Here is a 144179-nt window from a genome sequence, read left to right as displayed (position 1 = left end):
ATTCCATGCCCTCCTAAAATGTCAACTTCATATGAAGGTATACAAATTGCCATGATTTCATGTCTCTAGCAGTACATAGGCAGTTCATCTATCAAAACTAGAGCAGAAATTTTAATGACAAGAAATTGCTTAATGAAATTTTTTTTTATTTGAAGAAAAAAATAGTAGGATAAATAAGTAAAAAAAACAAAACAAAAAAAAAACACTCTGGATTCTAATATAAGTTTATTTTGGTTGACTAAATGTATTTTGAAGCATAACACTCAACAAAAAGCCAAATAAAGCTTTAAAGCAGAAGAAAATCAGAGGTGAAAAGAGAATGAGAAACTGTCTGGAGCTCTTTAAATATCACACAAACTAAATGTTCCTTAGAAAGTTCCCTCAGTGGGTTTATGGTGTGTTAACTGTTCATTATTACTGTGCCACATTAATAACAACCTGCAGACAGACTTTACCATGTGTCCTACGTTATAAAACAGTGTTTTTACTTCAAATGACCAGGAACGTTTGTAGATTTAGAGTGTTAGTTCAGTCAGCTGCAGCCATTTATTTATTCAGACAGACAGGAGACAGAGTAGAGAACGTTACGGTTCAGTTGAATGTTACCAGTTGACTCCCAGCTCCAGGAAACATTCACTTCTCCACTGTCTTCAAGATTTCACACAGGCCTTTGAAATGTTTTAAAAATAAAATGCAAATCAGATGGGTTTTCATCTGCTGCTGCATAGAGGAGAATAAACAACAAAATGGAATGAATGTTAAAGCCGCTGCTGGCAGAGTGTCTGTTTTGAAACTGTTTTCCGGAGATCAGATGAAAACAAAACACACAGCAGAGCTTCATGTCTGACCTGCTGCTGTATTATATTTTGGTGAGGTAGGGTAAGATAAGGTACAGAGAGCTAAGGAAAGGTGAAGTAAGGTAAAGTAAAGTAAGCAGAGCATGATTTATGAAAAGGTCAGAGCAATTGGTCAACATACCGTATTGCAGCCATTGAAGGATCATTTACTGAGTTATTATGAACCCATAACTTATATGAAGTTGAACTTTTGCAGGAATACTTTAGACCATGACCTCACTAATTCATTCATTCATTCATTCATTCATTCATTCATTTTCAAAGGGGCACAGGGATACTGGAGCCTATTCCACCCTGTACATGTCACGAGTTCACTGCTGGGCTCACACATGCGGACAAACAAGCATTCAGTCCAAAAGGCCATTTAAGGTAACATGTTAATCTATTATGATGCAGATGTTGGCACAGTGCAGATGTTGGCACAGTGCGAGGAACCCAGAAAGAACCGATGCAGACCCAGAGGGGGCATGCAAACAAAACATAGTCCAACCTGAGATTGAACTTGGAAATATCATTCTGTGGATGTAGCTTTACGTTATATGTTGTATTTCTACTTTTAAATATTATATTATTTATTATTATATAATATCTAATGATATATTATTATCATTATCATCATTGCCATTATTATTATTATTATTATTATTATTATTATTATTATTATTATTATTATTATTATTATTATTATTATTATTTTAAATATTATAAATAACCTAAAAGTGTCACACTGTTTAGAATCAGAATCAGAATCAGAACCAGAATACTTTTAGGGGGAAATTATTGAATGTTATAGTCGCTCCAGTCAAGTATAACCAGGAAAGAAATGATCAATACAACAGAAAAAGAAAAAGAGAGAAAAAAAAAAAAAAACGCTCTAAATATACATATAGTATATACTGTATTGCTCTGAATACACACACACACACACACACACATATTAAAACACTCTATTAAGACACAAAATTAGAACAGCAATTGGCATAATATGCACTAGACAATATATTATCAATATGATAAAGAAATTATACATAATAAGTGCAAAAATACAGTCGTGGATAAAGAGCTCTGAACGTCTGCTAAAGATGCCAATATTAAAATAAGCAGCTATGAGTTCTTATTTGAAAAATAACACTTTGATGATACCATAACACAGATGAGTGGAAACAACGGGCTTTATACCTTATTCAGTGATACAGTCTGTGGATTCAAGGTGGAATATCATTACAACAAAGAACCACTTTAATCTGTTTTTAGCCTTCTAAATGCCAATTTAAGATGCTAGAATTAAATGCACCTCTCAGTTATTGATAAAAATTCATGGTCAATGGAAGCAGTAATATCCACACAGCATCACCAGTACTGGTCAGTTGTTGAAATGACTTAAATGTAGTTGTATCTCGTCTGACCATGTGAATACGTACCTAAAAAAGTGACAGGATGAGGTAATGTTGGTCTGATGATGCTACATATGGATAAAACCTTACAAAGATGCAGTTAGGGTTGCTATGATGGAATAACAAATTCCACGGACTTTCCCGAACACAGGAGGTCAGCGTTCATGCCCCGTTTCAAACCTCAGTTTCCTCCCAGTGGGAATTTGGTGACTTGATGGTATGTCACTGTGCTTTCTCCATCTGCTCACTTAAACATGACACTATGCTGATTCAGGATTAGGCTGCTGTATGTTGGTAAACAACAGGATGCAACTATGGATCATAACTGGCTGCAAAACGCCCTATGAGCACATTTTTAACAGACAGACAGACAAGTCCAAAACCTCTTCAACTGTCCCATGCTCTTACAGTTGTAAATGCAAAGTAAATTCAGTAATCTGGATTCTTTACCACATTTTGAAGACAAATTAATAAGACAGAAAAGGATGTTTATAGATTCTGTATTTTTTTCTGTTTTCCAGCAGGTCTGTCTTCTCATAGTAAACACCTCTCACCTGAGCCAGCACAAAGTGGAACATTGCTGTCAGCCTGCTGTGTACCGTAGACACAGTAAAGTTTTGTAGAAACACTCCTTCAGGTCAGTAACGGAAAGCTGCTGCAGTATTTTGTGCTTTTGGTTTATCCGTCTGACTGTTTTCTTGCTTCTGCTGCTGAATGAAAAACCACAACTATGTGAAGCATTTCAGTTATTCAGCTTCGGACATCTTAGTAAAGCTGCAGAGCTTGATAGTTTTTGGGCGTCATTGAAATTAAATTCCAAATGTAGCTTTCAGTTTACTGTAATTCAACCGATCTGAGAGGAAAGAGGAATTCTACCTACCTCTGAGGACGGAGGTGTTTTTGACAGGTAGGGGGTTAAATACATGAGTGACAGCTGTATTTACTGATCTCTGATCAGATTCAATCATATGTCACTCCTTACAGAAGCTTTGACAAGTGACTTTTTCCACAGTGAGTGAAACATATTTATATTATAGTCTTTTCATTTTCCATTTCTGGTGTTTTGTTTTTTTTCCTAATTTCAGTAATCTCCACAAACCACATATTACATACTGAAAAACACAACAAGAAGAGTCTAATTCTATGTCCAATAGAATCCAACAAGTGACCATTTTATGTGTTCAGCTAAAGACTATGAACATACAGGGTGGGGAAGCAAAATTTACAATATTTTGAGGCAGGGATTGAAAGACAGTGTATGACCAATTAGTTTATTGAAAGTCATGAGAATTTATTTGCCACAAGAAAATTTACATCATAGAAAATGTTTTTATTCTATGTGTCCTCCTTCTTTCTCAATAACTGCCTTCACACGCTTCCTGAAACTTTCGCAAGTGTTCCTCAAATATTCGGGTGACAACTTCTCCCATTCTTCTTTAATAGTATCTTCCAGACTTTCTCGTAATAGTTTTGCTCATATTCATTCTCTTCTTTCCATTATAAACAGTCTTTATGGACACTCCAACTATTTTTGAAATCTCCTTTGGTGTGACGAGTGCATTCAGCAAATCACACACTCTTTGACGTTTGCTTTCCTGATTACTCATATGGGCAAAAGTTTCTGAAAAGGTATGGATAATAGTGTTAGGTATGATTATGACATCAATATATGTTTGGTTTCAAAACAATTGACGTAGTCCCTGCTGAGAAAAAACAACTAAATGTTCATTGTAAATTTTGCTTCCCCACCCTGTATTGGTGTAGCTATCTGAAGTGTTAACATTCAAATGTTAGCTTAAATACTTTAACCCATGGGTGGGTAAACTTTGCTATCTAAAAAGCCATTTTAATATGAAAATAGACACCAAAAGATATTCTTATATGTTTTACCTCAAAGTGGTGACTGTATAAGAAGCTTTTAAATTAGTTGTCAGTCAGTGAATATATGTCGAGAATAAATCAAAGGTTCTGTGCATATACAGGACCGCAAAGAAATGACAGACTGACAGAAAGAAAGAAAACAATGTTAGGGTTTTTTATTCTGCAGTTTTTGTCTCTTATGAGTATTTCAGTTAAAGTTGAACAATGTTTTGACTAAATAAGTTGTGTGTAAAAGTTACCATGAAAGTTAGGCTAATAATTCAAGTCAAACTTAAGACTTTCAATACATTTTTGTTCTCCATTCATTCATCTTCTGAGACACTTAGTCCTTGAGAGGGTCACAGGGGTGCTGGAACCTATCCCAGCTACCTACGGGTGGAGGCAGGGTACACCTTGGACGTGTTACCAGTTTATCGCAGGGCTGACATAGAGACAAACAACCAATCTACGGGCAATTTAGATGAACCAATGAATCTATCAGTGTATGTCAGAGTACCCAGAGAGAAACACAGGGAGAACATGAAAACTCTTTCCCCCATCAGCTAGTGTCGGAATCGAACCCAGGGCATTCTTGTTTTGAGACGACAGTGCTCTCCACCGCACCACCATGTTGCCTGGAGACAGATCACAGTTTCTCTGTCCACTACTTATGTACAGTTTATGGACATACCAAAGTAGATAAAAGCCTCCATAGCAAAACCAACCAAAATCTGATTTAGTTTTTGAGTTGTTTAGTAATAATTCTAAGTTTTATCTGATCATAATTAATCTATTTGGAAGATTAGTGTTATCAATTGGTCAGAGAGTGTTTTATGGGAGTTGATTAGCATCTTCAATCAGTTATAAATGTATATATAGTCATAAAATATACTAAAGCTCTTCAGATTAAAACGAAACAGTGGGTATGCTGTGTTAAATTAAAAATATTAAAATATACATAACAGCAAAAAATACTATTTGTTATTTTAAAAAAAAGTCATTGTGAATGTTTGAAGAGTTCATTTTAATCAGGACAAATTGCATTTCAGATATCTGCAGTAAACTGTTAATCCACACTTACTGCTGAAGGTAAAAATGGCTTGTCGTATCACCTCCTGCCGAAAAACGCCCCCTTTAAAGTCCATATGTGCACAGTGGATGCAGCTCCTAGCAGCTGTTTGGTGATGTGCTGCTTCATTCTGAGCCAAGCAGAGGGGGACACAATTACAGCCAGATGGTGTGAAGAAAACACAGAACAGTTTTCAGCACCAGCAGCTGATCCCCTTCCGATGCACATGCGAGTAAATGTACAGAAATGCCATCCATGACCACTTGACTCTGAACATGAACACAGGAAACTGATGTAAACTCATGCCAACATTGAAGGGGTTTTTCTTGAAAATTTCCTGTAATTTCAGAAGTATTAAGTGAGTAAAAATGTTTTTTTCTACCAAAAATATGGAAAAAACATCTGATCGAACTACACCCTTCATAGATTTTGGACATGTATTTGGTCAAATTATTGTACATTATATGACCTATCTTTGTTTTTTCGGGCATAGACATACTTTGGTACATGTTCGTTACACAAAACAGCAAAAGAAATGTGTGTTCTCTAATTCACACAGATTCAGACTGGGAATCTTAATCTAGGAGGACATTATAAAAAGTCTCCCATCACACAGTTTATATATGGATGAGATACCTAAATACAAAGAAAATGTTGCAAAATTCATCCACCTACTAGTCCATGATTTTAACCTCCAATGTTTTTAATGTAATTTTTAATTTGTAATTTTTTTTCCTTTTTTTTTTTTTATCACAAACCATTACAAACAAGTGGTGCCAGGCACAACAAACCCTGCCCCTCACACATATTATAGCTTATTTTGGCATCGATCTAGCTGATGTCATCATGTCTATGTATGATGTCAGCATATCAGTTGCCTCTATGTATGTGCCAAGTTTGAAGTAAATTGATTTGAAATTTGCCCATTATAAGCAGATAGGAGAAAAAGAAAAAGATTTCAAAAATTCATTAAAAAAAATTAAACTTTGACCTACTTTTCCCAAAATGTAAGCAGATCTATTCTGGGTTACTGGCAATTTATAAACCCAATTTGGTATGAATTCAACCAATATTTTTGCTGCCAGAGTGTCAAACAAACAAACAAACAAACAAACAAACAAACAAACAAACAAACAAACAAACAAACAAACAAACAAACAAACAAACAAACAAACAGACCAAACCGAAAACAGTACCCCTTGCCTCCCCATGGGGTGGGTGGGTGTAAAAATCTCTATTCACAGCGGGTCACATTAAGCAGAAAGGTTTTTGTATAAGATGCATGCTTGTGAAATCAAATCACCATTTAAAATGTTTGCAGTGATGATACTTCAGTCACGTGACCTTGGAGGGGTTAGTTTTTTCCTGAAAAATGTTGGTTTACTTTAGGCAACTGTATGTGTTCATGCTTCAAATGTTTTCATCAGTAAACATTAGCATCATAAACATGTATTTGATATGTCAAAGCGTCATTTTTTTTCTTTAGTCAACTGAAAAACACTGAAGTTACAACATGACTATCTATACACTTACAAAGCTCAAAGCCCTAAACAGCTGCCAGCGACCATGTTCAAGAACTGTTGATCTATTAATCCTGTGAATACATGTAAGTAACTGAGATAAAATGAAGTTTGTCATCTTTTCATGGTCATCAGATATGACCAATTCACTTTTTCTTCAGTTTTCTTTGTTAATAAACTATTGTGCTAACCATTGAATTAACTCTTTATAAACATCTACGTGATCAGTCAATTTAATGCTCAAAAATGCCTGATTTTCACTGAAAAATGCAAAGAGCAGAGGACAATATAATAATAAATGAGGATAAATCAAGGTTAGTTGAAGTGAAAACTCAAGTGGAAGTTGCCAAAATATTTGTTCCTCAAGGATTAAAGGCACAATGAAGTTTGTGTCTGCAAACCTCTGATGTTGTGAGAATGTGGAAAAATAAATAAAAGCTTAAATGAAAAACTCTGTTGTTTTCTGAGATGCCACATTATCAGATTAAAGTATTATATAGGGAGAACTGAACTCACAGAAGGAATATATTATGGATTGGAAAGTGTTAAACCATGTGATAGTAAACTTCCAACCTCAACTATTAATGAAATATTCAAAGTGGACCAGGTCTCCAGATTTTTGTCCGAGTTATTAAGACCTGTTTGTGTATATTGACTGAATTTAATGTTTGTTTGCCAGACTCTGAGCCGCTGAGTCTGTACGAAACAACCCCGAGGCTCCTCTGCCACAACATAAACCATCACGCACTATTTCATGTTTACACTGTTACTATGGTTATGGAGACCTCACCTCCCCAGGAACAGGAGGGCCAAGAAAAGCTAATTAACTCCTGGATACCCTGATCCCAAACAGCCGCCGAAGCAGGAAGTGAGGCGCTGTGGTTTCAGAGCGTGGGCGTCCCGGCATCAGTGTATTTTCCCCCTCTCGCTATGACTCACCTTCAGACAGACAGGAAAGGAGCAGGTCAGGTTTATGACGGACAACAGGCAGGATTCAAAAGGTGGTAATGGTGATCATTATAGTCAAAAGGAGGATTACACCAAAGCTACTGCACTGATTTTCATGAAACTTGGTGGAAGGGTTGGACAGGACAGGAGCATAGGACAAACCTTTACATCAGGGGGGTCAAACATACGGCCCAGGGGCAAAACCGGCCTGCTAAAGGGTCCAGTCTGAGACGAATTTGTGAAATGCAAAGATATTACCCATCAAAGACGTCAAACTCATTTCAATCAATCACTTTTTATTTTCAAGTGGTTCAGACAAGTAAAAGAACAACACAATAACATATAAATGGTAACAACTCCAGATTTAGTATAACTTTTTAAGTGGGAGGAGATGGGAGGAGGAGGAGCTAGGTGGGGGTGTATAGGAGGTAGAAGGTCCAGAACACTTCTGTCCTCGGGGGGGGTTATGTTTTTATGTTTTTATGCTTTTATGTGATAGGTAGAAAATACATTTTGCCTTTTAATTCTGCTTTCTTTTTAATCTAACTTATTCTTAGCTACTTATATTCTGCATTTATTTAATTATATATTTAGCTTTTTGTTTATTGTTGATGTGGTATGACTGTTTTTGTGGAGCGGTGACTGAATTTTGAATTTCCCCTTGGGGTTTAATAAAGTCAATCAATCAATCAATCAATCAATCAATCAATCAATCAATCAATCAATCAATCAATCAATCAATCAATCAATCAATCAATCAGTCTGTCTGTCTGTCTGTCTGTCTGTCTGTCTGTCTGTCTGTCTGTCTGTCTGTCTATCTATCTATCTATCTATCTATCTATCTATCTATCTATCTATCTATCTATCTATCTATCTATCTATCTATCTATCTATCTATCTATCTATCTATCTATCTATCTATCTATCTATCTCAGTGTGAAAAAACAAAATTACATGATAAAAATGTTTACATTTACAAACTATCCTTTCACAAAAAAATGTGAATAATATAAACAACCATGAACAACCTAAAATTCAAGAAAATTAAGTACCAATTCAACAATCTTCTGCCTGTTACTACATGTTATGTATATTTGTAGATCCACTGTAAGTTGTAATGTACATGTGTGAATGATAAACAGAGACATAATAGTGTTAAAATAGCACTTTTACTTTTTAGCACAAAAACAAAGACAAAAAATTGCAGTTCTTATTTATAGGTTATGCTGATATTTTACTGCTCCAGCCCACTTGAGATCCTGCTGGGCTGTTTGTGGAACCTGAACTAAAATGAGTTTGACAGCCCTGCCCTACATGATGTTTCTATCTGTCTTTTCCTACATGTTAGATCTGAGGAGGATTCTGGTTTCTGACTGTGACATGAGTCAGTTTGGAACACCACATTCCATCTGTGAAACCTGTTTTACCTGTAGAGGCGTCAAGGGTTGCATATGTTGCCAAGTTTTGTATTTGTCCACTGATAGTTAATGGGATCTGAATTAAGACCAGAAACTGAATAAACCACTCCCACAGCGTCAACTGTCACATTCTGCATGCAGTCTGTCTCCACCCACTGGTACGACCTGCTGTGGTGACTTTAGCAGGGATTTCCCAGAAGTGTGAAAGTGTCTATATTGAACAGAACTAAAGATAGGCAGGCAGGAGACAGGCGATGAGATGTGGTCCAAGATCAGGTGGAGGTCCGAAACAGGAATGTGAGAGAAGAACAGAGCAGGAGTGTCTAGCAGGTACTGAGGAACAATCTGGCTATGAACAAAGAGCAGAGAGGTGAATATGTACAGGCTGACTGATGAGCAGGTGAAGGGAGTTGAACTGAGGGAGTAGACAGGTGGAAAGGGACTGGCCAATAGGTGTGGCATAGTGAGGGAGAGGATGGCAGCAGAGAGTCCCAGTGTTTATGTTGAGGTGACAGGATCAGGAAGGAAATGGCAATGAAACAAACTGTGACAAGAATAGCCTTTATTGTTATTGTGTGTACAATGAAATTAGGAATGATCAGTGGTCCTGATACTGGGATGTCCCACCTTAGTCAATTTTTGGTTGGTAATAACCCCTGCAGACCAAGAACACCCAACAAGGCCTGCAGTTGTGGAAATGCTCTGACCCAGTGTTCACTATTACAATATCCTCCTGAGACCCAGGAAAGAAAAAATTTTGGCTTTTTTTACATTACATAATTGTCTTGATTGGAAACAACATAATGCAACAGTTTTTTCGATAGATTAAAAAAAAATGCGATGGAATGTCCTTTGTAGTGGACTGTTTCTTTCTTTCTTTTTTTTTTTTTTTTTTTTTTTTTTTTTTATAAATAAAGCTGTAAAACTCTTGTCCCCTACACAGTACAAAAATACATTGCTGGGTCTCAGGAGGATATGGACCAAAGTCACTCAGTTCTTTATGTGGCACATTTTGCTGCTTCCAAAACTAAATGTTCACTCACTGCCTGTTAAAAAATATCCAACCCAGTGAGAGGAACCACTGGAATGAAATAATCAGTATTATTACTTGTACTGTCAGTAGTGTGAATGTTATGGCTATATATATATATATATATATATATATATATATATATATATACATACATATACATATATATATAAATAAGATTTGAATTCACCCAAGGTAATGAAATGCTGAAGCTGAAGTGAGTTTTGCAAATTGTTCCATGACCAAGGTCCATCATAGGAAAAAGCTGTTTTACCAAGTTCAGAGTGGACTCTGGGGACTCTAAGGAGGAGCCGATGGGATGAAAGGGAGTTGTATCCACTGGTGAATGGAGACAGGAGGTGACAAAGATATGGGGGTAGTTTGCCCAATACAGCCTTGTAGACTAGAAGCACTCGGAGAGCGCAGACCTCCGCCAAGGCTGATCAGTGCCCCCCCCCGTGGGCCCCCCCACCCCCGATCACCACCAAAATTTAATCATTTCTTCCTTTTCCCATTTCCAACAAACCCTGAAAATTTCATCCAAATCTGTCCATAACTTTTTGAGTTATGTTGCACACTAACGATCAGTGCCCCCCCCCCATGGGCCCCCCCACCCCCGATCACCACCAAAATGTAATCATTTCTTCCTTATCCCATTTCCAACAAACCCTGAAAATTTCATTCAAATCTGTCCATAACTTTTTGAGTTATGTTGCACACTAACGGACAGACAAACAAACAAACAGACAAACAAACAAACCCTGGCAAAAACATAACCTCCTTGGCGGAGGTAATAAGTGATGCCATTGAGTAAACACTGAAATAGTATCACAACACAAGGAATCGATTACTTATTTTAATGACGTTGCTCTTGTTCAGTGTGTGTTTGATGTGATACTCAATTGTGTATCAACTAGATAGTTTACTGTTATGTTAGTTTATTTATCAGTGGTTATTGTTACCTCCGCCAAGGAGGTTATGTTTTTGCCAGGGTTTGTCTGTTTGTTTGTCTGTCCGTGGGGGGGCCCACGGGGGGGCCACTGATCAGCCTTGGCGGAGGTCTGCGCTCTCCGAGTGCTTCTAGTTAATAATCAAATGTTTAAATGCCTTATATCATTTTTGTGATATTAATCGGTGCGTGAACTAAATATTGGACCCTTCATTTATTGTCAGTAATATTTACATATCTTTCTTTTTTTGTGGACCCAACAACGAGTAGTTGTTACAGCAGTAAAAGTGAATCAAACAAATTTTGTTTTTGTAAAATTTGTTGATACAGTTCTTTTCGATTGTTTTCCTTATGTTTCTGGAGAAATACATCAGATTAATAGATAGAGTTAATTTATGTCACTGTCAAAATGTTTGACCTTAAATGTACCTTAAGAAAATGGAGTAGATGCAGTGTTAAAGGGGTCATATTTTGCTAAATCCACTTTTATTAGTCTTTGCTACATTTATTTATTTGTGTATTTGGACCCTAATATTTCATAAAGTTTGAATTTGAACCCTCCAGGTGCTGCAAAGCTATCTTTATATTTATTTTGGCAAAAATCGAGTGGATTTCTACAACCCGTTTTAATTCCTGCTTAATTTGTTACGTCTATAACTAGTTACGTCACAACATTTGCACATATAAGGTCAAGACTTCAGACGAACATAACTGACATAATTGTTTGTCAGCAGCAGCGGTTGTAGTCCATAGTGAAAATATGTCCAGACTTCAAACCGATTACCTAAAATGTTCAGCTGTTGGTTGAAAGGGACAGAGCAGCACAGCCAACAACCTAGAGGGGGTGGAGTGTGAAGTGGCTCATTTGCATTTAAAGGGCCAGCGCTCAAAACGACCTTTCTGGTGTCATTACTCAGAAATAGGGTTGAAGATGGACCTGTGGAGTTGAATTAATGAAGAATTCAGACCCAAACATAGCATTTACAGTTTATGTAGACCACAGAGAAATGTTTCAAAATACATAATTCCTTTTCTAAAAAGCATAATATCACTCCTTCAAATCTCAAAGACATTTCGACAAACATATTATTAAAACCAACCAGATGCAGTGTGTGTGTTTGTCGATGACTTTAATAACACCCGCTGTGATTTGTTTGTGTGGCAGCTGTTTGATGCTGCAGCTCTGTTTCTCTACACATCAGCTGGTGAACAGCAGACTGACTGTGAGTGAACTTCACACATGGACTCTTCATACCACCCCGCCTTCTACAGCAGCCTCTGCAGCTGTCACAGATACACCCGCCCACTCGACCCACACGACCCCCACCTTCTGCCTGCCATTACCCAGCAACGGGCTCCAAACCAAGCTGCCAAACAGACCCCATCTCTTCATCCTCCCCCATCATTCCTTCAGAATCACCAGAACATCTCTGCCTCTGGGATGTTTGATGGAAGCTGTGTGTTTTGTTTTGCAGCTGAAAACACTCGGGGGGGCATAATCCCTTTCCTCTTTTTAAACTCTGCTTCTTTAACCAAATAATCAGAGTGAGTTGTGGACTGAGAATCCAAAACACAGACTCAGACACTGATGAAGTAAAAATGACTACACAGCAAAGGATTTACGAGAAAGGAAAAAAAATTGTTCTAAATTTTTGCCTAAAAGTAAAATATCCTTGACAAGAAGGTTTTGCAGTAGAAAATGAATCTTACTTTGAGGACATATATCTGACTTTTTCACATTAATTATGCTGTTCTAATTGTGTTTAATAGAGTGTTTTAATATATATTAATAAAACACTCTCCGGGGGTTGATGAGATCTGCTCCGGGTATCTCAAGGTTCTGGATGTTGTAGGGCTGTCTTAGCTGACATGCCTCTGCAACATTGCGTGGACATGGGGGGCGGTGCCTTTGGGGTGGCAAACCAGGGTGGTGGTCCCCATCTCTAAGAAGGGGGACCAAAGGGTGTGTTCCAACTATGGGGGATCACACTCCTCAGCCTCCTTGGTAAGGTCTACACCAGGGTACAGGAGAGGAGGGTATGGTCGATAGTCGAACCTCAGGTCGAGGAGGAGCAATTCAGTTTTTGCCTCAGACATGGAACCATGGACCTGCTCTATACCCTCGCTAGGGGGCTGGAGGGGGCATGGGAGTTTGCCCATCCAGTCCACATGTGTTTTGTGGATTTGGAGAAGGCTTATGACCGTGTCCCCTGGGGCATCCTGTATGGAGGGGGCTCCAGAAGTACGGGGTGGATGGCCCCTTGCTAGCAGCCATTCAGTCCCTGTACTGAAGGAGTACGAGCCTGGTCTGCGTAGCTGGTAATAAGTCAGACCTGTTCCCAGTGAAGGTTGGACTCTTCCAGGGCTGCCCGGAGCTAAGTTGCAAGGCAAAGCTCTCAATTTACCAGTCGATCTACGTTCCGACCCTCACCTACGGTCATGGGTTCTGGGTCATGACCGAAAGAATGAGGTCGTGAGTACAAACGGTTTCGTTCACAGACTCAGTCTTAGAGATAGGGTGAGGAGCTCGGACATCCGGGAGGGACTCGAAGTAGAGCCACTGCTCCTCCATGTCAAGAGGAGCCAGTTGAGAGGGTTTGGGTATCTAGTGAGGATGTTTCCTGGACGACGCCCTGGGGAGGTATTTTACGCATTTCCGTCCAGGAAGAGACCTTAGGGCCGACCCAGGACATGCTAGAGGGATTATATCTCTGGGAATGCCTCGGGATTCCCCCGGAAGAGTTGGTGGAAGTGTGGCTGGGGAGAGGGCTGTCTGGGCTTCTTGGCTGAGGCTGCTAACCCCCTCAACCTGGACCCAGATAAACGGATGAAGAAGGTACAGTATGATTGAGTAGTGATGCCACTTTTATTATACTTGCACAGAGCAACTGTACCAACAAAAAAATTCCCCTCAGATTAATAAAGTATTCCAATTCTAGAAAAAAAAATTCATCTTATATTAAGCGATATTCACCAGTAACAGGCTCTAACACTGGTTTGCATTAAATTCCAGCAGAGGAACAAGATTGTTTTTTTCTTATTTTAATATACAACTTCTGAATTTAGGAAATGACAATTAATTTTACATTAATCTATTTTCATTCAGTACAAGCTTCAGATTTTATATTGCTGGAATAGACTACTTTCAAAATTTAGCTACGATTTTTTCAATAAAATGGTAAAAATAAGAATGTTTCCGGTGCCTTGATTCAAGAAAAAGTTACATAGTCTTAGGATACTTTTTGAAGAAACAGTCTTATTCTAAACCATTTTTGGCAATTGTTTTTGTCACAGCTGAGACAGAAATTCTTAAAGTCAGTATTCAGTTTCAACAAAAAAGTTGTTGTGAGCTTTTTTTTTTTTTTTTTACTACTTGAAATTCCTACACAAAATGTCTCTAAATCAGTCTTTGTATTTTAGGGTTTGGTCAGTCTTTAGTGTTTTTTCTATTTTTCCAGTTTGTCATTTCTCTAATTTAACCAGTACTGTTCAACTCCACTACTTATATTGATACTTTATCTTCAATGCTGACTCTTAAACAATATCATTTTTGGATATGTTTTTCATTTAAACAAAAAGAAAATTTGCAGTACAAAGTTTGCCTCAGAGATGAAGTGGAGTACAAGCATAAGGCTACAGGAAATGGAAGCAAGTAAAATATAAGTACTTCAAATTTGTACCATAGTTGTGCGGTATAAATTTTAAGTTATATTCCAGTTCCATCACAAACTCGACCACAGATGTTTAAACATGCAATGGCAGCGATGTTACTACTAAATACTGAAAAGTCACTAGAATTTAGTTTAACAGTGGCACAAAACTATTTATGTCTAAAAATTTTCCTTTTTAATCAGTCTTTTTTGGCTAATTTTTCAGTCTATTGTTAACATATTTTACTGTCTTCATGTGCAGCACTTTGGATCAAATGTTAAAGAGCCTCTAGAATTAAATATTTCTTTATTAGTACTTTTATAATGGATACATGTTTTAAATAGGAATGATAGGCTTCTAATATTTCTCCTCAGATTTTTGGTAAACTTCTGTCTACATGCAGGAGTCCAACTCTGCCCTCTGTTGGTGTGTCACTGTAACTCACTATTAAAACTGTTAAATAAAATGTGTAATGATTTCATACCTGTCATTGAATTGCATGTTTATTGCTCTGTTTTTCAGTCTGCTTTATACTTTTTAAATAACTTCCTGATGAAAATGTGTATTCTTATTTGAATTTACTACCTCTGTTTATAATGAACAACACTAAATACATAAACACATCTTAAAACTCTTTTTGTTTGTGTGTTCATGTTGTAAATCTTACCTGTCCTTGTGTACATCAGAGCCCATTCTTCATCATATCTTCAGTTTGAGCCAGGTTTGTTTTGACCCAGTGTGACCAAACTGGACATGAAGTAGCTTCAAAACATTACTGGCTTGATTCAACATGACCTGATTTACTGTCACATTTTTAGAGAATACTATTTATTAGGGTTGGATTTTGTGTTCTCCTCAGGTAATTGTCCTTTTCAGGTGTAGAAAAGCAGCCTGATCACACACTGCTGTTACAGACACAAGGCTCTGGATGGAACCGACTACAGTCAGCCACAAAATTGCCCGTTTGGACTTTACAAGAGAGCACCAAACATGGGACACTGAAAGGAGAAAGAAGGTTTATCCTCTGATGAGCAAAAATTTAACCTTAACGATCCTGATGGCTTCTAACGTTACTGGCATGAAAAGGAGATCCCACTGGAGATGATTTCTATGTGGCACAGTGGAGGGGGTGTAGCCATCATGATCTGGGGAGCTTTATCCTTCAGTGGAACAATGGAGCTTCAGGTTGTGCAGGGGCATCAAACGGAGGCTGAGTATGTGGAGATGTTGCAGGGGTCACGGGTCATGACTGAGGGTCCTGGTCTGTGTGGGAATGACTGGGTTTAAAAACAGGCCAACACTGCAGTTCACAATGCCCAATGCCTGACAAAGGACTGAGAACAGAGGAATAATGTCACTCTTTTGGACCATCCTGCATGTTCCCCTGATCTAAATACAATTGAGAACATTTGGGGATGGATGGCAAGGGAAGTTAACAAAAATGGACATCAGTTCCAGACAGTGGATGCCCTCTGTGAAGCCATCTTCACCACTTGGAGCAACGTTCCCACTGACCTCCTGGAAACACTCCCACCATAATAATAATAATAATAATAATAATAATAATAATAATAATGATGATAAAGGATGCCAAAACACATTTTTAAAGTGATCAACAAGAACGGTGGAGCTACTCATTACTGAGTCCTTTTTTGAAACTTTTATTTCTGTTTTGGGGGGGGGGGGGGGGGGGGGGGGGGGGTTGAGCTGTGGTCTTAAACTTTTGATGGGCTGATGAACAGCCTATTTCAGTTTAATTGTTTTCAATACATTGCTTACTCAAATATTTTTCGTCTCACTCCCATTTTTTCTTCTTGCACTCTGACACTTTACTTACAACCTTTTTAAGGTCCAAGTGTAAAATGTGAAATCTTGCAATTTTGCATCTAGTCTTAAAATTTTGATCAGAAGTATACTATTGCAATATTTACACACCTAAATTTAGCTAAATAAAGACATATATGCATATTTTCCTGTCTTTGTTCCACCACGGCCTATTTTCTCTCCCCTTAATCTCATTGTGAACTTTTTTAATATCATATTAACAGACCTTTCACATATTTTGCACTGCTGCTTCTGAGTCACCGTGATTTCATCAGTGGCAACAAACTAACTCACTCCACAAATTCCTTCAGGTTAGAGTGGATTAACTGAAGACTTAATTGCTGACGTACTCTGTAGATTCACTATAACCTGACAGAAACACACAAGATGCAACACACTGTACAACACTCTATATACACTGATACTCAAGTCAACTCTGAGCATTAAAGGTGTATTTTTTTCATAATTTGGTGGGAAAATTCTCATTTCTAGATAAACTTAATTTTACACTCAAACATACCTCGAAATATTAAAATCAGTGTTGTCTTTTTCCATTGCCGTACACTGCACTAGTTGCATAAAGTAAATATAGAACTTATATATACAATACAAAATGAAAATGGTGAACCTGCCTTGGACATTGACATAATAACACTTCTCTGACCTACTGAGCAACACAAATAAAAACCTGATTAACAGCAGTGAGCTGTAAGAAAACTAAAATGTGGACAAATGTCTCTCTAAAGTTTAGGATTGAATATAGAAATCCAGCATTTCAACAGGTTTCAAGATAAATTTATGACTTTTTAGTACCATTATAGATGCAATTTCAAACACATTTCATGTCCACATCATGTAAAGGGCAAAACAGTTAGGACATGATGGAAAACAGGAATCTCTGAATGATGTACAAAATAAATAAATTCACTACAGTTTCATTCAACTTGGAGATAAGTATGGACACCAAAAAATAACTTAACCTACACATCCTCCGATAGACCCTGACCACAGTTTGGGTGAGAGCTCATCAGTTCCACATTGGTTTCATTTCATAGTTTTATCACAGTGTGTTTAATACTAGTTTTTCCTGAGAACACATTTAACACAGACTGAACTGACTGTATCTTTATAGAAGTAACATGTTATGGTCCAATCAATCAAGACCTCTAAACATCTCATCTTAGACATTTTAAGGGCTAAAATTCTGATTTTTAGATTTTTTTTTCAAAATCTGTGGATTCCCTAAAAAAATCTGGGCTCAGCTTCAGGAAGCAAAATTCAGCTGGTGCCATGTAGTTGAAAAAAGAAGTGAATTTCAGTTCTGCTTATCGGTTCTGTACCACGGATATGTAGTTAGAAGTGATGTCCTGCTTTCTTTAGATCAGGAGTTAGCATAAATATCTCAAGTCAGTGTCCATATTACAATGTGTGACTTTGCATCAGGAAAGAAAAAGATAAGAAACCAAAGTACAATATATGTGAGGAGAAAAAGCCTTATTTGCCTTTTTTTTTTTAATCTGTGGACAGAGTTGTGTGTGTTGACAGTGTGCAAGAGAATACCGGGCAGAATGAAGTGATAGTAATTAAACATAGATGGCGCTGGCGTCTCATATTGAATATTTTACTACCTTGCTGTTGCCTAATACACCCACAATAATGAACTCTGTGTAGGAAATATTCTAAAAGAAAAAGAACTCAAATGCAATTGTAGGATATCACTAAAAGTTATAACAACCCCAGACTGATCTTTATTTTAAAGCACAGGTCTGTGGATCAGAGGTTTTTTTATTGAATGCATTTAGTAAACACTAGTACAGTTCATATGCTTCACACTTGTAAGAGAAAAAAAAGATTACTGCTAACCAAACCTTTTTTGAGCAGTTTGGAATCAAAAGAAGCCATTGATATGAGCTGGAATCGATGAGCAGAACTGAAATGATATCCAACCGTAGCCTGAACTTGAGTGAATACATACAAGCAGCCTGAGAAATGTAGGTCAAAGATCATCATTCCTTACAGCTTATGGCTGAAACAAAGGTTGGACTGAAAAAAAAAGAGCTGAGGAAGAAAAACCCACACCATCAGGACCAACAGTTATCAAAGATCTCCTTCATTGTTTTAATAGTAGACATTGTGCCACAAAAATGTCATGTCGGCAGCCACAAATCACGTGTCGAGATTACTGATTCCTGCTATTTTATCATGTCATTCACCTCACTTGCTTCTCTACACAATCTGCAAATCACTTCTTACATTTATGTATAAATATATACAGTTTATAGATTAATCTGGAGCAGGACGGTGGGTTTATTTCTCTGGTTGTTGTGCTGTTGGTTAGCAGAGAAAAACACATGGCTGATGTCACATCTCCCAATGTAGCACATGCTTATTGGATCATGGGTACCAGCAGAGTACACACAGCCAAATACATACAGGAATGTTATCTGTTATCATACAGAGTTGAGATTTAAGAACGGCAATACAAGACACTGAAGGCAGAATGTCATGTCAAACTCTGGCCACAAAGGCAAGACACGTGGTTTTTCAGGGTGACGCCGATGGTTTTGGTTTCTTCGATAGTTTTCGCTTGCCGCTTGCTTCGTGATGCACTGAGAGCATGTGATCAGGTCGAAAGTGCATGACGCTGGTTTACTTTAAGCATGTGCTTCATTTGAAGTTCTTCCTAATTAGTGTATATATGTGAGGAGACTGGGGCTGAGGTTGAGCTGTTACTCAAAGACAGCTTATTTTTATTTTTACAAAAGTGACTGGTTTATCAAAGGGCAAACAAAACAAAAACAGAGGTGCGTTTCCTTTCAATGATTAACATGTTGTTAAAAAATGGTACATGTGTTCAGACTTGTTTTTCCAGTATGTGTTGGAAGAAGAAAAAAAGAAAAGAAAAAGAAATCGGCCCGGTGTGTTCTGATGGTATAGATGGGCTTACCGTTGAGTCCTATTGCTGACTTTGAAAGGGGTGGGGTGGGAATCTGGTGTTGTAGCTGCACACACACTTACAAACCGGTCCACTCAAAGTCCTCATCTGTCCCTCCCTGTCCCTCTACCTGTCTGTCTTTCCCTGTGGAGCATGGTAACGTTGAGTCTGGTCGTGGGCTCTGGTGGATTCAGGTCGTGGCCTCGTGTTCCTCAGCAGCAGCCTCCAGATGAGGTGTTCACTGGCTTGCTCTGGATCTTGACGTTAGACTTCTCTGAGGCGCCGGCCGTGGCTCCGGGGCCCATCCTCTTCTTGATCTCGGCCGCCATGGTCATGAAGGCTTGCTCCACGTTGGTGGCGCTCTTGGCGCTGGTCTCCAAGAAAGGGATCCCCAAGTTATCGGCAAACTCCTGTTCAGGGCAGCAGACAAAAATAAGTCGGAATCATTATGACTTTGACAGTTTGTAGTTTTGCTATTTTTAATAGTTTTTATTCATTTTATTGTTTTTTTAATTTTCAGTTTGATTTTTGATTGGAGTTCAGTTTTACAATTGCAGCAGTAGGAAACAGAAGGAAACACAGCTTTTAATCAGAAGTGCTCCAAACTATGATCACGTCTGTCACTTTTTCTTTTTTTTTTAAAACAGTGTACAGTGTTTTCCTCCACGTTGCTGCAAATCTTCTTTAAGTGCATGTCTGCAAAAGAGATATGTTCTTGTAATGCAGACTGAGTTAATGCTGAACATCAATAATGCATGTGACTTTTATCCATTCTTCTTTGCACAGCTCTGTTCAGCTCACACATACTCCTCATATTTCACTGCAAATTACTGCAGCAATTCAATTAACCAATCCAACTATTTTACAAAAACTCTTTCCAGCTCTTTTTAGAGAATTCTTTCATTCATTCTTTCATACCCTTACCCCTAAAGTGATTTATACATTCTAAGACATGTGCATTTGTCTTACCTTAGCCGTGGTGTAGTCCACAACTTTCTTTGTTGTGAGGTCACACTTGTTGCCAACTAACAGCTTGTTGACGTTCTCGCTAGCGTAGCGGTCGATCTCCTGTAGCCACTGTTTGACATTATTGAAGGACTCCTGATGACAGAACGACACTGTTAGCCCTAATGAGCAAACATTTGAAAATTTTTTTGCAATGTTTATCTCAGTCAGCAGGAAAACATACAAATTTTGTAATGAGGAGTAATATGGATAAACATCAATGTCATATCATATTACACATCAAGTAACTTAGAAAACAGTGTGTCCCTTATGTGTTTTATAGTCTATGAAAGAACGTCTGCAGTGATATGCTGAGTACACATCTCACTTCCAGTGAAATTATTCAACATCTGATAAGAATAACGGGATGTTTGTCTTTGAGACTCAATATCTGGACAATATCTGTTCAACCTGTTCACACTAATGCTAAATTAAGTGATTTTATTTAATGTGTTTTTGTGCCCCAGAGCATTTAATGACATTAAACTTTTCTGACAAGTGACACATGATTCCACCAGATATGATGACTAAAAATGGCAAGAAGAGAAGGAGAGAGAGAAGAGGAGAAAGAAGCAGAAGATGATGAAGATGAAGAAAGGGGATGAGGAGAGGGAGAAGAATAATGGTTTCCAGCTTTGCATTATTTGGAACCTTTTACAACATGTTTTCTTCTCTGATTAAGACCCCCAGAGCTGCTGCAGTTACATGGACAATATTTGTTCAATTTGACTGAAATCATTCTGATTAGAGATTCCAACGGATGTGTGTTTACATTAAGGCTGGACAGTAATGCTACAATAAATGTCAAATCACTATTTCCTTTCATTTTAAAGGATCCTAAATGAAAATTAAAGAAATCAGATGGTTTTATGTTATGAGCATGAAAACACCTGCCGAGGAGGAGAATATTGTTTTTTCAGTTGGGATAATGAAATCTTTATTCAGCATCAAAATACTGATAAATAAAACTAAGTAACACAGCAAAATACTCAGACATGTTGGCTGTTTTATATGTAAACAGAATAAATCCCAAAGACAAAAGAATTATACTCCAATAACCAATTATCATTATCACATTATAAAATTAGAATATGATCACATTAATAATTTATTTCTAGTTTCAGGGTTCCTACAGGTTTCTACAAGTCAAATTTAAGACTTTTTAAGACCTTTTTAAACTACTTAGAGCAGAATTTAATGTCCATTTCAAAGACATACTGGCAAAAATTTGTGACCACTAGAATTTTGGAAAATGTATTTATATACTCCAACGCCTTGATTCCCATCATTCCAAGTTGAATTGATTTCTTGCACAAGGTGCAGTGAACTTCAAATGCATTCCACTCCACTCGTTCCAACTGGGTGGAGAATGATCTTTTCTCCAACCAGGCATTATTACATTCGTACTTCCCTATACTTACTTTTCTTACGAGCCCTCCCTTAAAACTCCCAAAGTTAGCTTTCTCGGGCGATGCGTGGCGTGACTAACGGCTGCACGTGTGCTGGGCTGAATGTTCTGTGATCATTATCACCGGGGGCTACACAGTTAGCAAGAATTGGTTCCTAATTTCAATATAAATTGTCAGGTTGGAACGGGTGAACCCGAGTAGACTAATGTTACTTTCTTTGCAGCTTGGACATTTCCCAGACAAATTTAAACACAGTACAGCCAACAAGACCTACCATATCAAATTTAATACCTTTTAAAGACTTTTTTAAGCCATTAAATGCAGATTTGTAAATTCAAGACTTTTTAAGACCCCGCGGGAACCCTGTAGTTTACATGCTCCATAGTATTTAATCCGAATAGAATTACTTTGACGTGTACAGTCTTGGATCCTTTGACCTGAAATCATTAAAAGTGTCTAACAAAAAAGCAAAAACAGCAGTCTCAGCCACAGAGCAAAATCAGCTTCGACCTCTGTATATATCCTGAGGACTCGTTACATCACCTACTGCTAATGTCAACAGGGACAAACGTATGTAGAAAGAGTAGTTTTCTTCTAACCAGAAGGAAATGATCAAAATAAGAGTTTACACCCTTCGTAGGCGCTCATACTTCCCTCCTGAGTGGGTTTTAAAAGGTCTACAAAATCCATTGGAACCTGACTGGAAATTCTTTTAGACTGGGCCAGTCTCTCCTGAATGAGAAGGCCACTTGAGACAAGTTTTGATGAGATGAATAAAAAACAAAAAGCACTGACCTGATCCGTCACATCGTAAACTACTATAATGCCATGAGCTCCTCTGTAGTAACTGGATGTGATAGTGCGGAAACGTTCTTGACCTGCAGTGTCCCACTAAAAAAACAAAAACAAATCACCAACAGTGTATCGCTACTTATCAACATTTATCTGTTTAGAGTGCAGTTACAAAACATTCTCCTTACAATCTGAAGTTTTATGGTCTTTCCGTCCAGCTCGATGGTCCTGATCTTGAAGTCCACACCGATGGTGCTGATATAGCTCTCTGTGTACGTGTCATCCTGAGAGAAAGATATGATAGGTATTATACTGTACCTGCAGGGTACTGGACTGTAACAATGTTGAAAGGCACATGAATATAAGAGACTTACTGCGAACCGGAGGAGGAGACAAGACTTTCCGACACCAGAATCACCAATCAGGAGCAGTTTGAATAAATAATCACTGAGAGGAAACAGGGAGAAAAAACATGAACATAACATTAAGTCTGATCAGTATGTTTAACAGCTTTAAACTAGTGATGTCCTCATCTGGATTTTTTTGCTTCCGATCCAATCTGATTTTTTTTAGGATTAGTTTTGCCAATACTGATCTGATATTGATCTGATACCGACTTTTTACAATGAAATTTTGATTTCAATTTGGAGTCATTATTTATAGGTTATGCTATTATTTTACTTGAGCTCACAACTGGGATGAATGTGGAACCTGAACTAAAACAGAATGTCAGTTTATTTGTGGGGTGGGTCAAGTCGGGTCAAATAATTCCACAAAAACCCCCTGGGTTGAAAACCCCCCGACTCATGCATCACTACCAAATCATAAAGAGAAAGCAAAACTTACAGATGCTTTACTAATTCCTCTAAGCCTCCCGCTGATGTGCAGCTAATTTTCCTTTTCCTTACCTTCAGAAACTTTAATTTGAGGGAGCAGGACATGTTTCAAAACAAATGTCCTTTGAATGACCTCTTGCTTATTTTTTAATTTTGAATATCAAAACACCCAAAAACAAGGAAAAAAATGTTTAAAAATGTAAAAAAACCCAAAACATTCAAAAAGGAGTGGGATGAAGTACAACTTATATACTCCCACCCCCTTACCCCATCTTTTTCTAACGATCGCAAAGTACCATGTCAGTTCCTCAAAGTACCTTTACAATATTACACGTCAAAATAAATTCTAAACAATCCTGCACAAAACACAAAAATAAAAAACCTTGATATCAGTAATATCTTAAAAGCTGCGTATGACTTTTAGCACTAATTTTTCTTCAAATTTGTAAAACCAGAGTGATAGCCTCCTTGTCACTAATAAGTTAGTCTTTCCATGCTAACGTGCCTGAATCACTTCCCTCACAGTGAACAACTTCGAAGTGTATTCCATCACAAGCTGTCTGTTAACATTCCAAACCGATATGTGACTCGAGCCTTTTCGGAAATTTTTTTTGCGAAGTGCATTGTAGAAATGGGAATTCCATGCAGCCGCAGTATAGCCGCAGCTGCAACAAACACGGAAACAGTTTCATTGCTTCTTGCTGCTGCGGCTGCGTGAAATTCTGAAAACGCCCGAGTGATGGTTTGGGTTTAGTACATAAACAAACAGACGGCCTGTGATGCTCTACACTTCGGAGTTGTTCACCACAAGGGAAGTGATTTGGGTGCATGAGCACGGAAAGAATTAAGGATTTGTGATATGGAGGCTATCACTTAGGTTTTACAAATTTGAAGAAAAATTAGTGATGAAAGTTATATGCAGTTTATATTCATTCACTAACAAAGGACTGATTTCCTTGGTTATATGTATAGTTTCTGCTTCTTCTGTGTCGCAGAACTGAAGATGATCAATTATATGAAACAATGACCCATTATTTACAGGCAAACACTGGGTCCAGCTACTTAAATACCACATGATTTGTAAATATAATATCTTAGAGAAAACTGTACTTAGGATGTCAATGACAAGTGTTTGCTCCTGGAGGATTCTGTTGGGTTCTGTAAATTGGCTCGAGAGTCTGGTTTCAACCGGCTCTATATGTAAAGTGTCATGAGATAACTTTTGTTATGATTTGGCGCTATACAAATAAAATCTGATTGCTTTAATGACAAGATAAGACATTAATAATGCATCTGATCGCCAGGGCATCAACCAATGATTTTTTTCCATTTTATTTTCATTATTTTTCTATCTGTTATTTCTCTGCACTTGAGTGTTGCATGCTGCTGCTGTTAAAACGGTGAAATTTCCCCACGGTGGGATAAATAGTCATATATTACCTTATCTAATCTTTTCATTGCAGAATAATTATTTTTCAATTCAACAAGTAGGCTAATTGTTTGGTGTAACTGTTTCTAAAAGTCCAAAATGACATCCACAAATGTCTTCTTTGGCCACAAGTTGAAAATCTGTTACCATCATAAAGGAGAAAAAAAACCTAAATATTTGCATTTAACAAGATGGAATCTGAGAATTCTGACCATAATTAAAAAAAGCTTCTGTTTATACCTGTTTCAATCAAGTTGACTTTTATCTTCCATCTTATGTTACATTTATGTAGAGATTTAATCCCTGTTTTGATGCTCATTCTGTATCTAGTTTCATCTCTGTTTTATGCATTTACAAATGATTAACTTGACTGTATTTTATTCAGTAGATTTTATCTATTAAATCATACACATATCACAACTTTCTCTTGCATCTTTCTGAGCTACATCAAACTGAAACACTGGTGATTATGACTGATGACAATGCATCTTGTATGTCATAATTAGTACTTTATATTTGCATCTCCTTGCCATTAAACAGTGATATATCTAACCACATTACTATTTAAATGGTACATGATACAAACCCTCCACACCTGAATCTACAACAACAACAAAAAACCCAGCACAATAGACATGTATAAAGTAGCTTTACTTTCACCATTAACAGGTGAGCTTTGTAATTATATCAGGAGATATCCGGCCTGTTTTTTCTAAAAGCTAACTGAAGGAGCCTATACCTTATACTCCGGCTACTTATTTCATGCTTCTCAAATTCAAAATGTGAGAAGTCTTTTTTTCTGTTTTCAGAATAATGCACGAGTAGGAATAAATATGAGGAGGTCCCTCTAAAAATCACACTCCAGAAGAGGATGCTAAGATCGGCTTATCATCATAGATTCTGTAAACAAGCTTATGGGCCTTGATCCTCTCACTTAATGTAAAATTTACAGTGGGTATTTCAATATCTGCACAGGTAGCAAATTTTTTTTTTTTTTTTTTTTTCAAATTATTGTTATTAAGGTACTGCTCCACCAGCCTCCAGAGCAGTGTTCCTTAGCATTGATGGTACTTCTGTGAACTCCACTGAAGGCTACATCATATCACTGTTATCTGAACAAACCATAAATATTCTGCATGGCAGTGATGATCATTCAGCTGCATTAAAACGGACAGCTATTCAACTGCATTACAACAGCTGAATGACATGAACAGAAGTGCCGCCAGATCATTTCCTACTGCATTTAGTTATAGTGACACATTCTATATGGATGTCATCTCTTTATGGCCATTTCATCATGAGGCACTACACTTGTTTCTTTTCATATTTTGCATACATTATTTATGTAAAATATGCCCTGTGCATTTTTACTTGTAAAGCCTGACAGGAAAAAAATAAATCAATGTTAATTTTTGGGCTCCAGATTTCAAAACTAATTGTCAAGTTTCCATCTGAAAAGAATTTTCTAAACATTTGGTAAAGGGAATGTATACATTTCCAACCACTGCTCTTATGTGACTATTAAGAGTTAGCTTATTCCTGTGATGATTTCAAACTTTTCCAGTTAGAAGTAGTTTTGTATGACCCGAGCTTAACTGAAGCTGATAGATGCAATGAATTCTTGGTCAAAATAGATTTTTTTTGCTCTTTGCCTGCTGAAAATAAGTTAAAGCTGGATTTATATCATATGATCTAAACTATTGTACTCTTCTACAGTTTATCCAAGCCTCTATTATTTGGCTTAGAAGTTCATCAACTATGGTCGCATTTCCTTGGTGTTTTCTTTCTAATAAGGTATTTTGTTGTATTACCCTTTCATTTAACTCTTGTACCTTTTCCAAGTGATGTCTGATCCAAGTGATTATCTAATGATAATCTTTTTTTTTTTTTCCCCCAATGTTCCAAAGTTGTTTTGTGACAGCCATTCTGGATGGATGTACACCATTCTCCCCAATGATAGAATTTTTCTTTGGTATTTGATGAATGATGAAAGGGGAACATTGTCCAACATATTAATGATGAGGGAATTGTCATCCTGGAAAAGACCACTCCCATCATATTTTCCTTTAATTTGTCCCCTTCTGTATAAAGAGACCATCACTTTCCTAAGAAACGGAGTCACAGGATGTTCCTGTTTTATTGCACGAAAAACGCTGAACATAGGATTTTAACTGAGCTGTTGGAGTTACTGTACAAAGTTTCTAACACGATTTAACAGGCGCTGACACAAAAATAGAACATTATGATACATCGACTATTTTGTTTTACAGTGCCAGAAATTTTATCTTTTCGTGTATAAATGAAACGTATATGTTAGCTATTAAGTTCGTAATTTTATCCCTACAATGTAGTAACAGACTAACTAGTATTACCCAACTCGAATTTAGCAACTTCCTGTTTACGCTGCGTAAAATACAACGAACTGAATCTTAAAACACAGCGCAAAGTTCTAATATTCTATATTGAGTTATATGTACCAATAGAGATTGTATATTTAGATGTAATATATTGGCGTGTCCACCCAAGAAAATAACAAAAAGCAACATCCCTAAGAGGTCCAAGAAGTAACGCTACGTAGCAATTCCCCGTTAGCATGCTAGCCGCTAAGATATCGTCCTTTAAGTTCTTGTATGTAAGCTAACACGCGCTACTGACGACCCATAAATAATTATCTAGTTAAGCAGGCGTTTTATCAATAAAAACAAGTGAACGGCCATGAGTTGTATTGAGAGGAAAAGCGCTGTCATCTAATTTTCGTTTCGCTGCCACAGCCCTCAGCCAACAAAGCAGCTGACGTTCATTTTGTACCGGTAGGCTAACATTAGCTTAGCTTACTCAGACCTGTCATCATCGTCATCAAAAGTAACACTTACTATTCGGGATTCATCGTTGACTGTGGGTTGTATACTGTTGGTATTGTAGAAGCAGCTGGGTATCGTCGTAGATCAGCCTTAAACTCGCGTCGCGGTACAGAAAAGACAGTTTTTTTTTAAAATTTTTTCGTCAAGAACTGGCTAAACTGGTTGTCGCAGCCAGAACAGCATAATCGAATCAAATATGGCTGTCAGCGCTACCTACCCGGAAATACCGATGTATATGAATGATGGGTAGTGTAGTTTTATGACACTGGGCGTTTACGCAGCACATGATTCCTTCTTAGATGAGTCAGACTAAGAATGTTTTATGGCACACCTTGAAGACAATTAATGCATATCCCTATTTATAAATCTATTTTTAAAATGTATTTCTTTCAAAATTCTAAAACAAAATTCTGCTTTTTAATAGCGTTTACTTCCCTCATTGCACTGACTAACATTTATTTCTTCTCATATTTCCTAATTATTCTCTTTTTTCTATTTCTGTTTCTTTTTTCTCTCTGAAATAGTGTTGAACTTTATCAAAATTTAAATGACAGCTTCTTGTCTTTCAAAATTACATAATAACTCAAGTACTGACATTTTCTAAATTGGAAAGAGAAAGGTTCAGCATGAACTAAGGCCTCCAGATACTCTGGATTATTATTATTATTATTATTATTATTATTATTATTATTATTATTATTATTATTATTATTATTATTTTTAAAGTAGTAATCTAGTAATTGTATTTTTTATTTTTATTTTATTTTGAACTATATGTTGATTTGTTGTGCAAGTTACCTGCTGTTTACTGGCAGAACACAACAATTGAAGTTGCCCTTGGAAATGTATAGGTGTTACTAGGTTAATAGTAACAGGAGATACACACACCAATCACCCATAAAACTATGGCAGGTGACAGATAAAGTATTCATAGTGTTGACTATATCATTACACTGCCAAATTTCACTAGGTTGGATATATTAGGCAGCATGTGAACATTCACTTCTTGAAACAGGAAGCAGAAAAATTGGCAGGCTAAGGATCAGAGCAACTATGGTAAATGCCAGAATGTGATGGCTAAATGATTGGGTCCAAAACTCTCAGAAGGAAAACCTGATCTCAGTCCAATCAAGCTTCCTTAGAATCTGCTGTAACAAATCCCAACCACAGAGACCTTGTGTCATAACTTAGAGGACTTACAGGGTCTGCTGATAATGTTTTGGTGCCAGATACCACATCATGGTTCCAAAGGTTTTGTGGAGTCCAGACTCACTTGTTTTGGCAGCAAAGGAAGGACCCACACAATATTAGGCAGATCTTAATGGAAGGACCCTTGGAAAGTACCATCCACTGCACTCTGGGCACACCCAACAAGACCTGTGGTTTTGTTTGTTGTTTAATGTACTTTAGTGGTGTGTTGAGGTTACTACTGGATGTCACTAAATGAACCTGCATCTGCCACAGAAGGCGTGGAGGCAGGATTTAGGAAGTAGTCCTTCCACCATGGGACAATATCCTCCGTTGAGGTCAGTAAAACTCCATCCCCACTGTAAACAGTGTTTGTGGAGCCCCACTTCCCCCTCCTGAGTCACCTGACAGTTTGCCAGAACTTTTTCAAGGTTGACCGAAAGTCATGCTCCATCTCACCAAACTTCTCCCACACCCAAGTTTTAGCTTCTTCAGTGGCTGAAGCCACAGTCCACTTGCCCTGCCGATATCTGTCAGCCGCCTCTGGAGTTCAAAGAACCAATCAAACTCTTCAGGACTCCGTCAGCTTGACCCCTTACCACTGGTGACAGAGACTGTCTCCATGCAGGCACCGGTGATACACAGCCACAACTCCACACAACCACTTCAGCAATGGAGGTTCTGAACAGTGGTCAGTTCAGATTCCATGTCTCCAGCCTCCCTTTGGACATGGTTGAAGCTCCATCAGAGGTGGAAGTTGAAGATCTCCTGAACGGAGGATTCTGGCAAACATGCCCAGCACATCCTCACAGTATCCTTCCCCACTACTGGCTCCAACTCACCACCAGGTGGTGATCATTTCACAGCCCTGCACCTACTGTCACCCAAGTGTCCAAGACACACAGCCTTGGACACAAGGCATACATGCAGTATTTGCCCAGTTTCAGGTGCACATCATCTTTCAGTATGGCGGAAGTGCAGTCTTACATGAAGCCTCTGGACAGCTAAAAAACTGCACTGAGAATATGTCGGGTCCCAGTAAAATGTTTAGTCAACTGCTCCATCTTCAGGTGCAAATAGATCTGGTGGGGGCCACATCTGTTTGATGAGTCAGTAAATTTTATATTATACATGTAAAAACACACGTCAGCTTTTTCTGCAGGAAATCCTTAATGTTGATTTTAAGGTCCATGTTTAATGCTTTTAATTAATTAAATTATACATTTTGAAGCCTTTTACACTTTTTCTTAGGTGTGGGTAATGAAAATCAATTCTCTTTAGTGTCCCAGGTTTATTGTATTATTTTGAAATTGATGATTTTATTCCAAAATTTATATTATTTTAATAAAACAGCAGCATGTCGGCCTTTGTTTGTATGCTGTAGTCAGGAGGATATGAACTACTGCTTTAATCCAGCAGAGGGCAGGAAGATAACATGAATCACTATGCAGTGTCCACTAGTTTCCACTAGGGTTGTGGTACACGCACAGACTCTCATGTCTGATACAAACATGACAAAACACTACAGAACATTGTAACATGGCAAAATGATACCAAAATCTGATCCATCCATAATATCTGCTACTGAAACAGGGGCTTCACAGACACATCTCACAGGTTTGATTGCCTCACAGGCATCTGGGATTTGTTTACTTTAATCTCTAAAATTTAGAATTTTTCTTTTGCTATTACCTCTTTTTCTCCCACTTGAAAAATTCAGCATTTTACCTAAACTAATCCTATAACACTGTCATAAATGTGTAACATTTAAATGAGCCACAGTTTCTCATGTGAAATCCATAGGGCCTGTGCATATTTATATACAGCCTGTGGCATAGGCTGTATATAAATTGTGGATGAACATTTGGTGCAGTGGCAGGTGGACCACATAACTCTATCAGTGGGCTCTATGCACAGCCCTACTACTTCCTGAACTTCAGACAGCTCCTTTATTTCCTGTCTTTCATTATTGGACACACTGATTAATCCAGGTGTGCCTGCTACTTCTTGTTGTGACTATTGTGGTCAGGCGCACCTGGAATAATCAGTATGTCCAGTAATAAAAAACAGGAAGTACAGGAGCTTCCTGAAGTTCAAGAGGTAGTGGGGCTGTGCATAGAGCCTGTCCATGTCAATGGCCTCTCTGACCACCACCAAACATTCATACACCCATCTAAGTGACACTGGAGGTAAAATGGGTGAAGAGTCTTGCCAAAGGACACGATGGCACATGACTGGGACAGAGCAGGATTTGAACCACCAACCCTCCAGTTATTGAATGACCTGCTCTACTTCCTGAGACACAGCCACCCCAAAAGAAGTCTGAAATCAGATTGTCCAAAATGAAGGCCTTAATTATCTTTAAAATTGATCATTAATAATCAAATCTGTCTCTCAAAGGTCTGAAAAATTCCACAAACACAAGAAATGATATTGCCATATTTGCTTTATAAATGTTTGTACAGAATTAATCCAGTATGTAATTAGTGTTGATCATTTTATCCTAATGAAGATGGGGAGTGAGTGGGGCCTCCAACCATCGTTCATGGGTTGAGGGGTTTGAATATGAGCTTTAGTGGCTTGAACATCAGTAGAAGAAACAGTAGTCATGGACAAATGGGAGTATAACATTGGCTGGATTGAAACATGTTATACTGTTATTTTTGTCTGTGCAAGGTCTTGAATTTAATAAAGTCTTACAAGACATAAATTTGTCTTCCTCAAACCTGCATCTCCCTTTAATCTAAACAGGTGAGTGATAATAATTCACCAAATTAACTACAGACCAAACCTGTTTTTTGTAACAGAAATTTGTAAACATTTCTGTTGTGAAGGTGGTCTTATTAACCTGAAGCCAGCCCCTAGTGGACATTTAAAGTACTGCAGATTTTGACACTGTACTGTATATTGGCTTGACCTACAGCACCTTCAGCAGGGGTGTCAGACATATCCACATATGTCTGTGGGTGATAACCAGCCCGCCAAAGGGGTCAATCTGCCCCGTGGGTTGAATTTGCTAAGTGCGAAAAATGCACTCAAGATATTAACAATCAAACTCATTTTAATTTAGGTGCCACATAGAGCTCCAGAGGGCCAGACCAGTAAAATAACAGTATATAAACCTATAAGTAACAACTCCAAATGTTTCTTTGTTTCAGTGCAAAAAAATTGCATGAAAATGTTTACATTTAGAAAATAACCTGAACATATTTGAACAATCTAAGAAGAAAAATAAGTTCAATTTTAACAATATTCTGTCTGTTACTAAATGTTTTGTTTATTTGTAGATCCACTGTGATCTGTAAGTTGTAATGCACATGTGTAAATGATTAACTGAGCCATAATATAGTTAAAATAAACATATTTTCAGTACAAATTTTTAAGTCACATTTTTTGTGAAAGGATAATTTGTAAATTTAAACATTTTTGTACTGTAATTTTACTTTATTGCATTAAAGCAAAGAGAAAAAAATCAGAGCTGTCATTATTAATAATTTCATTTATGCTGTTATTCTACTGGTCCTACCAACTTGAGATCAAATTGGGCTGAATGTGACCCCTGAACTATAATGAGTTTGATGCCCCTGACCTACAGATTGCTCCTTGATCACAGTTGGATTGTAACCCATGTGTCCCCACTTTCTCTTTCCTTTTTTATTAGTTTGTATAAATAAATATTTTGTTTGTCAACATAGATGTTGTCCATCTCAAACTGAAAATGAACTGTTAAGAAGTTAAAGAGCAGACAGTGAGACAGTTCCCTTGGGTCCAATCCAGATCAATAGTAGCTGGAATGTTCCTGTGAGACCTCCAGGGCCTCAGAGTGGAGCTGTGCCTCCAGACCAAATAAGGACAGGAGCAGCAAGACCGATGACTAGAGCAAGAGGAGGCCAGCCAGACTCTGAGCTACAGAGGGATGAGAAACAACGAGGGTGGGGGGTGGAGGGTGGAGGGGGTTGCTGGTTTACGCCTTCACTCAGTTTACAAGTGAACAATTCAGTGTGTGTACCTAAGTGTTTCATCTGATAGAAAAAAAAACTCAGGTCTTTGGCTAAAATGAGCAGCAAGAGGAGATAAACAACTAGCAAGTGAAAAAATATGACATGAGACATGAGGAAAACTACAAAGAAAAGCTTTTAAACTGGTAGACAAGTGCTGGTAGAACAGACTGACATCCACTTCCCAAAATCTAACCAATTATTACACTTGTGGGGTGGGGTCTGGCCATTCTCCTCCCTCTCGCAACCCCCCCCACCCCCACCCACACACGGTTCAAAATCTCCATCACTTTCATACTCCTCTGCTCTTTAACTGTGTTCGTGACTGTGGGCCGATTACAGTCTGTGGGAGAGTCATCAGAGGGTCATGCCACTCAATGTTGTGTTGGACGGTCCAGCCCCCTGGGGGTTTCGGCTGACAGGAGGAAAGGACTTCAACCAGCCTCTGACCATCTCCAGGGTGAGTGTGGATGATGCTTGTGTTGAAGACTGGAAGAAAAAAAAACTGAAAAGAAGTCAAACTAGTACAAAGAAAACCCCAGTGCTTATCGCTGTTCTTTTATTTCACTTAATTTCTCACCATGTAGTTCCTTCTTTTTTAAAGATTTGACCATTAATCATGTTCATACATTTGTGGTTTTATCCTGTTTGTGGTCAGTTCCTGCTGGCTTTAGCGCTCCACATTGTTTTCAAGGAGTGTGATATGGGCCTTGCACCTGTGCTGCAGTAAATGCAACAGGCTTAGATACAAATAGCAGCTTACGTTGTGCTGTGACATGTACAGACACTTACATATGCTCATCCCAATGAATGGATTTCAGACAGAGGAATTTAGGAGCATGATGAGGTTACAAAAATATTCCAAAACAACTTCTTCAAGCTTACTGAGAGAGTGAAAATCACTTCAGTCTGATGGAAAATGTACAATTGGAACAAACATACAAACAGAAATGTGGTGTCCTCAAGATTTTGAGTCCTGTTTTTATGTTTTGGGTGAACATGTTCAAGTTTTGTGGGCTGTCATCGTGACAGCTGTGTCAACACAAGAGAATAGCCTTGTCAGTGGTCAAAATGATGAGCCCAGTATATGCAGCATTATGATGTGTCTGTCATAATGATGCAGCACTTCAGAACATCTTAAACATTTGGAAGTCGACAGATAACTCCATGTGCATTATCAACGTGATGGATTAGCAACATAGCTGAAGATGAACACTAACCAAAGGAGAATTAAAAGTGCAATGTAAAAAATGTAGGGTTAAAAAAACAGCAAAAATTCAGTGTAATGTTCATAATTGCATTTTCATTTGTAATTACCTAAAAATAAGTGGTTTTTATTGGGTTATATCAGCTCTGAATAGACTTCCTGTCCTTTTTACCCCCAGTTTTGTCATTGAGTAACAGTACTGTCACCTATGTTTTCTGTTAATTCGAAAGTCCAGACTGCACAAAAGAAGCATGGGTTATGTAAAGGCCTTTAACATTTTCATCGGTCGCTGAAAGGGAGGGTGAGGCGAGGGGGGTTTAGCTTTTATTCGTAAAACCCAACATCACATGAGCATGAACATGAACATGAACACACGAACAACACCCCCTGTCCAATTTCACTACTGGATGCCACTAAATACATGTGTGAACAGTGAATATGATAAACTAGAGAAAAGCGAAACACTTGAGGATCATGATATTATGATTCTTGATACTGTGTCACTTCTCAAAAAACTACTGGTCTTTAACAGAGGTGTGAAAAGTATTCCCATTCAGTACTCAGGTAGAAGTATAGAAAGTAAGGTTTAAAAAGACTTCTTTAGAAGCTGAAGTATCAACTTAAGTAAAAGTGTAAAAAGTACTGGTTTCAAAACTACTTAAAGTATAAAAGTAAGTGTAAGGTGGAAAAAATGCCATTAGGACAAAAGCTTAGGTGGCGCCACAGGGGAAGGCCTATAGTGCACTACCCCACCTCCCCAAAAAACATTTATCTAAAGGTCATGATGACTATAATGTTATTAAAATGTTAATGTTGAAACATTTGGGATGCACTGGTCTACCTGGATGCTACCAGCCTCCTCGCTGGTGCTTGGTTGGGACAGTTTGCTGGAGTTGTCTTGAGTCTCTGTCATATACTAGGCTACATATGTCTGTTTTGTCCTTGCTGGAGTGTAATGTGCTTTGTGTCATGCAGGTGCGATGGATTGCATACAAACCAATAGGGTGTATGTGTATGTGGGGCATATGTTTATATTTCTCATCCAACCACAATCAAATTCACTCAATCCGGATAGTGCCATTTATCTGGATATTTTTTTTTATTTGAATGATGACAAGTCGGAATGAAAACAAACCAAAATGAATTAGGAGTAATGCGGCTATTTTTAAAATGTAAGGAGTAGAAAGTACAGAGAATTGCGTGAAAATGTAAGGAGAAGAAGTAAAAAGTCGGCTGAAAAATAACCACTCCAGTAAAGTGTAGATAACCAAAATATCTTCTTAAGTCAAGTAACGAAGTATTTGTACTTCGTTACCTGACACCTCTGGTTTTTAATTAATAGTTTATATACAAAGATTCGTGACAAGGGTTCATTTTGCTACTAACAGAATTTGGCCATGACAGTATTCCCAAAATAACAAAAATCCCAATTTATATGTACACAGTGATTACAGTATATATTAAATCATAACTCATATATGAATCTATACTTTATGGGCAGACTCTTGCCGATACACAGCCCTACACAATATGGAGAATATGGAGAAACACTGTACATGCATCATGTTACACAGGGATTTGAGCAGTAAGAATGTCACAAAGAAGAGATTATTTGAAAGTTTTTGTTACTGTATTAATTAAACATACAATAAAACTGTATCTCAGTTGATTCAATGTACAAGACAACACTAAATGCAACACACATAATTATTAAACTGAAGTTATTAGAAGGACTGTAATAAAAATGGAATACCAGTGAAGGATTTACACACTTTTAACAATTCAGCAGTTGGTAACAGTTGGTAACAGTGACAGGTGTGATAACCTCTAATAAACAGTTAATTTCAGTTTGTTTTTAATTGTACTAATAGTACAATAGGGTAGTTTAGGTATATTAAGATATATTAAATGTCTCTTAATCAAAACAGTAAAATAAATGGTAGCTTGATGTTGTTGAGTAGTTTTTTTATTACTGAGGGAGAAATTGTGTTTACAGCCAAGGTAATGTATTGACATTTTTATTTATTGTATGAGCTGGCTGTGACATATATTGACATTACGGAATAGCTGCAAATAATAGCGAAACAGGCTGAATCTAAACATTGTTGGAATATCTGATGTGATGTAAGAACTGTATATAACACAGGCCTGGGTATTTTTGATCATTTTAATACAGAAATCTTTTGTCTGAAGTTACAAACACAAGTTTCATAAAGTTTAACATCTTTATTGAGCTACAGTACATGTACAGTACCGTAATTTTGATTTCATAGCAGGCAAAATCCATAGCTAAAGGAAAAATATGAAAAATAAACGACAGAAGGGAAGGGGAAATGAATAAGTATACAGATGTAAAAAGACAAAAAAAAGAAAAAAACAAAAATATGGATGAATACAAGAAATGTCTTTATATATACAAAGAAAGCTGTATGTACAATTGCATAAAAACAAACCTGCAGCAAAGTTCAGGTATTAAACAGTTCTCTGTCAAATATTTACATAAAACATTTCACTGCCTAATGTAAGAAGAACCTTAATTTGATGTAAAGTAGTTTCATTCCAAGTTGTTTCTGTGGTGTCTTCTTTAGTTTATGAAGCCATTTGTGCTGAATCTCCAGTGTCACACAAATCAGACATGAAGAGATGCGGTAATCCTGCTCTGTTGGGGTTATGAACATCTATATTTAGGAAAGACCTCAGTAACTACTGACTTACCACATAGTTAGGTCTCCAAACCACTGGCTGTGTCCAATAACCTCACACCTGTTGTGTTAGCGTCCACTGGGGTCCACATGAAACCAGTGATGAGAGAAAGCCAGGAGGTGGACGAACAGAGGACAGACAGAGAGTTAATGTGAGCAGGAAAACAAGAAGTCATGTGTTTAGAAAAAGACAAAATGAATGTTTATTTGACTGTCTGCATAATAAATTGTAGGAATATTGTTTCTCTGCTAGAGACTCGGGCTTCATTCAAGCACAAATGTGTCCAGTGTCTGTCTTTACTGCCATTTTTGGTCAGGAACATCCTCCTCCTCTTTAAGACCCTGCCGTGTTTCCATCTCCTCAGGAAAAGTAAACACAAGTGATTATCATCTTTTTCTTCAGCAGGCAGCGGTCTTAAAGGGCCAATGTATCCCATTTACATATCAATTATGATTTACTGGTCGTATCGCAAAAGAAATGGATAACATGTTGTGTAAAGTTTGCAGTCTGTTGGTGGTCCAGCGTAAAAAAAAAAAAACCCTGAAAATGACAGAGTTTTTTCTTTAACTCTGTTATCAGTGGTTTATCTTGGCTTGGACTTAAAGACTTACAAATTATTATTTCAAGCCTGGTTACAAACACAGAGCTAAATGCACAAAGAATAGATAGTGCCTGCAAGCAGCGCCATGAATTGTGTGGGGTTTTTTTTGTACATGCAGTCTGTTCCATGTTAAGGATATATTCATAAAAAAAACTTTGCACTAATGACATGCTGGAGCAAACATAGCTCCAAAATCTTTTAAAGGTTAACTCTTTTTATAATCGGCCTCTGCATTTTACCATCATAATACACATACAATAACTACCTAACATCGGCTCATAACACACATTAGGAGCAGTGAGCTTCCATTGAAGACATTTGGAGACCAACATGGATTGATCAATAATGGAATCGATAGAATGAAAAGAGTGAAATACATGAAAAAATGTCCTTGTAGTTGGTTTGAATCTGTAACACCAGATCAGATGTTTTTGTTTGTTGGTTTGTCTATCAGTGCTGCACTGATTGTCATGAATTTCTTTTGAAAGAGTAGGACATAGACCAAAGATGAACCCATTACAAAGGTACAAAAATATTAAATTTGTTGTGTTGTAAACTTAATATTATACAGCTGGTGATGAAACACTTTGGTGCTGGTGATGATGTTCAAAAATTGGCAGTACAATATTTTATATTTTAGAGAGGATCCACACAAAGTAGTGGAGTCAGGATTTCGTTGGTTGTAAGAATTTAAGATAATGCACTAAAGTGAATTAAATGAATGTGGTGACTTGGTGGAGTCCCCATCCATCCATCCATCCATCCATCCATCCATCCATCCATCCATCCATCCATCCATTTTTTGAACCATGAACATGTCACCAGTTCATCACAGGACATGAACAACCATTCACCTTGACATTCACACCTGTGGGTCATCTAGATCGGCCAGTTAATCGGTGCGTGTCTTTGGATCAGGGGTCTCAAACTCATTTTCTTTCAGGTGCCACATTCAGCCCGATTTGATCTCAAGTGGGCCTGACCAGTAAAATAATAGCATAATTTCCTATAGATAATGACAATTCCAAATTTTTGTCTTTGTTTTAGTGCAAAAAAACCCCATTAAATTAAGAAAATACTTACTTTTATAAACTATCCAAACATAAAAGATGTGAATGCCCTTGATAAAACTGAAATTTCTTTAGAAAAATAAGTGCAATTTAAAGAAATTATGCCTCAACTTATCATTTATACACATGCATTATGGATCAGATCTACAAAGACCCTGAACACTTAGTAACAGGCAGAAAATAGTTAAAATTGTGCTTAATTTTCTTTAGACATTTCAAGTTGTTGATATTCGTTCAGGTTATTCACATTTTATTGTTATGGGATAGTTTGAAAAAGTAACCATTTTCATAATTTAATGTTATTTTTTGCACTAAAACAAAGACAAATATTTGAAGTTGTCATTATTTATGGGCCTGGTGTATTATTTTTTTCACATCAAACCAAGAAGTAAATATGGAGTCATTATTTTTTGTAGGTTTTTATGCTATTATTTTACTTGAGATCATATTGGTCTGTATGTGGAGCCTGAACTAAAATGAGTTCGTCAGCCTTGACTATGGAATTTTTGCACTTTGCAAATTCATCCCACGGGCCACACTGGAACTATTTGGCCCCCGGGCTACATGTTTAATACCCCTGCTTTGGATGGTGGGTGGGAGCACACTATACATTATACACACTATAGCTCTGGGGAGAACATACAAACTCCACAAAGAAAAGCCCACGCTGGCTGGAATGAAACCCAGGACCTTCTTGCTGTGAGGTGGTAGTACTCACCACTACACCACCTTGCTGCCCACATTATCACCCTTTAAACTTAAAAAAGCAAACTAGGTGTTAATGGTTTCTGAAGATTGTTGTCTACCTATTGACACATTCAGGAGCAACAGGAGCATTCATATGACATCTTGTTTATGCCCACGTAATGAACATTGGCTAATATTCACCATCCTGTTAGCTCTGTTTTCTGCCAGTTTCTAAGAGGATAATCTGACTCCTTAGTTGTTACTAAGTTTGTCTGCCACTTGGTGTTGAACATGCAGGCGTGGCTTTGCCGAAGCTTCATTGAAACAGGTGTGTGCTGATATTATGGCAGCTGAATGAGGTTCATGGTTCAGGTTTCATGGATCACAAATTAAAATAAACTAATGTAAAAAAAAAAAAAAAAGAGAAAGAAAGAAAAGAAAATCTGGAAGACTCCATTAAGATGAAGGCAGTACAAACTCATTTTCCCTTTTGTCTTCTTTGTCAAGTACTGCATATTGTGCGGCTCTGAATATGGTTGTCTAGCCGCTTTTACCAGAATCAAACAGAGGCCAAAAAAGCATCTTAACCCTCTTAAAACCTTCATCTGAAGACCTATAACTATTTTTGTGGGACTTGTGAATGAACTGAATACTTCTTTGCACTTTGCATTTCTCAGTGAAAATCAGGCGTTTTCCTATGTTTAATTCACTGATAATGTAGATGTTTGAAAAAACTTAGTGTAAATTCAAAGGTTATTATATTAGAACAGAGAAAACTGAATTAAAAGTTACTTTTCAGCAAGATATGTCATTAAATAACATAAACCAAGAGTCTACCACCAGTGTAATTTATAAAACTTCTTATTTTTTACTGGTGAATCAGTGTTACAGAAGATGACGGTGTTTCCACGTTCCCTATGGAACCTCTGAATGTTGTTATTATAGTTTATGGTTCAGAAGTTATTAAACATGACAGATCAGTGCCTTTGGGTCTGGTGGCTGTTAAGGTCTTTAAGGGTTAGTCATGTGAGGTATTTACTTGATAATATTCTCCTGTATTGTTTCTAAAGCTCATGTGTTTGCTATTTTTAATATCCTTGTCTGTATTTGGATAATATGAGATGTGATCCTTGCTGCTCTGCATTACATTATAACCATTTTAATCCTTTACACCGTTTTGAGTTTCTTTAAACTTGTTTAAGTGTCTTTAAACTGGTTTGTCTTTAAACTGGTGATTAAGTAATAACAGATGTGCATTAGAAATACTCCATTACCTCCAGTATGTCTTATGTCCCATCTTCAACTGACGAATCACAACAAAGTGCGGATGACAAATGTGCTAAAGCTATGTATATCCAAGGACATATTGCATTTACAAGAAGGGATGAAAAAGGTAAAAACTATTAAAAAAAAAAGATGAGAAAGATGTCAGAAGGAAGCAAATAAGACACAAAACAGAGAGAAAGAAAGGCTGGGGAGGTGTTTTGACGTAAACAAAGGCAAATGTTCAACATCAGGACTATTGCTTGGAATCAAAAGAATCTAATAAAATGTCAGCAGAGCAGTAAAATATATAGTGAGACAGTAGCTGTCCAAGATATGCTGTAAATTACTGCTCCCTGTTTGGCAGCATGACACAACCCCATCCCCTCAGCATATTCATTCAGGGTTTATTTATAGGCACATGACCTAATCCAAGTTTTAATATAACGTCCTGCGGCAGCTCAGCCCCGAAATGCAATATGGCTGATCATAGGTCATGCCCTGTGTCGTGGAAGTGGGAATGCTCGGTTCGTTTTGAAGCTGCCTCCCGAGGTATTCCGTGTGACCCCGCTGCCTTTCTTTACTTTCCTAATAATCTCGATCACTTCCTGGCCAACATAGGACATATTCCATCTGGATGCTGTCGCTTAGTGGGAAGCAGTGCATGTTTATTTTATCTCCATGACAAGGGTTAGACAGTTTACATGTGTGCATACCAACCAGGGCAGTACAGTTCTTTAAGGAGAACGTCCTGCTTCCTCATCATGGAGAACAGTTTGTGTTTTACAAAGTGTGTGTGTCATGATAAAAATGCAGATTCAGGCCAGTGTTTGATGTTATGAGTCTGAGTGAATACATATGGGGTTGTTCTTAGTGGAATCTGTGTTTCATGTTCTGCAGGAGTACAGTATTTTGGCCAGGTGAGACAAAGCTGTGATCCCTGCAGGGGAACAAGAGGCTTTGCAGTTGAATAATAACAGATGAAGTGCATTTGATGGAGAACAGGACAAAATGCTACACGAGGCTGTTCCATCTGTAGTTACTGATGGTTAGATTAATAGAGACAGATGGTGTGTTTCCAGCTGGCTCCGTTAAAACCCATCAGTCTGGGATCCATTCTAACAGGAAGCAGCTTAATTATGAAAAACTGGATAAGTAAATGTAATAGATCTACAGCATTCTGATGTAGCAGACTGTGATAATGCATCTAAGTAGGATATATATATTTTAGCTTGAAATTTGTTTTGGTCTAGCCTAAAGAGCACTTTCTGAAGGTCTTATCTCAAACAAGTGTTAAATTCTAGGGCTGAGAAGTGAAGCCTGTGCCAAAGTGTACAAATGTGCAGTAACTTCAGCATCCACTGGGAGGCTGGCATCAAAAGGGACTCCATTTTTATAGACTCTCATGTTAAAATGGTCAACTTTACAGGTGAAATAATATGTTTACAGCCTACCACAAAAAGGATTTGGTCTCTCTTGTTGATTTCCACCTTCGTGGCAACTGAACAGAGCAAATTTTTCTATAACTCATTTAGATGAATCCATATTCCACAGGCTACTACAGGGTGTATAAAAAAACTATACATTTTGAAAAATTACCCCCAGTTCTGCATTTGATAATTTTTGGAATTATTTTTATGGACGTTGGTAGGTAGGGGATTAGTGGATATTTGTCCATATTTACAGACCCAGGTTTTCATGCATGAGTAAGCAGGGGCAAATTGCGCAATCCAAGTTAAAACTGGTTTGTGCGAAGTAGCGGCAGGATTTAAATCCAATCAAAGGTCATGGGAGAGGACAATGGGCATCCATTTTGTTTCCCACAAAATTGCCAGGTTACAGCATTAACACTTTGGCCACCATGTCAGTTTCATTTCTTTACCCATGGTAGCTGTTCCTGCCTTTCAAAATTAATTCAACTTGTTTAGGCCTGAAAATGTCACTAAGGACAGGCCAAGCCTAACCCTAACCCTAACCCTAACCCTAACCCTAACCCTAACCCTAACCCTAACCCTAACCCTAACCCAAACCCTGTAGATGATTCTGTCATGAGGCTTACCTGTGCATAACCCCTCTACATCCCTCTAATTTAGTTAGATTTTAATTTGATTTAACTGACTTTATTTTGTTTGTAATTGACATTTATAGAGTTAAAATCCTGGAAAAGTATAGAAAATATATTGGTAGTGTTGAGCACAACTAAAATGGCTTAAGCAGAAAACAATATTCATATAGGATGATTTTATTGCAGTGTTTTGCAAGTACACTTTTGGGCTGAAGGGTCTCCAGAGGGTGCAAAAATTTTTTGTAGCATATAATAAACCTGTAAGATTAACAGACATTAGATTCAAATTGTCAAAATATATTGTGTGATACAGTAGGTCCAAAAATAAATTCATGTCACACACGTTAACACAGATAATGATCACCAAATCAAAAAGGAAAAAATGAGACAGATGTGCACAAATGGCCTGATGGATCCCTGATGGTTAATTAAGGTAATCTGTGTAACCATATTACCTGATGTTAACATGAATTTGTATTTAATTATAGTCACTCAAATCCATATTATAGGGTCTGTTAGCTAGCTTATACATTTCATAAACTTTGACATGTACATATTTGTATTTCATAACAGTGATATTATGAAATACAACTATATGTGTCAACATTTATTAAGTAGCTGAAAACTACCTGATGCCATTTATTATCACACTGTTAGTTGAAGTACTCGGTGTGTTCATTATGCTCCCAGTTCATCTATCTTTCTTCTCCAACTCCATCTTCTTGTTTCCATTAAGAGACCAGATCATCCTTGACTCAAACTCAGACTTGTATTACTTATATTTTTGCTCATATCTGATTTGCTTACTCCACTATACCTGTCCCCTTACCTCTTCATTCTTTGGGTCTCCTCCAGATCACTCCAGGCAGTAAGGCGTCAGTCGCAAACTTGTGTGCTGGAGACATCATCTTGGCCATCGAGGGTGTCCCCGCCTCAGACATGCTGCACTGCGAAGCTCAAAACAAGATCAAGGAGTCCACCAACAGGCTCTGCCTCACTGTTGAAAGGTTAGAAGCACCAACAGCTGCACCATGTTGAAATGCAGTCATGTAACATAGTATGAAGACCACAGTGATGCTGTATTAGATTCTACATTAAGTTTATTGTGTTCAATAGTAGGATCACATCCAAACCTGAATAATGGCTGTGTCCTCATTTCACTATCAACAGTAACTACAGGATGGCAATTTTCTTTTCTTTTCTTTTTTTTATTGAAAATGCTGTGGGAGTCCTGTGGGATGGGAAGCAGTTTCACTATTTATCATATGACTGGGTCAGAAAAAATGTCAACAGGAACAGATGGGAGGAGAGATTATAACAACAGTGGATTTTATAAATAAATACACAGCTATAAGGCAAATAACATGTAACAAATAAAATGAAATAAAGCTGTCAGCGCTGCCATAAAAACATTAAATTGCCTAAAAATTGCCACTTCTTGTACTAAATTAGATATGGGATGGCTGAGAGTCAAGAGGGACCGGGACAGACAGAAGTAAAAATCCATTTCTATGTGAGCCTTGGCTCAGGAGGGTTGGTGGTTTGAATCCCGCTCCATCCTAGTCATGTGCCGTTGTGTCCTTGGACAAGCCACTTCACACACCTTGCCTCCAGTATCACTCACACTGGTGTACGAATGCCCATGTCCGGTGGTGGTCAGTTTAGCGTGAATTGGCACCCACGCTTCTGTCAGCGTGCCCCAGAGCAGCTGTGGATACAAATGTAGTTTAACACCACCAGAGTGTGAATGTGTGAGCGAATGAATAATGTTATATACTGTACATATACATTACATGTACATGAATAATACAAAAAAATTCTGATAAATCACATTAAAAATATATGCTGTCAAATGTCATCACAGGGTACTTGAATAATAGTGGCAGCAACACTGAATAATTCTGAGTGTATTATAAAAAGGTAATCAATTGTATGATGAAAAACACTTAGATTCAGTCGTATTTACTAATTTATCTAACAACTATTCATTTTGCTTTGCCAAGTACTACTTGTCTACTTTCTTTTCTAGAGCTCCACAGATGTGGCCAATTGTTTTGGCAGTGACACATATTTTATTTTTAAATTTTCAAGCTTTGCTGCTTGTTTTTTCTCCCACTTATTTCTGATGTACATTGAAGAACAACTCGAAACTTTTTAAGTTTAAGAATTTTAGTAGCATGTATTTATGCAAAGAGTCAGCTTGTGTCACTGCCAAAACTTTAGGCCACAACTGTAGGTAGATTGTCACTGAGCTGATTAAAATAAGTTTACATGTTTTAATTAGTTCATTTCAAATATTTTAGAAATTAGAAAATAATAGAAACAAAACTCAAACATGTTTTAGTAAACATTTAAATATAATTAACTAAGAATGTCAAGTGTAAAGCAATGAAAATTTGTAAAAAAAAAAAAAAAAAAAAATACCAAAGGAAAATGAAGTGGAAATTCAATGACAGTGAAACCTTTTCTTATGATTAGATTTTTTTTCTACTTAAATTGGACACAATTTATTAAATAAGTGGTTCCAGGCACAACAAACCCCACCCCTCACATGTATTGTAGCTTATTGTGGCATCGATCCAGCTGATATCATCATGTCTGTGTCATGTGCTGATGTCAGCATATCAATTACCTCTATGTATGTGCCAAGTGTGAAGTAAATTGAAACAAAATTGATGTTTTAAAAACATTGGAAATTTCACCCATTACAAGTAAATAGGAGAAAAAAAAGATTTGAAAAATTAATAAAATATTTGTTCCCAAAATGTAATCAGATCTATACTGGGTCACTGGCAATCTATAAACCCAATCTGGTATGAATTCAACCAATAGTTTTGCTGCTAGAGTGGTAACAAACAAAGAAACAAAGAAAGAAAGAAACCGAACCAAACACAATTCCCCATGCCTCCCCTTCAGGGGGTGGGGTAATAAATGATATAAAGGTGTGACAGTTTTGTGTGTTTACAGAATAATTCACCCCATATCTGAGTTTTTACTGTTTTAATCTCACAGACAATGAGATACACACCAGACAGGAAAATCTATTCAAATTCAGCAGGTTTAATAGTTTCTTATCTTCCTGGAGCTTATCTGTTCTGTCACATCTGCATTTTATTTGGTCCTTTTTCCAGTTTTGAGCCCAGTGTTACTTTTCCTTTGTGTGTTGCATTGTGGGACAGGAATATCTGCGGTACATTTACAGTGAACTCTGAAGGGTTTATAAATTTGGTTTAATTTTCTCAGTTTTTCAGTGTTTACACATTCTTCAAATAGTTTAATGGAGTCCAGTGGCCTGATGGGAAAAGGCTGATGTGTACGCAGAAGTTTAAGCTTCACCTTGATGTTTAATAGTTTATAGTTTGGGATTATAGATGGTGTTCACAGGCAGAGGCAGAGTTCAGCCGCCACTCCATCCATCATGCTGCACTGACCTTCTGACCAGGATCTGTGTTTCATTCCCAGGAATGAAGCAGCTCTGTGGTCACCACGTGTTACGGTGGACGGCAAAGCTCACCCATATAAACTTAACCTGGAGGCAGAGCAACAGGTGAGTGAATGGAAATAAAAATGATTGGACCACAGTGGCCCATCAGCATGTCTTCTATTCTATTATTGGAATATTAATCATTTCTACATTATTTTTCAGTGTCAGATTTTAATTTATATGCTACCTCAAGGTCCTCCCCAAATTATAAGGATTTTACACAATCACTAAGTGTCTTTGCACTGGAAAAGAAAGAAAAAAAATACTGGAGAGGAAAGAAATCATATGGACACTAAGCAGGGCATGTTCTATTATTTTTGAAATGGGAACTGCATGCTGACCTCTAAACATTGAGGTAATGTGGGCCCCAAAAGGATGCAAAATACAGTTAAATCTATATGTTTATTGAGAAAATTTATTGTAGTTACCATAAATTTTAATACACCATGTTTCTTTATGACTCAGAATGAGTATCAGAATCAAAATACTTTAATAATCCCAGGGAAACTACTTTTATATATATATATATACACACACACACACACACACACACACACACACACACACACACACACACACACACACATATATATACATATATATGTATATATATATGAAATAAACATATTAAAACACTCTTTTAGAACACAATAAGTATCGCAATTTGCACAAAATATATACTAGACAAATATTATCAATATGATAAGGAAAAAAAATAAACATAAGTGCACAGAAATATTCTCATGTATAATTCTAATTTTTTTCAAAATGTAACCTTTATTTAACCAGGAAATCTCCCATTGAGATTAAGAACCTTTTTTACAAGGGAATCCTGGCCAAGATACACAGCAGCAAAAACAACACACAGTTACAGGATTCTGCCTCAATGAGGTGGAATTAAGTTTGCAAAGCAAACATTTCATCACATTCACACAAAAGAAAACCCTGATACAAAGTTAGACACAAGTCAAGTGAACAGACCCTTTTCTCTAAATCCATTACTTACAGTATTTTCCTCATCTGTATTAATATATTTGTCTCATTATTATCTTTAACCGCCCTTGCTCCCTACTTTTTCTTTCAGGAGTATAAACCCATTGGCGCTGCTCACAACCGTAAAGCTCAGCCATTTGTTGCAGCTGCGAACATCGATGACAAGCGTCAGGTGGTCAGCACGTCCTACAACACTCCCATAGGCCTCTACTCCTCAGGGAACATCCAAGACGCCATGGAGGGACAGATCCGAGGCCTGGTCCACCCACGGAATGCCAGGTAATGACACTCATCCACCTACTGCTGCATCTGTAACACAGACAGCAGCTTGTTCCAAAAGAAAGAAACCTGTTTTTATGTCAAAGGCTATTTTTTGTTGTTTCTTTCTATAACAGTGCATCAATTTTAAATATACTGATTTGCTTTAGTAAAGCTTACATGTTTCTTGGTCTGACGATGATCATTTGTTACACTGTCAAACTTAACACTATTTGGTGGCTGTTAGAAGTCATGAAGCTGTCAGATGAATATGTTTTTCTGCACATCACAGACAAAAAGAGCATCTAGTTCCTAATGCATCTGTAAAAACAAACAAGCAAACAAGCAAGCAAGCAAGCAACCAACCAACCAACCAAACAAACAAACAAACAGAACAAATTTGGCGTTTCCTCTTTTGATCTTCAGCAGCTCCATGTACAGTCTGATTATGACAGCACACCAAAACTATCTAAATTCTCATGAATCGTTGCCATTCTGTCAACTTAAGGCACCAAAGACACTAATAATAACAATGTTGACAAAATAAATCTACATTAGACAGAGAATAGACAAAAATCACAGGGAGATTAATGACTAAAAGTCTAATGTTAGATAATTTCTGTTGAACAGCAGCTCATTTCAACTCTAAATTGACTTTCCTCTGGCGCCACCTTCTGGCCATAGATTCCACAGCTGCTGCTTTAAGATGTAATTAGATTACACTGTTAAATACCTCCAGAATAAAAGTCATGAAACTTTTCTAAGTTTAAAACACTTATAAATAAAAATTAAGTTAAAAATGCTGGTTGGCTGTTGTTTCCAAGATACAGTCTTGGGTCAGAGCTACTTCAAACACTGTCTACATTTCACTACATTCATTTTACAGGTTTTTTCTACTGGAACATTTATAAATGTATTGTAAAAATGTACAAAAAATAATAAATATGTGTAATAACACTTTACCGTATGCATTAAAAACATCCGCCAAACAGCACTTTTGTCTTTTGTTTTCCAATTCATCTTATTAAAGTATATAATATTTTGTACATTTAATCTTTGAGGAAGATCATTTCTAAAAAATAAATAAACAAACAAAAAAACACAGCATATCGGTATAATCCTTTAGTAGTCCCACTTCAGGGAATTGTGTAGTGTTACAGCAGCATATGGATGGTAGTGTTAAAAGTAAGGACTAAAGTAAGCCATATAAAAAGTATAAAAGGAATATACAGCATTTACAATAAGCCTTGCGCCTTGGTCAGGGCCATTGAACATGGTTTGAAAAAAACAGGTTTTAACACAAGACTGCACTAAGAAAACATATATATTTTTGTATATAGGTGTGTTGTTGTGTGAAACTGCTACTGGATGCAGGAGCCAAGGACCTTCACATTGTTAAAGTGAAGCCATCTGTTGCTAATGGATCTTTCTGTGTCTTCAGAATGTCATGTAGGAGTTGAGTTTCCTTTGGATGCATCATGGACTGTTGTTCAGTGGAAATGTGGACTGTGTTCAGATGAATTAATAACTAGGCTTTGTGCTCTGGAGCAAAGAAGAAAAGGACCATACAGACTGTTAACAACAAGTCCAATAGGTCTGTCATAGATCAGTTCAATTCAGTTTTATCTATAGAGCCCAATATCACAACAAAGTGGCCTCGCAGGGCTTGACAGAAATTGTTGAATTGATAAAAAAAAAAAAAAAAAAAAAAAACACAATGAAAATGAACAAACAGTCAAGTAATCAGTTAGTAGTTGGGGGTTAGTCGGTGCACAGGGCAAAAGTCATTGTCACTTCTGTGGTACATCATTAAATCTGTCGAGGTTTCAATCATGTGAAGAAAATGTCGGAACTTAAACATCCACATTCATTCGGCAGCTCTCTCCACTTAGTCCAAAACAATAAATGTTAATTCAGTAAGTGTTTTATGCTGTTACGATAAAGTGAAGCCTCTTTTCCAGAGTTCACTGTTCATGTCAAGGCCAAGCAGGTTTATTTCTATAGCACATTTCATGTACAAGACAATTCAAAGTGCTTTACTTAAAACATTCAAAGCATTACAGCAGGGAAGCAATGAAAAGTACAGACATGAGAAAAAAAAACAGATAAATAGATAAAAGATAAAACTTTAAGCTTAAAAGAAACAGATCTGAACTGATGAACAAAGACTCTATTCAAATGCAGCTGAGAACAGGTGAGTCTGTAACCTGGATTTAAATAGTTCAAGTCTGGTTCATCTTCAGATTCTGATCAGAGTCTGATGTCAGTCACATATTTAACTCCTTGGAACATGCATCATAGAGCAGGTGCTGAAAGGTAACTACTACAAATCCCCCCCCCTAGTGATACAAAAACTCTATCACACAACACATGCTTCCTTCAAGATGAAAATTTTCACCATGTGTATTTCAACAAGATGGTGTAAAACTGCATTCTACAGACATTACAAAAGCACCACAGAAAAAGATGAAGGTCTGGGTCCTATGGTGGCCTGATGCAGACCCCACTTGTCCCCAGTAGAGAATGAATCTTAACCCATAAAGACCCAGTGCTACTTTGGCAGTTCCCAAATGATTTTTTTTCTCTATTTTTTACCTTTCTTAAACGATTTATCACCATTTATTGCGATATTATCCTCAGTATTTAGCATTTTTGAGTGAAAATCAGGTATTTCCTCTATTTAATTCACTGATCATGTAGAAGTTAATATAAAAGCTCAGATTAAAATGGAGGGTTATTACATCAAAAACAAAGAAAACTAATAAAATATATGAATAACTGAACATAAACCAAGCATCTCCATCCACTGTCATTGATCCAACTCCATGGGTTTTACTGGTGAATCAAAGTTGTAGAAGCTGATGGTGTTTCCATGGTAACAACAGAGCCTCTGAATGTCAAAATGGGCCATATCTGATGACCATGAAAAGGTAACAAACTGCATTTTACAACAATTATTTATACAGGGTGGGGAAGCAAAATTTACAATGAACATTTAGCTGTTTTTTCTCAGCAGGCACTACGTCAATTGTTTTGAAACCAAACATATATTGATGTCATAATCATACCTAACACTATTATCCATACCTTTTCAGAAACTTTTGCCCATATGAGTAATCAGGAAAGCAAACGTCTAAGAGTGTGTGATTTGCTGAATGCACTCGTCACACCAAAGGAGATTTCAAAAATAGTTGGAGTGTCCATAAAGACTGTTTATAATGTAAAGAAGAGAATGACTATGAGCAAAACTATTACCAGAAAGTCTGGAAGATACTATTAAAGAAGAATGGGAGAAGTTGTCACCCGAATATTTGAGGAACACTTGCACAAGTTTCAGGAAGCGTGTGAAGGCAGTTATTGAGAAAGAAGGAGGACACATAGAATAGAAACATTTTCTATTATGTAAATTTTCTTGTGACAAATAAATTCTCATGACTTTCAATAAACTAATTGGTCATACACTGTCTTTCAATCCCTGCCTCAAAATATTGTAAATTTTGCTTCCCCACCCTGTATGTATTGATAGAATTAAAGGATCAATAGGTATTAAACAGTTTAGATCAGCAGATGGATGTTTGGGTCTTTATGGGCTAAAACACAACAAAGACCCTGTACCCTTGTACTCCTAAAGACTTGTCTGTAGGAAAAATGGAAAGAAATGTGTAAAAATGGCAATATTATAAAGTCATAGATGCATCACTCAACTTTTTTGGAATATGTTGCAAGTATCATAAAGAGAAGTGAGTGATTAATAGGAAAAATAACCCTGAAAATTCAATAAAATGAAATGTCAAAGTCCTGTTTAATTAGTTTTCAGTTCTTAATCTACTTCAATATACTAGTGCAGCTTTTTTCTGTTTCCAGTTTGTAAAACAAAATGATTAAAAGTCAATTTGTAATGAAGAGCAATGGTTCCATTTCTCTATATGTCAACATGTACATTATGGAGACTATAACAAAGTTAGCACATGTAATACATATCTTGAGATTGATGTATTCTCCATTATATTTGTACAAACATTTCTTAGCATTTTTGTTTGGTGTTTGCAGAGGGGGAGATTCCCTTATCCATTATATCAGTATGGAAACAACAAAACTAGTACTTTGAATTGTAAAAGTAATAACAGGAAAGGTGATGCTCAGAAGCAAACAAAGGCTGAATTCACGTCACGTCCTCCTAGTTATCTCCACTGCATGGTGTGATGATCAGAGGGTGACGCTGACCCAATAACAGACAGGAGAGAACAGAGCCAGTGGCACCACTACCCTTAATGTACCTTTGTATTATTGTATGGTTTTAATCCCTCGGCCAACTTCTGGCCGAAGGGCTATTGTAATCATTTTGTCTTCTGTCCATCTGTCTGTCCATTCAACAACATAACTGCATTATGTGAAGAATGCATTGAGATACTGTATCTGCTCCAAATTTATACTGTGGATGCGTTTTGGCATGGAGCAGAAGCCTATTGAAAACAGGTGACCTTAACCTATTTTTTTCAAGGTCTAATGTCCTTGTGCCTTGTGCAGTTATACTATCTGAGTGCTTTCATATATAAATATGTAATAAGTTTTACACAAAGACAATCTAATCTAATCTTTGGCCGAGGGGTATTAACAGCGCACAGCACGTTACGTTTTAATGTAGTTTTCTGAGTAAATTAACTATATCCTCCCTGTTTTTTTGTTTTTTTTTGTCATTTGTCTCTCCATGTCCTCTTTCTTCTGAGTGTTGAATGTCTTTTACTTCAGTTTGAGTGAGAAAGAACCCCTAATTTCCACACTTTGTAGGACAATAAAGTGAATATTGAATCTTGAATACAGATTATATGACCCCTATGTGGTACTGATGCATTTGACATGTTGACTGAGCTTGAATTAATGTAAATATTTATTTTTGTTGTGTTATTTGTGATTTGATGATCATCAGGCATCAGAGTATAGATATGTTTAGACTAGGAAGCTTATAATTGTCATTAATTATTTAAGGAGAAGGGGTAGGAGTTTATAAGTTATACTTCTTTTGACTCTTTTCTGACTATTTGTCTTATGTTTAAGTGTTTGGTTTGTTTATTTATTTTTCTTCTTTTTTTGACATTCATATTTGAAAATAAATACATCAACACATCAATGATGGATATATTAAGGGATTCATATTGTCTGGTCTCACTGTAATAAGTTCTTCCAGCTTTTATACCAAGAAAAATAATGTAAAAAGAATGACAAAAACAGGATGGAAGTTCAGTACTGATTTAAATTAAAGTGGCTAGTGTGATGAGAATAAAAACAGTGTACAACTAAAACCACTGATCCTGTTTGTGGTTCCAGTCCCTCTTTTACTTCTTTTACAGCTGCCTCATGTTGTAGCTCTGTCATTTCCAGATGATCTGCTGCCTTCACTGACCGCAAACAACAATACATCATTTCTTCCATTAGCGTGAAGCGGAGGTTCTAATGAATGTGTGGGAGAAAGAAGCAACATGTTTATTCATCACAGTCAAATGGCCTGTCGTACATCGGAGAAACACTGTGTCACAGTCAGAAAATGTGTGTTTTGTGTGTGTCCTTTAGCCCCAGGGCGTTAACTTGCATCGAGGACTCTGATGTGTACCGGATGTTACAGAAAGACCAGGAGGAGCAGCAGGAGCCTCGACAGTCTGGATCATTCAAAGCCCTGCAGGAGTTTGTCGACAGCGACGGTGAGTTCCCCCACTTTCACATCACATAGGACCAATGTCCCTGTATCTCACCAACATGTTCTATCAAGAATCAATAATAACTTCAATTTGTGAGGTTGTCTGGTTCTGCCTAAGCTATGTTAGAGTCCTGTGGTGTTGATGCAGGAGATCAATCTTCCAATAGAAGTGGGTGGTACTTTCACTGGAGGAGAACTCAACCAAATGAAAGTCCATATATGACTTCCTATCAGCGCTCAATAGTAACTATATTGATAACTCTAACCATTTCTGTGTTATAAGTCGTGTAAATATGGACTGAGCATCGGAAAGTGACCAGATGAGACGAGAACCATTAAGAAACAACTTTTAGAGGCAAAGAAAGTGATTTAGTGAGAATCACTGTTGTTTTCATTCTTTTCTAAATGTAAAGAATGGAGTTTGATGCTGAATGTCAGTGTTTCTTCTACACAAGTGAGTTTGATTCTTAGGTTTATAAAGGTATTAAGTTGTTATCCTGTTTGTATGCTGCCTCTTGGCCAGGTCATTGTTGTAAATGAGAATCAGTTCTCAACTAACTTACCTGGTTAAATAAAGGTTAGATAAAATAGATAAATATTTAGGGATGTAGCTGCATTGGTTTAGTAAATGGCCATGTTTGATACTGATATTTTTATGAAGATTTATTTTCTCTCGATCTCTGACAAACTCCAATGTAATAATCCAAAAACCACCGTGACAACGTTAGCGCCATGAACTGAATGCAGAGTCCTGTTTTTTCTTCAAACAAAGAGTTCGTAACTGGTCTGCCTCTTCACGTGCTCTTCCCAGAATCCTCGTCATGACTGTTTTATGACCTTTACATAAAAAACTCTTAAATAAAATGGATATTCTTTTTTAAAAGGTACATGAGGTAATATCTCATTTTTAAAGCACAAACTAGAAATCATTTTTAAACAAAATAAAATCATGAATTTAACACTTAATTTTCTGTTAACACATAACACTGTACTCTCTGATGACCACACTGTCTCTCAGTTACATGGGATATTATTATTTTTGCTAAGTTGCTGTTTGTTGTTCCATGGTTCATGGTTCTATCATTGCTATGCTGATGATACCCAGCTCTATCTGTCATTCCCACCTGATGACTCCACAGTCTCAGTGCGGATCTCAGATTGTCTCTCTGACATATCTGCATGGATGAAAGCCCATCACCTTCAGCTGAACCTGTCCAAAACTGAACTGCTGGTCTTCCTAGCTAAGCCAACCATACAGCTGGACATCTCCATCACTATTGACTCCATACCTCTGGCTCCTACCAGTGTAGTACATAACTTGGGAGTCATGATTGATAATCAGTTGACCTTCACGGATCATGTTGCCTCTGTCACTCGATCATGCCGTTTCACTCTGTTCAACCTAAAAAAGATCAGGCCATACCTAACCGAACAGGCCACCCAGCTCCTGGTGCAGACTATGGTTATCTCCCGTCTTGACTACTGCAATGCTCTTCTAACGGGCCTCCCAGCTTGTGTTGTCAAACCACTACAGATGGTCCAGAATGCAGCAGCGCGTCTGGTCTTCAATCAGCCTAAAAGGGCACATGTCACCCCCTTACTCATTGAGTTACACTGGCTACCCATAGCTGCCCGCATCAAATTCAAATCTTTAATCCTAGCCTACAAAATTCTCAGTGGGTCTGCTCCTGTCTACTTAGGTGCACTAATAAAAGCTTATGTCGCCCCACGACCACTCCGCTCGTCTGGGGAACGTAGTGTGGTGGTCCCCAGACCTTGTACAAGACAATCCAGGCTCTTTTCATGGGTCGTTCCACGTTGGTGGAACGCTCTACCAAGTGCTACAAGAACAGAGTCATCCCTGCCTATCTTCAAGAAGCTCCTGAAGACCCAGCTCTTCCGAGAGCACCTCCTGTCCTAGCACTTTCAAACATTCCATTTTAAATATTCTAATAAGGTTTTTCCCAGGATAACCACAGATTCTTTCACGATTATCTCTGGACCTGCTGCGGTGGTCCGGCCTCTTCCCTGCCCTCATCATCACCACTCACTTATCCTCAACCGCCTCCATGTGTCTCCCCCTACTCCCCCCTTCTCCCCCTCTCCCCCAGTCTCTATCTCTATCGCTCTCTCTTTTTCCCCTTCTCTACTCTCTCTCTTTAACCCCAACTGGTCAAGGCAGACGGCCATCCTCCAGGAGTCTGGGTCTGCTCGAGGTTTCTGCTGTTAAAGGGAAGTTTTTCCTCGCCACTGTCACCAGTCACAAGTGTTTGCTCCAGGAGGATTCTGTTGGGTTTCTTTAAATTGACTTAGAGTCTGGTTTTGACCAACTCTATATATAAAATGTCAAGAGATAACTTTTTTGTGATCTGGCACTATATAAATAAAATTTGATTGATTGAGTGATTTAATTGGTTTTCCCCTGTAAGTCGCTTTGGAAAAAAGCGTCTGCCAAATGCGTAAACATAAACATAAATATAAACATGGTTCAGACTAAACTGTGACAGTTCTGAGCTTGTTTGACTGCAAGCAGATCTTTAGTTTGGCTACTGACAACACAAATTGTACAAAAAAACAACGGTAATTTGTGGTTTTACTGTGGCTGTTTTGTGTCTAAAAACAGAACTAAGCAAACAGAGCTATAATGTAAACTATCAGCTGATGCACCATGTGAAGATTTTAAGACAAAGTGTTATTTTGGGCTCCTGACAAAATAAGCATCTGTGAGTTTTAGTTTAAAGAAGAAAACTTGATGATACCATAATCCAGATGTGTGGAAACAATGAGCTTCATACTTTATTCAGTGACTGATATAGCCTGTGTGGATACATAGGATGGATTTGTTGGGGGTTTTGGTCCTATGTTTGTTTTGGTACATGACTTCCTCCTAGTGTTAAGAGTCTGGAATATCAGTGCTACATTGAATCCCATTAATAATCACAGAAAATTTCTATGTTTTCTCTCATAAGGGTACAACTTAATAACCATAGAGAATGCCTTAATTTTTTTTTCTCTTTTTACTTATATCAGAATTTATTTCGTATCACATATCAAAGCAAACAGGGATTAAACCATCAACCTTAACAGTCTAATAACTTTATTTTCTGCTTTTTCCTTGTAATGTGTGTTCACTGTAGCTACAACAATAAAAGAAAGGCTCCTGCAAAACAGAAGTGGATTTGTGCAGTACACTAGTATTACCTCTAACCTAGATATTGTTATAGTTATAATAATCCGCCTACTCCTGCATTTCCTTTCGTTACTATTACATGTTATAAAACACAAAAACAAAACAAAAAAAACCACTCCTCCTTGCTTCCTTTATTAATTGAGTGCCTCCTGATAATCTCAACAATAGGACATAATGAAGTGTAATCTAGGATTCAAGAAGTGTTGAGTGCTGTTATATCTCTGAGTGGTTTGTTTTTATGAATGTGCTCTGCTTATTTATGACTAATGTCTCCACTGAGTGTTCGTTGTCTTTCATATTGGCAGGCACTCGCCCTATTGTAACCAGGTCAGTTAAAGCACCGACAACCAAACCGACCCCACCCACAGGAAACCTGCAGAAACTGCCTGTCTGTGACAAGTGTGGGAATGGGATTGTGTAAGTAAAAATAGAATATGTCATCTGTGGTTCACATTGAGAGTCTCCATAACTGAACATGTACCAACAAAACAAAGCAGTACAGCACGGTCAGAGAGTATTTTTCTGCCCTAGTACAACCTGAATAAACAGTAAGTTAAGTAGTTATGTAAAATGCAATGTGGGGCAAAGTGTTAATTTCGTAATTTGAATTAATATATTACCCCACAATGTAACTTGTTACAGTTACGGTGCTCACTTGCCTTTGTATTATTTGCACTAAAATCAGTTGTACTGCATAAAAGCTCAAGAAAGCCTTATTATTTTTATTTTCTCTGAGGATGCACAATCTACAAACATAATAATAACAATAATAATAATAATAATAATAATAATAATAATTTTTTAATAAATACAGCTATTCAAGTCGTAAAATTCCTGTATTTTATAATAGTGTGATATAAATTACAAAAAAAATTGCAATTTCATTTTTTTTTTCCAGTGATGTACAGCTCTAATAATGTGAAATATCAATGCAATAAGACAAAATGAAAAATAAGAAGATATAATGAGACAAGATGAGATTTATTGACTAAACTAGAGAATTTTGATTAGGCAATAGAGTTGTTTTACGGGTAAAAAAACAAAAAACAAAAAACAAAAAACAACAACAACAAAAAACAAGAAAAATTAAAAGACTGTAGCCAGATGTCTGAAGGTGACAGTAAACACTCACAATGACAAAACATCTGCACATGATAATTTTTTTTTATGACTTGAACTTTATTAAGTTTTAATTTTTAAAATAAAGAAAGGGTAAAGTAAATAAAAAAAAAAACAAAAAAAAAAAAATCAGGCCATACATGATATACATTTCCACACCTTAAGCCAGTTATCAATACCAGTACACTGTGGACATGTGGATAATCTCAAACAAGACAAAACATGAAATAATAATAATAAGAATGACGCAAACCATTCACTTACACATGGTTACAGCAGTCATTACTTAAGTACAGTCCAGTACATCTGCATATGATAATACCTAATACAACACAATAAAGAAATGTTATTTACAGCGGAAAAAATCAAGATATTGTTAGATGTAAAAACTGCAAAATAGCACAAGATACACAGTCGGGTTCATTTTACTTGCTATTAAACTTTAGAAACTCATGCAGAAATAGTGATGGAATATGACATTTATATCAATTTCATGCAGCTCTGTGTAAACAGTTGAACGCTCAGTTTGCGTTTACTGTTGATTTTGTGTTTATTTCGATGACTCACCTCTCCGTACATATCCACTCATCTCCCTGTCTTTGCTGTTTGTTGCTACAGCGGGACAGTGGTAAAAGCACGCGACAAATACCGCCACCCCGGCTGCTTCGTGTGCTCCGACTGTGACATCAACCTCAAACAGAAGGGTTATTTCTTCGTGGAGGGACAGCTTTACTGTGAGGCCCACGCTCGTGCCAGGATGAGACCACCAGAGGGACACGACCTCATCACAACTTATCCATCTGCATAGATACAGAAATCTTCCTTTAATGAACACAAGCACAAGGATGCACACATACAACACAAACATAAGACAGACAGGAGATAAATAAAAGAAAAAACTTACATCGACTTTCTTCTCAAAGATATTCCCTCATTTGGTGTTCAGATAATGGAGCTTTTCCATTCATTTGAAACCCATCTGTATCCATCATGTGTGATTTAAGGGTTGGCCTGAACTTTGATGTTTGTGTGCAGTAAATATTCAGTAAAAATAAACCCTTTCCTCCGTACATATAACAGAATGATGATTGGATCCATACATCACTTCTAGTGTATTTAGGAACATGAATGAACATGCTATAGGTTGGGGGGGGGGGGGGGGGGGTGTCAAACTCATTTTAGTTCAGGGGCCAGATTCAGCTAAATTTGATCTGCAGTGAGCTGAACCAGTAAAATAATAACATAATAATATATATATAACATCAACTCCAAACTTTTCTCTATGTTTTAGAGCGAAAAAAGTTAATTTACATCATGAAAAGGTTAACATCTACCAATTATTCTTTCAAAAGATGTGAATAACATGAACAAACTGAAAAAATGAGTGTAATTTTAACAATATTATGCCTCAGTTTATCATTTACACATGTACATTATAACTTACAGATCACAGTGGATCTACAAATACACAAAACATTTAATAACAGGCAGAATATTGTTAAAATTCCACTTACATCTCTTAAGACATTTCAGGTTGTTCATATTTATTCAGGTTATTCACATTTTTTGCAAAATTATACTTTGTTTTAGTGTATTAATAATGGATTGGATTTATATAGTGCTTTCCCAGACACCCAAAGTGCTTTACATCATTGACCCATTATTCATTCGCTCTCACATTCACACTCTGATGGTGGTAATCTACATCTGCCCTGGGGCAGACTGACAGAAGCATGGCTGCCAATTTGTGCCTGTGGCCCCTCCGACCACCACCAAACATTCATACACCAGTGTGGGTGGCACTGGAGGCAGGGAGGGTGAGGTGTCTTGCCCAAGGATACAACAGACTGATTAGGACAGAGCGGGATTTGAACCGCCAACCCTTTGGTTATTGGATGACCCGCTCTACCACCTGAGCCACAGCCACCTCCAATACATGAAAATATTTACCCTTACAAAGAGAAACATTTGGAGTTGTCATTATTTATATGTTATTATGATAGTATTTTACTGGTCCTGCCCACTTGAGATTGAATTGGTCTGAATGTGGAACCTGAACAAAAAGGACTGTTAATATCTTAGTGTAATTTTTGCATTTCACAAATTCATCCCAAGGGCCGGACTGGACCTTTTGGTGGGCCAGATTTGGCCCCCGGGCCACATTGTTTGACACCTGTGCTGTAGATGAACTACTCTATTATCAATAGAACCTGACATAAATGACAATAAAATACACTTTCATCCAGCCAGTTTCCAACAATTTCTTATGTTTTACCTTTTTTTGATGCCATAAATTGGTTTGCATATTAAGACAACCCAAAACATCTACTGATCTAAACCATTAACCTCTCCAAATCCCACCATTTTGAAATAAATACATTAGTTTCTACAACAAAACATTCATCAATATAGGCTCACGATACCTTCTTAGAAAGTTTAGATTCTCCTCAATAGAGTCTCTAAGTTTATTTTATAGTATTCAGGGGCACCAAAACATAATGAAAGAATCATTTTGTGCATGAATTCAAGTTGTATATTGTAGCCACATACCACATGTTCACAGACGCCTTGAAAAATGTCTTAAATAAAAAAAAAAAAAAAAAAAAAAAAAAATTGGCTTCCTCAAACTTGCAGATACCCTGAAATAGATGACCAGTGCATTGCAAAAACTCCACTATAGATTTAATGTAAAATGAACATCTTTGTCTGAATCACTATATGCCTAGCATTAGACTGTTGGGGGTTAAACTTTTTTTTTTTTTAATCCTTGAAGTGTTACCATCTGACCCAGAAAATCTATGGGTAAAAATCTATGGCCTGAACGTAATCACAAACAAACTGACCACCTTATTCATAGCCCAACTCCTTCAGTGTGAATACATTTACAATTACATTTATGTATTTGGGAGATGCTTTTTTCCAGAACGACTTACAGGGGAAAACCGAAAAATAAAAGAAAAATACAAGAATAGATTAAAGACATAAAACAGCTGTATAATTAAAACAGTGTCGTACAGAAGAATAAAAAAGCAAAATGATAGACTAAAATATAAGAATAGATTAAAAAACCATAAAAACACCTGTGCAATTAAAAAAAACAACAGTAAAACAACAGAATAAACATAATACATTTAAAATGGAATGTTTGAAAGTCCTAGGACAGGAGGTGCTCTCTGAAGAGCTTCTTGAAGATAGGCAGGGAATGACCCATGAAAAGAGCTTGGATTGTCTTGTCCAAGGTTTCGGGACTACCAGACAACATTCCCAAGACAAGCGCAGTGGCTGTGGGGCAACATAAGCTTTTATCAGCACACCTTAGTACGTAGGAGCCAAACAACAACAGAGGACATGTTTTGTGGGCTACAAAAAATGTGAGAAATCCTCTGATACATGGGTCTGACACATTTTGATCAATATAATGTATTTTGTTATTTTGCAATTTCCCAAATTTCAACCAATCAATCAGTGAGTCAATCAGTGTTATCTATCTATCATTTAACACTAGAGGAATAAAGTGCATTTTTCATCAGCATGTCCAATAGAATAGGATAGAATAGAATGCCTTCATTGTCATTGTACATGTACAACAAAATTGAAAGTGCAATCGTCGTTAGGTGCCATAAATGTAATGGGACTAGTACAAAGGCTGAACCCAAATGCAAGACCAGAACACAGATGACCAACTGAGAGTGTTTATTAAACACAATCACAGTAGGAAAAACACAGCACAAAATAGTTAACACGTCTATGAAGGCGTGTGATACTGGACTCTTCGTCCGGGCTGTGAGCGGGGAATATGGATGGTCAGCACGGCCGAGCCGGAGGATTCCCGTCAACACCCCGACTAGGGCAAAACAGAGGATAGTCAAAAAACAAGCCAGGTCATACACAGGAGGGCAATTCAGGAGGCAACAGGACATGAGGGAAAGGCTACTCACGGTCAAGGTCCAGGCGAGGGTCAAAACACAAGGTAACACGTTGGAGGCTGAGGTAGTCAGGGAATAGGCAGAATCAGAAGTCGAAGTACGAACCAGGTCAGAACCAGACGAGCAGGCAGACAAGGAACAGGCAGAATCGGTGGTCGGAAGGCAAAACGGGTCAAAACGGGCAGACAGACTGACAGGTATCCAAAAACGCTGGTAAGTGAGCACACAAAGGTAGAACACAAACTGGCAAAGAAACAGGGGAAAACACAGGGTTTAAATACACAAGAGGGCGGGACGACAATTGGACACAGGTGGAGATAATCAGGGAGGAGTCAGGTAATCAGGAGCAGGTGAAACAATCAAGGAGGGGAAGTAAAGACACCAGACATGACACAAGAGGGAAACTTAACAAAATAAAACAGGAAATGACAGACAAAACAGAAAAGACAGACACAGTCTGGGAGCAGACATGACAATAAAAGTATGAATAAAGTATATAAAAGAGTATAAAAACTGAAAATATAAAAGAAAAACCCTGACAGCATAAATATCTGAAAAAGCAGCACAGAAAAGTGTTACTGGAAGTATAAAAGACACATAAAACATCATCATATACCCCTAGACAACATTCAGCATTTCCACACTTATATTAATGTTTGTCTGTCTGTCTGTCTGTCTATGTATGTATGTATGTATGTATGTATGTATGTATGTATGTATGTATCTGTCTGTCTGTCTGTCTGTCTATCATTTTACACTAGAGGAATAAAGTGCATTTTTCATCAGCATGTCCAACCAGTAACTGGACTTAGCATCCATGTAGAGAAAACACAATAAACTGCAAAGATTTTATGCAAAATTTTAAAATTAAATTCTTTGACTTTGTAATGAATACAAAATTTAATTTAGCTAAAAGCCTTATTTTTTCCCCCTTTTAAATGACCTTTTTGTCATTCCTATTAGTGAACTACGGTTGTCCTCACTTGTTACCTTCAACTACGTTACCTCCATCCAACCAAAGTTTCAGTCATAAGACCAGAAAATTAAAACAATTTTCTGATTCCTTTTCATCCACTCTATTATAGGAAAACAGGGCAGCATTGGCCATTAGCCCCAGTGTGAGACTGAATACAATAATATATTCAGCTACTGCTGCTCAATAGACTAAATGGACTGAAGCTCAAGGACCCAGGTTTCTGAAGGTAGAGCCTTGATGGACAAGATGGAACCTCTGTTTGAAAAAAAAGAACAAAAGAAGACAAAAAAGGTTTGTAGGATGTTTATAATTTACTTCTACTTAGGAATTTGATGAGCCATACCCCAGCAAACTCAGACAAGAAATGATAAAACATGCATTATTATATTTCACCTTCAAGAATGAATTCAGCATTCAGTTTATGAGTTTTGCAAATCCTTGCCCTCATTTCTGTTCTTATCTACATTTTACACAATGCCCTGCCTTTTAAAAAAAAACATTTTTTGGAATTGGGTTGTAATTTATAAATGTTATTTAATCGTGTTAAGAGACAAACGTTAATTCCACTGGCGAATAAAATGTCAAAACCTCCTTGTGACTTTACTTAAGCGTATGGCTCTGCTGTTACATCCTGACTCATAAAATGCATCGAAACAATGATGCAGACCACTATATGAGTCAGAGGAAACAGCAGGAGAGAGTACACTATCATTCTTTAGCTCTCTACAGCCATTCTCTGCAGTTTAGAGTGGACCTTTTCAGAGGTATTTTGACATGTTAGGGCAGAAAACACAGATGTAATTGCTGTCATTTTCTGGCCTTGGAAGTGTGTATGCTGGTCACTGGAATGGCCTCCTGGGGGAATCTAAATGGAACAGGACCACTGGTAATGTTTTCACCTGTGTGTTGCCTGCTTTAACAGACCTGAATGTCTGCTGTGAGGAATAAGGTCTATGACTGGAGAAGACAACAGAGATTTTAAAACCCACTTATATACACAGACATAGTAGTATTCTGGATTGTAAATGTTATAGCTATGTGTTTGTTGGTAGAAAACAAATGAACAAGACTAAAATAAACTATTGATCAGTATGATATTAAACAATTACATCACACCTGCTTCTATATCAGCTTTCTCAGTCCAGTCAGTCTTACATTTTGGTAGAAGGATTGCTGCAGAGTTCAGTTCAGGGTGGCCAGGGTTCTTCCTCCATCATCACTCCATACCACTTTTGGACACCATGCTGAATTGCTCTGATGAGTGGCAGACACATCTTGGTGGACGCTTCCTGCATTTTCAGTATTGACTGTAATTCAAAGATCACTGGGAGCAGCCACCCCAAGTGGGTGTTGGTCTCAGACTGAATAATATTTTAGGCCTTCACCACTGATCTCGTCACAGAGCAGAACTGGGTCAGGAAAGCAATTTCTGCTTGACTCAACCTGTGCAATATTAATAAAACACATAAAACTGTCAACAGGTTTCTGTCAGGAAGGATTTGGATTGTGCAGCCATATACAACCAAATACACTGTTGTAGCAGCACTGTTTTCTATTGATCATGAATTATGACAAATGTTGTTACAAATGCTAATTAATTAAATATCATACTTTTCAAATGGAAAGAAAAACTCACATTTTCAGTATAAATTCTTCACAGACACTCCTGATGGCACCCTCCCCTTGTTCTTGTATGATCCGTATGATTCTCTCCACAGCCATGTATGTTGAATTCCATTTATAGTATTGGGTTGGATCAACTGAAGACTACATTTATCTTCCACAAGTTCTGCTGCAATGTGTGAGCGACCTGATTTATTCCACATAGTTTGGCATTTCCCAAAGGCGACACGTGACAGCCTCTTGTAGATGTTGTTCTTCTGTTCTGCAATGTCAGCATCTGTTGTGGTAACTAAGTTCAATAAGTGGCATGAACATGTTTGGTGTGTGGGGAGCTGGTACCCAAGGCTGTTATCTTGCTCTAAGATGCTTAATGTGTCTTGGTATTCAACATCAGATTTGTCATCTGGACAGTCTTGGTCTGTATCACTAGCTGACTCTGCATCCTCAGACTGGCTCTGCTCACCAAAAATACTGAATGCTTTCACAAAGTTTGAGCCACTATCCATAGTAGTTCTAACCGCTGCACAAAGCAGATAATGCATTTGCATGTTTTTGTGCCAAAATAAATGCATTAACAAAGCATAAACCTGTATGCTGTACAGGTTTTGTTAGTGCTGTATTAAAATAGATATTTATGTACATTCAAAGTTACAATACTTTTTTTTTTTTTTGCTGTTCCCTATGTTCTTTTTGCCTTTCAGCTAAGCAGGGTGAGCATTCATGTCCTCACTTTCTTTTTATCATTAGTGCATCAGTGTATGATGACTGCACTGGCCGTGATTCACAATAAACTAAAACGCTGCACTTTAATTAATTTACTGTCGCAGTATAATTTATTTCTGCCTCCATTTAATATTTTCCATATATAAATGAAATTAAGAGACAATATCAGTACTGACCACAAACACAATGGAATTAATCATATATCAATACATTGGGATGGTAAGCCCAGGGGAAGACAACAGGACTGCCTTAAGTGCTCTTTGGTATAACAGCAAAAGCCAAACAAGAGAACCATCAGAAACCAAGATAAATTTAATTAGTGTACTGCCTATTACTCACTTTAATTGATGAGCAAGCATTTTCTTCTTAAGGGAACACTTTCCGATAACAGTCGCTGCTTTATAACATCAGACAGTTAAAGAAACAATTATTGATTTACTGCTGAATGCACTATGAATAGCTTACTCTAAACGTAGATGAAGCAAATCTATCTGACCCTCGGTTCCTCACGTACACACAGCAGAAATCAGCGAGGACCTGGTCAACAGGAAGGGCTTTCCAAACCTGAGCAGGGCTGTAATCACTGTGAAAGCAAACGGTGGTAATTAGGATGTCCATGTCAAACAAAGACGGGTCAGGGAGGAACTCCTTTCTGTCGCCTAATAAGAAAGTCTGTTTCAGTTTCCTGCTGAACATGTAGCACAGACACAAAAAACTCTGCATCATCCACAGTGAACACATAAGTGACTTCATGAACTCACAAGTATTTAACCCTCTGGTGTCCTGCTCAGGGAGGCCCTTCCTAAAAACCTAAAGCATGTAATCTGTGCAGCACTGCAGTAATGTCAACATTTTTCAAAATTTTTTTAAAATAAAGTTTGTTTTTAAGTTTTTTAAATGTGTTTTTGGATTTCACCAACACGAGCCATAAAATAAAACACCAAAAACCTTATAGATTTTACTAGATGACCCAAAGAAGCCGTTGTTTATTTTAATGTGAATAACCTGTTTCGCTAAGTGAATCAACGTATTCATTAGTAAAATTAATGGTGTTATGTTATACAAAATCATTACTAATAACTGGTGACACTACATACACAAATATGAAGCAATTTCAACAGTATGTAGACTAGTGCATGCCTGTAAGTAAATAATTTTCTTGCTTGGATTTACCTTCTCTTGTTTCAACTGTTTATGGATTATTTATAAGCATGGTCTTTGGTTTTTGTGGTTTGAGCAGTATGCAATAGTGTGTAATATGTAAGCAGATGTTTTTTCTACATTTTCTGTCAAGTCTTCACCCACAAGAATAATAACACAAAGTCAAATAGTTGGAGGTAAAATGGAGAAAACAATAACATGTTTTTTAATTCAACATCATGTGAAGTTCTTGAACTAAACAACAGGCTTAAACATATTTGGCATATACTTAATTATTCAGGTAAACAGAGATTAAACAGTTTGCTCACTGATGTCAAGTTATTTTTTCTGTTATGCTATAAGCAGAACATAACATAACATAACATAACATAACATAACATAACATAACATAACATAACATAACTATTTTTAACATAAACTGTGCAAACCAGACAACAACATGCACATTAAGAAATCTTAGAAAACCTATTATGTTAGGATTTCTATAATATATATTTACATATTTTAACAGTGTATCTCTGTAGTATAGATATTTACATATTCTTAGGCTTGTAGCATAATTGCCCCAGTCATATTTTTGGCCAAATTGTGATATCTGCGTAACTTTACTCTCCTTACACCACTGCATCATCTTGCATCATTCTCTATGTCCTGAAAAAAAAAAACAAAAAGACTTAGGTGATTATGCTATGAGGCTAACGATATATGTATTTATTTATAAAAGGTAAAAAATATACTTTCAGTATGGAAGATTAATGTCTGCTTGTATGAAGTTTGTGCTGGAGTTTGTTTTATGCTGAGAATCGAGAGAGACTTCTGCTCTAATACAGCAGAAACAATGGACTTGGAGAATAGTGCATGTAGCTACAGTAACTGTCACCTCACTGCATTTAACATTTATTAATTAAACCATGGTGGCCTTTCATAGTGTACATTGGTGTGCTGCAGTCTCAGAAACAACCAAAAACATTCTGGCAAGAGATAGAGTGATTAACATTGCACTCACATTGGTCAAGCTTCTGACAAAACATAGATCCTGACAATACAAAATGAGTGTCTTTAGTAGAGCTACAGCAGACTCACAATTAAGTCAACCAAATTAGATTCTTATTTACTTCCCATTCCTATTTATTTCTTCTTTGTAGTGATCAGAAAATCCCCTGACATGAATTCCAGTGATGATTTCAATTACATTTAATAACACTTGTCTTGGGAATGTATTTTTAAGCTTTCAAAATCAGTGACAGCTACATATGACTCATACTGTCCGGTCACACAGAGCTCTGCGACTGACCTAAGTAATACCCTCCAACAACTATCACTTAACTAAATGAGGATACACATCGCTAGGGATGGAAATCAATAAGAATTGTAAAGACTCCGATTCCATTATTGATTTTGCTTATCGATCCGATTCCTTATTGATTTTCATTGGGTGAGGGAATAAAAAAGCACAAATGGGTGTGTTTGCATTAACTGTCATTTATATTTCCATCTCTGCACTGGAAATATAACATATACAGTATGCACAAATAATAGTAACAGATGATGCCGGGCCCAGTTTGGGGTGGGCACCGTACAGTGAAACTGAAACTTAAGACACTTTACTAATTCCTCTATGTCTCCTGTTGTTGTGCACCTAATTTCCTTTCCCCTTCCTTCGGAAACTTTTATTTGAGGGGGCAGGACATTTGTTGCCCGCACTGGAACCAGCCTGGTGTTTGCTCTGCCGCTAGACTCACAAGCATCACTAAGTAGTGTATCAAACACATGACATTCCTGTAAATGAATAACATACTGTGTGGACAAATGTTAGAGCATATTGGACGGATTTCACCCTTTTGAAGAAATGGAAACTTTGCGAGTGTTCCAAGTGGCCCTGGCGTCATCTTTTTGGACCGTTTTTGCCTCAACATGTTGGCTATGTTCTGACCAAAACAATGCAGTGTGCATGTGACACCATCCTGCATGTGCAACAAAGGCAGAATCGGTAAACAGAAATGTTAAGCAGACAGGCAAACAATTCCAAGAAATTGAGCTACTGGGAACCAGTTCTCAAAAAGAACTGGCTCTGAATTCCCATCCCTACTCATCGCTCTGGTACTGTGAGGTAAAGAAGGGATTCTGGGCTGTGGAGATGATCTCTGTTCTGTGAGCTTGTCTTTATACACCTGCCTTTTGGCAGATTTAGCTCCAAACCTAATACCAGTGATGATAACCATCTCAGGGTTTATGTCTCCTCATCACCAGGCAAATTTAAAAAAAGTCCTTCGATTCATTTTATCTCATTAGAATGAATATTATTCCCATTATCTATTTCTCAGTGATCCATTGGTTGTACACTGACTGACAGTCCACAGTCCTGACCATGGTAACTAGGTGGGTAATAATAGCGTGCAGGCAGAATTCTCCAAATATACACTACTTTCCAGTCTCCAGTTGTTAAGTCTGACATCATGGTGCCATAAAACTCGTTTACTAACCTAAATTCAGTATCACATACTCATTAATATTACTTCTCTCTTGAGGGAGCTGCTAATTTGTGTTCAGAAGGAGCTAAATTCCTTTTTTCTCAAATACATTAGTACATTTTTCATAGTCAGTGCTATATCTGCAGTAGATGGAAATTATAAGTGTCTTCAATCCTGTTTAGGCTCCTGGTCCAATACACAGCTTAATTTTATGCTCAAGTGTGTGCTGATATAAAATGTTTCTTTATTTACCTTTTGGACAACCCAGATAAAGAAATAACAAATGGAAGACAAGAAGGAGAAGAAGTGAAACAGACGAATTAAGAAAAATCCAGTTCGCTAGATGCATGGCAACTAAGGCAAACATGCTAATGTTAGCTAACGCCAAAATTAAAAAAAAAAAAAAAAAAAAAAAAAAAAAATCATTGAAGAATTGTACTTTTACTCACCAACTTAGTCCTCTACTCTTTATCATTACAAAGAACATGATAACATGATAACTGTGTTTTATGGACTGCACTGAACAGAAGAGGATCTGGAGACTGGAAATGAGGCTACAGCTCAACAAGCACATAGCAACTATTAGCTTAGAAATTGAGTTAGCTTGCCACGGGCTACCAGCACAACACAGACTCCAGCACAAACTTGATGTAAACACACAAGCATGCATGAATCTTACATCCTGAACCTATGAAGCCCAACATCACTGCTATGTGCCAAAACTGCAATGAAATTAACCTGTAAAAACATTTTTGTTTCATTATTTCAAAATCGATAGCAGTTATGAGTGTGTGTGCATAATACGGTTATGAAATATCCCATAATTACAGATTTTTACAGGTACAGTGTTTAGGATGTGTGTATGCTTGTGTTTTTAAGGGCAGTTTGTATGGGAGTCTGTTTGGAGGCGTTCATTTGTTGGTGTTAGCTAACTGTATTTCAAAGCTAATGACTGATCTTGTTAAATAACATCCAGAATAATAGTTGACACAGATTTGTTATTTTCAACACTTGAATGTTATACTCTCCTTAGCAGCGTTTCTGTAACATCAGCACTGTACAACAATAGCTATGGTTCTTAGTTAACTCACATCAACAAATAACCTCCTATTGCCCAACAGACTCCAACACAAACTTCACGTAACCACTGAAGTTAGTAACTGCAGCTGAAACGGTCATGGTCCGCTAGTGCGTTGCCGCTGAGCCCTCCCTCAGACTCATCAGATTCACCTGGAGCACATCTCCATCAGGAGCTCATATTAGGGGCTCCTCTGCTCCAGTGTGGTGTCAGCTCATTGCTTCACAGACCTCCATAGACTGTCCCTGACTTTCACCCACCTACCCAGTCACCCTGTGGACTCTGCACTTATCTCCCCTCAGGTTTTGTGTTTGTTTCTCATGTTGGTTTTCTGTTCAATAAAAACGTTAAGCATTGCACATGTGAGTCCATTCATTCACTCCTCATGACAAAAACTGCAGGAACAGTGATGAACATTACAAGATGTCATACACAATGCTTATTAAAAATCATAATCTAATTTGACAGCAGTCTGTTTCTTGGCTACATTTTCAAGCCTTTTTTGTTCACATTTCATTTTACATGACGGTCTTTACACACTGGGGGCATTTCTTTTTGCAGTTAATTTGCTATTATTCAGATCATGACAGCTTTCACAAAGAAAGTGGATATTAAGTAGTAATAAAGTGCTGATTTTTAAGATTCGTCCTTCACACCTCATTACTGTGACATGGACAGGAGGTGATGGTAACAGTGTTTCGCCTGAAAAACAAAGATGATAAAGATAGTGAAGAGAGAGTTTGTGTTGAAACGATGGAGCGACCAGACTACCAGGATAGTGAGGAGCAGTGGCGGCTGGTGAATTTATCTTTTGATGGGGCGCAGTATCCATGTCAGTTTTCAGCTGCACTATAACCACATAGGATACACCAAAGTACATGCACCACTATTTTCAAATATTCATTTCAATTAAAACAAAAATATACAGTATGTGTTTTCAGTCATGTATTTTTCTGTAAATTTCACTCGTCTATCCTTCAAACATGCACATTTTTCTATGACTGTTGTTAAAGTCAGGCATGTTCCTGGCATGTCTTTTTCACTGATAATATGGCCAATGCATTTAGACCAAGGGTGAAGGTAATGTGAGGACATTGCATAGCATTAAAACATACAAAACCAACATAAGGGCTAAATAGCATCAAGGACACCACTCGTACCAGGAATTAATCTCCTGCCTCCCAAGTCTAAGTCAGTTGTGATAATCACTGATCTATCCGTCTGCTTAGTCACGACTCAGTAGTATTACTAATGGACCTATTTGCAGATTCCATTTCTGAGGAAGGTCTTGATTCTTTTCAGGATGTGAAGTTTACTCCTGTGGGTGGTGCAGTTTTTAGCGCCCCAAGGCTCTCCTTTCTCCTGTACTGGAGGGAGGTCCACTGTGCATGTGCCATTTATAACGAGAGTGTATTATGGTAAATGGAGAGCCTTGAGCGCAGATTTTTGCATTCCAAACAGGAAACACGTAACTTGACTGCTCAGTAAACAACCGAAAACATTTTTAAACTACATTTGAGTGCAGATTCTACACGGTACTCACGGGATGTGTCATGAATAGCTAGTGTATTAAAATATGATTTTTTTGGTAAAATTATTCTAGGTGATTCCTGTTGTCTTTTTCTTCACGTGAGACAAGTGGACCAGCGCCCTCTATTGATGAGCCATCACTGGTGAGGAGTTTCTGTAAAATTAACCCATAAAGACCCGGTGCTATTTTTGAGGCAGTCCCCAAATAAATGTTTCTCTATATTTAACTTTTCTTAAGTGATTTTTCACCATTTATTTTAATGTTATCCTCTTTATTTTGAGTTTTTTCAGTGTAAATTACGTATTATCCTATATTTAATTTACTGATCATGTAGATGTTCATTAGAGCTCAGTATAAATTCAAAGGTTATAAGATCAGAAACAGGGAAAACAGAATTAAAAGGGACTTTTTCAGTAAAATCTATCATTAACTGAACATAAACCCAGTGTCTCCATCCACTGTCACTGATCAAACTCCATGGGTTTTACTGGTGAATCAATGTTGTAGAAGATGACGGCATTTCCACGGTAACTATGGAGCCTCTGAACATCCAAATGGGTCATATCTGATGACCATGAAAAGATGACAAACTGCATTTTACACCAATTATTTACATGTATTGATAGGATTAGTGGATCAACAGGTATTAAACAGTTTAGATTAGCAGTAGATGCTTTAGGTCACCAGTGGCTGCTTGGGATTACATGTGTCTTTTTATGTGGACAATGGACATAGACCCAAAGTAACACAAGACACTAGATCAGAAAAATATTGAATCACACAGGCCACAGATGATGCTTCAGGTGATGTTGGAAACATTAGTATTTCCATTGGGCTTCCTTTAATACATTTTATTATTTTTATACATTTATTGCAGACGTCACTGCCGGTGTAAATGGTTTTGATGCATTTTTTTTTGTTTTTTTGTCCCATCTCCAGTGGGCAAAGGCCTTTTGTATCTATTTACAACACAACATAAAATTCAGGCTTAACATTTACAGACCGTAATCGGTATGTGTTTAAATGTGCAGCTTAGACATTTGTTGATTTCCAGTCCATACAGGTCCTCTCCTCTTCTTTTTTGATCCGTCGGTGTTTCAGAGGCCTCGTTCTCAAACTGTAGGGGCAGCTACACCTGCACACAGACATAAAAGCCGTCCTGTAGTTGTTGTTCATCCACCCATACAGGATTGGATTGACAAACGTCGAGCACATAGCGACAATGTGGAACACAGTGAAAAGCAGCTTGAAGTCCTTCATGTACAGAATGCTGCTGTCAATGTCGACGGTCAGCTGGAAGGCATGGAAAGGCAACCAGCTGACAGCGAAGACCACCACCATGGTCACCAGCATCTTGGTGGTCTTCTTCCTGCGCTGATGGCGGTCGTTCCTGCCTGCAGAGGTCAAGCGATTCTTGAGCTTATTCCAGATGCGGATGTAGACGACAGAGTTGATGGCCAGAGGTAAGACATACTGAACCAGAACTAGACTAATACTGTAGATGCGCGCATTCTTTTCACTCACGGGCCATTTCTCTGTACATACCTGAATGGACTCGTCTGGTGAAATGTCAAGGGTCACGTACTCTCTGAAGATGCCGAGAGGGCTAGCGAAAAGGGCGCTGAGTGTCCACGTGACAGTGATGATCAGAGCGCACATATCTTTGGTCATCCTGGTCTCCATGTGGTAGACGATGCTCCTGTGGCGGTCCAGGGCGATGACGTTCATTGTGATGGTGGACACGTGCACAGCCAAGCCCTGAGCCCACGGCAGCATGTAGCACAACACCTGACCGAACATCCACTCATCATAGAGCGTGTAGACCAGGGTGAAAGGCAAACATAGGGTGTTGACCAGCAAGTCCGCTACAGCCAAGTTCACGATGAAGAAATTAGTAACAGTCCGAAGGTTTTTAAACTTGTACACAACGTATATCACCAAGGAGTTCCCGATGAATCCGAAAAATATGATGGCGCTGTACGCAAGGATGAGAATAACTTGCACTCCAACCAGCTTTGTGCTGTCTTCCAGCCTCAATACATTTTCATCAATAGTTGGAGTGGCATTTGAGCAATAGTTGGAAGATTTGATGTAAAGCTGACACTCAACTGGGGTCGTGTTTAGTGGTTGTGTTGTCTCCATGGCTTTCATTCTCCATAAATCACTCTGTGAAAAGATGGACATCAGTTTATTGTATTTGGAATGACATAATGATTTTCTATTTTATTTCAACAATGTGGTGCAAAGTCCTTAGTAAAATTATAATTTAGAATCTGCAATATATCTGTCATTTATCATATATGTTTTTGGAATCCATCACCATCATGTGGAATAAAAATATGCTCTTTGTCTGATAACGCTGCTGAATAGGAATAAAAAACAGAGTAAAGTGCCATTCACGTCAAGATCTAAGACAACATGAGCGTTCCCGCTGTTGAATAACATAATTTATACTTGTGTACAGAAGGCTTGTGTGTGTTTCCTTCTTTCTATCCACAAAGTTCACTCTGAGTCCTCTTGAACAAAAGGCAAAAGGGGGGTATATTAATGCACCATTCCTCGCACATATATACATTTGTTACACAAAATAAAAAACAAAAATGATAGAAAATAATCTGCCAATGTCAGTAAAGTCCAAAATATGTTCAAGCTTACACTTTACTCCATCCTCAGGGCCACTGGTTGCATTAAACTTCTTGATAATTGCTCAGTTGTTCTGTGGCTGATTTTTTTTTTTTTTTAATTCTTAATATTGGTGTTATTCATGATATAACACTGTGTCTTCAGAATGGTAGAGCGTGTTTAATAATACATCACATTATAGGAATGTGATCCCAATTATGTCACATATTCTTCTGAGTTGTAGTTCTTCTCTTATGCTGTGGATTCCAATATCCAGGTGAAGTATATAATTACCCCGCCCCCTGAAGGGGAGGCAAAGGGTATTGTTTTTGGCTCGGTTTGTTTCTTTGTTTCTTTGTTAACACTCTAGCAGCAAAGCTATTGGTTGAATTTGTACCAAATTGGGTTTTATCAACTGCCAGTGACCAAGAATAGATCTGATTACATTTTGGGAAAAGTAGGTCAAAGTTTTTTTGTTTTTTTTTCTCCTATTTACTTATAATGGGCAAAATTTCAAATGTCTATGAAAACATCCATTTTGTTTGAATTTACTTCAAGCTTGGTACATGTATAGAGGTTATTGGTATGCTGACATGATGACATGAGCTGGATCAATGCCCAAATAAGGTAAAATACGTGTAAGGGGCAGGGTTTGTTGTTGTTATGATTGTTATATAGGTAGAGTTGGTTCCCACTTTTGGTCATCAAATCTACTTTAGGAGCTTGTTTTTGTTCAGTTTGATCAACCCAAACCAACTGAACTTTTACCATCACATCTGGTTGTGTCAGTTAAAAAGAGTGTAAAGCCACTTGATGTGTGGGTTTGCTTTGCCGCTGCCTCCTCCCTCACTTTGCCACACCTCATCAGCTACAAACAGTTTCACCTGGGACTCCCAACTGCTGTCCTCTTCCTTACCAGGGAGTGCTCTACCCGTTACATCATGAAGCTAAGTTTTTTTTATATCAGTAACAGGTAACATGACAGCCTTATGAACTATTTTTAACATAATATTTTTATGTTATTATAAATGGTTATACATAGACTAACAGTGTCATTAGTGACAAATGAGCTGTGTATAATTAGCTGCTGAGTCAGAAACACAAAGATGATGAGATCTCTGTAGAGCAGGGGTGTCAAACTCCGGTCCTCAAGGGCTGGTATCCTGCATGTTTTAGATGTTTCCTTCTTCCATCACACCTGGAAGCCATTACATCGTTATCATTCTTCTGCAGAGCTGGATGATGAGCTGATCATTAATTGAACCAGGTGTGATGGAAGAGGGGAACATCTAAAACATGGAGGATACCGGCCCTTCAGGACCAGAGTTTGACACCTGTGCTGTAGAGGGAGGGTGCAGATACACATGGTATATGTGTCTGTTTACTATAAAGTCCATATGTGTTTTGGTGATGATGAGAGGACATGTGTCAACTTTAATCTCTTAGAAAAGTAAAAGTGAACCAATACAGAGAGTTAATCATCTTTTGATCCCCTTTGAGTTGTGTAACCATTTACACATGTGATGTTTGTCTGTTTAAAATTTAATTTTGCATATCAAGAAAGTCAGTTTGTTATGAAGACTGTGAAGTAACATCTAGTTTTGGGTGGAATTACTCAGTGGACTGCATCTCTTTCTGCACATGATACATGCCACCAACAGCAAAACAGCCGTTAGTTCAGCATATTTCACCTCATTCTTTGAGAGGGTAGTATTAAAAGAGGTGAAAATCCACTATTAGTCAGGTTGTGGTAAAGCTACAGAGACATCTTAAGCAACTTGGGACAAACCATGGAGGAAAATATGATGACATCACTATCGCAGCTTTGTATACTCTTTCTATTTTATGTATTTTCAGTCTAATACTTTGACATTTTAAAACAAATTGTGTCTTTCTTGATTTGTAAAATTATTTTTTGACTGACAAACGTGTAAATAATAAATGTTGTAAATGTTGCATAATTCAAACAGGATCAAAAACCGACTCATCACCACTGACTGTACACTACTACACTTTTGCTCTTAAATGAGGTCCCGTGGTGCAGAACCAGAGTGACTTCACCTCTCAACATGCGAACAAAACAAGCTATAAGTCAGGACAAAACCGATAAAGGTGCTGCTTTAGCTTTACACAGTCTTCCACATTTTGTTAGAACTTTGCCAATGTTCCGTCGTTCCTGCGTCTTCTTCTCATTAGTTTGTGGTTAGTAACAGGTTATAGATACATTAGCACCACCTAATGGACTGGACTCAGTACACACCCATTAAGTCTGCTGAGTTCAAGTGCAACACCTAGGGGCGAAATTGGGTATAAGAGTTCACTCAAGCGTTTGCCTTCATGTCAAATCAGTAAAAAGCTTTTTATGCCGACTCAATCCCAGTTGAAGTTTTCTTTATAGGCCCTTAGACCCTCTAGATACAACACTAATATGTTACAATGATGCTCCATTACAAAGAACAATTTACAATACATTGTAATATGTAAATAGTGCCTCTACACAACAAAGAAGCACAAATGTATGTCGTCCACACTTTCGCTCAAGTTCTATTAAAATATATTTCCCTCTTCTCATTATATGATCATGACAATATGATTTATTCCTGATAGATAAAGTTTAACTAGGACTGGAAGTGGAATCTTTGTGCCTGATCAAAGGTGATGACTGATGTGTCTGATAGGATTAAAAAGAGGGATGTGTCTGAAACTAGTATTATTTCAACTTTATTCACACCATTGTGGTCACACAGATCTAAGATGAACCAATGTAAAAAAAAAAAAAAAGTGCATAAAGGTTTAGTTTATTCACCTTTAACATGCAAAAATTAGCACTGTTATTTGCATTACTAGGACTGAATTACCATTTTCCTGAACGTAGGCTACTGAATGTCAGAAATCCTTATATATTACCAAATTAAATAAAGTCTAACAGATAATACATTATTATATATGACATTATAATAATATGCTGATATGCTGTGTTAAAGTCCTTTCTGTATTTATGATTTTAACACTCAGTATGGGCCTTACTACCACCTTATAAGATATTAATACATGTTAAATAACCAGGAGCCATATACACAGTTTGTACAGTTTTGTAAAAAGAATGTGGCTAAACTAAAATCTTCAAGTACTAGGTTACAAATGCTGAGAAACCGGCTCAAGGATCATTTAGTGCTTAAGCAATAAAAAAAAAAAAAAAAAAAAAAATTATATTGTAATGCATTTGTATATTAGTTTTAACAATACTTTCTTTGGATAGAGCAGATGATGCATTCAGGGGACACATAAGCTACTCCAAGGATGAGAGGGCATACAACCAAGACTCTGTCCATACTGATGCTGATTTTTCTGATTCATTGGTGTCTTCAAGTCAAAACTAAAAACTAAATCTGTCCCATAAACTCAGGACAAACGATTCTTCCTGATGTGAGAACTGATAATTAAATGTATAGGCTGATATCCAAAGTCTTTCACATATTCTTTATAGGCTTTGCTTTGAAAAAATGAAATAAATAAATAAAACTTTATGGATAATAGAATGAGTCTTGTCTTTAACCCTTTCATGCATGAATTGTGAGAACCTTAGTCAAGATTTTTTTCGTCAGTGTTTTATTCCTCCTTAGGTATGAAAAAAAAAACAATACGATCAAGTTTTTTTTTCTATGGAGCTACAAAAATATCCATGCATTTAATTTTTGAAGTAAAGAAACATGTGTTTAAAACCCAATATCAGAAAGTGATATGAAAACAATGAAATAAAACATTTTTAATGCTGCTAATCTGATGTCTTCTCACATTTTAACATATTCTAATGCTAGTAATTACTCACTTCATGGAGATAATATGAGAAAAAAAACTTTCTTGTCTTACAAATAACAACTGATTTACACTCAAACATGTTACTGCAGATCAGGTTTATCAAGAACAGCACAGTTACAGTAATGATCTGAATTACAGTGTATGGGATGGTGTATCAGTGTCCACTGTGTTGGCTGATATGGAACTAAAACAACAAAAACCATTAATATACAAGAGAACAGCTGGAGAATAACTGTCCACTGGAGTGACCTATGCATGAAAGGGTTAATAAATAAACCTGAAGTTTTGAATAATACACATAGAGAAAAAATTGTAAAGAAGTTCCATATAGGTAGTGTGCTCATCAGGCTTAATGGCTGATAATAATAATTTCTTACAGAAATTATAGCTATTGAGGATGAAAGCATGACACAGTAGAAAGAGTCCGAATGTTGTCATATTCCGACAAAAGGGAACCAGACTGACTCTAACTCAACAGGCTTTTAAACAAAGACCCACTCACCTGTATCTGCAGAACAGGTTTGTCAGAAATGTGCCATCTCAGCATCTAAAACAGTTCTGCTTCCCGTTGTATCCAAGTAACCACAACTATATAAATCTTTGAAACGTCGGGGCTCACACTCAGGGAATTATCTGCAACGTTCGCACAGCGGTGACGCGCGTAATGCAACGCCGTGCGCACTTCATTCGGCATAAGGACGCGCAACCTCAGCTGTGCCACTGTTCCACTGAGTTTGAGCAGGAAACGCACGGACTGATGGTGCGCGCTTCATTTCTGTCCATGTTCACAGATGTTGGAAGAAAATGTTAGTGCCAAACAATAAATAAGGATGGAGCATTATCGGCGAACCCCAAATTTGGGAAAAATTTAATTAGATGTCGATTTAAATGAATTAAATCAACAAAATAGGCGACTTACACAACTAAACAGCACGGTGCATTGCCGTCAGCTTGAATTACATGACGCATTTACACAATGCTTATGCAATGTCACAATGGATAGAATAGAAAAGAATAGAATGAATTTTTATTCCTACTGTTACAGGAGCAACTTCTTTAGCAGCAAAAAGACGGTATACAAATATCACATATTATACTGAAAATATATACTGAAAAATATTGACAATATACAAAAACTATAAAGAAATACTAAAATATAAAAATCAAATCTATACTAGTGATAAAATTAAGTATATACAACATATAAGGATATATGTACAAGGTAAAATTAAAATCAAAGTGCATGGGTTGTGATTATTGCACTTTACTATTGTAACCCTGAAATAGTGCTTGTCTCACCGGGGCTGTGGGTAAGGCGGGTTACAGTGGTATTCTTGGTGTTGATGTTTTGCTATCTTCCGTGATAATAATCACCAAACGGCAGGACAGTTTCAGCCAGCTTTATTGTCAACAGCTCAGGACAACATACACTGCTCGCGCTCCATCACGGACAACTCTCGTGTCACGCCAAAACAGGTCTTACCACAAACAATAGGCAGGAACCAAAATAGTAAGAAAAGGCAAGAAGAAACATAATAAAAGAATATATAATATAAACTGACTAAATAATTAATGAAATGATATGTAAATTACAACATAAACAAACGTCAAAATAATAAACAAAAATAATGATTTGGAAATAAAATAATATTCAAATTAAATGTTACACTATTGCATTATTGAGGTAGGGTGAGTATTACACTGTCCTTTGGGGGGGGGGGGGGGGGGGGGTCAGTCAGCTTATGGGTAAAAGCTGTGCTTGAGTCTGTTTGTTTTACTCCTGTGTGTTCTAAAAAATAAATGGCACATCATTCATTTGCATTCATAGTTGGATTAATTTTGTGCCAAGATCTTGTGTTGATGATGGAGAGTTGGATCGCTGTGTGAAATATTCTCCAACACATCTTGTTAGCCCCTTTTCCACAGCATTTCTGTTATGGGAATAGTTCGCCTTTATTCCGGAACAACATCTGTGTAAATGAAATGGTCCCACCTCTGTCATGGCTCTGTAATGCCTCTGGAGGTAGTAAGCCATGGAGCCATGATAAAGGTGGAATCATGATTCCAGAATGCTACATAAAAGGAAAACCTCTCGTTCCACAACCAAGGTGTGATGTTTTGATGACATATTTCATGTGTGACCCCCGTGCAGGGGGATATAAAAATGATCATGGGCTGTGTACAGTAAACAACCCGACCAGAAAGATATCAAACTGGGGAGACGCCGAGATCAGCAAACTGTTGTCACTTTGGGCAGAGGACTCTATCCATGCTAACGTTTGTGGAACGGTGAAAGACTGGAGAGGCTAGCAGCATTCCAATGTGTAAATTATTTGTCACACTATATTCTGCACTGCGTCATCGCCCCTTTGATTCCGGAACACAGGTCTGCTGTGTAGAAGTCCAGCCTGTTTCACCTCTGTTACTCCTTTGGCTTGGCTGTGGAAAATCAGTCAGTGGTGGAAATAAGGTGGGATCACCATCTCACCTTTTTTCTCTCTGTGTAAAAGTGGAAAATGATGATGCACCCTGAGCCACTCTTAACTCTCTGATCCAGATGAATTCTTGTGTTGTCATCTTGGAAAATGTCTATCATCAGCAAAGAAAAAATTCTGTAATTACATTTATTTATTCATTCATTCATTCATTCATTTATAAATAGTGCCGAAAAAAACAAAACAAAACAAAAAACATCAGTTTGGATTCAATGGAAGGACCTGAACTATTTGCTTAGTTAAATGCAGGTGAGACTTGTTGGTCGGGTCAATACCTTTTTTTCTAGTGTTGTGCAATAATCTAATAATCTCTCATCAGTACACAATTACATGTACACAATACTGTCCAGAACATCAATGTCCTCTTTAATTTCATTAGATGTTAGAGTGTTGCTGGTGGAAACAAAATTATTAACAGCAACTTTCAAGGCAAATCCTTGTCATCAAACAGTAATGATGGTAATAGGTGGTGAAATTAAAAGATTTGAGGAAAAACAATGGGGAATGTGAAGAGAATAGAGAGGCTAAAATGTCACGGTGTAGAAGACGCAGGAGAACATACAGACTTACAGAAACTATATATCATAAGACCTGGAAAGGTGAATGGCAGTTTAACAAAAGAATCACCTACATGGCATTGTAAACTGTTTCTTATAATGCTGAAATTATTGAACTGCACTTTTAAAACAGCCACAGGTTTACAGCGGTAGGTTTACATCTTTTTTGTCGTCCTTGTTAGCAATTTCTTCAAACATCTTCTCTGACGAAACTACTGGTCGGATTAATTTCAAATTTTATATGTACCTTCCTTGGGGCGATGTCTACAAAGATTGTTAACACTTTTGAGAAATGTTGATTTTTGAATTTTTGACGAATTTTTTGAAATATTACAAATTCGCCTTTATTTATTATGGTCCATAGTTGGATGGTTTATAACATGGAAATGGATACAGATATAAATATAGTTACTACTGACCGCTGATAGGAAGTCATATATGGACTTTCATTTGGGTCCATGACCTTTGACCTTGAGTGACCTCAAAGGGTAAAACTCAAGATCACCAATGTCTAGATCTCAACAATCACATGTCACATATGAACTTTCATTTAATTAGTTGAGTTCTCCTCCAGTGAAAGTTTGAGACTGAGATTGATCTCCTGCATCAAGACCACAGGACTCTAACGTAGAACAGAACCTGACAACCTGACAAATTCAAGTTGGTATTGATTCTTGATAGAACATGCTGGTGAGATACAGGGACATTGGTCCTATTTTTCTTTACATGTCATGGGCCCAATCACAGAAAAGACTTTATTTCCATCTAAAGACAACATTTCCACCAAGCAATAAACCATAGCTCTTCAGTCAGCCTCTTCTCTTTCTCCATTTTAGAGAAATGAGACGTCCTTCAAGATTGCGCAACAGATCACAATTTAACATCGAGGAGAGGAAGAACATAAAAAACAGAAAATCGAGAATTGTCTGCACACTCAATCCTAAAACAGTAGCTTCACTTTTCCATATAAGCAGGAAATAAAATCAAGTCTATTTACCTTGTATTTAATTTGTGTTGTTGTTTGTTTTTATTGGGGAAGGAGGTGCAAATCGTTAAATATCTGTCACTGCAGACAAGAAATTTAAACATACACACATACACATGCCAAGACATTAACCAAGATATAACTCACAAAAATAAATAAATAAATAATATATATACATATAAACACATGTACACATATATAGACATACATAAGTGCATCATTACAATTGGCAGTCATACCTAAAACAATAACAGAAAAATAACACAGAACGCCTGCATATTTTATTGCCCCTTAACCCTAACCAACCCCCCAGATCTTTCTCTAAATTTCATGACGTGCTGGATATTTCAAATAAATACATAAAAATACAAAATAATAATAAAGAGTTAAATCATAGCTCGAGTTACATCAAGTGCCTCCTTCCTAGCTTTGAGCCCATCCTGGCCTGCTCCATTCATCTTGGCAACAGAGAGCTCCAGAGGTAACATCTGTATTAAAAAATAAATCCAATGACGCACAGATAGTGAGTGCGGTGGTTGCCACCTAACCGCCAACATCTTTTTAGCTATTGTACATGAAGATAGCCAGAGCAATATTTGCATATGGTTAAAGTTTTGCCCAGAATCATTATTGTATTTAATCTTTTGATTTGCCTTTTTCTCCTCATTTTGGCTCCTGAAGTTTTAAATCAGAGCTCCAATAATTTATCCATTGTCAAGTAATCTGCTTGGTCTGTGAAATATTAACAAATATCTGTATCCCAGAATCACCCATCCTCACACGTCTTCTTTGAGCCACAAAATACTCACAATATATTAACATTAGAAAACCTTGAGGCTAAGAAAATGTTGGCTTTTTCTTAGAAAATGAATAAACTGATTAATCGGTTATTAAAATATTTGAGGATTATTTAAAATCTCACATGTAGGTATCTCCAATACTCAGGGCTTCGGTTCTCTCTTATTTGATCTCAAACATAAACCTACAGTAATTATCTTGATATATTTTATTTGTTTGATATACAAGGGGCGACTGAAAAGTTTTGAGCTTCCAAGAGATGGTAGGAGGTAGAAGTACTTTATTGCCCTATCTTTCAACGTAGTCCCCTTGTGAGTCCACACACTTCCGCCGGCAGTGACGGAGTGCCTCGATGCCGCTGCAGTAGAAGTCCTTTGGTTGGTCCTCCAGGTTGGAGTTGACGGCATCAATGACCTCCTCATCAGTGGTGTAGTGTTGTCCAGCCAAATGCTTTTTGAGATTTGGGAAGAGGTGGAAGTCTGACGGGGCTAGGTCTGGTGAATATGGTAGGTGCGGAACAAGTTGGAAGCCACAGTCCCGAATGGTTGCCATTACAACCTGTGATGAATGCACTGGAGCATTGTCCTGGTGAAACAAGACCCCTTTTGTGATCATTCCTGGCCTCTTTTTCTTGATGTTCTTGCGTAGGTGCTTCAGTAGGTCAGAGTAGTTTTGTCCATTGATAGTACAACCCTTCTGGAGGTAGTCCACCAGTAGCACTCCTTGTGCATCCCAGAAAACAGAGGCCATGACCTTGCCAACAGAAGGTACGACCTTTGCCTTCTTTGGGGTTGGTGACATGGGATGTTTCCATTGTTTTGACTGCTCCTTGGTCTCAGGCTGATAGTGATGGACCCAAGTCTCATCCATAGTCACAAATCGGTCCAAGAAATTGGATGGGTTTGCCTCACAGAGTGCCAGTGCCAATACTGAAGTTTGTCCATCTTTCAGGAAACACTTGATACAGAAAGTTCAGGGACCTGTAAAACAGGGAAAAAGATTGCTATGACCAAGAAATTTAGTAAATAGGATTAAGATATGTGAAAGATTTCATGGACCAAATTTGGTCTCCATATCTTAATCCTTTCCATGTTAGGCTCAAAACTTCTCAGTCGCCCCTCGTATTCTACCACTGATCATATTTTTATTTAGATGCTTTTGGAGACAAACAAGAAACAATGTTATCAGTTTACCTTTGTTGCATTTCCATTCTATTGCTTGGAATAATTAATAATGATTAATCAGAATCATTTGGTGAACATTCCTTAAACAAATTAAGATTCACATCTTTTGCATTAAAATGCAGCACAACACCAAACTCGTAATTGAATTGTTATTTTGTTGTCTGCTTGAGTGAAGGTAAAACACTGCCTCAGGTCCTATAGATTAGAGTTTGCAGCACAAAAACAACATGCACTGTGCCACTAACTGAAGACGACAGGACAGAGGAGTGACTGATTATCGATCTTCTCCATGTAAATAGGCTGAGAGCTCCCTGAAATTATAGAAGCGTACCTTATCTTTTCCTGCAGCAGCATCCATGGCTTCCATATTGTGTCTGTGGACAACGACGGAACATTTATCATTCTGAATAACTAAGACATTAATATGCTAAGCTACACAGAGGGCTTATGCTGGGATACTTAATCATGCATTTTATTAAATCAATTATTGAACAAATGTCATGTGTTCTTAAAGATGCAGACCGCTGCCAGTCTATTAATTCTGAAGCAAATACAAAGAAATAATAGACAAACAATGCGATGCTGTCCAGACAGTCCACTCTACTCCCACATAAGTAGGTTCTCTGTGTTCATCTATAGGAAGAAATCATTCGGACTCTCATGGGAGACGCTCAGATGTACCTCCATAAGAAATAAGTAATTATGTTATAATATTATAATATGCACAGGATAGCAGGGGCTACCACAGAGTCATAAAAAGTCCTTAGCAGAGGCCGGGTCCAGTCCAGTTTATTGTTTAGGGCAGGGATTCGCAAAGTCCTGTTAAACAGCCCAGCATGTTGTTGTTATTAATTATTAATAGTGACACAACAGTGTTGTGGCAGCGTGTTGCTTGTTGTTTCTAATGGATGTGGATCCAGTTTGATCTACTTTATGTCCAGTTTTATTACACCACAATACAATGACAATAATAAATCTGAGGCCTCCTCACAAGATTAGCCCTTGTAATGTGTTAGAAAGCTTCCCATATCTTTAGTGTTAGTGGGTCAAATTTCATGGGTCAAATTTGACCCATGAATTAATGCCGCTCAAAATACTCAAAAACAATAGTAATCATCCAGTATTGTTTTTCACATCATAAATACCTTAGTATGCATTCATATTCATGTAAACCCTGCTTTACTTTTTTTTGGCCCCATTGTCCTTTCATCTTAAAGCACAGGTGTCAAACACGCGGCCCAGGGGCCAAATCTGGCCCACTAAAGTGTCCAGTCTAGCCCTTGGGATGAATTTGTGCAAGGTAAAAATTACACTAAGACATTAACAATCCTTTTAGTTCAGGTTCCACATTCAGACAAATTCAATCTCAAGTGGACAGAACCAGTAAAATACTATCATGATAACATATAAATAATGACAACTCCAAATGTTTCTCTTTGTAAATGTAAATATTTTCATATATTTACACTAAAGCAAAGTATAATTTTGCAAAAAATGTGAATAACCTGAACAAATATGAACAACCTGAAATATCTTAAGAGACGTAAGTGGAATTTTAACAATATTCTGCCTGTTACGAAATGTTTTGTGTATTTGTAGATCCACTGTGATCTGTATGTTATAATGTACATGTGTAAATGATAAACTGAGACCTAATACCTATTGTTAAAATTACACTTATTTTTTCAGTTTGTTCATGCTATTCACATCTTTTGAGAAGGATAGTTTGTACAGTAGATGTAAACCTTTTCATAATGTAAATTTACTTTTTTTGCTCTAAAAAGTAGAGAAAAATTTGGAGTTGACATTATTTATATATTATTATGTTATTATTTTACTGGTTCAGCCCACTTCAGATCAAATCTAGCTGAATCTGACCCCTGAACAAAAATGAGTTTGACAGCTCTGTCTTAAAGTATTAAGAAGTAAAAGTAAGTAAATTAAAACTGTTTAAATTCACTAATTATATTTCCTATGTTGAACACAATGGGTAAGTATACTGTATGAGTCGAATAGACTGATTTTGGAGCACACCTATCAAATAATTGCTTGCATTTTTTTTTTTTTTTAATTATGATTATTATTTAACATTAACTATAGTGCCATCTGTGGTGTTACAAGGTCAAAACTGAGCCATAGAAATTTGTAATAGAAAAATGGTAAAAAGTCCTTTCTTTTTAATAAAACCAACTTTTTTTTTAGTGGAAATGTGGAAAAAGTTATCACATGTTATCTTGTGCCCTTGAAAACATTTTGTCATATCCAGGACCACCCACTTGTCCTTGTTCTTTTCCATCACACCACAGTTTGGATACACTCGCCTGCTTTTGTGAGTTTTTTTTTTTTTTTTTTTTTTTTTGTAAATTTTTGGTGAGAAATCGGATGAATCACATATCTATTGAAACATTAAACTTTTCAGACAAATGTACTGAGTAAAGAGTACAATATCTACCTCTGACATATAATGGAGTATAAACTAGGAAGAAGAGTAAATTAGAAATACTTCAGTACAAGTATTTTAAGAGTTCATTTTCACTGGTACAAATGTCTTCCTGTGCCTCCAGTTAAAACAAAATTTACCTAAAGTCTGTATAACGCGAACAGGTTATCATTTATTCTGTAAAATTAGGTTAGAATGTTAACATTTAGAACAGCAAAATAACATAGTCCCATGAAGACATACCCCCATAAATCCTTTTAGTCTGTTTACATGATTTAAGTTTGACTATTCAATGCAAAAAAAAAATGAAAGGTTTTTGTACTCATCTGGATATGCAAGTTGTAAAGGATGTGTCCTTGTGTGTGTGTGTGTGTGTGTGTGTGTGTGTGTGTGTGTGTGTGTGTGTGTGTGTGTGTGCGTGTGTGTGTTTTATCGAAGCCTGCATCTCCACAGACACTAGAGTCTCCTATGAATCTAAATGAGGTAATCATGATCCAACTTCAGCCATGACTGGGACAAAATTTGCATTTGAATAGCAAATAAGGCATTCTGCTTTTATCTTCATGTGCACTGGGACTCAGGTATGGACTGTGCACACTACTCAGCTTCCCAACAAAGCACAGATTAATGCCTCCTGCTACTTTTATACCTGGATGTTTCAAAGCACAAATACCACATCTTACGCCTTTGATTTCATTTCGATATAGACATGGAAATCAGTGCCAAAGGTCTGAATAACAGGAAGAGAAGATAAGCTTGAGATGACTATTCAGAAAAGACTCATATCTTCAGAAAAATATGCACATAAATATGATGAAGACCACATATTTAACTAGCAGAATAAAGCAATGAAATGTGCAACGATCTACTGAAAAGTACAGCAAACTACAACACCAATTTGAAAAAACTTGGGACACAGTGTAAAATGTAAATAAAAAGAGAATTAAGTGATTTGTAAAACTCACAAACCCACAATTTATTCACAATAGAACACCTGTATGATGCACAGAAGATGACATGTGTGAATGTGATCCAAGAACAGTCTTCTCTGGACAAAAGCTCATTTATAACAGACTGATGCAAAGCAGAAACTTTTTCAGTGGTCAGACAAATCAAACTGTGAAATTCTGTAGATGCGGCATCCTCTGCACTACAGAGTAATAATAATGGATAAGAGTTATATAGCTCTTTTCTACACCTACTGAATGCATACTAAAAGTGGATCACGTACGTACAGTGGATCCATTATTCATTCGCACTCTGGTCTTGGTCAACCTACATTCCCATCTATACTACCAGTCAAAAGTTTGGACTCACCTTCTCATTTAAATGGCATGAGATGGACCACAGATGGCCAACAAGAGCTCAGCATCACTGAGAACTCCTTCAAGACTTTTGGAAAACATTTCAGGTGACTACCTCATGACGCTCATCGAGAGAATAACAAGAATGTGCAAAACAGTAATAAAAGCAAAATGTTTTGAAGAATCTAAAATATAAAACATGCTTTGAGTTATGTCACACTTTTTTTAACTACATAATTCCATTAGTGTTCATTCATAATTTTGATGCCTCCAGTGAGAATCTACAATGTACATAGTCATGAAAATAAAGAAAAACCAGGTGAGTCCAAACTTTTGACTGGTAATGTACAGCCCCACCCAACATTCATACACCAGAGTGAGACACAACAGCATGACAGAGCTGAATTTGAAACCCTAACCCTTTGGTTATTGGACAACCTGCTCTATCTCCTGAGCCACGGCCGCCCCTCAGTAGTAGTAGTAGTAGTAGTAGTAGTAGTAGTAGTAGTAGTAGTAGTAGTAGTAGTAGTAGTAGTAGTAGTAGTAGTAGTAGTAGCAGCAGTAGTAGTAGTAGTAGTAGTAGTAGTAGTAGTCTGATGGTATGGGGGAGCATTAGTGCCTATTGATGGGCTGCTGGAAAGACCATCAATCCTACAAGGTACAGACAGGTTTTAGAGAAACACATGCTCCATCAAGACAATATTTTTTCAGGGAAGGCCTCATATAATTTCGCTGGTTTACCTGCAGTCCAAACCTTTCACCAGCTGAAAACATTTGGCACATCATGAACTAAAAAATACAACAAAGCAGACCTAGACTGTTGAGCAGCTAGAATCTCATATCAGACCAGAATGGAACAGCATTGTCTGGGGCGCCTTAGCCGATGTAACCTTTAGTGAATGGGTCAGGTAGAGGTCATCTTGTTCTTGACCTTGCTAAATCCCATGTTCTTCTGGGACTTTTTTCAAGCAGCGAGAAGATGGTGCACTGCCTTCCATGAACATTTGAGTCATGGAAGTGCTCAAGACAGAGGTCCTCGAGCTGCTGTTTTCAAATGATATGTATCAGGATTCTCTTCCATCTGAGTTCTATGTTTTTAAGCAGCTGACAGTCTTGTCCTGCCATTTACAAGATGGATTAATTTGTCTTATGGGAAGTCTAGGGGATTTTCAGTGTTCTATGATAAAACCGCATCTCGGCCTGTTTTTTTCCTTCCTTGTCTTAGCACTGAGCGTCTAGGCTTCAAAGCCAAACAGATAATCGACCAGGCAAAAGTCATTACCAAGCGATGTGTCCGGCTGAATGATAGATCTGTGATGAGGTTCACAAGTCTATTAAAGCCATCTTTTACTGGTACAATGCAACTACAGATTTCCTTCTCATAGGGACAGCAAATGGGACAGCATTCCTCTCCCAAAACTCCAGTAACTGATCTTCTCAGTTGTAGACATTTATAGACTGTTGTTAAAAGAACTGGGGAGCAGGAAACACAGACTCTCCCAAATTGTTTGAGATGCGTTGCTGCCATTAAATTCAAAAATACCTATTTTTTTTCCCTTCCTGAATAAAATAGACATTGAAATCATTGCATTCTGTTATTTACATTTTACAATGTCTCAACTTTTTTGGAATAGGGGTCTTAATTACATTTGAAGTGTGAGAGGTCTAACCTTATGTGGAACTGTGCTGGAGAAATTGTGGAAATATTGGAGATTATTTACATATTTTTAGGGACTGCCCAGTAATCCAAGGATTCTGGGAGAGAGTCAAGGAGGAAATGGACAAAATCTTAAAAGTGAACTCTCCATTAGACCCACTGATATTCCTACTGGGAGCTATACCTAAGGAGACATTTAGTTCAGATCAAAGACGCATGTTACGGATACTTTTATTGATCGCTAAGACAATAATAACTGTCAACTGGAAAGATCTGAAACCACCGACCATAACTGAGTGGGTACAGAGACTGAAAAGGGTCTACACCATGGAACGAATGACTGCAAGTCTACAACTGAAGATGGACACTTTTGAACAAAGATGGAATTGTATTACTCGGTCTTTGGGTGACTGATGAAGGAATGGGAGCTATTAAAAGATTATGTCTGTCTATGACTGATATTGTACTGCTATAATTTTACTTGGTAAAAACAAATATTTATTTTTCATGTGATTTCCTCTTATGGTATTCAAATTGTGTCCCATTTACTTGTGCTTTAATTTTTAGGGTCCTGTGTCAGACAATGTTTTGTTTTGTTGAAAAATTAAAATATCTAAAAAAAATAAATAAATAAAGTGCAACAGGTCTGGATCACATGTAAAGCACTCATGACTCATAACTATATACTGAAGCGTCTCAGGATACACTGCAATACAAACCCGTCTCCACTCTTGTACAGCTTCATCTGTTCCTAACAGCCCACGTGTAGTGGGTTTATACCTTAAACATTCCATGGCAGAAAATTCAAAGGCATTGCACATCACTGGCATATGACACAAGTGGAAACACCCGCAGTCATTGTTTTCTGTGTAAACTCGCTCATTTTAAGTGTCTCGACGCGCCTCATTGGCATCTAGTGCATTTCAGAACATCGAGCGTAGCCCCTGTCCTTTCTTCTAGTGTTGATGTTCATTAGCTGTTCAGAAAAACAGTATTTCAGTTCTGTTTACCCTGTCTGTATGGTTCTTCTTATTTATTGTATGGATGTTACATGATCCAATGAGCCAGCACATCACAAGACTAAGCCCCGTGGAGTTTAATGTATGTATAACATGTCATAACAGCAGTGAATGACAGTATATTTTCTTTAGATTTCCCAGTGATTCATGGTAGTATTATGAGATTAATTATAATGAATCCATAAGCCATACTGATTACAATAGATAAGGTCAGAGTTATTATTAGTGTGGGAACCATTCAACAGCTGGAATGTTTAGATTATAAAATCATTAGAACTGTTGCTTAGATGAAGAACAGTTGAAAAGAAGGAAAAAGAGACTTTGTCCTGTGCCCCAAACACATTACCGGTGCTGTGGAGCACAGGTAGATTTTAACCATGAGATTAAAAAAAAAAAGAAGCAATTAATGTGTCCTTCACTCTTTTGATCAGAGAAGATGAGATTTACTGAATTAATATTTTGTTTTCATTCAGCTCTTATCCTTGAGTTGCCTTCTCATCATGTGAAAAGACATTTTACTGAATACTGTACTGACTGTAGTCTGAACAGGGTGTCCCATAAGTCTCCATACATAGGAAAAATAAACGTTTCTTGACATAAACCATTTTTATTTATATAATATGCTCTATATGACCGCCATTTTGTCGAGAACACATTTCAATGCGTGTCCTCCACTGCTGAAGAACTATAAAGAAGAAATAGAAAGAAATACATGTTAGAACCATATGTATTATGTCTCCTATGTATGGAGACTTATGGGACACCCTGTAGAAACCAATAAGTTCTGATTTGTGTGTGTGTGTGTGTGTGTGTGTGTGTACTTTAATACTGTGCACATGTTTACTGTATTTTTTTGTTGTACATGAAGAACTGAGACAAAGACATGAATATGTATGGTCATTAAAATCCCTGCAAATGCAACAGAGGCTTGGGCTTTTGTATAGAATAGTAATGCAGTAATGGAAGAAATTTGGAGATTCAAGATATCATTGATGGCATGAGAATGTAAGTATAAGTATTTAGGCTGTGACAGTTTCACGGCTAAGGTTTGCTAAGTTTTAAGCACATCACTAACTCATTTAAAATCAGGAAATGACTGTTTAGGCTAAAATGTAGAAAGGTAGATGGGGATTTATCACAAGTCGCTTTTCCATTGGACATGTACACAAAACTTTACTGATGTTTACTGAATGTCGAAAAAACAGAAGTGTGTAATGTTGTTTTTTCCCTTATGATTTGTTTCTTTATTATCGCGAGATGACACGAGAAGTCATTCCTTAAATATGACGACGAACGTAAATATGTTATTGATTTACAGATATATTCATTATTATTATTATTATACATTACACCTCTATCCTGTGCTAAATTAAAAAAAAAAAAGATTGGTTTCCTGGTGTGCCCACACATACCCGCCATGTTTCTTTTAAATCTCTTCTTCGCCTGTTGTAACGTCTGTCAACATCCGTTTTTTTTGTTTGTTTTTTTTTTTATTCACGTGACTCTAGTTGCAGAAAAAGGTCTTTCCATTGCAGTTTTGAGTGATTATACCAACTGCGCTGCGTCCAAAAAAACACCTCTTGAAAACTTTTAGTTTTGGCAAAAATGTTGTTTTTCCAGTAGGTAAATTTTTATGCGCCAGTTATATTTGAGTAATTTGAGGGTCAATGGAAAAGCCACTACATTCTGGCCTGGTCTTACCTTACCTCACCTCATCAACCACATCTGCTTCCCCTGTTGCACCCGTGTGTTCCCAATCAGCTGGTCAGGATATCGACGGGCCACAGTCATCCACCCATTGACAGCGTTTATCTCATGCCTGTGTTCCTGTTTCTGACCCTGCCTGTTTTGACCACATCTCCTTACCTCAGCCCTGCTAACCTGACCTGCTTTTCTGTCTGTGACCACGAGATCAGCTTTCATAGGCCATTTGTCAATACAAAGAACGCAGAGTACGGTCTTGGTAAGAACGGTCTCAGAGAACGTACTTCCTAAAAATGCAAGTCTATCTGTAATTAAAACGGCTGCATACTTGTGAACTTTCCTCCCTGTCTCTGCTGTATTTCTGACCCTAACGTATTTTCCTCAAATCACCACAATGTCACTCAATTTGAATTCAATACATTTGTACTTTGTATATTTTTCAAAACTGTAATACATTTTGTTGGTTCAGTCGGGCACAGCCACCTGGGTAAAATGTTGAGCTGGTGGGCTAACGACTGCCCGGCTCCAGCCGGGTCGGAATGAACTGCATCTTGGGAATTATTTCCCAGCCAAGTCTACACAAGTCACCAACCAGTGCATCCTTGGTTTAAGCTAGCTGACAAGAACAACATCCATGTGTGTATTCCATGTGTTCTTTGTTTATGTGAACTTGTAATTGGAACAGTACTTGGGCCACAACGCATGACATTTCACAAGAATGTGAGAACGGATAAGAACACATATTGAGAAATGACCAGAGTCTTCTTTTTGCCTGCCTGTGACGATGTGGCGATTCCCAACCAGGCATCATAGTTCACCAGCTACGTCCTGGTTACCCTCATCGCCTCAGTAAGAGATCCGCCTTCCCTGCGGATCTGACTACATGAATCTTCCCTGATTTTGAGCACCTGCTCTGCTAGGAGTCATCATCCTAGACCACGTCAGCTGTCGTTAAGGGTCTCAGTGTCCCAGCCTGCCCGTTTGGCCGAGCGGCAGCATTCATGTCTCAACCTTGGGTTTAAGTTCAGGCTGTGCACTCAACCTCCAGCAAGTCATCAAACACTTAGATTATCCCTGCTGTTGCCTGCCTGTTTGTAAATGAACTGTTTTGCAAATATACACCACCAGTCAAAAGTTTGGACTCACCTTCTCATTTAAATGGCATGAGATGGACCACAGATGGCCAATAAGTGCTCAGCATCACTGGGAACTCCTTCAAGACTTTTTGAAAACATTTCAGGTGACTACCTCATGAAGCTCATCGAGAGAATTACAAGAATGTGCAAAACAGTAATAAAAGCAAAATGTGGCTATTTTGAAGAATCTAAAATATAAAACATGCTTTGAGTTATGTCACACTTTTTTTAACTACATAATTCCGTTAGTGTTCATTCATAATTTTGATGCCTCCAGTGAGAATCTACAATGTAAATAGTCATGAAAATAAAGAAAAACCAGGTGAGTCCAAACTTTTGACTGGTAGTGTAGTCTGCTAATCTCTGCACCCAAAAAACCTGTGAAGAATTTGGGTCCTGCATTCTCCACCAAACCTCACAGTGAACATTAAGAACACACACACTTTTTTTTTTCCTCCATATCCATCCTCAACCTTCTTCTACGGAAGCATCTGTGTCTGTTTGCCCAAAGTAAATTGTATGACTGTCATTTTAACATGAGTTGACAGAACATGTCTTTAACACGGTCTGTTTGTGATATGTGAGTATTTGAAAGAACGGCGTGAACACATGATGTGAGGACAGTGAATGCATCTGATGGAATGACTGCAGTTCTCTTTGCTATTCTCTTTTAAAACTGTTACTAGATGTTCATCACTTTTTATGTGTGAAATCCAGCTTTTATTGACTGACCTTTGAATCTCTCAAAAAAACATCAACACGCTGTTCTTACCATCTCTATGACTATGACTCATTTTAATACATGGATTAAAACAAAGAAGAGCAAACTTTTCATTCTTTATTTCCTTCTTATTCTTAAACCTTAAACACTTAAAACTATTTTTGGGGTGACTTCCAAATTAAGTTTTCTCTACATTTAATCTTTCCTAACAGATTTATAGTTATATTTTACTTTATCTTCAGCATTTGTCATTTAACATCAGTTATTTTCAGGTATAGTGTTACATCAAAACGGTGAAAACTGACTGACAGCCACTGTCACTTGTCAAACTTCATGGGTTTTGCTGATGAATCAATGCTGTAGAAGATGATAGTGTTTCCACATTCACTACGGAGTCTCTGAACGTCCAAATGAGTCATGTCTGATGACCATGAAAAGATGACAAACTGCATTTTACACCAATTATTTACATGTATTGATAGGATTCATGGTTGAAGAGTTATTACGGTAAAACATTTTAGATCAGTAGATGCTTTTGATCAGTGGCAGTTGTTTAAAGGTTGATATTCATATATTTTATTAATAAGTGATACGTAGACACTAAATCAGGTGCTTTATAAATGTACATGATTCTTCTGGCCATGCCTCCAGTAACAGAAATTAAAGGATAAAATGGTGATTTTATTTTTATTTCAAAGCCACAAATGAAATTGCATGTTTTTTGTCTGGTCACGAACTCCAGATATCACATTTATAAGTCAGTAGCTTTTCTTCATTGCTTAGTCAACTCATAAGTAATAAATATGTAAAAGTGTACAAGTATCTCTCTCCTACTCTTCACAGTAGTGGTGTTTGAGGATAGTCAGCAGCAGCGACTGTTCTCTTAATGTCATTCATATTCTTTTCAGTAGCAATAACAATAATAATAAATCAAGTGCCTTATTGTGCCATCAGGTACTGACATTCCACATTTTTAATATGTCTTTTATGACCATGAATAAGCAAGAAACCAGTGCTGCCCTGAAAGCCTCAGTATAGATCACACACTAGTTTAAATGAAATTCGTCACAAATTTTCTATGAAAACTCTGCATGGAGGAAAACAGTCATCTCTTCAAGACATTTTGCTGCACACTGTTTCATTACATCTTAAGCTTGATCTACCAAAGTCTAATCACTTGTAGATATCCATTCAGTCATACCTGCTGAGTTAAATAACTGTCAAATCGAAAACCCTGCTTCACTTGCACATGGTGTAGTAAATCACTATGGGCTCTGAGAAAACAGGAGAATCAGGCTTTTTGTCGTTTTACGTCTTTTTAACGATGCATAAATTCATCAAATAAATAATCAGCAGAATGTGGTGATGAAACTAATTATTAGATTTAGCTGCAGAGCCCATTGAGGCCCACTTCCTCATGTGATGACCCTTATGAATGCTGAGTATTATAACCTTGTTTACACTTAAAACAAGTCCTACTTTACTCTAGTGATAAAATCTCAGGAAACATTTCTCACAGTGTTCTTCAAGCCTGCCTTTTCCAAAGTAAAGTTGGGAACTGAAACCGGGTCATAGGACTGTTTTTTTTTTGTTTTGTTTTTTTTTTGGGTCAGAGTAAAATATATAACAGTGATGTAATAAGTAAACTGATTTCCTAAAATAAATTAGTAGGAGAGTGTTTTGTGGAGGAGGTTTTTGTTGGAACAAAAGGAAGTAAAATATTTCAACACACCTCATCATAAATCTAAAGATAGGAAGAATAGAAGATGGTGAAGAATAACACTTTTTATTTATTTTTTTTCTGACTCTCTAGTACCATCCTGCTAGAACAGAGACACTGACGATAACATGAACTTAACTGCAAGCTATAAAACATTATAGTTTTTAGTGGCTGATTTTATTGGATGTTCGTTTTTCCTAGATGTTTGTTTTTATTAGATGTTTGAGTTTATTGGATGTTTTGATTTTATTAAATGTCTTATTTATTGTTATTCATTATTTTATTTTGTGGCACTGAAGAGGGTAAGCTCTACCCAGTTTCGTTGTACGGCCATTGTACAATGACAATAAACTTATTCTATTCTAGTAACATTAAAATGAGATTTTGTCAAAATGAGAATTTGTCCGTTAAATTGCGAGTTGCAGCTGCTTTAATTTACGTTCTTCTACTTTGGAGCACAGAGATCTCAATGATGGGAATGATGATGCATTGAAAATACCAAATTCAAAGTAAGTTCAAAGGTAAGATGAGATTGTTCACTATCCTGATAATGTGAACAGCTACAGATTGTACTTTCCAAGGGATTTGAGTTCTGCTCACAGTTAAATCTTAGCCGGGTCGTTGCACCCATCAGCTGTGGACTTCATATCATTACATCAATGCATACTACTCCTCTGCAAGGTAAGTCCTTCAGTGCAATAGCAAAGTAATTATCCTTTATGAAACAGTCTTTACTTGTGTGTCAAAGGCAGAGGCATTCAATCAGGGTGACTGCTTTTCATATTTCTCTCACAGGAATTTGACAGTTCCTTGACACCTGTTAGATGTATGACAATTAAGGACGAGGACTTTCATCTGTGGATTATGAGAGTTCTCCTTTTGCCTTAATAATAGACTCAATAATTGCTTCTCTTGGTAAGAGTTTTCAGCGGAGGACGGAGTTTGCCTTGTTGTCACGTCGACCGCTCAGTTGGAATAACTTTATGATGGCCTTCCTTTTTACTTTTGGCATCAATTCAAAAAGCAAATCAAAGAAATGGAGACGGATGTTTGATGTTTTATTCGTTTTGACAATATCCGAAGCAGATTGATTCAATGCCTACACACATACAGGACTCATTTTTATCTTTTCTCTGCTTAAAACCTTTTTGATTTTCACACATTTGGACGGTGAATCTCCTTCAATTTGATCCCTGATTCGGAAGGTCACATAATACACAGCAGAAGAACGATAATAAAAAGAAATATGCAGTAAATGTGATGATTCATGCTCTACAATCTGCAAAAAGACAAAAACAAATGTGTAAAAATGTTTAATCTCATAAAGGCTAACATCTTTCTTGTGAAATGTGATGTGTGTTGTTCTTTCCTCGTCTCTGGAAGAGTCACTGATACCTGCCATTTCTAACCTGTCCTCTAATGCTAAACCTGTCACCCCCCCCCCCCCCCCCCCCCCCCCCCCCCCCCCCCCCCCCCCCTTTTGCTGCTTCTGTCACCAGCATGTGCCCCCGTAACATTCCTGATTGCCACCTCATATATGCCTATCTGGAACCGGGCCTCATCGGTTATTATTGTTTTTGTATAATGTATATGTTATATTTTCTGTGCAGAGATGTAAATATAAAAGACAGTTAATGCAAACAAACCTGTTTGTACTCTTTTATTCCCTCACCCAATGAAAATCGATAAGGAATCGGACTGATAATCAAAATCAATCATGAAATCAGAATCTTTAAATTCTTATCAATTCCCATCTCTAATGAAAATGTTTACATTTACAAAACTATTCTTTCACAATTAAATGTGAATAATCTAAAACACCATGAACAACCTGAATGTTCTTAAGAAAAATAAGTGTAATTTTATGAATATTCTGCCTGTTACTAAAAGTTTTGTACCTTTATAGGTCCACTGTGATCTGTAAGTTGTAATGCACATAATTAACATTTTTCAGTTTCACAATATTTCAGGTTGTTCATGGTTGTTCATGTTGTTCCCATTTTTAAGGATATATTGTAGATGTAAACAGTTTCATTCTTTTTTCCTTTCTAAAACAAAGAGAAAAGTGTGGAGTTGACATTATTTATAGCTCATTTTATTATTTTACTGATCCACTTGAGATCATATTTGGCTGTATATGCCCCCTGAATTAAAAGGAGAGACACCCCTGGTTTACAACTATAGATCTATATTTTAGTTTCGAAGCGCTGTTTGACATTGTTGTTCATGTGGGAGGCTGGAATGGATCATTAGAGGTTTGTATGACTTGACTCGTTCCTTTCATCAGTAGCTGGACTTGCTTTATTTATTTATTCATCAACACCACACAAGCTTGAGACTTGAGATGTATTTGATGCTGGATGACATGTGAACATGATATGATTCTCAAGATGCATATTGATGAACCTGTGAAGTCCTGGTTTATGTTCGTCAAACTGCATCACTGACAGTAGAGAACAGACGCTCAGAGACTGTACAAAAAGTTCCAGCATCTTCTCAGACACCCTTTCAGCCTTTAGAAGACAGGAAAGATCTGCTGTTTACCTTGTATATATTCTTCATATGTTGTATATATTGGTTCTATCTGTGGTATAGAGTTAGCCTTTTGTATATTTTTGTTTTTCTTTGTAGTTTTGTATATTATCAGTATTTTTCAGTATATATTTTCAGTATAATTGTGTGTGATATTTTTATATATAGTCTTTCTTTTTGCACTTTAATAATCTGCTGCTAAACAGAAACAGAGCTGCAAAACTGATTTTCATTGTTTTGTTTTGTTTTGTCTTGTTTTGTTTTGTTTATTTACATATATGGAAATAGTACAAGCTTCCAGATTGTTACTAATTGACTTATTTGCACAACATACTATAGAAATGAAAATTCAAGGAAGCAAAAAATAATAATACACACAAAAAAAGAAAAAGAGTCATATTCGAAAAGGAGTGAGAAGAAGCATAGCTTATTAGCTCTCACCCCTTTCCTGTAATTGTTCCTGTAATAGTGACAATAAAGACCTATTCTATTCTATTCTATTCTATTCTATTCTATTCTATTCTATTCTGTCATTTACTTACCCTTATTTTACAGGAGGGATAATGCATGCACGTTTTAGTGTAAGAATCTGATGTTTCACAGAAACAACTGTCATTGCAAACATTGTTTAGAATATGGAATCGAATTATTCATATGCCAGATGATTGAATAACCAAAAAAGTATTTGGCTGGAGAAGGACAAGGTCCCCTTGGGTGGCAGAGGTCAGGGCTGCCTTTGCAGAAGCACAGCTTCAATATATGTTCCACAACAACCTTTCATGTAGCATTAACAAGATCAGAGTTAATCTAATGTCTGCTTTTGATGAAAAAAAGGGGAATGGAATCCTGGCTATACCGAAGCTGCGGACATTCATTTAACTGAAAAACACATATATACATACACATATATTATGTCAGCGCAAACTGGACCGGGAACCAAAGGTCCCTGGTTGCTCAGTTGTGTACAGGAATCCTTCCCTTGGCCTTAGAAACTGGGAGATTTACCCAAAACCCAGAAGAAAACAGACTTTGAGGACTGGGTAATTTGGGGGGAGTGTATATAAGTTAGCATGATTTGTTTGTAAAGCCTGAAAAAAGCGGCATATGTGTTTGTTTACATAGGTCAGTACATTGTCTAGTTTATATCTACTGTGCCCATTATCTGGTATTTGGTCGCTGGTTTGTATTTTTGGTGTCTTATAATGCCATCTAAGGGCTGGGCATATTCTTACACAGGACACAATAATAAAACTTTATTCATTCATTCATTCATGGTTTATCAAAATTATACTGGATTAAATCAGGAAATATATTGCACTTTGTCCAAGCCAGCCTTAAAGCGAGACCATAATGCCTTGTCCTACACTATGATGCATATCACTTGTTTTAATCTGTCTGAACTTCCTCTTAGCCTTCAGGCGTTTTCCACCACAGTGCTGAGTCAGAGTCCATTTATAATCGATGACCTGTCACTATTAAATGGGATTAATGTTGGATGTCAGAGCCTGCTAAATATAAAAGTTCAATTGCAGAGTTAGATGACGACGTGAACATAAAAACAGCACACGCTCACATGAGCAAATGAGGGAACTGCTGTGTCTTTTATAAATGCAAAGAAATGTAAAACTTAAGTAAATACAAAATATTCACAACATGTTATATATGTGTCCCATTGCTTTTAGTCACATTCAGCAGCTAAAGCACAGGAGGTCATTGCAGCTTCCAGCGGTGTGTTAAATTAGAGTCTTTGTTTTTCTCAGCAGACAGAGGTCATTACGCTGCCATCCAGATGGTGAAGGAGATGAGCACGGTGAGTGACACAGTCCAAGGCATCACACAGCCCAGATACACCATGATTCCTGTTCCACACAGGGCAGTTAAATAGGCACACATCCTGCTGCACACTATCTTCCGTACCGTTGTGCAGAACTGAAATAAAGAGGGAAAATTGGACAGTGATGATGGAGCAACTAAATCAAACATTAAGTACATTAGCAGTAATATCACATATTACACATTGACTCAAGATAGGACAGCATGATAGTACTTACAGCATAAATTAACAGTAAATGTTACACTTGGCTCATAAATACACAAAGATAATTAAAGTCAAGAGACCCCGGCAATTAAATATCCCCAAAAGATTGATACTCTGCATTAATGAAACCAGTCACTGTGAAATTACTCAGTTTTTTTTTTTTCATCATCATCATAAGCACTTTAAGATTAACACCACCCTCCACAGGGTGTTGCGCAAACATTGTCAATAATCTGTTTTGAACAAGTCTGTGGAAATAACTGACGGCATTGCAAATGCACGTGCAACGAGCCTTAAACCGAAGCACGTCTTTTCCATGTGACAGCAGTTCAGACGTAAACAGGAGTAAACACAGCTCTGGATGTTACTGCTGTTAACCATTAAAACACTCCTGTTTTGTTTGTTTTTCCCCTGAGGTGTTTTGGAGAATTCTAAGATTATTTCTTAAAACAGTACTGTGCATCACATGATTCATGATGCTGTTGAGTAAGTCTATGGTGAACCAGAGACTTAAATTAGACTGAATTTAATTATTCTAAGTGTATGTAAAGTTGCAAATATATCTTCAACTCAGTGATTTACATCTTAGTAATTTCTCTATTGTGACACTAGAAGGCGCACTTTAGCTCTAAAGGTCTCATAACACACATCAGTATTCATCAGCACAGTAGTGATGTCTGTGCATCTTAACTCATAAAGACCCAAACATCCACCATCGACCAAAACCATCTACTGATCTAAATTGTTAATTGACTGTTGAATCATTAATCCTATCAATACAAGTAAATGATTAGCGTAAAATGTAGTTTGCCATCTTTTCATGGTCATCAGATATGACCCATTTGGATGTTCAGAGGCTCCGTAGTGAACAACAACAACATTGATTCACCAGTTAAGCCCATGAAGTTGGATCAATGACAGTGGATAGAGACATTTGGTTTTATGTTCAATTAATGATAGATTTTACTGTAAAAGTAACTTTTTCTTCAGTTTTTTCTGTTTTTGATATAATAACTCTCAATTTTAATCTGAGGTTTTATGAAGATTTACATGATCATCTAATTAAATATGGCAAAAAACTTGATTTTTACAGGAAAAAATCCAAAGTACAGAGGATAATATTATAATAAACGGTGTTAAATCCCGTAAGAAAGGTTAAATAGAGAGAAAAATTTATTTGGGATCTGACACAAAAGTAGCACTGGGTTTTTATGGGTTAAAAAAGTAAAATGTCATCGGAGAATAAACAACCCCCTAGTCAATTATACAAAATTATTCAAAGTTAAAATAATGTCTAAAGCATTTTGCCATTGTATTTACACTTTTACATGCACTTTGCTGTGTTTTGCTTCCTACTCAATGTGCACACTCCTATGAATCACCAAAAATATTCCAAGACAATGAGTTGGTGCAAGGTTCGGTTTCTATTCTTATAAGACTGTGTAGAGGCCCGTAGTGTCATCAAGCATCATTCAAATTGCATTAGAAAGCTATGAATTCCACATTTCAGATACAATATGAAGCTTGAAAACAGTTCAGATTTATGTAATGCATAATGTGTGAGCATGTGTAATTGTAGTATCAATGCTGATCTAATTTCTGGAAGGTTGAAGGAAGTAGCGATTACCAAATAAATGTAAGACAGCTTTTATGTAGTGACTTTCAGTTAAATCTTTTCTTTACATTTAACCTTTCCTTTGTAATTTATAATCATTTACTATATTTTTCTTAGTATTTTTTCAGTGACAAGCAATTAATTTCCAGCATTTAATTCACTGACGATGTAGATGTTTACTACAGAAGAGTAAATTCAAAGGTTATTATATCAGAACAGGGAAAAGTGAAGAAAAAGTGGCCTCTTCAGCTAAATATTATCATTAAATGAACTTTAAAACCACTGTTATTTATCAAACTACATGGGTTTTACTGGTCTCATCCAAGTGGGTCATATCTGATACTGCTGGAAAACTGAGAAACTGCATTTTACCTGTACTGTTTAACTCCTTAAAACCTAATGCGTCATTCCTGACACATCCCGAGCATATGCACTTTGGATGGCTGTAACTCCTTCACTGTTTGTGCAGTTGGAAAAATTTCAGTGGTTTCTGAAACCTGAGACATTGCACTTTATAGGTTTTATTGAGCCATTACAGTGATTTCACTCACGTCTGTACTAGACACTGGAAAATTAGCTGTTTTAGCAGAATTATAACATGCAGTAAATCGTAAATTACTGCTACATTTTGAAAGTTGTAAGTGCTCCAGAAAAATGGGACAAAAGGACTCACTCACAGCACATTGTCTAACCATTTTATTATCAAAATAAGAAAAAAAAGGCCAGACGGACTATTTAGGCTTAGGGTTTAAAGGGTTAAACGAATTAATGGTTTAAAATATATGAAACATTTTAGATCAATAGATGCTTTTGGTCTGCAGTGGCTGTTTAGGTCTTTGAGAGTTTTAAAGGTTCAATGTGTGAGATCATTCTTTAGTTTCGTGAAGCTTGTGACAGTTTGTGTTGTACTGGGAGTCAGTCAGCAGCTGATGTGGCACACTGTTGCATCTGCAGAAAAGCAGAAGACGCACACAGAAGAACTCATAAGTGAGCATTAGGATTTTCATGGAAAAAAATAACCTTTTCTCTGTGGAGATCAGGCTGTTATGGATGTGGGTATAAGTGATAAGCAGCATTAAACAGCCTCCAACACAAAAGGAGCATGTGTAAATGCTGATGTGTTGATGATTATGACTTCATGATTTAGCCTTTAGTGCTAAAGTGTGCCTCCTAGTGTCATAATCCAGAAGTTACTGTGTGAAAAGTGTATTTGCACCAGACTTCACACAAGCATACGAAAATCTTATAAAACGTCAACTCACATAAACCTGTAATTCTAAGAAGATTCACAGAGACAATGGAGCGAAGTCACCATTTTTAAACAACACTTAAATAAGAGCTGGATTAAAAGAGTCTTCATTTTCATACTGATATAGAAATGGACCCCATGTCCCTGATCCTGGGTCTTCCAAGTAAATATGTGAAAACAGCAGCCGACAAAAGACTGTATAATATCCGAACATTTTTAGCAAGGAAAAATATTCTTTTGCAGTTTGTCAGTGACAGGATTCCTTCTATCTGTGGTTGGCATAAAATAATTTTTGAACTGATCCCCCTAGAATATCTTACCAATATTATATATGACAGTGTAGATCAGTTCAGTTTTAATAGACCGGATCCACACATCCACTCACTGTATAAAAAGTCCAATTTGCACTCCGTACATATTGCATTATAAATCCACTGTAAATCTCAACCCATTATTGTCCTTGTCTCTAGTCGAATGTTTGTCTATATTATCACTACGTCCACATGTTGTCTGGGTTCATGTCGAAACTGAATGTTGTGAGCAATGTAAAAACTGAAGCCAAATTCCATGTATGCGTTCACGTACTTGGCCAATAAAGCTGATTCTGATTCTGATTCTACAGTGTGGCGCCCATTTTTGGACTATATCAGACCACACCTCTCTTCTACCCTATTAAAAGGATTGTTGTGCACTTAAATAATACTCTTAAATGTGTACATTGTAAGTCTGACCCACCACCTTCTGTATTAAGCTATGTTGTTGTGTTTTTATTTCTCATGTAAGAGCTGTCGTGTATGTTTTGTTTTGTGTCTAGTCTTTTAAAGTCACTGATTTGTTGAATGAAGATCAAAAAATAGCAATAACAATAATGAAAAAAAAAAAATAGAGTCTTCCTTCATCTTTCCAGATACTTTACCTGGTAGGTCTGGTAGCTGATGGCCATACCGTATCTGCAGTACATGACATAGTGTTCACAGTTGTACCACAGCAGGCTGTAGGTGACCTTCCCCAGGAGTTTCTCTGCCCTTCGTGCCACCTCATCCCCGTCCAGAGGCGGCTGGCTACACACTTTGTCCATGTGGTTGATTAAAATATCTGAGCCATAGGCAAAATCTGCCACTGAGTCCACTCTGACGCTGGCCACCTTAGTGATTACCCCTAACAGCAGCCGATTATTGGTCACCATCTTGGCAATTTTGGATTTGTTCTTTGTAATCACAGGCAGGATGTCCGGGATAAGATGTGCCACCCGATTGTCACCTAAGTAAATACCAAAATGGGTGAATAACGTCCTGGGGACCTCCAACAGGTCACCACGCTTGTAAAGGGACAGGTCATACTTAGATTTCTCCTCTTTTTGGGAGGCGGCGAAGAAGAAGTTGAAAAGCTGGTAAAGGAACATGGTGGCAGTGTGAAGCCAAGTGTGTTACACCTGAGTGTTTTATACGTGCTGAGTGGGAGGGGCTACACAGGTCAGAGGGATTAACTATTGGACAAAGTTTTTAGTCTGATTTTGACACAAATAAAGGAGCTTTTTCTAATCGGCCTTTGCTGTGTGGTTGGATTTCCAAACTCCAACCTTGTTTACAGTGTATTAAGGTCGCAGGTTCTCATTAAGAAGGCTGACTCGCAACTGAAATCCTCATTTAAAAGGTCACAGATTTGGAGCCAACACAGCCAACAAGGAGCTATTGTTAATCTGTAACGCTTGTGGATGATTGGCAAGATATTGTTTACACTGTTTCACCATTATTCAGCAGTTTATGGTCTGTTTATTAATGTTGATACACATGTAATTTACAAATTTCCACATGTGAACTGAAGCAATCATAAATTAATGAAATAAAGATGAAATAACACTGCTTTGATAGAATTAGAATGGTTAATGCTCTAATTTTTGTAGTGCTGTTGCACCTTAATATAAACTCTGGGTCATTGCCACAGAATGTGTTTAAATAATCCAATGCTTTATGTGTAGTCACTCACATTAAAGCTAATTTACACGTAAACAAAAGTGAATGCAAAGTCACGACAATACATAGCACAAATAAAAATAAAACCTTTATTAAACATTTGTCATATTTACAACTTTACATCATTTTAGTATCTTAATAAACCCATTTTACATAAATCAAAAAGGTCGACACATTGTTAAAGTCACTATAACATTATATTGTATAATGTGATAGGTTAGAACCAAAATGTTATTCTCCTCGCAAATAATTAATGCATTTCTATGATTAATGATGTGAGCCATAGAAGAGTTATAATGCATTATTCAGAAATAAAACACAACATTTTCATAAAACACAAGCCATGGAGTCCACGCCAACACACTCAAGTAACAGTTCAGTTCATTTGTAGTTTTCATCCTCCCAGCTCCTTTACCCGGCCATCCACAACGTGAAGGGGATGAGAATTGTGGGTAATGTAGTTGAAGGTGCCATACCGAAGCAGACGATTGAGATGATTCCAAGCAGGCCTGACACGATGACGCTCCGCTGGTCCCGGATGATGGATTTTAGACACTCACAGAACTACAGAGGAGAGAAAACATTCACAACATCAACTGCCTGTGGTTAATATTATTTATAATGACACCAAAAGGCCTGCCACCTCCAGTCAGTTAAGAGGAGGAGAAAGTGAAGGTAACTATGGCAACAGGGTTCTGCTTGGGGTCTGTGTTAAACTTAATATCAGGGGCGCCAAAGATCAAGTTCAGTGGGTGTCAGTTGGCTTTGATAACCTTTGCAACTCAGTCAACAACAGAAACAATCATATATGTTTATGGTACCTAAAGGGAAAACCTTAACTAGTGTGTCCTCATGTCACTCAATTCAGCATATAACACACACACACACACACACACACACACACACACACACACACACACACACACACACACACACAGGCCTTTTAATCAGTAACTTATGGAGTCACATACTTTAACTCTGAATAATGTCATGTTTAATTAAAATGCCTCCCTAATACACAACGTGGATGTAGGACGAGCTCATCAGTGGGCTATAACATTTTATTTTCAGTTTAAGGGCAATGGAGGAAGATCTGACAGCAGATAAACTGTCTACAAACTTTGATTAGTGGGTTTTTGCCACAGCATCCTTTTCTGTTGAACTGTTGCCCTGTGTTTATAGACTGTAGCCTATAATGCAGTGTGCACTATACAGACAGACTGACCAAAACATGTCACACTAGTTCCATTTGGATCAGAGTGAATTCTTGCAGTGATTCAAAGGAAGGCTACCTTCTCTGTCTGCCGGCTGGCTGCAGACCCATATCTGCAGAAAGTCACAAAGTGTTCACAGTTATTCCACAGCAGACTGTACGGGATCGATCCGATCAGTTTTTCTGCTCTTTTGGCGACATCTTCATTTGGAAAGGCCTGCGTCTTCATCATGTTGTCCATCCGGTTCACCAGAATACTGGAGCCATATGCAAAGTCCTCCAGGGTGTCCACGCGCACCGTGGCGCACTTGTACATGCAGCCGAGGATCAGCCTCTTGTTGGTGATGACAGAAGCGATGAGCTTCTGGTCAGCTGTCAACACGGGCAGGATATCAGGGATCAGGTGAGCCACTTTATTGTCTCCTAAATAGATGCCGAAGTGGGTAAAGATGGTCCTGGGGACCTCCAGCAGGTCTCCCCTCCGGAGGGGCGGCGGGGGTCCGCGGTGCGGGGCGCGCTCCCGGTCCTCATCTGCAGAATAACTGGACTCAAAGAGTTTGAAGCTGGAGAAGAGGGACAGCTTCTCCACCAGGAATGTCAGGAGCTGCAGCATCGTGAAAGTTTTCCAGAAAAGTTTAGTGAAGTGAGCTTTTTATCGTGAGTGGCACGAGGAGGAGAGAAGGCTCAGAGGAAAGTCCAGAGACATGATTGGCCATGTGCGCACGTGCGCATTTTCCCTGTGGTGTTTACCTCCGTCAGAGTGGACTCTGTAGACTCCTAAGACCCAGCTCCGGGTTTTCTGGACACATTTGTGGACAAGAGGTTCACAACTTTACACAAAAAAAAGAAAGAAAGAAAAGAAAATTGTCCACCACAAAGGACATTCCGTAAAAAATTTAAAAACTGCATCTGAAAAAACTGTTGCATCATGATGTTTCCAATGTCGGCACTTATTTAATAATAATTAAAAAAAAAAAAAAAAGCTTTTACTTTGCTGACATTTCCTGGGTCTTAGGAGGTTAAGAAGCAGGTTTAGAGTAGCATGACGCAAATGTCATAAAGTTTAATCCTGAAGCACGATTTAGACACAGTGAATCCGTGAACAATCAGGATCACATTTCCTCTGTTTGTCAGGCTGGTACCAGGTTAATATGATCAGGATCCCAAATGTCCAGGCATTTCAAACTGACAGTATCACAAAGAAATATCAGACCATTGTATCTTTAGACTTAAGACTTAGTGAAAGTTGAAGAAACCACGTGGAAATATATTCTTTAGTCACATGACAAATATCAAGCACCAGAACAGAAAGTTACAGATAATTATTGTAAAAATCACAGGTGTATAAAACACCATAATGAAACTTTTTGTGTTTTGGTTGAAAATAACCCCCAAATTATGGTTAATGTCATTAATTTATATAGTAGAGTAATAAAAATGCTTTACATGAAACATATTGCATGATACATTTCAAAATAAAATGTTTTTTAAGGAAAAGAAAAAACAAATATTTATAAGTGAGATGAATTATTTATTGATATGTGTCTTCAAGACAGTTTAGTTAAAGTTTCATTGTTTACTTAAAGGTTTAAGTGTTGAATTTTGTGATTTTAGAGGTTAGATTTTACTTCTATAACAGATTAACCTATTTCTCTGTTTTTCCAACTTTTCAGTGTTTGTTTATTGCCCTGTTCTAATGAAACTCTAATTGGACTAATCATCTTCAGAGGACTCGGTTGTCTACTCCCAGTGGATCTGTCCAGTCATCATCCAGTACCAGTCTTGATAGTTGTGCTTTCTCAGAGGAGATTTATGATGCGATAAAACATTCCTTGGACCAGATTACCTTAATCCTGTGGGTTTCGGATACATGCACATCTTTTAACCCAGAAAAGACTTTGCCGAGAAATGTTTCAGCCTTTTTGAACCTGCTGTGTCTTGGAATCATTAGTTCTGGTGCATTTGCTGACCCAGATTCTGTAAAATCCTTGTAAAAGACATAAATGATTACTGGCATTTAACATAGTACAGCTGCTGTCTGATACCATGAGAAACCCAGTTTGACCCAAAAAGCGTACCCTACTTTTGAGGAAGTGTGTGTGATTAATGACTTGGTTGAACACCAGCTCAACCCATGAACTTATAACCTGGAAAAATGGCAATATATTATATCATAAATTATAAGCAGCAGCAGGGGCCATATTCTTTTCTCACTCTTTGAACTGGATGTTCTCATGGACATAATACTTTAATAAATTAATGACATATTACATTAACACTTATTCTATTCACTGAAGATATATTTTATATTTTATCAGGAGTCATCTTAGGCTTATTTACAAACTTCTAAACTATACATTTTTTAAGGCTTTATCAACAAAATGTCAGTTTACATATACATGATTGTGTTGGAGTCTGTGTTGCACTGAGCCAACCTTAGCTTTCAGCTCCTTGCAAAGTTCCATTATGCATTATTATTTCCATTTGCATAGCATGTGAAAGTATGGATAAGTTATTTACTACAGCTGAACAGTATTGTCATCAGTTCATCATCTGTCTGTCTGTCCATCCATTTGTCCATCTGTTTGTGTGCAAAAACTTGACCATTATGTTTTGTTTTTACTGCTGTTTGCAGTGTTGTGGTGATTTTCCTTTTTTTTTTTTTTTTTTTTTTTTTAATGTGTTTTTACAGAGTTTTGACCACATATTTGCTTTTTGGAGTTCAACCAGGTGCCAAAAAGCAGCTGGACTGATTTAGAAAAAAGGAAAAAAAAATAAATAAAAAATAATAATAATAAAAATAATGTATTAGATTTCTATAGTGCTTTTTGGGGCACTCAAAGCACTTTACATTATTAAAGAAGCCATAAAACAAAATCTACTGGGCCAAAATTCAAATATTTGTTATTCAGTGTGGTACATTTCACATTCTACAACCTACATCTCTTATTGATGTACATTCTGAGCGCCTTATTTAGTAAAAACCTGTCAAACCTCAATTCCTCCGCGTTTTGACACTGAACACACACAGTAAACCAAAACGACTGAAGAAAAGGAACACGAGCACATACTCACAGCAGATTTTATGACACTGCTACAGACACAAATTCACAGCAGCATGTTTACCTGGAATAATGTCTCAGAGGTAAAAGCCTTAACTAACTTCCACAAAAGTCCATTTCCTGGCATATTTTATTTTAATTTTCAAGTACGAACAAATCTTCAAGTTTTAAACCAGACACAATGCAACAATGTGAAGAAATGTATCACATTATTGACATGAATGCATATCCCTCTTTGCTACTTTGTGTACATCCATGATAACAGCCTTTATAGAAGAGAAGAGAAGAGAAGAGAAGAGAAGAGAATGTCTTCATTGTCATTGTACATGTACAACAAAATTGAAAGTGCAATCATCTTTAGGTGCCATAAAAGTATAAATAATGTATATAAGAGAGTATAAAAACTGAAAATATGAAAGAAAAACCCTGACAGCATAAATATCTGAAAAAGCAGCACAGAAAAGTGTTACTGGAAGTATAAAAGACACATAAAACATCATCATATACCCCTAGACAACGTTCAGCATTTCCACACTTATATTAATGTCTATCTATCTATCTATCTATCTATCTATCTATCTATCTATCTATCTATCTATCTATCTATCTATCTATCTATCTATCTATCTATCTATCTATCTATCTATCTATCTATCTATCTATCTATCTAGCTATCTATCTATTGTTCTTTTTTATCCCTTTGCATCATGCAAATGTATAACGCATGCAAACACAAATCTTTTGAAAAAAACCTGTAATATAATTTGTAATCCAAGACAAAACACTGGTCTGAATCATAAGGCTTTGCTTCCAAATAAACTCATATGTCAATTGTTAGAACAAAATATTGTTATAAATGCTATAGTCAACAAAAAATCCAAATATCAAACCATGCGTCTAACACCTCCAATGCAACAATGATGGAATGTTAAATTTATGCTAATAGTATGTGTCTGATTAAATTTTAAATTGAACTTGACACTTGATCTTTGGAGAAATTTTATACTGCATAGAAAACCAAACAAGGACAGCATAAATCAAGTCAAGTAATAACTAGCACAGTAGACAATGAGTCAACAGATGGAACTGAGAGGCAATAAAAGTAACATAAAAGTTCAGTAATGGATCATTGTAGAACATGAATTGTAGATGACCTCAAATGGCTCTGAATCAGTGTTTAAAGACATGACAAGTCAACATGAGAGGAAAGTAAAGAACCATAAATCCATCCACATAAAGAAGGACATGTCGACAATATTTAAATCCCATTAAACATGTAGATGTCAGCAGCCGGAGAACGCATCATATGAGACGTTTTTTCTTTGAGGACATCAGGGGTCGTTCATATCGTGCAGACAATAAAATGTCAAACACGCTGCATGTTTTACTTTGGATCACACCATGTTCAGCTGAGTCGACTTACCGTCTGTGACCGCAGGGTGAACCCAGAGGTGGCATTATAACAAACCTTTGCCCTCTGTCCTGAGGGAGATTTACACCATGGTCAAAGAGCTCCAGACTCAGAGTTGTGGCCGATTGGGGACCCAACCAAGGTCTTTAAATTTAATTCCTGGTCAGGCCACCTGTGAACTATACTGACTTTGTTCAACAGCTTTTAAACCTCTTGCTTGGTGACGGAAGCATTTGTAAAGTATTCGAATGTTCGGGGGTAAACTCAGTAATTCAGCAAAATCACAGTCAATCAAAAAGATCACCTTTGATTAAGAAAACCACCAGTTGTTCTCAGCTTCTCTGGTGTTTTTCATTCTGTACCGACTGTGTAAGGATGTTGGCCCAGCGTCAGGTTCTGAATACTTCGGTCAAAACACATCTTAACATCCAGGACACATAGTTGAGAGAGAGTGCCCATGTCTTCATGGCACTTAGAGAGAGAAAGAGACACTTTCCATCTGGTGTTTCTACACAAAGAGGGCAGTTCAGCAAAAGTTCAGCACTGTTTAGGTTCATGGGCCTGGCAGTTCATTCCTGGGTCAGAGAGGCTTTAGATCCGTCTTGGGCCTGTTTTTTTCCACATAATAAAACCAGGTCACACAGAGGTGGTTAAGGTAAGATTTATTATCTGATGTCAACAGAAGGCCCACAGATGAAGCTTATTAAACTATATTCTGTCACATTAATCTGTACTGTTTGTTTTGATGTAATAAAAGAGGTGTGAGCTGTGAGCACGCTGGCAAATTATCAGCAGCTACATCTATTTAACACAATACATCCTGCAGATTACTGAGTGAAAAAATCCAATGTGTAGTCATTTTAACTCCATAGTGAAGAAGGAAAGCGCCCTTTTTAATCATTTATGAGCAGCACAGTTAAATAAACAGCTACAAAATAGTAAAAGTAGATGAGGGCATATTTAAAGAATGTATTTTAATGTACTTATGCATGGTAATGGAAAATAACAAAAGACTAGTGAAATTCACAACATCCAATCATGTTTTACAGTATTGTGACTTATCTCTTTCTGCTACAAGATTTGCTCCCAGAAGAGAGTCATTAGTTCAGACTCTGCTTTTATTGGCTCATTGTCTTTGGTGCTTACAGATGAAAAGAAATAATAAAGCAATCAAACAGGCAAACATCCCTGCCTCAATGTGGATTTCTTATTAAGAAAAAAGTGTGTTTCTATTCATTGCTGAATGAAAACAGAGCACATGTGACCAGATGAAGCATTGAAAGGTGATATTTTCTGACCTAAAAATGTGAAATAATGGAAATCTGTCCACACTGCTGTACACTATAATAACATTAAATGCAACAGCTCATCAATATTTATAATTTGGTGTTTTGTACAGTATACAGGGTGGGGAAGCAAAATTTACAATGAACATTTAGTTGTTTTTTCTCAGCAGGCACTTCGTCAATTGTTTTGAAACCAAACATACATTGATGTCATAATCATACCTAACACTATTATCCATACCTTTTCAGAAACTTTTGCCCATATGAGTAATCAGGAAAGCAAACATCAAAGAGTGTGTGATTTGCTGAATGCACTCGTCACACCAAAGGAGATTTCAAAAATAGTTGGAGTGTCCATAAGACTGTTTATAATGGAAAGAAGAGAATGACTATGAGCAAAAGTATTACGAGAAAGTCTGGAAGATACAATTAAAGAAGAACGGGAGAAGTTGTCACCCGAATATTTGAGGAACACTTGTGCAAGTTTCAGGAAGCGTGTGAAGGCAGTTATTGAGAAAGAAGGAGGACACATAGAATAAAAACATTTTCTATTACGTAAATTTTCTTGTGGCAAATAAATTCTCATGACTTTCAATAAACTAATTGGTCATACACTGTCTTTCAATCCCTGCCTCAAAATATTGCAAATTTTGCTTCCCCACCCTGTATGTTTGACCCAAAGTCAGTCTTTATAGTCATGAGATCTTTTCTTTTCGTAGATGTACTGATACCATGCAGTAGGAGCATTTCTATAAACATATTAAATGTGTATTTAAAAATTTTGCTCTGAAAAATGGTTATGGAGAAAGACATTAATAAGAAGACTGATCATAAACAAACAGATGCCTCCTCTACCACAATTAAAACCTGGAATTTATGCATATAAATACCTGCACAGGCTGAATAAAGATGACTGGAACCAGATTCTACAAAGGTACTTGTTCTTGCAGGTACCAGCGGTGTAGTAATATTTAATATGTCTGAAATTATCATCAAATTCATCATATAATTTCATTTATATAACGCCAAATCATAACAAACATTATCTCATGAAACTTTACATTCAGAGCTGGTCCAGACCAGTCTGTAATTATATATCTGTTATATCTAAATTATAAGACAAAATATTCAATAATGTATCTAGAATTTCAGACATGCAGAAGGCATTAGTAAAAATGAAGTCATTTTCATTTTGTGATTCTTCTGTATCATGAACAACATACCTCATTAATGGTGTAAATTCAGCCAATCTGCACCATAGTCAGTAAAGAAATACCTGGAACAGAAGCTAAAACACAAACAAACATTCTAATTGTGAATGTTTCTTAGACTGAAACTGAGGCTTGTGTGTAAGACTATAGATGCTTATTAATTTGACAAGAAAACCCGAAGAACTCACAGAACTCAAACAGATTAACATAGCATTCCTAATAAGATTATTCCAGATGGATTATGTGGAGCTAATTACTCATCTACTCACAAAATACTTAAAATTGCAAACAACACGCATGCTCTCGTTCATTATTCCACTCTATTTAAATGTTCAAAAAAGTTGTTGTTCACTTTAGATGCACTTGCCTCAATGGAGAACACAGAGGATTTCTGTTTGTTTCTCATTCTGCTGATGATAACTGTCTTTTATTCAGTTACGATAGCTGAGCTGCACATCCTCTTAGACTTGTGTGAAAAAGCTGCTTTGACTTTCTTGGAAAAAATCAAGGGATAATCAATGGATGCAAATTCTTGAGGAAAAGTGACTAAACTATGTAAAAAAAAAAAAAAGAAGAAGAAGAAAAAATAATCCACACAATGGCTAAAACTTTTCATGGAAGTTGTAGTTTTTACCTCACAGCCAACTTCTGGCCGAAGGGGTATTGTAATCGTTTTGTATTTCTGTCTGTCTGTCTGTCTGTCTGTCTGTCTGTCTGTCTGTCTGTCTGTCTGTCCATTCAACAACATAATCGCATTATCTGAAGAATGCATTGAGATATCTGCACCAAATTTATTCTGTTAAGGCATCTTGGCATGGAGCAGAAGCCTATTGAAAACAGATGACCTTGACCTACTTCTTCAAGGTCCAATGTTCTTGTGCAGTTATAATATCTGAGTACTTTCAAATATAAATATGTACGTACTAACTTTTACACAAAGACGCTCCAATTTAAATTATAGGGCAGTAACTTTCAACAGAATCTTACACAATATTTGCCCGAGGGGTATTATTAAGTGGTGTGTTTATAATTATTTATATTTTATTATTATATTTTATTTTTATTATATTTTATTATTAAGTACGTTGTGTTTATTATTGTCACACTGATTTGATTCTGTTAGTTCTGTTGTTATATCCATTCATTATTGCATCTGCAGTGCTGCAAACGTAGCATATTGACATTTCTTTAATTCGCTGCATCACTTTGTGCTCTAAATCACCATACAGTCATTGATGTTCACTGTTCATAACGTACCTAAGTCTGGTTCATTGAGGTTAGTGTTCCATTGGTGGTTTAAGCTACTAGTGTACTCAACAAAGGTCATCTTAGTATTGTTCTTGCAGCTAATCCAGCAAGAAAAAAACAAGAACAGAAACACACAAAGTAGCCAATAGACAGTATGAGCTGGCCAACTTTGGTTTATAGATATGAACCTACCACTAAGTTACAGGCTGCAACACATTCAAGAAATAGTTAGAATGGGAGCAATTTAGGGTTCATAAGTCATAGAGTTGAAGTCAAAAGTTAAACTAATGAAGCAGGTGTTTGTAAATATGATTTGGTACAAAAGCTGTATCCGGGTAAAGTCTAATCCTTTAGGAGCAAAGACAGACGGAGAATCGACGAATGTGAGAGAAAGTTACTGAAATATTTTGAATTGAACCATGTTCATAGAAGAAAGGTAGAAACAAGTTTGGATCTTTCACTATTTAATGTGCAGAACTGAGCGAAAAGGTTCAGGAATGTACTGTACACCATGATATCGGACCACTGCATTAACCCAGTGCTACTTCTGTGGTAGTTCCCAAATGATTTTTTTCTCTATAATGAAGATTTCTTAAGTGATTTGTCACCATTTATTATGAAATTATCCTCTGTATTTTGCTCTTTTTCCAGTGAAAATCAAGTATTTTTCAATATTTAAAAATATATAATTAGTAAAATACAGGGTGTCCCAAAAGAATTGACTACGTGGTCAGGAGAAATGATACTTAATAGGATTTATTTTGGTCATAAACTGTTTTATTCTGCAAATGCCACATCCAAATCTGCTTTCCTATTGGCGCTTGTTTATGAATTTTTCTAACAAATACACGTTGCGCATTCACATTTGACTGAGTTTGGGTGTACTTCAACACACAGAACACCTTTTCTGTTGCAGTGGTCAATTCCTGAAAGCAGAACAATAAAATGATGACACTTTTTTAAGCAAAAAGAGCAAACTAATTTTAAACTAGAAAAGCACAGAGAGCGCAGACCTCCGCCAAGGCAGATCAGTTGTGCCCCCCCAGATCACCACCAAAATGTAATCATTTACTCTTTGTGCCAGTATCAACATTTCCTGAAAATTTCATGAAAATCCATCCATAACTTTTTGAGTTATCTTGCTAACAGACAGACAAACAAACAAACAGACAAAATCTGATGAACACATAACCTCCTTGGCGGAGGTAACAAATTATTAGGTGATGAAATATATCAAATTTTTTGGGACCCCATGTATATAATTAACTGAACATAAAGCAAGTGTCTACGACCACTGTCACTGATCCAACTCCATGGCTTTTACTGGTGAATCAATGTGGTAGAAGATGATGGTGTTTCCACGGTAACTACGGCGCCTCTGAACATCCAAATGGGTCATATCTGATGACCACGAAAAGATGACAAACTGTATTTTACACCAATTATTTACTTGTATTAATGGGATTAATGGATTAACAGGTACTATATATTTTAGATCAATAGATGATTTTGGTCACCAGTGGGTCTTTAAGGGTCAAGAATCAAAATTCATCAAACCACATGGGTCAGGATTACTGATGAAAGCCGTTGTCAAGCTCTGTGACATGGAATTACATCCGCAAAGGCCAGTTCAAACATTACTGAGAGGGAAAAAGCCTAATATAAATTGCTTCCATATGTTTTACCTCTTCTCTGGACTCAGAGGTGAAAGGGATGGACCAAATGTGGACTCAGATGTCATGTCTGCTCCCAGACTGTGTCTGTCTTTTCTGTTTTGTCTGTCATTTCCTGTTTTATTTTGTTAAGTTTCCCTCTTGTGTCATGTCTGGTGTCTTTACTTCCCCTCCTTGATTGTTTCACCTGCTCCTGATTACCTGACTCCTCCCTGATTATCTCCACCTGTGTCCAATTGTCGTCCCGCCCTCTTGTGTATTTAAACCCTGTGTTTTCCCCTGTTTCTTTGCCAGTTTGTGTTCTACCTTTGTGTGCTCACTTACCAGCGTTTTTGGATACCTGTCAGTCTGTCTGCCCGTTTTGACCCGTTTTGCCTTCCGACCACCGATTCTGCCTGTTCCTTGTCTGCCTGCTCGTCTGGTTCTGACCTGGTTCGTACTTCGACTTCTGATTCTGCCTATTCCCTGACTACCTCAGCCTCCAACGTGTTACCTTGTGTTTTGACCCTCGCCTGGACCTTGACCGTGAGTAGCCTTTCCCTCATGTCCCGTTGCCTCCTGAATTGCCCTCCTGTGTATGACCTGGCTTGTTTTTTGACTATCCTCTGTTTTGCCCTAGTCGGGGTGTTGACGGGAATCCTCCGGCTCGGCCGTGCTGACCATCCATATTCCCCGCTCACAGCCCGGACGAAGAGTCCAGTATCACACGCCTTCATAGACGTGTTAACTATTTTGTGCTGTGTTTTTCCTACTGTGATTGTGTTTAATAAACACTCTCAATTGGTCATCTGTGTTCTGGTCTTGCATTTGGGTTCAGCCTTTGTACTAGTCCCATTACATCAGACCAATCAGGACCCAAAGTTTTGTTTTTTGTTTTTCATCAGAAATTGATGCTGTGTGCTCCATTTACATGAGACGTAAGATGAAAAGGATTAACCAGACTGTCAACAGCAACAAGTACAGAAACAGAGGTCTATGATATTCTGGGGTTCACTCAATGCAAAGGGCAAAGGTCACTGTCTCTTCTGTGATGCACCATTAATGATGAAATGCACACAGAAATTTTGGAGTGTAAGCACCATTTTATTAAGATTACAATAATTCTATTATTGTGTTTATTTTGTATTACTTCGTGTTTGTATGCTTGCTTAACAGGAGCAAATATATTACATGGTTGATTAGGGCAGTGTTTCCCAACCTTTTTGAGCCACAGCACATATTTTACTTTAGAAAAATCACAAGGCACACCATCTAACAAAAATGTCACAAAAGGTCTATTTATTGAAATATAATGCAAATCTAGTCTCAATTTACTTCCTCAGTGTGAAACCTGGGCCTGTTTAGTTGAACACAAAACTGATATTCTTGAGGGAATTGAAGATTCATATAACAGGTATATGCCCCCCACCCCAATCCGATCTGCGGGTCAGCGCAACACTAGTGTGGGTGGGTTTATCAACAGAACACACAGCACTGGGGCTGGTTCACCTTCATTTTCACTTTGCAAAGGGAAACTGTTGCTGTAGAGTGGATCACTGGCGCGTGCAGTCGTACGTATCTATATCACGTCACTTTCTTACACTACCAATCAGGTGAAATTACATAATCGCACACCTGATGATTTCTCATGGCACACTAATGTGCCTCGGCACACTGGTTGGGAAACACTGATTTAGGGAACCATAAGGATTTATATATGTTTGGACACAAGGGGGTGTAGTCCTGCGATGTGAGCATGATTTATTAGAAGAATACTTGTTCCATTGTTCTCTTTGACTTTGCCAATAAAAAAGATTGACATCGGAGCAACACAGTCATTTTATCGCTGCGTGTGGCGACGATGTTGTCCAGCTCGTAAAAACATTCTTTGACGTCTATTTATTTTAGAAGAGGTAAAAAACAAGAATTAAGAAACCACAGAAACATTAAGATTTGCCTCTACATGGAGCAAGGTGCCAATTTTTCCACAGCCACACATAATTAGTCCAACAAGACAGTGCAAGCCCACATTGTGCACACATGCATTAGGACAAGCATTACCTGGTTCTCTTACTTTAGCCGGGGAGCCGTAGCACCTGAGTCAAATAAAAGGAAGTCCTGGCAGCCATCAGAAGTAGGAAAAATACTTCACTTTCATTTTTCACCTCACCTCACCAAAAAAAAAAAAAAAAAAAAAAAAAGGACAGCGTGTCCCCCTCCACAGGTAACAGGAAAATCACCAGTAACTCAGATTAATCAATAAAATTAATGAAAGGTTAAATGTAAATACTAAATGATTAAGCTAAATAGATGTGAGGTGGATGGCATACACCTGATTAGTGAGGGGGGTCACTACAGCTACCTCACAACAGCCATCACAGGAGAAGATAAGGGTCTGGGTGTTGGACTGACCCATACAGACCCTGCATGTCCCGAGTAGACCTGATGTCCTGGTGGAAACCCTGTACTCTTACCCCCCTTTAAACTTACACCTTATGGGACAAACCTACACCAGAAACATTCCATTACTTGACAGAAAGTAACTGCAACATTCCAAAGTGGATGGAGTAGATGCTTTACTGTCACAGTTGTTTGGATGGTGTTGCAAAAATCAAACGTAAAACAAGTGTTGACGTTGAAAACAGCAACAACAACAAAAAGATCATTCTGTTGTATTGCATTCAGTGTTATATATTTTACTAATCTCTGTTTTCATTTTAATGTTGATTTAACATGGCGCCCTGATTTTTCCTGATTTGGCGTTGCATCTGTGTGCATTGACTCATTTGTTTTTGATTTTCATCACATGAAAAACGAACACTGTGCCCAATCCAGGTTCAATACTAGAGTTTGACTGAGAGCCAACTAAAAAGAAGATATCATGTTCTTACAACAAAGGGCACGGTGTGAGTTGTTGAGTCACCTTTATTCAGAAGCTGTTTTCATTCTATTTCATAATGTGTAAACAAACAATATGCAACTGGTTCATTTACCATTTTGGACACTCATCAAATCTGGGAAATGGCTTTTGTCAGATGTCTGAGTCACAGCTTTGCCCTCACACAGTGAGTGGGATGTTTACATATGAACCCCTTATCAAAGACTGAACCCAGGACCTTGTTCAGATAAATATTCCACAGAGGTCGGCCGCTTTTCATTCTCCAAGAAGACAAAACCACAACTGGTGGTCGGAGCAGCATGGCACCGTCTCTACTCACAACAACAGGACTTCTCTTACTTTTCTCCTTTGCCTCAGCAGTAAGTCATTTATGTTAGTTTAAAGCTGCACCGGTGAAGTTTTCTTGAACACAAAAATCCAAATTATTTTCTGTTTTTTTGTGTGTGTGTAGCAAACCAGAGGAGACAACCATGCATCATGCACTCTAAATGATGGCTTTGTAAGTATATAGTTGTAACTAATACTACGTTGACTGCATTTAAGGAAGGAAACTATCACTGATGTTCTTCACTCCTTGTATTTAGGGCATGTACTGCCCAACTACATGCGGAGTGGCTGACTACATGCTGAGGTATATACCATCAGTGGAAAACGATTTAGACAGAATGGAAAATGACCTGGAAACAATCGCCAATTTGACCCAGGAATCTGAAGACAAAGTGGTCTATATGAAAGACTCAACAACTACAGCTGCGCAAAAGAGCGCTGGGCAAGGTACCAGTCTATGTTTAACCCATAAAGACCCAACAGCCACTGGCAACCAAAAGCCTCTACTGATGTAAAATGTTTAAAAAAGACAGATCCATTAATCCCATCAATACATGTAAATAATTGGTGTAAAATACAGTTTGCCATCTTTTCATGGTCATCAGATATGACTTGGACGTTCAGAGGCTCCATAGTGAACGTGGAAACACTCACTACAGAGCCAATCTGTGTAGTTTGACAAATGACAGTGGATGGAGACACATGTTTTTATGTACAGTTATTAATATCTTTGCTGAAAAAGTCTGTTTCTGATATAATAACCTTCAACTTTAGTCTGAGCTTTTATGAAAATCTACATGATCTGTAAATTACATAAGGTAAAACACCTGATATTCACTGAAAAAATGCAAAAATACAAAGGATAATTGTAATAAATGGTGATAAATGATTTAAGAAAAGTTAAATAGAGGGAAAAATTCACTACCACAAAAGTAGCGCTGGGTTTTTATGGGTCTATATATCTAAGACAAACTGTTATTGAATTCAAAGTATTATAACCAGGGTAAATACTAACTTTTTATTTCAGACCCTTACTACAAAAAATCATCAGATATGCTGGAAGATGTCCTCAGATTTGAAAGGACCATCGTTGCACAGGAAGATCAAATAATGTAAGTCTCAATTTACTCTGAAGTGATACTTTTCTCTCTGTCGTAATCCCCATCGTATCTGTCTTTGCTCATCCACCGCCCACACTCTCAGGTCAATGCACACCGGCCTGTTCGCCCACGCAGGACTGAGCACAGACACACACTCCTGATACCTAGAAATACACAGAAACGCCTTAGAATTTCTTTTCAGTCCCTACTTTCTGTCATACATTTGTATCGTGTCTTTGAGTGTCTTTACTTTAGGTTTGTTTGTTTTTTTGTCTTGCTTAAACCTGCTTTGTATCCCTGTTTGTAGGGAACTTCAGAATTTAATTTCTTCAAATGAACAGAGAATGACAGAACTTAAACAACTCTCGATTCAGCTGGCACAGCAGTGCTCTGAACCCTGTAAAGACGAAGTTGAAATCCAGCCAACAACGGGAACAGGTAACCAACACTGGAACAAAGTTGTGACCCTCAGGTCGGTTGCGTTTCACAAGCTGTTTCCCAATCTGGTCTCATCTGAACAACATTTGTCCTTGTTCGGTGTTTAGTTAAGAACCAAAAATCAATATTCTGCATCGCTGCACAGTAAACATAATATTTCATGGGAATGGATGTGACCTCATTTCTGGTAGAGCATTATCTGGACACTTGGTGATAATTACAATTAAAACAACAAACAATTGTATTTAAATTTTCATCAGTTTTTCATGAGTCTTTCAGTTTACTTAAGGTGGGAAAGTAGTTTTTTTTTTTTTTTTTTTAATTTAGTTCAACTTAGTTTTAATGGTAATTTTAGTTTTTCAGATACTAAGGTAAAAAGTTATTTAATTATAGAGAGAAAAGAAATTATTTACAAAAACATTGCTTTTAAAGGTCCTATATTATACAAAGTAATTGATTTTACCAGTTATTCAGTTTTTTGTTGTTGTTGTTGTTTTTTTTCAGTTGATTAAAGTATTTTTCACAGCTAGTGTAAACTATAGCTGTGGAATGGCAAGAATCACACAATACAATACGTATCATGATATATATCTGTACTATATATCTGTACTATGTACTCACATGAAGTTTGTGTTGGAGTTTGTTTGGTGCAGTTTGTTTAGGGGTAGGTAGAGGGGCTCATCTAATAACCAAAGGGTTGGGGATTCGAATCCCACTCTCTCCTTGTCCTGGGCATGACACTTCACCCCAGGGCAAACGTAGTTTACCACCACCAGAGTGTGAATCTGAGAGTGAATGAATAATGGCTCAATAATGTATAACGCTTTGGGTGCCTTGAAAAGCGCTGCAGAAATCTAATCTATTGCTGTGAGTTGACTATCTATGGTTTCAGTTTCCAACATTCATGTTAACATCAATATAAAGTTTTCTAGACTAAAATCTTAGTTTTTTTTAAAACCCCCTAAAGTTCTGCTCTGTTCACCTCCTGTAAAGCCACAAAACTATATAATGCTACCTTTAGCTTAGAAATGGCATTAGCTGATACACTGGTCTACGGTTTTGGTTTTTTTTTTACTATCTCCCACATCCTACTATAATGGATGTTTCTGTGTCCGGCGCGTGTGTGTCTGACGTGTGTGTGTCTGATCGATGTCCTGATGTTGCAGCACTGGAGGCCATACGGGTTCAATGCCACTGTTGCACCACGGGAGGGCGCTATCATACAGTGGCACTACGGGTACAATGCCGCTAGTAGATTAAATGTGCAAAAATCTTACATACTTTAATAAGATAAATTGGAAAACAAATGACAAAAGTGCTGCTTAGTTGATGCTTTCAATGTACAGGGTGGGGAAGCAAAATTTACAATATTTTGAGGCAGGGATTGAAAGACAGTGTATGACCAATTAGTTTATTGAAAGTCATGAGAATTTATTTGCCACAAGAAAATTTACATAATAGAAAATGTTTTTATTCTTTGTGTCCTCCTTCTTTCTCAATAACTGCCTTCACACACTTCCTGAAACTTGCGCAAGTGTTCCTCAAATATTCGGGTGACAACTTCTCCCGTTCTTCTCTAATAGTATCTTCCAGACTTTCTCGTAATAGTTTTGCTCATAGTCATTCTCTTCTTTCCATTATAAACAGTCTTTATGGACACTCCAACTATTTTTGAAATCTCCTTTGGTGTGACGAGTGCATTCAGCAAATCACACACTCTTTGACGTTTGCTTTCCTGATTACTCATATGGGCAAAAGTTTCTGAAAAGGTATGGATAATAGTGTTAGGTATGATTATGACATCAATATATGTTTGGTTTCAAAACAATTGACGTAGTGCCTGCTGAGAAAAAACAACTAAATGTTCATTGTAAATTTTGCTTCCCCACCCTGTATATGATAAAGTCTTATTACACACATATACTGGTTTATGTTCATTTATACAATAGATTTGTAAGTCTTCCACTGAAAGAACCTATAATGGTATGGTAATGTACAGACAGGGTCTTGAAGTAGATCTGTAGATCTGATTCAAACATTCATATGGAATAAAACCCATTCTATCATTAATTCTCACATTTTCACAAGTTGACCCAAGACTGTATCTTGGAAACTACAGGTAACGAGCATTTGAACTTTCTTTCTTTTTTTTTTTTTTTACTCAGAGGCCAGTGATATTAAAAATATCAACCATCCTCCAACACTGACCTTGTGTAAAAGCACACAAACACAACTGAGCCTTTAACTATAATAACCCTGATGTAAATGACTGTTTACTTTAAGGTTTCTTTTCCTCTTTTGTGTTATCAGACTGCCAGGATATTGCCAACAAAGGTGCCACCACCAGTGGTCTTTACTTTGTCAAACCAGCAACATCCCCAGAGCAGTTCCTGGTCTACTGTGAGATTGATGAATTTGGCCGTGGTTTCACAGTCATACAGAGAGTAAGAGTCACCAGAAACACACAAATACATTCTTTATATTATCTTCTGAGAGAAATACAGCTAATACAGAAATGAATTAAATTAGAATTAAATAATACAGCTTTACAACTTTGGTTGAACTCATTCATTTACTCTATACATGTGCTTTCTTTATTAATGCTGTCTCTTATTGTTTGTTTAGAGACGTGATGGCAGTGTGGATTTCAACAAGGACTGGATCCAGTACAAGAATGGCTTTGGTTATCTCTCCCCAGATGACACCACAGAGTTCTGGCTTGGCAACGAGAAGATCCATTTGTTGACTGCGAGTTTATCAGGAATCCCAACTGTCCTGAGGATAGAACTTGTTGACTGGGATGGTAACAGAAGGTACACAGATATGATAACAGCTTATGTAACAGCTGACCAAAAGTAAACATGACCTTGATGATGAAGGTACACATCAGAGGTTACTGTGGATTGAAAACCATCTAAAACCTGTACGTGGCCTCCTTTCACTATAGGTATGCCGATTACACCATGTTCAGACTCACACCAGAGGCCGACAACTACCGTCTGACCTACGGATACTACCTCGGCGGTGACGCTGGTGATGCTTTTGCTGGCTTTGACTTTGGCGACGACCCCAGCGACAGGTTCTTCACATCTCACAACGGCATGCAGTTCAGTACGCACGACAAGGACAACGACAAGTATGACGGCAACTGTGCTCAGCAGGACGGCTCCGGCTGGTGGATGAACAGATGCCACGCTGCACATTTGAACGGCAAATATTATCAGGGTATGAGTCAATGGCTTTTTAAAATTTTAGATTTAGATTAGATTAGATTAGATTAGATTAGATTAGATTAGATTAGATTAGATTAGATTAGATCACATTACATCACATTACATTACATTGGATTAGATTACGGTAGATGAGATTACATTACATTACATTGTATTACATTAGATTAGATTGCATTGCATTATATTACATTAGATTACATTAGATTACATTACAATAGATAGAACTTTATTGATCCCTTAGGCAGAACCTTCAGGAAATTAAGGTTCAGTAGCAGACCAACACCAAATGTACACATATAAGAAATAGTACAAGACAAAAGAAGAAAATAGTAATAACAATAACTATAAAAACAGTGGAGAAAAAACAGGCAATTGCACATTAGAAAATACTAGAAGAAATATTAAACAATAAAATTGTAATAATTAAAAAAAATAATAAATATTGTAATTATGTTATAATGTTATCATATGCACTATATATATGCATATATTTTAATGATCGCAGGATAAAAAGTATAGTAACATGATAATAGAAATAGTAGTCATAAAAACGATATATAAATAATAAGTACAATACAAGTAATACAAGTACGTAAGTAATAGACCTAACAATACAAACAATACAAACATTGCACATCGGAAACTGCACAGTCCCCTTGGTGCAGCATTAGACATTTGCTGTATCTCAGCCTCATCTCTTACCACCACAAAGTTCCATATACTTCAGGTTTTAACTGAGGAACTACAAGGACAAAAAACATGCATCAGACTTCAGTAGAAAGCGAAGATTTTTGAGTTTTACAACCTAAACATCACTTCAAACATGTAGCCATAACCCTTAAATGGTGTTATCCTGGACTATGTTAACGGCTTTTATCTCTCCATCCAGGTGGCAGGTACACAGAAAAGGATGCAGGTGAATATGGCTTCGACAACGGCATCATTTGGGTCACATGGCACAACCGCTGGTACTCCTTGAAAGAAACCACCATGAAGCTCATCCCCCTCAGTCGTCTCACAGCAGGCGGACAACAGGGCGGGATGAAAGAGTTTGCCGGACTTGGAGCTTCTTAAAAAGCAGATGTGTGTTCAGCACAACAGCACTGAAAGTTCTCATAAATGAAAACACAATATGCCTTCAAACAACCAAAAAAAAGACTTTCTGATGCGTCTCCATATGATGTGTGCATGTTTTGCTGATGTGATACAGTGAGTTACTGATGTTCACATTTTGCGTCTCCTTCAGTGTTGTTTTGAGCACTAAATAAATCGTCATTTTCTGTATCAAATGTGTTTTTGTCATCTCGTCTTTCCTCTTGAGCCCAACAATTACGAGCCTCCAGCAGCTCAAAATCATTTAAAGCTAAACAGAGAACAGATATAAAAAAAAACAAAAAAAAAAACAAAAAAACAGTCTGTGTAATGCCTGTAATATTGGTCTGGAATAAATATTACTTCTTGTTGACATTTCATTCTGAACATTTGTGAGATTATGACTGACACTTTGTAAAACAAGCTTAACCTTTAATAAAAACACTGAACTTTAAACTCACCTTCTGTCTGATGCAGTACAGCCACCTTCAATATTTACCTTTTATAAGAAGCTTTTCATTTTATCTTTTTTGTTGAGTGGAAAAAACAGCAGCAGCACTTTGAAGGAAATGAACAAAGCCCTGATAAATGGATGATTTGACCACATGGAGGACCTTTTCACAAAAAGAAATCTTTTTTTTTGTCCCTTGGAAATGAATAATTATCCACTATTTTTTGTCTGAAAAGCATCTCAGAAGGGCACTTGAAACCTGAAAAGGCTATTTAATATGCAAGGAAAATGGATCCTTGGACTGTCCTCAAAGCTGTTATGCTTGATTGACTGCATTCTATTATATTAAAAAAATATTTCATGTCCAACTTTCTTATGGTTATTTTTTTTTTTATCAAGATAAGGATAAAAAAACTTAAAATTAACATTTCAATAATCACAATCTAGTGTGTGATCAAGTTAATGAGTCACAGGTCTGAACATGTTGGAGTGTGTAATTTGATCCAAATCTGGAGACTTTATTTGCTTTGCATTGTGAACTGGTAGTACTTGTCCTCATGTATCATCACACTAACCACAGTTGTGGTTCCAAATTCCCTCATACTCACTGCCAAAACAATGTAGACTTTTATGGTGTAATAGGAGAAGTTGTGCAATATATAAATCCTCATACGGCCCACTCATTCATCGAAGTGCTTTTCATATGAATCTTTTTTTTCTCCTGCTCTAAACATGTGATCACTGGTTACCTAAAACATCATTGCAACAGAATGAGAATTGGACACAACTATCAATTAAACTGTATTTTTTATATTAAAGTTAGTCAAATGTAGTCTCCAAAATCAAGTAAGATTTGGTTAGAATTAGTAGTACTTGTTTTTTTGTTTGTTTGTTTGTTTTTTAAATAATATTTTCCTAAATATTTTTTATCTTTAAAATGCAGTCATATTTACTTCAGGAAGCTCAGATTTATTCATTTCATTTGAGATTTCAAGATCAAAGAAAAAAAAAAAAAATCAACAACATTATGTAAAACTGCAAAATGTTTTCTAAATTCCACATAATTTCCACATTCAACTATTTAGTATTGTAATTACAATTGTTATTATTATTATATTTTTATATTATTTCTATTTGATATTGCTCTTTTCATATGTTTAATTCAAGTTAACATCTTAAGTTTGTTCTATTTTTTGTTGCATTTAGTTATGCAGTAAGTGTTTATACAACACCACATTTTACAATGTAAAGTAAAATGTAAAAATTATTAGTCATGGCCTATTTTTTCCTCATTTTCAGCATTGGATTTCTGTGCTGTAAATTCAAGCCTTTACCAGACCTTTACCAAAAACGCCACACTTTTCTTGGCACTGGATTTGATGACCTTTAATCACTGTTGGTAAACACTGTCTTGCACAAAAATCAGATAAATACAGCTTTGGCTGGTGTTTACATAAAGTTGTTTTTTTTTTTTCTCAGATATTTATACAGTCATTAATTTCTTCAAGTCATCCAAAATATTCAATGCAGTGGCAATTTCTCATAGACTGCAAGGGAAGCCCGGCTTCCCCTAAAGTTACAAAAATTAAATGGTTAAATATGTACGGTTGTGTTGACATTTTATTGACTACAAATGTGTTAGAACACATTCATCTCAAAGACGAGTTCGTTCAGAATCAGCTTTATCACGAATCAACAAACGCAATGTTGTTCATTTCTCACACATTCCCGTTGCGTTGTTCTCTCATTCGATCTCTGCTCAGTGCATTTGCCCGTAGACACCAGGTGTCTCTGGGCTTCTATAGAATTATATTTGTGCCAGTTTCTTGAGCGAGCAATGATAGATTCTGAGCACACAATTAGAGATTTTGAGCACATAAAAATATATTTTGCGAGCACATCAATTATATTTCAAAAAGAAATTACGCTTGAGGAAACAAAAATCGATATTGTGCTCCATAAATGCGTTTGCATGTTAGTTTTACTCATAATGTTCTCTCACAAATTCTTTCCATGGCGCACAAACAGACCGCTGCGCTCACTCACTTTCCCCTTCCCTCTCTCACTCAACCTCCCTCTCCCTGCACGCTCAGGTTGTTGTGTCCGCACGTTCAACTTGACACACACGTTACAATTGTGCCACAAAACCAACCAATCGGAGAGCTTGCGGAAGTACACCCTGATTGGCTGTTCACTCTCCAATTAGCTCGCTAGTTACATTTACCCAAAAAAAAAGCACTCGATGAGACAGACACGGATCGGAAGAGGAGGAATTGATTCTACACAAACTTCGGTCAGTATTTATTATTATTATGATTATTGTCTCGGGTAAATGTAACTAGCGAGCAAATTTGAGAGCGAACAGCCAATCAGAGTGTACTTCCGCAAGCTTTCCGATTGGTTGGTTTTGTGGCACAATTGTAACGTGTGTGTCAAGTTGAGCGTGCGGACACAACAACCTGAGCGTGCAGGGAGAGGGAGGTTGAGCGAGAGAGGGAAGGGGAAAGTGAGCGAGCGCAGCGGTCTCTTTGTGCGCCATGGAAAGAATTTGTGAGAGAACATTATGAGTAAAACTAACATGCAAACGCATTTATGGAGCACAATATCGATTTTTGTTTGCTCAAGCGTAATTTCTTTTTGAAATATAATTGATGTGCTCGCAAAATATATTTTTATGTGCTCAAAATCTCTAATTGTGTGCTCAGAATCTATCATTGCTCGCTCAAGAAACTGGCACAAATATAATTCCATAGGCTTCAATGGGACTGAGTGGAACAGTTTTTTCATTGCCTCTAAACTGGACGGTAATTGGATAAATGCCACGATGTTGTCCCACCCCCGGACGCCGGGCGTCTCTGGGGGTGAATGGAGCTGTGGGTGGAGCTCGGCCGGGCTGGACGCCAGAATCCCACGTGCTGATTGGAGGATCAATCGAAAGGCTGAATCCCGTTTGATTGACAGCTAGTTTCAGATCTACTCCTTCACTGACACAGTTCAGTTTAATACCGTCGCACATTCTGCTGTGAAATCAGAGAGAAACCACTACGAAATTACTTGTTCATTTCTTGCACTGTAAATAAAACACACTCATTGGACTTCCTTGTTTCAATTTAACATAATTTCAGCGTTTTCTTGTTTCAGTTACATAATTTATTCATTTCTTGTCCAAGTTTAATATCGTTTTGTAGATAGTTAAATCAATCAAACTGTCGGCTAGGTCGGAGTGAAAGGAGCATCTCTAGTTTAAAAAGGCTGAAGTCTTACACCCACAACACAATGGGCCAAGGCAATCTGAGCAGCCTAGCTCTGCTGGACATTGAGAGAACACTGGTCCAGTCCCTGGAAAAGACGCCTACTTGGTACGATAAGGTCACTGAGCATTTTCTTAAAAAGGAACGCAGGGCCGAATTTATGTTTAAATAACTTGACTTTTTTTTTTTTTTTATGTAAGCCGACAATGAGCTTCCTCTGTCTGAAGGACGAGCAGCCGCCACTGATTCAGTGTAATTATAGGTTTAATAAATAATATGATAGAGAAACGTCTAGAATTTAAGTCAAATCAAATATTTTCCGTCTCTCTGTGGTCTTCCTGGCCTGTAGGTGGCGCTGGTCAATAACCGGATGTGTTTAATATGGTTCTACTTCCGGGTTTGTCATCGGTTTGCGGTTCAACCGTGTTTGTCATTGTGGTCATGTTTTTCAACTTATTGTAGATTTTGAAGTGAGCCATTTGTTTTCGGTGGAAACAAACTATTCCTTCGGCGTTGGTGTGTTGTCCGTGTATTTTACGTCAAAATGACTGAGGTAAGCGGGCGTCGTTTAATTCTTCTCGCGGCATTTTCTTTGCTGCGACTCAAGCTAACGCGTATATTGTCGGACCCGGCTATTTGCTGGAGCACGTTACGCTACCGACGTGATTACTGTGTTGTAGTTAGCATCTGTATTTTATTTATCTTAAGGAGAGACTAAGTTGTTTTGGCTTGACTGTTAAGTCTTACACTTTCCCAACGTTAAAAATAATATACTTATGTTATTGGGTTTTTTTCCTAACCAGGATGTGCAGAAACACTCAGTCCACACTCTGGTGTTTAGATCTCTCAAAAGGACTCATGACATGTTTGTGTCAGATCATGCTAAATCCATCCCTCTGGACGAACAAAGGTAAAACTTGATTTGATTACTTTAAAATATAATACGTCACGACTTCTATGATATTGTGATCGGTCAGTGTGATACAGTTGTATAAGAGTAGTTCGTAATGTGTAGGTGTTTATTAAAGATTAAGATGCATTTTTGTTTACTTGCAGTCACCACATGAAGATGGGTGTAAAGTTGAAAACAGAGTATGAGGCAGTTCTACACATGCCTGTTCTGAAGGAAGGGAAAGACAGAGTCCCTCAGCTCTCCAGCAGCCTGCAGGGCCATCAGACTTATACACAAGCAGGTGATGAGCACATGAACTCTGCATGGCACTCCCCACCAAACATTAATGTTATCAGAGGGATGATATCAGCCTTTTTCACCAATTAGCTCTAACTTATGGAGTAGTTTATGTTCAGGATCCCTGGAGCCATGATGCCATCTAGTGAACCAACTCATGTTTTCACAGGCTTGGAATGGAACCAAACACATGCTAACGGCTTGTCCATTCTGCTGTCTTTACCTTTATACTTTAATTGCAAAAGATTTGTTAACATTTTGGTCTGTGACGTTTTGGAAACTGATTGTAAAAACTGTGACCAAGTTTGATCTTTCTTGTATCTTGGTAAGTCTGGTAAAGATACAATCCTTTGTTTCAGCCAAATTTAAATTTTGTCAATAGAATTTTCTCAGATGTTATTTAGTGAGTATTTATGTATTCTACACTCAACTGATAATTAATGCTGAAATTTCCCTCATATATCCATCATGTAGCTGTAAATATTATTAAGGAATTAAAAAAAAAACTCAGTCATGGTTTTTCTTCTATTCATATTCATACTCTTTGTGTTTCATTAGATGATCCAGATTATCTGATCACTGGGACACATGCTTATCCCTCTGGACCTGGTAAGAATGTAACCATTCCCCTCAGTCAAGCTGTAGCAATTGGTTCTTCTGTGCTAGAGGCCTGTTGTAGCTGAGTTATCCTCAGCCCTGTGCTGATGTTTTATATTCAATAGGAGTAGCATTGACTGCTGACACAAAGATGCACAGGAATCCCAGTGAGGGAGGAGTCCACTCCATGGCATTGGCTTTGCCACCTTCACAAGTCAGGTAAACTTTTGTTTAGTTGTCACAGTGAAAAGTGGCAAATTATTGCAGTATTTCCTTCAAGGTTTGGTAGTTATCTGTCGCTGGTCTAATTTTATTTTAGTGATTAATGTAGATGAGGAATGAGGCGACTACTGTATTATTTCTGGAATGTTATGGGTGGTAAATTGACATAAACTGAATACACCTGAACCAGTGAATATTGAGGACATTTTATCAGATAAAATAAGTCATTCACATGTAAACTCTGTTGACTCTTAAATGTTCAGGCAAGAGGCTAGTCGCACTGCAGCCAGCGTTGCTGAAATCCATCGCCATGTAGGAGGAGCAGAAAGATCAGGTGTCGTGGTAGGTCACAGTGTATTTTCAATTTGATCTAATGTTGTTTAGAGAGTCCCTGACAGAGGTGTTGAACTGACAGTGGGTGTTTTTACTTTAGTCTCTTATGGAAGGAGGCGGCACTAGAAACTCTGCACTCTCGAGAAGAGCACCGACCATGCCCAAACCCCAGTGGCACCCACCATGGAAGCTGTTTAGGGTCAGTATAAAGAATTTGATCCTTCTTGCTTCTATCTAATTCATTTGTAGACCATACCTTATGCTGATGCTGTGATGTTGTATTATTCCTGATAGGTCATCAGCGGTCATCTTGGTTGGGTGAGGTCCATCGCTGTGGAGCCAGGAAATCAGTGGTTTGTCACAGGCTCTGCCGACAGAACCATAAAGGTCAGTCAGGCAGCAAATATTTAGAATATTAATTTCTTTTAACATCCATTCTATATAAAAACTATCTGACTGACTGACATTCAGGTTTTGGTAGCAAGAAATAATCGTGATTTACTCTAGCAAAAGTAAAAACAAGACGATGTTGTATTATTTTTAAACATACAACATTAACTAAAAGTCCTAGATACAATGTATTCCACTTTCACCTTTGTTAAATTATTTGCATAGATAACCATAATGTCTTGGGTGGACAAAAAAAATTTATCTACACGTTTTTTTTTTTAGCTGTGCTTAAGCTAAAACTAATCACTTTCTAATAATAAAAATGAAATATCAAATCCGTTTAAACAGTTCAATACAAACTTAAATGAAACTGAAAACAAAAAGTCAAAATAAAAAGTATTTTCACTTTAATATTCATCAACTGTTACAAGGGTGTAGTCCGACAGTTTCTTGGTTTCTCTAATTGGCTATCAGAACATTAGCTGATAGATTTATTGTTTCACTTACTAACACTTCTGTCTACACACCACCCCAGAGATCACTGACTTTTACTGCATCACGTTGCTCTTTCTTTGTAAAGCTATTATATTAAATGACTGTAATGAATCTTATATTAATTAATGGCGGTTTGTTTTGACAGATTTGGGACCTGGCGAGTGGTAAACTGAAGCTCTCCCTCACTGGACACATCAGTACAGTGCGTGGAGTGGCGGTCAGCAATCGCAGCCCTTATCTGTTCTCCTGTGGAGAGGACAAACAAGTCAAATGTTGGGATCTGGAGTACAATAAGGTATGTCAACATCATGAAGACAGAACATTCCACTGATTGGTGTAATACTGGGATTTGTGCAATATTGGAATTTTTGAATTATTGATGTGTGTTTATTTAGGTGATCAGGCACTACCATGGACACCTCAGTGCTGTGTATGATTTAGATCTCCATCCCACCATTGACGTGCTGATGACGTGCAGCAGAGATGCCACAGCAAGGGTGAGCACTACTACAAATAGCAGAATTAGTGCCAGTCACATTGACATGGTCAGGTTCACATTCTGGTTGTAAAGATGGGTTGGATGTGGTTTCTATGCTCATATCAACATATGAAGTAAGAAGCTATTTTAGAGCCTTAGATGTAAACAAAATTCAGATATTGTTGCTTGGACGTTGAGGCTGAACAAACTGGATTCTCAGAACTCTGAAAAAAGACCTTGAGCACTTTGGTCTCACATGCTCTCTCCTTATTAAGAACAATTGAAAAAAGACTTCAGACATAAAACCTGCTGCACAACAGTCTGTACAAGGGCTCTAAATTGTTGCCCTTGGATGTGCACATCTGTAAACTTACACCAATACACCCCAGCGTGAACGAGGCAGTAGTTTAGCAGTGAACACATTCAGGAAAAGTCCATTAACTCTTGGTTTAAATTCAAGTCCACATCATGAGCCTCAAGGTCCTACTGTTGCAGAATAATGATCAAATTTATGCTAAATATTTTCATCAAGGATCTTGGTTTTCAGAAGGATCAAGTGCCTTCTGGGCTCCAGCATTTTCCTGAAATTTGTGGAAGAATCACCCTTAATGCTGCTCTTTTCAATAATCAAAAAACTAAATATCAAATAATTATTTGACATCATGTCTTTGCACAGAAAATTGGAAAAGCAACAGCAGATAATAATAAACATCTAAAAAGCTTAGTGTAAAAGTTCACTGGGCACAAACTGTAACTATCAGATCATTGTAGTTAATTTTGATGATAGGCTCATTCATTTTACAAAAGTTTAGCTGGGGTTGTGACCAAAATGACTTGGGCACCTGAGGCTGATGTCCAGTTACTCCGGTCTCTGTTGGACTAACTCAACTGTGTGTGTCCTTACAGGTGTGGGACATCAGGACAAAGGCTAATGTCCACACACTAACGGGTCACACCAACACTGTGGCCACAGTTCGATGTCAGGCCGCTGAGCCACAAGTCGTCACTGGTAACTACATTTGTACCTTCATTTATACTTAATATATTATTTCAAAAGTTGTCTATTTGTCTTTTTAGTGTTGATGGGTGTTATTGACTTCTTTCAGGGAGCCACGATTCCACCATCAGACTGTGGGATTTGGTCGCTGGGAAAACCAGGGCCACACTGACCAACCACAAGAAGTCTGTCCGAACTCTGGCGCTGCATCCCAGACAGTGAGTAAACACATGGTTCTAATAAACCACCGGCCCCTTTTATACATCCTGTCCAAGGCAGGAGTGTCGAGACTTTATTCACCTTCACTTTCACTGTACTGTATCAAAGGCAGACATGGAATGGAGGGTCGTTGTTGTTTCACCTTTAACCCTGCAGTAGAGGTTAAGAGTTGAGTCATCATCTGAGTTTAAGGGAGAGCCTGTGCTTTCATTAAAGTGGTCTGACCCATGTAAAGGAGAATTAATCTGTGAAGAAAGAGTTCATAGCTAAGACATTAGTGTTAAAAATGTCAGTTTAAGTGGGGGGACAGTGACATCCAAAAACACCTGTATTATTGCTTTTGCTGATATGTTGATTCCCCATTTAGAAACTCATTCTACATTAAGAAATGTTCATCTGAAGGCCTGCATTTGGACTGTAAATGCAGCTGTTAACTTTAGGGATTAAACACCAGTTCAAATTACAGATGAACTAATATATCAGCATATCATTGGTATCAACCAATATCAGTATTGACATGTAAGATGTCTATACACCAACATCTTATTTATACATTGTGTTATATAAAAGGGTCTTTTTTTATATAAATGTGTATGTTTGAATCTGTGTTTAGTCAAAGATAATGTGCTAAAGTGCTGAAAGATTTTAAAATACAAACATTTTTTTTCTAATGAAGATTACTTTGTTAAAGAGGGATAAATAAAAAAAAAAACAAAATAAAGAAACACAAAGTGCCATCTGTATCAACATCAGCCGTCGGTCAAAAATGTAACTATCTCTATCTGTATTAGCCCAGATCAGAGTGATCAGTGCATAGTTGATATATTTCCTGTATTTTTCAGATACACGTTTGCCTCTGGATCTGCTGATAACATCAAACAGTGGATGTTCCCAGATGGAAACTTCATCCAGAACCTGTCAGGACACAACGCCATCATCAACACCCTGGCTGTGAACTCAGACGGCGTGCTGGTGTCTGGAGGTATTTATCAACAGCTATTAATGCTTTGTCTTCAAATCTCTGATTCACTTTCCAGAGCAATCATTTTCTGCGTTACTTTTGGCTCGATGTTCAGAAATACATGCATGTTGTCTCCTTAGCCGACAACGGGACCATCCACATGTGGGATTGGAGGACGGGCTACAACTTCCAGCGGATTCACGCGGCGGTGCAGCCTGGATCCCTGGACAGCGAATCGGGAATCTTTGCCTGTGTGTTCGACCACTCCGAGAGCAGACTGATCACCGCCGAGGCAGACAAGACCATCAAAGTTTACAAAGAGGACGACACCGCTGTAAGTTTGACTTTAATGTTGAAAGATCCTTGTGTCTTTGTGAATATCATGTTAATGTGTTATCTTATTCTAGTGTTTTGATTGGCCCGTTTGTTTAATTTTAATCTTGTTAACTCACCGGCCAATAGGAGCTGTTGTGAAGGTGCTGTGTCTGGCGTCGTATTAGTTAGCAATTTATTAAAAATATCTTCTCTGATAAAACTACTGGTTGGATTCATTTCAAAATGTTTTAAATATTTCTTGGGACAATGTCTACAAAGTTTGTTCACAGCTTTGAGAAGTATTAATGTTTGAATTTTTGATGAATTTTTCAAATATTTAACATTTGCCTTTACTTATAATTTTTTTAATTAAATTTTTTAATTTAACCTTTATTTAACCAGAAAAATAGACTGTGAGTGTCTTGGCCAAGACAGCAGCAGAAGTTACAGACAATAGAGATTCCATCCACACCAAAAATACACACAAAACATGTAATACAACGCAGTTCTAAAACCATACATAAAACATTAAACTAAAAACATACATATAAAACACCATCAATGAATCAAAAGGTACTACAAGTATAACAACAATGTTCCTTAAAAGCATCTCAAAACACAACCTGATTCAATCAGTTAGAAAAACATGTACATCCAGATTTATCCTTTTCTCACTCATTTAAAATTACTTTAAATGTAGTTAAAGAGACCATTTCACTCAGTTTTATCTCCTGTACGTTGTTCCAGGCAGATGGAGCAGAACATTTAAATTCTTTCTTTTCCAGTTCTGTTCTGACTTTTGCAACACTCAGATAATGGGCCATATTTTGATGACTTATAAGATGTAAATGTATAGAGATATCAGTATAGTTACTATTGGGCACTGATAGGAAGTCATATATAGACTTTCCTTTAAGTAGTTGAGTTCTCCTCCAGTGAAAGTACCACCCACTTCTATTGGGAGACTGATCTCCTGTATTAAGACCACAGGACACTAACATAATCTCACACATTCAACTTGGTGTTGATTCTTGATAGAATATGCCAGTGAGATACAGGGATATTAGTTTTTGTTTTTTTTTTGGTGTGTGGTGGGGGTAGGGGGGGGTGGTTTTTACCCTTGGTATCATCATCAGTTGGTCATCTGTCTGTCTGTCTGTCCAAAACTTTGCCATGCACTGATAAATCAGGCCACTGGGGGCAGTAGTGCACCTGATAAATCAGGCTGAGGGTTTTCTAGTGCGTGCACATTATGTTTTTGTTTCGCTCCCTCTTCCTGCTCCTTCTAAAGGCCACAGTTGAAAATAAGAATGTTTTTCTTACTCTGTCTTGCCTGGTTAAATAAAGGTTAAATAAAAGATAAAACAGATCTCTGTGTGAATCCCTGTTCAGCAGATGGAAAATTTGACAACTGTTTTCTTTCTTGCAGAGTGAAGAAAGTCATCCAATCAACTGGAAACCAGAAATCCTCAAGAGGAAAAGATTCTAATCATTTTTTTATTTGCTTTTTTTGTCTCAGTAAAACTTTAAAATCCTATCTACCAAACCCTCATCATTTTTGCTTTTGTTAGTGTTTCTCATCAGGCCGACCCCTTCTCCACTAACAGTATATTTGACGAGAACAGCCACATCTTTACTGAATCACTCTAAAATCCATTTGCAGTCCTCGTTGTATGACTGTAGTCCTATAAAGCAGCCATTCTGGACTGCCAGGAACCTCTGCGACTGTTTGTTCTTGATGACGATGGCTCTCTGGTGGCTCTTGTCCATCCGGTCCACCAGCAGCAGCCACTCCTCAGTCTCAGAGGGACTATCCTCTGAGTGGACCTGGTCAGTACTGGGGTCGAAGCCTGTGGTAGGACAGATAGGGTACCCGTTATACGAAACAGGAAACAACAACATTATTTTGTATTGTATCAACAGAATAGCCAGTTGTACAGACATGGAAACAGAACGTTCCCTTTTTTTGGCTCGCTGTGTGACATTTATTTTGTTCTATTAATAAAGACCACATTTTTCACATCTTTGCTGTTCTTTTTATGTGCTTTTAGAAGATGAATATTAAAGTCTGTTCCCACCAAGGTATCTGTTAGTTTCCATGTTCCTGTAGTATTTGCAGCCATCAGCTTTAATCTCCTCCCAGTAACATGGATCTCCAGGGGCGTCGGTGAGCTCCACTGTGTTTCTGACGTCAATATCTGGGTAGATGTGAATGAGGTTCTCACCTGTTAAATGATTGTTTGCAGTGTTAAAATAACACAATTAAGTGTCAGTTTCAGTAAACAAATCTTTAGACCTAATTGGGTTGAATTAATCCTTATACCAATCAGAGATACGTGGTTACAGAAGAAAAATGCCTTTTGCAAAATCAGCACTTGTTGGAGCCAGAATAAATACAATAAATTGATAAATTTGAATATATTACATACTAGGCCTGTAACGGTACACATACCGAACCGTTTCAGTATACAGCTGTTCGGTTCAGTACACAGCTGTACCGAAATGCACAGCATGTTGAGAAAAAGAAAAAGGAACAAAAGACAACAGTCGATGCGAAGCTTTAAGGGTGTATTCACACCAGGAAAGTCCGATAGTTCACTTGCTTTGGTCCGGACCAAATTTTTTTTTTTTTTTTTAATTTGGTGCGGTTCGTATTCACACTGTACATTTTTGTAAGTGGACCAAAATCTGTAAACAAAACCACGTGTGCTGAGGTCGTTCATCCATTGGACAGAAATGAGCAGTGTCCATTAAAGCGCTCAGTCCAAAGTGAAAGGACAGAATCATGGACATTTTGCTGCTGTTTTTGTTATCGTCATAGCGGTTTTTACAGATGCAGACGTCTGCACAAGTGTTTGAGCAGCAAGAGCGTTTGATGCAACGTCAGGTTTACAGTATTGTAGAATTCATTTCTCAATGACGAAGACACAGGGCAAGACGGCTATGGAGGACAACGCTCATGTGCACATCATGTTGTGATTGTTGGTCTGATTCACGCAAGACAGAACAGGTCTGAAGTGTGAATTCTGCTAGTATATGAAAAGACTGTTCTCCAAAAGCATTAGTGCTCCGTACTGCTTACCTATGTGTATCTATCCTATATCACCGTTCAGTTTCGCCAGGGACAGAATTCCTTAACGCAGGTAAAGTTTGCTGGGGGTGATGAAGTCGTTTATTATTTTTTTTTTTATTTCAAGCACAACAGACAAATCTAACCGTCATCCTAATCATTCTCTCGCTGAACAAGCTGAAAACGTCGGAGTTTTTCTGTGTCCTTTCTAGCAGCTGTGTTATATGCACATCTGCCCACATGTCTAAAAGGCAGCGTGTCTCTTCCGAGCTCCAAGTTTGACCAGGGCTCATTTTCAGCTCCGTAGCCTATCCTCACTCTGAGCGCTTCTCTGGTAAAACTCTGTTGTCCATAATGCTCCACACACGACGGGAGCTCGTTAGGTACAAAAAACCCAACTGTGTCGGATCGGGTCCGGCCTGCTTTCACACCTCAAACGAACCACACCAGGGTTCGTATGGAACCGCACCGAGACCACCTCTTCAACTGGGTCTAGGTTCGCTTGTTTGGTCCGGAACAGAGTTCGGTGGTTTTTATTCACACCAGCCCAAAAGGTCCGAACCAAGGGAGCAAACGAACTCTGGTCCGTTTTAAACGGACCAAACAAGGCAGGTGTGAATACACCCTAAATCTGCGCAAGTTCAACACGGACATATTGAAGGAGCGCACATTGACCCGAAATTTGAAACAGCAGCTGATATAAAGTAAAAAAAACAACAACTATGATGTCAACCTGGAGGGAGGAGATTGAAGACCCTGTGCCATCATTACAGTCCTGTTTGGATCACTATGGGTTCAGGTGAAAGACAACAACGGGGAAAGAGATGGTGATAAGACGAACGTTATTTGCCGCCAATGTCCAGCAGTTGTCAAATACACATGCCGCGTTTCCACTACATGGAACCGGCTCGGCTTGACTAGACTCGGGTACCAGGTCCTATGGGTTCTATGCACAGCCCCAGTACTTCCTGAACTTCAGGCAGCTCCTTTATTTCCTGTCTTTCATTATTGGACACACTGATTAGTCCAGGTGTTCCTCCTACTACTTGTTGTGACTGCTGTGGTCAGACACACCTGGATTAATCAGTGTGTCCAATAATGAAAGACAGGAAATAAAGGACCCACCTGAAGTTCAGGAAGTACTGGGGCTGTGCATAGAGCCCATTCCTGGAGACTGTTTCCATTACAGCACAGGTGTCAAACTCTGGTCCTCGAGGGCCGGTATCCTGCATGTTTTAGATGTTTCCCTCTTCCTGCACACCTGATGGTCATTATCAGGCTTCTGCAGAGCTGGATGATAAGGCTTATCATTTGAATCAGGTGTGTTGGAAGAGGGAAACATCTAAAACATGCAGGATACCGGCCCTTGAGGATCTGAGTTTGACACCCCTGCATTACAGGATACTACCTACTTTACAGTACCTGGACGTCATAGCGATGTGGCGCGTTACTTCTGTGTCGTCTGCTCAGAGAGTCGCTGATAAACTCACCCACTGTTCTCAATTTAATATAAATGAAACAACAAACTTCAAAAAAACACTGAAACATGTAAAAACTAAACAAGCCTCGATTGTGTATGAAAATGTACATGTATTGATACCTGAATAGACCTCTGTCTTTTATTTAGTTTATTTTATTTTATGATTATTATTTTTATAATGTTCTTTACATATACTGTTCAGTATAAGGTTGATATTTGATGCTCAGTCTGGGAAAAAAAGTACTGTATGTTTGACACCCCTGCTTTAGATCATTGTTGTCGACAGGTTGAACGAGTGGGAAGGGTCCATATTATAGCACAGATCAACTGCAATCCATGAACTGAAAGTCTTAAGGGTTCATACCTGAGTCATGGATGTACAGCTTAGAGAGGGCGTGACAGAACCGCCGGCCCGGTTTCTTCCTCAGGTGGTGTTGAGGGGTTTGTGGCTGATCCTCTTCCTGTTGGCAAGGTTTCTCCACCTTGAGGAGGTGACCTGCATTAAACATGATCTCCTCCTCCAGAGACCTGATACTGATCTCAAACTGCTCCTCATCTGTATCTGCATTTCTGGAGGATAAAAAACATTACTGATATTAATTTTATTTGAATTAAATTTGAACAAACAGGAGACACATACAAGACACTGAAAGTAAAATAAGAACCAGTAGTGAAAACATACATTTAAATGTCTAGATTAGTTAGATTGTAGGTGGTATTAAATCCCAGAATGCATCAGTCGAGCAGAAAATGATTATGAATATGAACAAATATGTATGAAGCCATAGTTGTCCTGTGCTCAGATCTATCATTTTGTGTCATAATTTTCTTTACAGGAAGCAGTTAAAAGTTTGCTATTTTAACATGCAATTATGAAACTTTTACTTCTTTATACTGATATAATAAAATTGTTTGACATGTAGTATTAATGTAGACATACTTGTCCTGCACTCAAATCGGTAATTCCTCATAGGGAGAATGTGACCTGTAATTTTAGTTAACAAAAACTAAAACTAGGAGTGATAATATACATTTGTTAACTCAAAAACAACAGTTTTCATAAACGTTAAACTAAATTAAAATTAAGAATGTAACATAAATGACAACTGAATAGAATTGCAGATAAATTAAGTATAACATACTGTATCTTTAAATATACACTGGTTTTGCATCATATATTTGTCACTGCACTCTAAATCAAGTGGAAAAACTCTAAGTGGAAAAACTCTAACACTAAATATGATTTGTTTTATCAGCTTTTTTTCTTTTTTTTTTTTTTACAAATGCTTACAACAGTGCAACATATATACACCAAAATGATAAAAAGTCCAATCTTTTGACATGTATTTAAGTAAGTAAAATGTATTTACATGGCACTTATCACAGTTATTTAACAATAAGTAACCTTGATAATTACACCAAAAACGGTCATATAGTGAAAAAAAACCAGCTTAAAATCCTCAAACACACACAAATATAGGGGAAAAAAGAAATGCTCTAATACTAAAATGAGTCAGTTCCTCAAAATAAGAATATAAACCTGCTTATGCACTCAATGCTAAAAAAAAGAATTAAACCTAAATAAAAGCTGATGAACTGTATTTTGGATGAGGAGGTGTCATGATGGGTCCTTGGGGGGAGGGGGTTTAAAAATGGGATAAAAAATATAACACTGCAGGTTTGTATTGTGGTTACAGTAAAATTCATGATTTTGTGCAAGACTGATGAGAAAGGTATAAACCGTCTTTTACATTTCATTACTAACAGTAATACATTTTGTCCAGTTGTATACAAATCCAAAATAACATACAGTATAATTTTCCTTTTTGGATAAAAGTATATTTACTAGTATCAGCTAGGAGCTCTGGCACCTGGACCAAACCATTTCTGAAATAAGGAGGGGGGAGGTGGGGGTCAGAGGCTGACTGGATTATATTATTTTTGCCCAAAATAAAATCAAACTAATGTAAAAAAAAAAAAAACCAAACAAACAAACAAAAAAAAAAGAAAACAAGATAGATAGATAGATAGATAGATAGATAGATAGATAGATAGATAGATAGATAGATAGATAGATAGATAGATAGATAGATAGATAGATAGATAGATAGATAGATAGATAGATAGATAGATAGATAGATAGATAGATTTTTTTGTAGGGGCCCTCAGAATCATCATCACTTTTTTCATTTTCCTTACCTCTGACAATTAAAAAAAAAACAAAACAAAGGTAATATAGTGAAAACATAACAAGCGTAAAACCCCCAAACACACACAGAAATAAATACAAAATAAAACTCAAACACTAAAATGAGTCACTTCCTCCAAATATGAATCTAAACCTGCTTATGCACCCAACAAAAAAAACCAAACAAACCTGAATTAAACCTAAATGCTACAACCTGCTGAGAACATCCAGACTGTATAAACTGTGAGTCGGCGTCATGGTGGACCCTGACCCCCACCTGAAGTCGACCCACAGCAGTCCAGCGGTGATCAGCCCCAGCCACTCACTGGCCTCCCAGTTGTTGGCCACCATGACGGGGACGATGATGACCTCCCTGCTGTCGGCGTAGTTCAGCTCCTTTTTACAGCTGCGAGACGCCTGGTACGCCGGAGTCATGAACGGACAGATGATGGCGGCCTCCTCCACACCGGCAGCCATCCTGCAAACACACACACACACACGCACTGTTTAGACTGGATTTAAATCATAGTGGAACCAGCCTAAATGGTCTGTTTATAGTATCCTGTATTTGTATCTTTTTTTAACTGATTTTATTATTTTCTTTTTTTCCCTCTTTATTGTTTTAATTTTTTGGTTTATTGTTATTTCATATATTCCTGTCTTTCATCGATTCCATCCTGTTTCATCATGGTTTTTTGTTTCTCCTTAATTCAGCTTGTTCTTCATTTGTACCTTATACTCTGTCTTTAATGTTATTCTTTGTGTGTAAAGATGTGAAACTGTTGTACTTCTGTAACTGTATTATCTCTGAGCCTCCTGCTTTCTGCTTCATCATCAAACCACTTTGGAAACTTTTATAAAACATTTCTTCTTTTGCCTTTTCTTCTTATTAGGAGTAATAGTGGTAGTAGTATAGGTAATAGCAGTGTAGTAGTAGTAGTAGGAGTGGTAGTAGCAATAGTATTAGTGGTAGTAGTAATTTGTAGTAGTAGTAGTAGTAATAGTAGAATAGTTTTATTAGTGGTAGTCGTGGTAATAGTATGTAGTAGTTAGTAGTAGTAGTTGTAGTAGTATTAATAGTATTAGTGGTGGTAGTAGTAGTAGTAATAGCAGTGGTAGTAGTGAAGATAATAGCAGTGTAGAAGTAGTAGTAGTAGTAGTAGTAGTAGTAGTAGTAGTGGTAGTAATAGTAAATTAGTGGTAGTCATAGTAGTAGTATGTAGTAGTTAGTAGTAGTAGAAGTAGTAGATGAAGTATTTGTAGTAGTAGTAGTGTACTAGTAGTAGTCATAGTAGCACAAGTAGTAGTATTGGTTGTAGTAATACTAGGTAGTAGTAGTAGTACCAAATGTCCATTATCCCAGAACATTTTCAGTTTCAGTAAAAAACTTATTGTTTTCATTTGGTGAAACTGGATGTGATTCTGTCAGGTCCAACTGGTGTAAAGTCCAGAAATACACTCTGTGAATCAAAAACTAAGGATCATTCATCCATTTTAACATTGAATTATGACAGTTTATTCATTCTACACAGATCTGTGGTTCATCATTTGGTTTAAAGTGGTTTAAAACTGAAGCAGTCCTTAAATGAACAGAATGTAAAGGTTCAAACAGTGGAGATGCCATTGGATCGGAATACATTCCTTTATACTCACGCATCATTGATGTTCCCCGTCACCCCTCCTTCTATATCCATCCACACCGGCAGCCCGTCATCTTTCAGGCGGTCGAATATCTTTTTCACTAAAGCCTGATCGTCCCACTGGTAGGAGAGCATAACATGAGACGGCATTTTCTCTCCTTTTCTATAGAAAGTATAAGATAACAGTCCTGTGTGAAGCTGCTGTTAAAGGCTGCTGTGCATTTCAACCTCCACAAAGACAGGTTTGGCGGCTCTGCTGTTTGTTTACTCGGGTACGGCGCTCAGATTACTCCTGTTGCCAGGTTACAGCGGCAGGTTGGACCAAAGGGAAGATGCAGCCAACCCAGGAGACGCTCCAAGTACTACAGACGTCTGTTACAGAATGACATGAAAATATACAAGTGTTGGTTTATAGAAGCATGGATTCTGCAGAAGAGGTTCAAAGAGGAATCTGCAGCACATCATAGGTCTGTTGTCATGGTTTAGTTAGAAACTTTATAAAAAAACAAACAAAACAAAACTAAGAACAACAAAATGAAGAAAGAAACAAATGAATTGGAATACAAATAAAGATAAATTGTATAAACATCCCTTTTATCCCATCTGTGAAATACTAACACATAAAAAAAACCATCCAATTCTATACATTTTTAACCCTTAAAGACCTAGAACTATATTTGTGCAGACATCCTAATGATTTTTCTTGACTTTTAACCTTTCCTACGTGATTCATCATCATGTATTATAATATCCCCTGTATTTTGCATTTACTGTCCTATGTTTAATTTACTGATCTCGCCAATTTTCATAAAAGTCCAGTGCAATTTCAAAGGTTATTATATCAAAACAGAGAAAACTGAAGAAAAAGGGACTTTTTCATCAAAACATTATTAACTGAATATCCTATAAAGTATGGAAGAGGATTAGGACCACTGAAAAAAAAAGAAAAAAGGTCCAATATATGTATATTTTTTATTAATATTCTGAGAAAAAAGTCAGAATTCTGAGAAAAAGTCAGAATTCTGAGATTAAAGTCAGAACTCTAAGGAAAAAAGTCAGAATTCTGACTTTTTTTCTAAGAACTTAAAGACTTTTCTTTATATTTCACCTTTCTTAAGTAATTTATTACCATTTATTATAATATTACCCTCTGTATTTTGCGTTTTTTTTTTTTTTTGGTGCAAATCATGTTTTTTCCTATATTTAATTTACTGATCATGTATGTTCATAAAAACTCAGATTAAAGTTGATGGTGACTGTATCAAAAAACAGAAAAAAACAGGAAAAAGTGATTTTTTTTTTTTGTATCAATCTATCATTCAAGCTATCAATCTATCATTCATCTATCAAGCAAATGTGACTTTTTCAA

The 144179-nt window shown here is 37.4% G+C and overlaps 7 protein-coding genes and 1 long non-coding RNA gene across 8 annotated transcripts; 3 read left to right on the top strand and 5 right to left on the bottom strand.

Moving 5' to 3' along the window:
- Window positions 1–18287: 18287 nt before the first annotated feature.
- rab1aa (RAB1A, member RAS oncogene family a) lies at window positions 18288–27996 on the bottom strand. The gene is made up of 6 exons (XM_030131214.1): window positions 27800–27996; window positions 23036–23108; window positions 22850–22945; window positions 22665–22760; window positions 20425–20556; window positions 18288–19865 (listed from the first exon to the last, which is right to left on the bottom strand). Exons 1-6 carry the CDS (start codon window positions 27811–27813, stop codon window positions 19668–19670), a joined length of 609 nt encoding a protein of 202 aa, XP_029987074.1. The 5' UTR covers window positions 27814–27996; the 3' UTR covers window positions 18288–19667.
- Window positions 27997–33262: 5266 nt separating this feature from the next.
- LOC115417139 (PDZ and LIM domain protein 3) lies at window positions 33263–59918 on the top strand. The gene is made up of 8 exons (XM_030131149.1): window positions 33263–33433; window positions 43425–43576; window positions 46032–46116; window positions 47138–47325; window positions 52873–53000; window positions 56492–56603; window positions 57924–58448; window positions 59490–59918. Exons 1-7 carry the CDS (start codon window positions 33341–33343, stop codon window positions 58111–58113), a joined length of 948 nt encoding a protein of 315 aa, XP_029987009.1. The 5' UTR covers window positions 33263–33340; the 3' UTR covers window positions 58114–58448; window positions 59490–59918.
- An 11555-nt stretch (window positions 59919–71473) lies between these two features.
- npy2r (neuropeptide Y receptor Y2) lies at window positions 71474–77881 on the bottom strand. Its single transcript, XM_030131084.1, has 2 exons — window positions 77738–77881; window positions 71474–72960 (listed from the first exon to the last, which is right to left on the bottom strand). The coding sequence occupies exons 1-2, from the start codon at window positions 77780–77782 to the stop codon at window positions 71827–71829; spliced, it is 1179 nt and encodes a 392-aa protein (XP_029986944.1). The 5' UTR covers window positions 77783–77881; the 3' UTR covers window positions 71474–71826.
- A 17703-nt stretch (window positions 77882–95584) lies between these two features.
- LOC115417278 (uncharacterized) lies at window positions 95585–121073 on the bottom strand. The gene is made up of 3 exons (XR_003935102.1): window positions 120968–121073; window positions 97135–97141; window positions 95585–95596 (listed from the first exon to the last, which is right to left on the bottom strand). It is a non-coding gene; the product is annotated as an uncharacterized LOC115417278 (long non-coding RNA).
- Window positions 99088–103796, bottom strand: LOC115417182 (lecithin retinol acyltransferase). The gene is made up of 2 exons (XM_030131195.1): window positions 103306–103796; window positions 99088–99416 (listed from the first exon to the last, which is right to left on the bottom strand). The coding sequence occupies exons 1-2, from the start codon at window positions 103789–103791 to the stop codon at window positions 99261–99263; spliced, it is 642 nt and encodes a 213-aa protein (XP_029987055.1). The 5' UTR covers window positions 103792–103796; the 3' UTR covers window positions 99088–99260.
- Window positions 104438–106214, bottom strand: lrata (lecithin retinol acyltransferase a). The gene is made up of 2 exons (XM_030131186.1): window positions 105655–106214; window positions 104438–104926 (listed from the first exon to the last, which is right to left on the bottom strand). The coding sequence occupies exons 1-2, from the start codon at window positions 106186–106188 to the stop codon at window positions 104774–104776; spliced, it is 687 nt and encodes a 228-aa protein (XP_029987046.1). The 5' UTR covers window positions 106189–106214; the 3' UTR covers window positions 104438–104773.
- Window positions 118565–124760, top strand: fgg (fibrinogen gamma chain). Its single transcript, XM_030131060.1, has 9 exons — window positions 118565–118703; window positions 118796–118843; window positions 118929–119118; window positions 119699–119783; window positions 120079–120209; window positions 122520–122653; window positions 122835–123022; window positions 123157–123434; window positions 124332–124760. Exons 1-9 carry the CDS (start codon window positions 118644–118646, stop codon window positions 124514–124516), a joined length of 1299 nt encoding a protein of 432 aa, XP_029986920.1. The 5' UTR covers window positions 118565–118643; the 3' UTR covers window positions 124517–124760.
- A 3869-nt stretch (window positions 124761–128629) lies between these two features.
- On the top strand, window positions 128630–136459 carry plrg1 (pleiotropic regulator 1). Its single transcript, XM_030130930.1, has 15 exons — window positions 128630–128789; window positions 129040–129146; window positions 129293–129429; window positions 129984–130034; window positions 130148–130241; window positions 130508–130586; window positions 130678–130776; window positions 130872–130964; window positions 131608–131757; window positions 131858–131959; window positions 132847–132949; window positions 133047–133155; window positions 133999–134138; window positions 134258–134451; window positions 135862–136459. Exons 1-15 carry the CDS (start codon window positions 128781–128783, stop codon window positions 135919–135921), a joined length of 1527 nt encoding a protein of 508 aa, XP_029986790.1. The 5' UTR covers window positions 128630–128780; the 3' UTR covers window positions 135922–136459.
- The last annotated feature ends 7720 nt before the right edge of the window (window positions 136460–144179 follow it).

This window comes from Sphaeramia orbicularis, chromosome 1, assembly GCF_902148855.1.
Source record: "Sphaeramia orbicularis chromosome 1, fSphaOr1.1, whole genome shotgun sequence".
NCBI classification, from domain to species: Eukaryota; Metazoa; Chordata; class Actinopteri; order Kurtiformes; family Apogonidae; genus Sphaeramia; species Sphaeramia orbicularis.
The sequence above is the reverse complement of the archived record's forward strand: the minus strand, read 5'-3'. Positions and strand labels throughout refer to the sequence as shown.

Bases quoted from the DNA above. Each gene is read 5' to 3' on its own strand.
- rab1aa (XM_030131214.1), bottom strand. The intron at 22,946-23,035 runs GTAAGTCTCTTA...TCTTTCTCTCAG, and splicing joins GTCTCCTCCTCCGGTTCGCA to GATGACACGTACACAGAGAG. The intron at 22,761-22,849 runs GTAAGGAGAATG...TTGTTTTTTTAG, and splicing joins AGACCATAAAACTTCAGATT to TGGGACACTGCAGGTCAAGA.
- fgg (XM_030131060.1), top strand. From the start codon at position 118,644: ATGGCACCGTCTCTACTCACAACAACAGGACTTCTCTTACTTTTCTCC. The intron at 118,704-118,795 runs GTAAGTCATTTA...GTGTGTGTGTAG, and splicing joins TTTTCTCCTTTGCCTCAGCA to CAAACCAGAGGAGACAACCA. The intron at 123,435-124,331 runs GTATGAGTCAAT...CTCTCCATCCAG, and splicing joins GAACGGCAAATATTATCAGG to GTGGCAGGTACACAGAAAAG.
- lrata (XM_030131186.1), bottom strand. From the start codon at position 106,188: ATGCTGCAGCTCCTGACATTCCTGGTGGAGAAGCTGTCCCTCTTCTCC. The intron at 104,927-105,654 runs GTAGCCTTCCTT...TCTCCTCTGTAG, and splicing joins CCAGCCGGCAGACAGAGAAG to TTCTGTGAGTGTCTAAAATC.
- LOC115417139 (XM_030131149.1), top strand. From the start codon at position 33,341: ATGCCACTCAATGTTGTGTTGGACGGTCCAGCCCCCTGGGGGTTTCGG. The intron at 33,434-43,424 runs GTGAGTGTGGAT...GGTCTCCTCCAG, and splicing joins AGCCTCTGACCATCTCCAGG to ATCACTCCAGGCAGTAAGGC. The intron at 47,326-52,872 runs GTAATGACACTC...TGTGTCCTTTAG, and splicing joins GTCCACCCACGGAATGCCAG to CCCCAGGGCGTTAACTTGCA.
- npy2r (XM_030131084.1), bottom strand. From the start codon at position 77,782: ATGCTGAGATGGCACATTTCTGACAAACCTGTTCTGCAGATACAG. The intron at 72,961-77,737 runs GTGAGTGGGTCT...ATCTTTTCACAG, and splicing joins AACCTGTTCTGCAGATACAG to AGTGATTTATGGAGAATGAA.
- plrg1 (XM_030130930.1), top strand. The intron at 132,950-133,046 runs GTAACTACATTT...GACTTCTTTCAG, and splicing joins TGAGCCACAAGTCGTCACTG to GGAGCCACGATTCCACCATC. The intron at 133,156-133,998 runs GTGAGTAAACAC...TGTATTTTTCAG, and splicing joins CTGGCGCTGCATCCCAGACA to ATACACGTTTGCCTCTGGAT.
- LOC115417182 (XM_030131195.1), bottom strand. From the start codon at position 103,791: ATGTTCCTTTACCAGCTTTTCAACTTCTTCTTCGCCGCCTCCCAAAAA. The intron at 99,417-103,305 runs GTAAAGTATCTG...TCTTTATTTCAG, and splicing joins TCAGCTACCAGACCTACCAG to TTCTGCACAACGGTACGGAA.